At 46.4% G+C, this 142,725-nt stretch overlaps 11 protein-coding genes across 11 annotated transcripts; 1 reads left to right on the forward strand and 10 right to left on the reverse strand.

Annotated features, from left to right (window-relative positions):
- Window positions 1-7,107: 7,107 nt before the first annotated feature.
- LOC102456342 (olfactory receptor 10A5-like) lies at window positions 7,108-8,070 on the reverse strand. The gene has a single exon (XM_006114045.2). It carries the CDS (start codon window positions 8,068-8,070, stop codon window positions 7,108-7,110), a length of 963 nt encoding a protein of 320 aa, XP_006114107.2.
- Window positions 8,071-26,389: 18,319 nt separating this feature from the next.
- Window positions 26,390-27,376, reverse strand: LOC102455849 (olfactory receptor 6C74-like). Its single transcript, XM_025180171.2, has one exon. It carries the CDS (start codon window positions 27,371-27,373, stop codon window positions 26,390-26,392), a length of 984 nt encoding a protein of 327 aa, XP_025035956.1. The 5' UTR covers window positions 27,374-27,376.
- An 18,381-nt stretch (window positions 27,377-45,757) lies between these two features.
- Window positions 45,758-46,784, reverse strand: LOC102455110 (olfactory receptor 6C75-like). The gene has a single exon (XM_006114040.2). It carries the CDS (start codon window positions 46,770-46,772, stop codon window positions 45,828-45,830), a length of 945 nt encoding a protein of 314 aa, XP_006114102.2. The 5' UTR covers window positions 46,773-46,784; the 3' UTR covers window positions 45,758-45,827.
- Window positions 46,785-65,408: 18,624 nt separating this feature from the next.
- Window positions 65,409-66,380, forward strand: LOC142821308 (olfactory receptor 2AP1-like). Its single transcript, XM_075912182.1, has one exon. It carries the CDS (start codon window positions 65,409-65,411, stop codon window positions 66,378-66,380), a length of 972 nt encoding a protein of 323 aa, XP_075768297.1.
- A 3,611-nt stretch (window positions 66,381-69,991) lies between these two features.
- LOC142821309 (olfactory receptor 5G9-like) lies at window positions 69,992-70,930 on the reverse strand. Its single transcript, XM_075912183.1, has one exon. The coding sequence runs from the start codon at window positions 70,928-70,930 to the stop codon at window positions 69,992-69,994; it is 939 nt and encodes a 312-aa protein (XP_075768298.1).
- Window positions 70,931-78,199: 7,269 nt separating this feature from the next.
- LOC102454857 (olfactory receptor 5G9-like) lies at window positions 78,200-79,158 on the reverse strand. The gene has a single exon (XM_006114039.2). It carries the CDS (start codon window positions 79,136-79,138, stop codon window positions 78,200-78,202), a length of 939 nt encoding a protein of 312 aa, XP_006114101.2. The 5' UTR covers window positions 79,139-79,158.
- A 9,110-nt stretch (window positions 79,159-88,268) lies between these two features.
- Window positions 88,269-89,773, reverse strand: LOC142821210 (olfactory receptor 5G9-like). Its single transcript, XM_075912056.1, has one exon. It carries the CDS (start codon window positions 89,771-89,773, stop codon window positions 88,835-88,837), a length of 939 nt encoding a protein of 312 aa, XP_075768171.1. The 3' UTR covers window positions 88,269-88,834.
- Window positions 89,774-97,690: 7,917 nt separating this feature from the next.
- LOC102453865 (olfactory receptor 5BS1-like) lies at window positions 97,691-99,184 on the reverse strand. Its single transcript, XM_025180176.2, has one exon. It carries the CDS (start codon window positions 99,157-99,159, stop codon window positions 98,221-98,223), a length of 939 nt encoding a protein of 312 aa, XP_025035961.2. The 5' UTR covers window positions 99,160-99,184; the 3' UTR covers window positions 97,691-98,220.
- Window positions 99,185-107,469: 8,285 nt separating this feature from the next.
- Window positions 107,470-108,424, reverse strand: LOC102454342 (olfactory receptor 5G9-like). Its single transcript, XM_006114038.3, has one exon. It carries the CDS (start codon window positions 108,406-108,408, stop codon window positions 107,470-107,472), a length of 939 nt encoding a protein of 312 aa, XP_006114100.3. The 5' UTR covers window positions 108,409-108,424.
- Window positions 108,425-117,485: 9,061 nt separating this feature from the next.
- Window positions 117,486-119,006, reverse strand: LOC102454102 (olfactory receptor 5G9-like). The gene has a single exon (XM_006114037.3). It carries the CDS (start codon window positions 118,988-118,990, stop codon window positions 118,052-118,054), a length of 939 nt encoding a protein of 312 aa, XP_006114099.3. The 5' UTR covers window positions 118,991-119,006; the 3' UTR covers window positions 117,486-118,051.
- A 15,156-nt stretch (window positions 119,007-134,162) lies between these two features.
- On the reverse strand, window positions 134,163-135,237 carry LOC102453627 (olfactory receptor 6F1-like). Its single transcript, XM_006114036.2, has one exon. The coding sequence runs from the start codon at window positions 135,235-135,237 to the stop codon at window positions 134,221-134,223; it is 1,017 nt and encodes a 338-aa protein (XP_006114098.2). The 3' UTR covers window positions 134,163-134,220.
- Window positions 135,238-142,725: the final 7,488 nt, after the last annotated feature.

Below are 142,725 nucleotides of genomic sequence, written 5' to 3' on the forward strand. Positions count from 1 at the left end.
CAGAGACGGAGTCATCTCTCAACCTGAGGCTCATTCCTGGAGTGTGTGAGTGCACCAATTTTTAGTTAGGCAGGGAATTTGTTTGGGGATTTTATTACCTGAAGCATATTAAACTGTGGAGGGATTTACTGCCTTCTCCCATGTGTGAGTCCTTTGGGCTGTACTGGACCTAGTCAGCTCCACTGCTAAACCTCTGCAGAGAAGGATTGTGTGGTCAACAGTCATCAAGGGCCCCAACAAAGTGCGCGTACCAACGGGACACTAACCTCACAGTTGCTGGGCACCGGTGACCCTAAAAATAGTGTTTTACCCTGTTCTGTTATAATTGTCTCTTGTTTAATATAATTGTGTTTATTATAGTGTATGTGTTTGTGTTATTTTCTGGGAGTCTCCAACTATCTGGCAAATACGTGGGGATTATCCTGGGCTAGAATTTTCCTCCCAAGCTGCCCTGGTGACCCTGCTAGGAAGGAGTGAGGGGGGTGGAGGGCTAGGAAGGAGTGAGGGGGGTGGAGGGCACTTTTTCCGGAGGATCGGGGCCAGTGTAGACGCTCTTTTCCGGCTTTTTTAAAAGCCGGAAAAAAGCGGCGGACATTTTTATTTAAATGCCGCGGGGGATATTTAAATCCCCCACGGATTTCCCTACGATGACTGGTGAAATTTACATGCCCCTTCCGGAAAAGGGGCCAGTGTAGACGTAGCCATTTTGTTTTCTTTTGCTTTATAAAGGCCATTGTACACTTGAGCAACACAGAAAATATGAGAGAGGAAATGCAAATCAAGAAACACACACACACACACACACACACACACACACACACACAAAGAGAAGAGGGAGTAATTTTGGTTTCCAAAATTTTATGGGCAATAGAACTCCCATCTGAGGAAAAGAAAGAGTCTTGTGCTGAAAAATAATATACACAAACAAAGAGCCAATACACTAAATAAATCCATGGAAAATAGGGCTGTCAACGGGCAGGGATACTGTGTGTTCACCAGAAGCTAGGGGTGTGTCTAGACTACACCTCTCTGCCGAAAGAGGGTATGTCTACACTACCCTCCTAGTTCGAACTAGGAGGGTAATGTAGGCATACCGCACTTGCAAATGAAGCCCGGGATTTGAATTTCCCGGGCTTCATTTGCATAAGCGGGGAGCCACCATTTTTAAAACCCCGCTGGTTCAAACCCCGTGCAGCGCGGCTACACGAGGCATGAACTAGGTAGTTCGAACTAGGCTTCCTCATTTCACGAGGAGTAATGGTAGTTCGAACTAGGAAGCCTAGTTCGAACTACCTAGTTCGTGCCCCGTGTAGCCGCGCTGCACGGGGTTCGAACCAGCGGGCTTTTAAAAATGGCGGCGCCCCGCTTATGCAAATGAAGTCCGGGAAATTCAAATCCCGGGCTTCATTTGCAAGTGCGGTATGCCTACATTACCCTCCTAGTTCGAACTAGCGGGGTAGTGTAGACATACCCAGAGAGATGTAGATTAGGTACATCAAAATTGCTAATGAAGCCGGGATTTCACTATCCTGCGCTTCGTTAGCATAAAAATAGCCGCCGCTTTTGTTTGGCATGGAGCTTTGTTGGAGAAAAGTTGCATTCTAGAGGCTGATCTTCCAAAAAATAAACCCTTTTTCATAAGATCTCTTATCCCCCCCCAAACCTGCACCCCCGTAGCAGCGAGAACAGACTCCGCCAGCCAGTAGAATGGAGAAGGTTTATTGCTTCTCCAGGATACAGCCCAGTACAGATGTGATGTGGGTACAGGAGTCAGGGCAAGGATGCCTCAGGCCGCTTGGGTTAGGGGGTCCATCGCCCCCTTAGCGCTTTGCTTAGTCTGTTCCCTTCATGTTTCCCAGCCAGAAACTCCCTCGCTTCCAGGCCCTGCCCCCCAGCCAGGTGTTCGTTTCTGCCTCCCTTCCTTTGTCTATCCCCTGGGAAGAACCTTGGTATCTGCTCAGGCTGGGACTAGGTGTCTGGGCCAATCCACATGTGGGTGAGTCAGTGGGAATCACACAGCCCAGTGCAGGGGAACCCCAGTTACAGAGCAGACAGCCCCCGACTACGTCACCCTGTCAGAGGAGAAGATCCTGGGCTAGATGGACCATTGGTCTAACCCAGGAGGGCAGTTCTCATGTTCTAAATCTGCGGGCCATTAGTTATTCTTTTTTGGGCATGTTTTGGCATAACATAAGAACGGCCAGACTGGGTCAGACCAAAGGTCCATCTAGCCCAGTGTCCTGTCTGCCCCACAGTGGCCAACGCCAGGTGCCCCAGAGGGAGGGAACAGAACAGGGAATCATCAAGTGATCCCTCCCCTGTTGCCCATTCCCGGCTTCTGGCAAACAGAGGGTAGGGACACCATTCCTACCCATCCTGGCTAATAAATATTGATGGACCTAACCTCCATGAATTTATCTAGTTCTCTTTTGAACCCTGTTAAAATCCTGGTCTTCGCAACATCCTGTGGCAAGGAGTTCCACAGGTTGATTATCTGAAGAAAAAACTCCTTTTTGTTTGTTTTAAACCTGCCACCTATTAATTTTATTTGGTGACCCCTCCTTCTTGTGTTATGGGAACAAGTAAATAACACGACCTTCATTGAGATTCCCCCTGGATTGAACAAGCAAATTTATTATTTCTGACATAGTAGATGCCTGAGCAGGTTTTTTTTTTCTTTTCCACATCCAGAGTATTTCATTTCAGCTGAGCAGCTTTGCCTTTCACGCTGATGATCTCTTGCCTGATCCTCACCCTTGCTTTAGATATTCTGGGCTAAGGGTTCTAGTTTTGCACTATATTTTCCATTCTCCTCCACGATAAATAGTCATCCGTTATCTCAGTAAAAGTAGCTGCAGGTTCCTAGCTTGATGACTGATCTTGATCCTGGCTTTTGATTTCTGGATCCTGGCTTCTTGATATATTTTTTTCTTATTCCCTTTCACTGAAATGTATATCTGTCCTACTAGGTAATTTCTCCTTCCTAGGAGCGGATGTAGTCTCTCTTGATATTTCTGCTCGTGGGAATGTGAAATCATTACCTAGCGGAAAGTTAATATTTATTTTAAGAAAGAGAAAATACCAGTATGAGAGAAGAAGTAGTGTGAACCTCAAAGGGGAAAGCATGAAAAACAATTGATTCAAAAGGGAAAACAACAGAGAAAAGAGAACAATTGAACCCAATGACAATGCCACAGAGAAAAGGAGAGGTCACATTCCAAAGGGAACCCCTAGTCAAACTAAATGACTGCAGAGAGAACTTTTGATGTCAGTGAAAATCTCAGTTCATCGGCTGTATTAGCTGAGTTGATCTGCTACAGTAAGAGAACCAAAGAATCAAAGTCCGTTCTAATTTACAAAGAAATGATTCCACGACCGATAATAGGCTAATGCTCCCAGGTCAGGCTGATCTCTGGACCTCAGACTCCAAACACAGGCCAAGACAGCACCTATGCTGCCACATGGACAAAGTGGAAACCTAAGGGATTTAGGCACCCAATTGCTTATGGATGTGAAAGGGAGTTGGGCACCTAACCTTTGAAGCTTCTTTGAACATCCCTGCTTTCATCAGATCCTCAAGTTGGAAGAGACCTCAGGAGTCATCAAGTCCAGCCCCCTGTCCAAAGAAGGACCAACCCCAACTCAATCATCCCAGCCAGGGCTTGATCAAGCACTTTCTATCTGTCTCATGAGTATAAAAGGAGAGATGTTGGACCATATATGCCATAGTGAAATGAACAATTTGGTTCCTATTTTGTATCTCCTAACAGAGCTGCCTTTAGAGTTGTATTTTGCAGACTCTCAAGATGAGGGGATGGATCAGGCAACTCAGAGCTGTGTAGACACTTTGGGTGTGTCTAAAGTAGAGGGTTTTGTTGACAAAAGTGGACTTTTGTCATCAAAACTATACCTGTGTCTACACTGCCTCTGAGTTCTGTCAACTTAACATCGACAGAACTCAGAAGTTTTGTCGACGGCGGTAAACCTCATTCCACGAGGAATAACGCCTTTTGTCGACAGAGTTCTGTCGACAGAAGTCATTATTGAATCTACTCTGTCCTTTGCGTCTACACTGTCATGTCGACAAAGCAGCTTGCTTTGTCGACAGAACTGGATGTAGTCTAGACACTCTTTGTCGACAGAAGCTTTGTCGACAGTATCTGTCGACAAAACTTCTGTTGACAAAAGCCCGTAGTCTAGATGTACAATATCTGTCAACAAAACTTCTGTCAACAAAAACCTGTAGTCTAGATGTACCCTTTGTTCTGGACTCTCATACCCTGAGGGTATGTCTAGACTACAGGCTTTTGTTGACAGAGGCTTTGTCGACAGATACTGTCAACAAAGCTTCTGTGGACAAAGAGCGTCTAGACTACATCCGGTTCTGTCGACAAAGCAAGCCGCTTTGTTGACATGACAGTGTAGATGCAATAACGCCTTCTGTCGACAGAACTATGTTATTCCTTGGAGAATGAGGTTTGCTTCTGTCGACAACTGCTGATTTCTGTCGACGTTATGTCAACAGAGCTCAGCAGTAGTGTAGACGCAGGTATAGTTTTGTTGACAAAACTCCACTTTTGTTGACAAAACCCTGTAGTCTAGACACACCCTCAGTGAGTGGGACTTCAGGAACATAAAGACAATAATCAGAATCCCACAGAATAGTGTAATGAAGATGAGACGGGAGGAGTAGGGGAAAAAGAGCTTTTTCCTCCAGATGCTGGAAAGGATTAAGGAAACGGTCCAGATGTAAAAATTAAGCAGAAATGACAGAGAGTGAACATGCAGGCAAATGTTGCACTGTGAGAGGACTTTACTTCCCATAAGATGCAAGGACATAAAAGCTCAGGCTATATCTACACTGCACAGTTAGCGTGTGTCTAGACTACAGCATTTTGTCGACAAAAGTGGACTTTTGTCGACAAAACTATACCTGCGTCCACACTGCCTTTGAGTTATGTCGACATAGAGTCGACAAAACTCAGCAGTTTTATCGACGTATAGAAACCTCATTCTATGAGGAATAACGCCTTTTGTTGACAGAGTTCTGTCGATGGAAGGCGTTATTGCATCTACACTGTCCTTTGCATCCACACTGTTATGTCGACAAAGCGGCTTGCTTTGTCGACAGAACCGGCTGTAGTCTAGACGCTCTTTGTCGACAGTATCTGTCGACAAAACTTCTGTCGACAAAACCCTGTAGTCTACACGTACCCTTATTTCGGAATAAGCTCTTCCGGAATAGTTAGTCTGAAATCACCTATTTCGAATAGCCCATTTACACTGTAGGGAAGCCTCAAAATGAGTCCGAGGCTGGCTCCTCTAATGCAGACGTGCTATCTCGATGTAGAGGAATAACTTAGAATGGCCCTGGTGAGGGGCTATTTTAAAACAGCAGAAATGGAGCATCTCCATATCCCTTATTTCAAAATAGCAATTTCGGAAGAGGCATTATTCCTCATAGAATGAGGTTTACAGAAGTCAGAATAAGCTGCTCGTTATTTCAAAATAACAAAATGGCTGTGTAGACGCTCGCATAGTTATTTCGGAATAACAGCCGTTATTCCGAAATAACTTTGCTGTGTAGACACCATGAGAATCTGTGCCCTAAATATAACTCTAGCCTGACTGGCTGCCGAATGACTCAAAACAAGCAGCGAAGAACATTTCTACACACAGATCCCCGATGTCCAACCAGGACCAGAAAAATCCTTTACGTCTCTCTCATCACCAGGTAATATGCCAAAATGGGGGAGGGGCTCAGGCCTAGCCTCTAAGTCCTGAATGAAATGGATTGGTTTTTCTGGCAGAAAATATTCCGCTAATTTGAGAAAAGTTCATGAATCACTTTGGGCGAAATAAATCAACCCTTCGTCCAAGCAAAGTGTGGTACCTCAGCTATCCAACTATATACACCTCGGTCTATGTTGATGATATGACCCTGCAGGAGGGTGGGGTGGAGGAGGTTGGGGAGGAACGGTTACTAGGAAACCACAGAAATTATACATTTTGGCAAAAATTGGAGGAAGAACCAAAAAAACCCCAAACCCTCAAGTGACCTGAGCGAGACTTTTTTTGTTCATTCATTTTAGTTCAAATTTGGTAATAAATATATTCATGTGCATAGCCCATTTGTGTCTCAGGGAAAGAGGCCTGCGTCAGACAATCCAGGCATCATTTTTCACCTAATTTTCAGAGGCATAATTGAAAACAGAAAGCCCTAATCAGTGGACTAGGAATGTCATAGGTGCCAGTGGGAATGTAAGAGACGGACAATCGTTCAACCTCCTTGTGGAATCAGGACGCTAATGTTCATGCATGAAGCAGAATTGTTTTCCTGAAATTTTGTGCCTGCAAATGAGCCCATAAACTGTTCATAAAGAATGTCTCCAACATTATCAAATTTTGTATACACGATTGTGTATAAATAGTGAATTCCAGGAAGGAAGGAAGGAGGGAAAGAAGGAAGGAAGGAAAGACATACACGCACACACTAACTGGTTATGTTTAAGGCCAGTTCTGGGGGAAAAAGTCAACTTCTTAAGACTTTTCTTCACACAGCACACAGTCAACCTGTGGAACTCCTTGCCAAAGGAGGTTGTGAAGACCAGGATGGTAACAGGATACAAAAAAGAGCTCGGTAAATTCATGGAGGTGAGGTCCATGAATGGCTATGAGCCAGGATGGGTAGGAATGGTGTCCCTAGCCTCTATTTGTCTGTAAACGGCTAATAGGGGAGGGATCACGTGAGGATTCCCTGTTTTTGTTCACTCCCTCTGGGATATCTGTCATTGGCCGCTGTTGGCAGAGAAGACACTGGGCTAGATGGACCTTTGGTCTGACCTAGTCTGGCCATTATGTGAAATACAACCTAGAATATCATTGGTGGAAGTAATGTACCCTGAGTCACATTTTTCTGGCAATCCTATTGTAGAAGGTCAATAGGAGAAACTCTGCCATCAACTTCCCTTACTCCTCACAGTCCGGTGGACCAGTGTTGATGGGGAAACCAACAGTGTTCAATTTCGTGGGTGCGGGTAAATATAGACAACACTTAAAAACAAGATACGTTCATTGCCAATATATCATGGGCTAAAATTTGTCCTTTCAGATTTTCTGCCCGTTTCTGAGAGCAACCAATTTATGGAAAGCTTTTCTCAGGGACTTGTTGACCTCCTTGTTTCGCAGGCAGTAGATGATGGGATAGGCCAGCGGACTCATTACTGTACAGAAGATGGAGAATATTTTTTTGGGTACCTTGGCATTGTTGACTATTGGCACTACATAGACATTGATGCCCATCATATAGTCAAGGGTAACCACGAGGAGGTGGGAGGAGCAGGTGGAAAAGGCCTTTTTCTTCCCGGTGGTGGACGGGATTCTGAGGATGGTAGCGACGATGCACACGTAGGACGCCAGGGTCAGCAGAAATGGCCCAAGTGTCCCCAGAGCTCCGCATACAAATGCCACCTTTTGCAGAATCTTGGTGTCACTACAGGACAGCTTTAGAAGGGATGTGAACTCACAGAAGAAATGGTCAATTTCATTGGCATCGCAGAACGTTAATTGGAACTGGAAATTATGCACTATGGTACAGATCACAAAGCTGATTATCCAGGAAGCTGCCACCAGCAAGCAACCCACCTGGCTGTTCATCAGGGCGGTATAACGGAGGGGCTGGCAGATCGCTACGTACCGGTCATAGGACATGGCCGTGAGCAGTACATTTTCTGTAGTGGACAGGACACCAAAGAAATACAATTGCACCAGGCAGCTGTTAACAGAGATGGTCCTGTCCCCCGTCAGGAGACTGGCCAGCAGCCGGGGCAGGATGGTGGAGGAGAAGCAGAGCTCCACACAGGCCAAGTTCTGCAGTAGGAAGTACATGGGAGTGTGCAGCTGCCGATCAGTCAGAACTAGGACAAAGATGAGGATGTTGCCAGCCACAGTCGCAAGGTAGATCATTAGAAACACGAGGAAGAGAAGGGGCTGCAGTTCAGGGTCATTCCCAAATCCTAAGAGGAGGAATTCGGAAACAGGCGTTTGGTTTCTTCCTTCCACTTTCTCCATCGTAGGCGTCTAGAAATATAAACCATGAAATATAGAAGGAGTTCACACAGCCAGCTTCTGCAATGGATCCAACTGGCAGAGATCTGGAGTAGTTAACCTATTACCACCGCATGTCTCCACTAGAACAATGAAGTCCTCAATTAACAGTGGAAGTCTCTCAGGGGGTGTCTACACAGCAAAGTTATTTTGGAATAACAGCTATTATTCCAAAATAGCTATGTGAGCGTCTACACAGCCATTCCGTTATTTTGAACTAATTTTGAAATAACGGATGGATTATTCCGACTTCTGTAAACCTCATCATATATATAGTAGTCCAATGTCTGTGACTCTCTAACGCTGAAATGCTGGCTGTTGCCTCTGGGCGGTGCTGTAGCCTGAGTCACGTCCTTCGCTTCCCGCCGTGGTGATCGGCTGACTTCTGTGCTGCTCAGCCAGGCCACCACGTGGAAGCGAGTGGCGCAAGCGACCGTTTGAGTGCCGCGGTCCCCCGAGTGAGAGGCAGGAGGGGGAGGAGAAGAGAATGAGAGAATCGGAGAGAGAGGCAGGAGGTGGAGGAGAGCTGAGAGAGAGGGGGGGAGGCAGTAGGAGAAGGAAAGAGAGAGAGACGTGGAGGAGAGACCTGAAAATCCCGTCTTATGATGGGCTAATTGGCTAGTTCTATGACGAATTACACCTATTCCAAAAGAACTATTTTGAAAAAAGACGTGTGTAGACACTTCACTGCTGCTATTTCAAAATAGTCCCTCACCAGGGCCATTCTAAGTTATTCCCCGTGGGCCTCTAAATCGAGATAGCACATCTACATTAGGGAAGCCTGCCTCGGTTTGAGGTTTCCCTGCAGTGCAGATATGCTATTTAGAAATAAGCTATTTTGGAATAACTATTCCGGAACAGTTTATTCTGAATTAACGGTGCACTGTAGACATAGCCATAGATTTCCCAAGCAGCCAACACACACACACACACACACACACATACACTGCCTCCCAGGGTGTCATACATACACACACATACTGGGTCTCACACTGACACAAACACACACACCAAATTCTCTTCCAAATTCACCTCCAACTACATTCTTCCTTGTTTCTGTGACTTCCTGATAGGTGCCTCTATTCTATGTAATTTTGTTCTTTCAAAGTTCAGTGATAGGTGGTTTTGGACGGCTCGATGCCTTTCCAAATTGTACTTCTCGATCATGCTTACAATGAATTCTTCGAGGAGTGAGTTCTAAAAGGCCTAACATGTTCTTCTATCCCCTCCAGTAAATTTTAAAACTTATATCACATTACCTTGATAATCCTGTATAATAATAATACAATTAAGTAATGATTGTGCAATTAAATTAAAGTAACTAAATCAAATACAATTAAATAATTATGCAATAGCAACAATCGTGCAGTTAAAGGGGTTATTGGCAGTATGCTCGGAATGTTGAATGGGAAAGGTGAAGGTCAATTTATGTATTTTAAAATGTGAATATATTCCGACTCAGTTTATTCTGAGAGTGGGAGGGGACACACACCTGTTAATCCACACTAGACATAGAGAAAATCATTTTTGCCTTTGCCCCATATGGGGTTTGAGACAAAACCCCATTGACTTCACAGTAATGGCATGAGAGTTTCCTTTAGCTGCAAAGAATTTTGTTTCTGGCTCATGATTATCAGCTCCACCATGTCGGAGCGTGCGAGCCTTAGTCAGATCAATAATGGTTGGGACCCTCTTTTCTCTCCTTACAGGATGAAATGTTATCCAGTAGGGAATTGGGGGGTGATGGGAAGTTGACTTGTGGAGAAGTCCTGATCTGAGGAGGTGCACAAGCCATTCCATCAGATACCCGTCTCCAATGAATTATATTAAGACCCATACAACTTGGCTGATCTTTGATTTAGTCTCTAGTAAATCACTTTATCCACTTTGATTCCCTCTAAAATATCAGCCCAAGCCCAAAGAGCAAAGGTCATTGTTACACACCAGGAATGAGATGCTAGAGGAAACACGGGGGATGGGTAATACGGACAAGATCATTTCACGATTACCTGTTCTGTTCAGTTGCTGTGAAGCTCCTAGCGTTGACCTCCATCAGAAAGCAGGATGGTCAATCCAGCAAAGAACTTCTTACCTTCTCATTGTGAGAGCCATTCATTGCTCTTTCTTAGGCATGTTTTTATATAACCTATCTGTGATGGATTCCCCTGGATGCTAGCTGGAACTGGAGTCCCAGTGAACCCTCTGACCCAGCAGCCTGGGCTGCTATACACCTATACTACCTCCGGCATTCACATAGGCAAGAACACAGCGAGATGTGGGTACAAGCGGCTCTCTGACCAGCCTCTGCATGAACTGAGGGAATTGGCAAATGTCATTGCAGAGCATTTGGTCAATATCTTAGAAAACTTGTGGACATCGGGAGAGATCCTGGATGTTTGGAAAAAGGCAAATGTAGTGCCCATTTTTAAGAAAGGGAAGAAGGAAAATCCACAGTATTCTTGCCAACAAGTTAAATGAGTATGGATTGGATAAATGGACTGCAAGGTGGACAGAAAACTGGCTAGATTGTTGGACCCAACAGATAGTGATAACCAGCTCTGTGTCAGGTTGGCGGTCGGTTTCTAGAAGAGTGCCCCAAAGATCAGTTCTAGGGCCAGTTTTCTTCAACATCTTTATTAGTGACCCGGAGGAGGGGATGGATTGCACCCTCAGCAAGTGTACGGAAGACATGAAGCTAGGGGGAGAGGGCGATATGCTGGAGGGCAGGGAGAGGGTCCAGAGTGACTTAGACAAATGGGGGGATTGGGCCACAAGAAATCTGATGAGGTTCAACAAGGACAAGTTCAAGTCCTGCAGTTGGGATGGAAGAATCTCAAGCATTATTACAGGCTGGGGGCCGACTGCCTAAGTAGCAGTTCTGCAGTAAAGGACGTGGGGATGACAATGGATGAGAAGTTGGATATGAGTCAAGAGGGGTCCCTTGTAGTGCAGAAGGCTAATTGCATATTAGGGTGCATTCGAAAGAGCATCTCCAGTAGGTCTAGAGAAGTGATGATTCCCCTTTATTCAGCACTGGTGAGGCCACATCTGGAGTATTGGGTCCAGTTCTGTGATCCCCACTACAGAAAGGACGTGGACGCATTGGAGAGGGTCCAGCGGAGGGTGACCAAAATGATTTGGGGGCTGGAGCGCATGACCTATGAGGAGAGGCTGAAGGATCGGGGCTTATTTAGTCTGCAGAAGAGAAGAGTGAGGGGGGATTTGAGAGCAGTCTTCAACTTCCACAAGGAGGGTTCCAAAGAGTATGGAAAGTGGATGTTAACAGTAGTGACAGATGGCAGAATGAGGAGCAATGGTCTCAAGTTGCAGCGGGGAAGGTCTAGGTTGGACATTAGGAAAAACTATTTCCCTAGGAAGATGGTGAAGTACTGGAATGGGGTTCCCTAGGGAATGTCCCGGCTTGAGAAAGCCCTGGCTGGGATGATTGAGTTGGGTTGGTCCTGCTTTGGGCGGGGGCTGGACTCAATGACTCCTGAGGTCTCTGCCAGCCCTGGGATTCTATGATTCTATGAACCAACAAAAGAGAAGCTACAGTAGTGATCAACAGCAGCTCCACAGTTCGGGTCAGAAGTACTATACCAGCCAGCCACAATCAGTAGGATTTTGTTACTTGGCTCACCCCTCCCTCAATGTGGAGAGGAGCTCGCACACTCATGCTAACTAAGCTGAGCTCTTTCCCCAGACCCCTCACTAAAGACACACGGGTTTAGGTACAACTACAAACAAGATTAATAACTAGAAAAGACAAATGTGAGGTGATGATAAGGATTAGTAAGCAGATCTGAGCCGACTATCCGAAAATACACACAAAGGCAAACAGAGCACAATGCTCCGGTTAGACTGACAATGCATGAGCCATTCCTCACCCTGACTGGCGGTACCAACAAACTGAGAAGTTCTCCAGGCGCACGCTGTTTGGGTTTCTCAGGTGAACATTCTCAGGCTAGAAATCGTTTAGCCTGGGTCCGGCACGTCACCTAGTTTGGTCTTTGTTTTTCAGGTCTTTGGAGGAGAGCTCTTGTGTGGGGCATGAAGAAGAACCAATGAGATCACTCCCTGCCTTATATAGCCTTAGGATTTGGTTCCCAGACAATTGTGTGGAAAAATACGGACATCCCAAGATAGAGTCCGGAGACACGGAGTCTGGTCATCTGCCCTTGGAGAGTCCTAGCAACCATTAATTACAGGTTCTCTGGAGTTTTCCCAGTTCCCAAGAGGTTTCACCAGATGGGAAATAATCTTTTCCTAAGGACTATTGGTTTCCCTAGTGGCTCATTACCATGAATACGACTTTCGTAAACAGCTACCTGGACTACAAAGCGTCTTGCCTACTGGGAGTTCATCAGGTTTAGCTGCATTTGAAATTTCAATACGTGGTCAATATTCATACCTATCTAGAGATAAAAATGATGCATGCATAAAAATAGGAGAATCGTATGTAGCGACTCATAACTTTTGCAGAAATACCTCCAATGATCCATCCTACACAAAGAGCTTCAGCATTATTCTGTAATCATATCATAATAATATGACTCTATAGAATATGTTTGTGTCACCTGGATGGAACTAGTAATCACACTCTTTCTGTCATGGTGCCTGGCTACATGTGAACTTTTTGGGATTGTTGTAAAGTTGTGTTGCTTCACCTTGCACAATGGTGACCTATTGACAGCTCCACCTGGATTCTAAACCTTTTTTCAATTTTCTGAGATATACTTTACTCTTTCCATTATATTATGCATTTGCTTCTACCATTGACAATCTCCAGTAATCTCAGTCAACTGAGTTTTGAAATCCCTCTTGGATATCTGGATCCTGCAACACTTCATGGTTTATTGTGATTTTCATCCCTTTCACAGAAATCAATGTTTTATTAGTCTTTAGGGTGCTGCTAGACTATTTGTTGTTTTTTAAGTTTTTACAGAAGTTAGTGTAGCTCCTGGGTGGTAATATCTTCCTCTTATTAGAAAAATGTAATCTCCCTTGATTTTTTTCTGGTCTTGAGAATTTGAAATTTATTGCACAGAGGAAAGATCATATTAAGTTTTAGAAAGAGAAAACCATGATATAAGCACGGTGTTATACTACCCTCAATGGGGAAATTATGGAGAACCATGAATTCCAAAGGGAATATACAGAGACAGGAGAACTACTGACTGAAAAGATACAGAAAGAAATAAAGGAGACCGTCTTATTTCTAATGACATTGAGGCAGACACAATATTTGATCTCAACTGAAATGCCTTTTCAGCTGATAAAATCTACTAGACTAGAGATTGGAACCAATGTCAATTCTACTTTATAAAAGGAAGAAAACAAAAAGTTCCCAAGTGAAAAAAATTCAGAGCTAAAATTCTGTCTGATTTCTACTCCCCTTTATTCAGCACAGGGGAGACCACATCTGGAGTATTATGTCCAGTTCTGGGGCCTTCACTAGAGAAAACATGTGGATGCATTGGAGAGGGTCCATCAGAGGGCAACCACAATGATTCGGAGGCTGGAGCGCATAACCTATGAGGAGAGGCTGAGGAATTTTGGCTTGTTTTAATTTGCAGAAGAGAAGAGTGAGGGGGGATTTGATAGCAGCCTTCAATTCTCTTAAGGGGGTTCCAAAGAGGCTGGAGAGAGGTTGTTCTCAGTAGTGAGAGATGCCAGAATGAGGAACAATGGTCTCAAGTTACAGTGGGAGAGGTCTAGGTTGGATCTTGGGAAAAACGATTTCCCTAGGTGGGAGGGGAAGCACCGGGATGGTTTCTCTAGGGAGGTGGAGGAATCTATATCCCTAGAAGTTTTTAAGTCCTGGCTTGACAAAGCCCTGGCTGGGTTGATTTAGTTGAGATTGGTCCTGCTTTGGGTAGAGGCTGGACCTTATGACTCTTGAGGTCTCTTCCAGCTCTATGATTCTATTATTTTGGACCTACATCTCCAATCACAGGCCAAGACGACCCCTAAGTTGCCATATGAGTGTGATTTAAATGTATTTGTTGACATGCACTGTGATATTTAAATGAGCCAAAGTGTGTTGGGCACCTAACTGCCTTTGAATGTCAAAGAGAGTAGAAACATAACCTTAGTATTTTAATTTCATAATCTGTGTTTTGATGCTTTGATGTTTTGATGTTTTGATGCTCAACACCCTAGTATGCAACAATCCTTGAAAGAGAGAGGTCCTTTTTCTCTGACAAGGGGGTGGCTATGGAGAGGGAAAGATGAAGGTGGATGGCATGAATGTAGACAGCAGCCGTTTATTTGACGATGCAGGGAAGAGACATCTCCTGGCCCATATCACTGTTTTGATTTCTAGTTTTCCAACAAGTTCTAACTTTTTGTTCATTGTGCTTCCAGTCCCTTTTTTTAGATTGTACCTGGAGGTGAGGCCCTCAAGAAGATGAGACAACACAGCATTCTATGGGCCCCCTATTTGGGAGTATTCAGGCATGTAGAGTAGTTCTGTTACCGTGGAGACACAGGCAGGATTTTACTTCCACTGGGATGGCTGTCAACACCAAAACCTTTGGGGGAGTTTTGAAATCTCAGCCTTAGCTCCCCTTGCGAAATTACCATTCATTGACCTGACAAAGGAAGAGAAGCAAGGCTTAGCCACCTCCTACAGTTGCGGACATACAGGTGCCTGTGAAAATTTACCCCTCAGATCCAGTCCTCATGCAAGATTTCAAAGTGGCTGAAAGGATGTCAATGTCCAACACGTTAGAATTTCAAGGTTACAACAACACAGCTGTGCTATTTCAGGATAACGTCCGTTATCTGCGAGTATTATTGTCCATTATCAGCAGAGTATTTTCTGAAACAAGTGCCTGGAAAAAATTCCACTTTCCATACAGAATGTTTCTTACAATGGAAAGAAAGAAAGAAAGAAAGAAAGAAAGAAAGAAAGAAAGAAAGAAAGAAAGAAAGAAAGAAAGAAAGAAAGAAAGAAAGAAAGAAAGAAAGAAAGAAAGAAAGAAAGAAAGAAAGAAAGAAAGAAAGAAAGAAAGAAAGAAAGAAAGAAAGGCTATGTCTAGAATGCACTCTTAAATCGGAAAAGTATGGCAATTCCAATTTACTTTCAAAAAAGGCTTTTCTGAAATTTACCACATGTACACGCATCAGATTTCAGAAAAAAGTGCTCTTTCGACACATCCCTTCTTCCTCATAGAACAAGGTTCACAGGGATGGTGAAAAAGCGTGTCCGCTTTTTTGAAAAACGTTTTGAAAAAGCGGACATGTTCCTTGGATGTGGTGTTTTATTTTCTAGGATATCTATGGTATCCCGAAAAATCAATACAGTCTGGAAGGAAGGAAGGAAGGTCAAGAAGGGAAATCTATTCTCATGCTCTCATATGAACCAACTGCTACCTTTTATCCTTGTAGATTCTAATCCTGTTTCTAAGAGCAACCACTCTATGAACGGCTTTTCTCAGACACTCCTTGACCTCCTTGTTTCTCAGGCAGTAGATGATGGGGTTGATCATGGGAGTCAGGACCGTGTAGAAGACGGAGAATGTTTTGTGAAGGACGTTGGAAGCGTTCACAGATGGAACCATATAGACAGCGATCACAATCCCATAGTACAGTGTCACCACAATGAGGTGGGAGGAGCAGGTGGAAAAGGCCTTTTGCCTCCCGGTGCTGGAAGAGATTCTCAGGATCATGATGATGATACCAACGTAGGATGCCAGAGTCAGTAGACAGGGCACAAGAGTCCACAGGGCAGCAACAATAAATGCCAGCAGATGCAGAATGAAGGAGTCGTCATAAGACAACTTTGAAATGGGTGAAAAATCACAAAAGAAATGGTCAATTTCATTGGAATCACAGAACGTTAATTGCCACAAGAAAATGTCTACTACGGTGCAACCCAGGAAGCTACTGATCCAGGCCCCGGCCACCAGCTGACAACACACCCGGCCGGTCATCAGTGCAGCATAACGGAGGGGCTGGTAGATCGCTACGTACCGGTCATAAGACATGGCCGCGAGCAGCAGATTTTCTATAGCTGACATGACACCAAAAAAATGTGATTGCACAAAGCAGCCCTTAACAGAGATGGCTCTGTTCCCGGTGAGGAGACTGGCCAGCAGCCGGGGCAGGATGGTGGAGCTGTAGCAAGTTTCCACACAGGCTAAGTTCCCCAGGAAGAAGTACATGGGAGTGTGAAGGGGCCGATAAGCGACAATGAGCGCAATGATGAGGAGGTTCCCGGCCACAGTCACAAAGTAGATCAACAGAAACACGGGGAAGAGCAGAGGCTGCAGTTCGCCGACATCCCCAAATCCTAGGAGGATAAATTCAGCAATAGGTGTTCGGTTTCTTCCTTCTGCTTTCTCCATCATCTGTAGCTAGGAAAAGAAATCCATGAAATATTGAGGAAGTAATTGCAGGCAGATTGTGACGTCAGTTACACGTCTATGTCTACACTGCAAAGTTAATTCGAAATAACAGCAGTTATTTCAAATTAACTTTAATAGCCTCTATACATGCAAACCGCTATTTCAAAATTAATTCAAAATAGTGGAGCTCTTAATTCGAATTTGGTAAACCTCATTCTACAAGGAGTAACACCAAATTCGAAATAGCTATTTGGAATGAAGTGCTGTGTAGACACTTAATTCAAAATAGGGGGCCTCCCGCCCTTCCCAGGGAGCCCTGGTGGCCACTCTGGGCACAACCAGGAAAACTTCCTCTCCTCTCCCCCAGCCCCGGAGACATTCAAGGGGCAACTCAGAATGCTGAAATTCTCTCTCCAGTGGGCATGGAAAGGGAAACGGCATGCTGCTTGATTCCCAACCCACAAGTAGAACAAGGCTGGAAGGCCTGTCAGGGCCTGTGCCAGCTCCAAGACTGCCAGCCCAGAGCCAGCAGTGGCCACCGCAGCCTCTGACCCAGTGGCCCCAAAACATGAGCCAGCAAGCCACTGGCAGCCAGCCCTCCACCGCCCCCCAGGAGCAGTCTGCCAGCTCCCAGGAGCCTGACAGGGGCTGGAGAAGGTGGGCGCCTTCCTGGTCCAGGGTGGGGATCATGGACATTATTCAGGTTTGGGGGGGGGTGCCCCCAAGTCCATGATCTCCACACTACATGGAGGAAAATGGCCGTCTATGGCAGGAGAGCTGCCAGCCTGGCCACCAAAGGCCACATGCGAACCCAGGAGCAGGTTTGCATGAAAGTCAAGTTCGTCCGGTGAGGCCCCCAACCCTGAGCTTCCCCTCCCCCTTCTTCCCCCTTCCAGCTCCCTCCTCCCAGGTTTCCCCCTCCCCTCTCTCTTCCCTTCTCCCACCTCCTTTTCCCAGTCTCCCCAGAGGTTCATTCCCCCCCAGTTTTGTTCAATAAACCCAGTTTCTATTTTTGAACATACGTGTCTTTTAGGAAGGGGTGTAGGGAGGGGTAAGTGGAAGGACGTGAGGGAGGAATGGGGCTCAAGCCCCTGGTGGGGAGGACCGAGGAGGCTCTGAGGGCTCCTCGGGGTGCATGCTCTCCTGCAGGGCCTCCTGGATCCTGACAGCCCCACGATGGGCCCCCCAGATGGCAGCCTGCGGCATCCAATTAGTTGGAATTGGTCCTGCCTAGAGCAGGGGGCTGGAATGATGGTCTGAGGTCTCTTCCAGTTCTATGGTTCTATGATTCTATGATCAGCCGGGTTGATGGCAACGACCCCACGAGATGCACCGGCGTGCCCGGGGCAGCTCTGGCTCTGTGTGGCCGAGTGCTGTGATGTGCCGAGAGTGGGCACTCAGGGCACTCCAAGACAGGACTGCTTTGCTGTCCCTCATCGAGTTGGACAAGCAAGTGGGGAACCCTGAGAACTGTCTGTCCAGGGAGGGGGTCGGGTCCCTTTAAGCGTGGAGCTCAGTTAGCCTCAGGCAGCAGCCCCACACACTGAAGTCCTACTCTGATGCCCTGTCGGCACTGGTTCCGGCCAGCCTTAACTTCGGCTCAGTGTGAACGCGCTATTTCGAAATAGCCAAATGCTATTTCGAAATACTTTTTGTGTATAGATGCATTATTTCAAATTAGCTTAATTTGAATTAACAATTTCTAATTAAGTTAATTTGAAATAGCACTGTAGTGTAGACATGCCCTCTGGGAATTGGAGTAGGGGACCTCCCACCACCCCATCTTTCCACTAGAAACATCAAGTTGTCTTTAAACAGTGACAGACTCGAGTAGTAAATGGGTCGGGCTTCCAATGGATGTGAACCGATGGTATTACAGAAAGTTCCCATCTAACTCCCTTAACATCTTGTAAACATGAAATGCAGACCTATAGGCTGGAGGATACAAATATTTTCTTCTTATTAGGGTCAGATCAGCAAATAGAGAAGAGATAATAAAAATCAGTAGAATGGAAGGGCAAGACTTTTTGAGTTCACCCCTGGTTACTTCTACCTGTGAGAGGTGAAATTCTCTTCTTGGGTAGACAGACATCTCTTAGATTTCCTCCAGTGAAGAGGATAAAATTAGCCGTGTGAACACAGCAGCTCAGGCAGTTGCATTGTAGATCTACTTGTCTCAGTCCCTAGGATCTCAGATGGGATTGGCTCAGCACTTAGTCTGAGCTGCTGGGGCCACACTGTTATTTTGAGCTCAAGAGATTGCGTGTGTGGCTCTCCCGGAGCAGGAAATCGCACTGCCTAGATGCAGGACAGACATGCTCTATCATGCATGAACTGACATACCCAAGAGGTGGTGGTTTTCCTGACTGCCGGCACAGCTGTCCTGCATCACAGCAGACATACACCCCGGGCTGTTTCCTTATCTTAGTTATTCAATTATTGAATCCTGGGGCTGGCAGAGACCTCAGGATGCCTCGAGTCCAACCCCCGGCCCAAAGCAGGACCAACCCCAACTCAACCATCCCAGCCAGGGCTTGGTCAAGCCGAGACTTAAACACCTCTAGGGATGGAGATTCCACCCCTCCCTAGGGAACCCAGTGCTTCCCACTCACCCAGGGAACTTGCTTTTCCTAATATGCAACCTAGATTTCCCCCACTGCAACTTGAGCCCATTGCTCCTTGTTCTGGCCCCACTGAGAACAGCCTCTCTCCAGCCTCTTTGAAACCCCCCTGAGGAAAGTTGAAGGCTGCTCTCAAATCCCCCCTCACTCTTCTCTTCTGCAGACTAAACAGACCCAAATCCCTCAGCCTCTCCTCGTAGGTCATGTGCTCCAGCCCCTGAAACATTTTGGTCACCCCCCTCTGGACCCTCTCCAATGTGTCCACATACTTTCTGTAGTGGGGGGCCCAGAACTGGACACAACATTCCAGATGTGGCCTTCCCAGAGCCAAATAAAGGGGAATAATCACTTCTCTAGATCTGCTGGCAATGCTCCTCCTAATGCACCCCAATGTGCCATTCCCCTTCTTGGCTACCAGGACGCCCTGGTGACTCATCTCCAGCTTCTCCTCCACTGTAACCCCAGGTCTTTTTCTGCAGAACTGCTGCTTAGCCAGTCGACCCCCAGCCTGTAGCAATGCTTGGGATTCTTCCCTCCCAAGTGTGATTTGCACCAGTTTTTTGTGGGTTTGCACAAGTGCAACTGTGATTTTTTTAAGGACACTAAGGGAATTAGGCACCCAACTGGTCTTGAATATTAAATGCATTTGGGACCCTAATCCTTATAGGTGCCTTTGAAAATCTCCGCTTTAGTGCCCTATGGTCTAACTTGCTCTCAACATTCTCTTCGCGGAAATAGCAAAGGTTCCAAAATCTCGTTTTATGACACCTCAGTTGGGGACCATTCCATGGATTTCTCACCTACAAAGAATGGCTCAGGTTTGGGAATCTCCCTCACAGCCTCAGCTGTGAAGCCCCAAGCAAAGAATTGTAGTTTCTCCACAATGACCTTACCGTGTTTGAGTGCATCTCGATCATCTAGTGGCCCCACTGGTTGTTTAACCAGCTTCCTGATTCTGATGGACCTAAATAACATTTTGCTCTTACTTTTTGAGGTCTTGGCTGGCTGTTCTTCAGTGTGGACAGGGAATGTTTATCTCTCTGGTAATTTTTATATACATATACATATATACATATATATATATATATATATATATATATATATATTGCTTCAACTGGAGATCTTGCTAACTGTGTGTGACAGCATATCGAGGTTCCCCCCGGATCTCTGTGTTGTGGAATATGAGTGTGGTCTGTTTATGATGAGAGTGACCAGGGGAAATGAGATCCCATATCATCTTAAGAGAAAATAACTGTTGCCTTTTTCCATCTGGGGAATGACACAAAAATCCATGGACTGCCCCTTCAAGAAGTCTTTCCCTTCACTGCAAAGGACTTCGGATCTGGCTCATGAGTATCAGGTCCACGACGGTGCAGTGTGCGACCACAGTGAGCTAACAATAGGCTTGCCCCGTCTTCTCTCTACTTTTACAACAACGCCTTATCCAGCCGGGGCTGGCTGGTGAGGAGAAGTGGGTTCGTGGGGAAGTATCAATTCGGTGACATGCACAAACCTGTCCAGTTGCTTTTCAGTTCTATTGCAGCCAATATCATGAGGCTTAGTGATGATGAATTCTCTAGTCAATCACTTCACCCACCTTGGCTCGTTATAAAATGTCTTCCACAGTCAAAATAACAATGTCCATCAAACTCACTGCTCTCAGGGAGTAATTCTGCGCTAGAGGACAGACGGGAATAGGGAACCAGGAATGGACTGTTTGATGGTTGCCAGTTCTGTTCATTTCCTCCAGGGCACCTTGCGTTGTCTTTTGTTGGCAGACAGGATTCTGGGCTAGATGGACCCTTGGTTTGACCCAGTTTGACCATTCTTATGTTCTAATTTTGAGAGACATTCCCTGCTCTTTCTTAGGCCTGGTTTGCTATAGCCCACGAGGGATGGGTTTCCTTGGATGTCACATGGAACTTAAGTACCACTGAAACCTCTGATTCCATCTGGATGCCCTTTCATGCTGTGCTGCTGTAGCAAGCTGCAGCCCCGCTGCTAATCCGACACTTTTCCAGCGTTCACTTAGGGAGGGATGCACCGAGATGCAGGTACATGCAGGATCTCAGACCAATCTCTGCATGAACTAACAACCAAGAAGCTACAATAACAATAGCCACCAATTCCCCAGCCTGGGTCAGCAGTACTGCACAATCTAGGCCTTTGGAAAACACTGAGCAGTAATAGTTTGCTACCTGTGGAGAGGGTCATGCCCACTTGTGCTACCCAGAGATCTTCCCCCGACACGTCACGGCAAGGCATACCGCTTTAGGTAAAACTACAAACAAGTTTCTTAACCACTAAGGGTAGATTTTAAGCGAGTATAAGTGGTAGCAAACTGCTCCGAGAAGATTACTGGAAAATGCACAAAAACGCAAAGAAAGCGTAACGCTTTGTTTAGACTGACAATGCACAAGCAGTTTCTCACCCTGACGGATGATACCAGGAAACTGGCAGATTCTCAAGGCACTCACTGCATTTGCTTTGCTGCTTGGATCTCTTAGATTTCCATGCACAGGGTAGAAATCCCTTTTGCCTGGGTCCAGCACGTCTTCCTGCCAGGTCAATCTTTGTTCCTCGGGTCTTTGTAGGAGCCCTCTTGCCTGGGGAATGAAGAAGAACCAATGAGATCACTCCCTGCCTTAAATAGATGAAGCCTAGCTTGGGGCGCCTTTGTCTCAAACCATGGCTCCCAGACCAGGGTGTGGAAAACCACAGGTGGCATCTAGAACTTGGTCCACTGCCCTTGGAGAGTCGCAACAACCAGGCTCACCGGGTGGCAGATAAGTTTCTCCTAAGGACGAATGTTTTCCCTAATGCCTCATTAGCCTGAATAGGCCCTTTTCAAACAACTCTCTGGACAGCAAGCGCCTTGCTTGGTGAGAATGAATCAGGTATTACTGCAACGGAAATGCAGATGCTTACGAGGAATAAGGGATGTGTCAAAAGAACACTTTCTTTTGACATCTGGTGCCGTGTATAAATAAATTGGAAAGCCAAAGAAATCGGAAAAAGATACACAATTTGCATACCGCAAATTGCGTTTCTTTTTCCGATTTAACATTGCAGCGTAGACCTAGCCAAAGAAAGAGATAAAAGGGAATATCCCATTACAAAGGAAACCAATTCCAACAGAACATTTGCTCTCAATTGAAATCTCTGTTCCTTGCATGAAACAGCTGAGTGGATCCGCTAAAATAACAGAAGAACAGAACCAATGCCAATTCTATTTTGTAGTAAGAAGACAATGAAATGCTCCCAAGTTCAAAAAATGCTTGGATAAAACTCCTAGGTCAGTCTGATTTCTGGATCTAGAACTCAAAACACAGGTTAAGAAAAGCCTTAAGCTAACATATGACTAAAGTTTCCACCTCTTGTTTGACATTGGTTGTCACTGTTTAAACACAACCTAAGGGACAGGATTTTGAGCTAGATGGACCCTTGGTTTCACCCAGTTTGACCATTCTCATGTTCTAATTTTGAGAGACATTCCCTGCTCTTTCTTAGGCCTGCTTTTCTATAGCCCATGAGGGATGGGTTTCCTTGGATGTGACATGGAACTCAAATATCACTGAAACCTCTCATGCATCTGTCTGGGCTCCCTTTTGAGGGAAGCTGCAGACCCGCTGCTAATCCGACACTTTTCCAGCATTCACGCAGCTAAGGGCTGTAGGATCCTTTGGGGATTCCTCCTTTCTCCGATCATTTTGGTCATCGTTGAAAGAGTGAGGGGCTCCTCCGGCAACGTGAGGGTTGAGGTGGCGGTTATGAGAGGGGAAAGAGGGAAGTGGATTTCAGTCCATTCTCGGGTTTACAACCTCCCATCCCCATAGACAGGTGACTTTCCAAAGTCAGACTGATCATGTGACCAGAGGCTTGATCTATCCTGAAACGCAACCAGGAAGCAATAGTTATGCCAACCAAGCTACAGCCCTGTGGCCAGAAGGCTTCCAGTCAGGGAAGGCTGTGTCTAAGTATGGGGGTTGGTCAGGTCAGCTCTGGTTTAGCTGTAGTGCCATCATGTCGACCAGGGTTCCCCAAAATGTACTCTGCAAAGCACCAGGGATCCAGGATTCAGCCCTGCTGCTCCTATCTTCAGTGTGGGTGGGGGGGGGCGTACAATTTGGGGAGTACCAGGACTTCCGGGGTGTGTCTAGACTACAGGGTTTTGTCGACAAAAGTGGACTTTTGTCAACAAAACTATACCTGTGTCCACACTGCCTTTGAGTTATGTCGACATAACGTCGACAAAACTCAGCAGTTTTGTCGATGTATGTAAACCTCATTCTACGAGGAATAACGCCTTTTGTCGACAGAGTTCTGTCGATAGAAGGCATTATTGCATCTTCACTGTCCTTTGCATCCACACTGTCATGTCGACAAAGCGGCTTGCTTTGTCGACAGAACTGGATGTCGTCTAGACGCTCTTTGTTGACAGAAGCTTTAACTTCTGTCGACAAAACCCTGTAGTCTAGACATACCCCAGCAGAGCAACTTACCTCCTGCTTTCAGCCCCACTGGGGTTTCCAAAGCTTGGGGCTTCAGTCCCTAGAGGAGGGGTATGCTGCAGATCGGAGCTGCAGCCTGGGGGTTGCTGGGAATTCAGGGGGGCACCATGGATCAGGGCTACAGTCTGTGGGGTGCTGAGAATTCAGTGTGGGAGGTGCTGCTCAGGATCAAAATTTCAGCCCCACTGCAGGAGCTGGGGTTCCAGCCTTAGCTCTGTGACTGGAAAAGGCTGGTGTAACCTTCCCCTTGAGATACCCTGCTTTGTGATTTGCAGTGGAAGGGGTAACACTCCCCCTCATTCATCCTCACCCCCTCGCCCCGCCATGACTACACTGGCGACTTGCTGTTTTTGTGCCCTGCCTGAGAGCACCACCTGCTGGCCACTGCCTGCCACACCCACCTGCCAGCCACACACCGGAGGCCGCTGCGGCTGGGCCGACCAGCAGGGGGAGGGTAGGAGCACAAAATATGGGACAATTTGCCTATTTTTTTGAAAAAAGAAAAGGTGCGACCCTGGTAAAAGGACCTAAATAAGGAAACGTCCCGTTAAAAACAGGGCTGATGGTCCCCTTAAGTGTCTCACATACAGAATGGGAAGCGACTGTCTAGGAAGGAGTACGACAGAAAGGGATCTAGAGGTCAAAGGGGACCACAAGCTGAATATGAGTCAATAGTGTGACACTGTTGCTAAAAAAGCAAACATGATTCTGGGCTGCATTCACAGGAGTGTTGTGAACAAGACACGAGAAGTCATTCTTTTGCTCTACTCTGCACTGATTAGGCCTCAGTTGGAGTCTTGTGTCCAGTTCTGGGCACCACATTTCAAGAAAGATGTGGAGAAATGGGAGAAGGTCCAGAGAAGAGCAACAAAAAGTATGAAAAGTCTGGAGAACATGAGCTACGAGGGAAGGCTAAAGGAATTGGGCTTGTTTAGTTTGGGAAGGAGAAGACTGAGAGGGAACATGAGAGTGGTTTTCAAGTATCTGAAAGGGTGTCACAAGGAGGGAGAAAAATTGTTCTCCTTGGCCTCTGAGGATAGAACAAGAAGCAATGGGCTTAAACTGCAGCAAGGGAGGTTTAGGTTGGACATGAGGAAAAAGTTCCAAACTGTCAGGGTGGTGAAACACTGGAATAAATTGCCCAGGGAGTTGTGGAATCTCCATCCCTGGAGATATGTAAGAGCAGATTAGACAGACACCTATCGGTCGGGGATGATCTAGATGGTGCTTGGTCCTGCCGTGAGGGCAGGGGACTGGACTGGATGACCTCTGGAGGTCCCTTCCCATCATAGTGCTCTAGGATTGTACGATTCCTAGAAAGGACCATGCAGGAGGACTCAGAGGTGGATGGAGTCGACGGGCTCCTTTATTGCATTTATTCCATCCAACTTGAACCCACCCATTGGAGCGATGACCAAGTTAACTGCCTCACGCTCTTCTCTCAAAGTTAGTATGTCAATACTCCCAACTGCTGCAACTCCCCCCAAATCCTTCTTTAGTAGTATGAATATCAATAGAATGAATAGGAAAAGCCATATGATGAATATAGTTATACCCACCCCTGTTTACAGCAATTTTACCCATCCAAATTTTGCAGCATAATGTTCCTCAATCAGTCACTTACTGGGGTGGGAAGGAGAAGGAACATTCACTCTGAACATGTTTTTTGTAGCTGGGAAGAGGAAGGGAGGGGAGGATAATACTGTGTTTAGACATCAAGATTTCATTCAAAATTTAAATTCCTCATACTGCTGCACAGTCTTATCTACCTTAACAAGCGGGAAGGGAGGGGACGCAAACTTGATCCATCATGCAAAAGAAATAACGCTTGCCCACCAAAATGAAAAAATGCCTGCCTTACGCCAACCTGTCCTACACTATGGTAATGTTAACCCAAGGCTTTAGTTCACTCTTATATACCCCAACTTTATTTAACTCTCATATGTCCCCACACATCTGTACTGAAGGGTTTTCTCTCAAAATAACCACCTCTTAACAGCATCTGTTATATCAAAATAGCGCTATTTTGAAATAGCGCCATAACGCAACTATGCAAATGAAGCATGGGATATTTAAATCCCGGCTTCATTTGCAATTTCAAATGTCTTCATTTGCATCCCTGTCTGGAAAGAGGATGCAAGTGTAGGCATACCCTCACAGATCTACACCGAATACTACTCAAAGTTATCCATTCGGTCTGGGGGCAACACTTTTCATCTGCATCTAGGAGGTGTAATCGAGAACAGAGAATCCAAACCCTGGGAGAATTCAGTGGGGGTGGAAGAAACCCAAAACGGCTCAAAAGACATTAAACTCTTTGTAGAATTTGATCAGTAGCGTTCATGAGAAGAGTATTTTACTGAACCACATGTCTGGAAAAAAGCCCTGTTTTGAAAAAGAGCATTTCTAACCATATCAAATGCTGTAGAATGCAAGAAATGAAGCAAGCAAGCAAGCAAAAAAGCAAGAATATCTTTCTCTCTCTCTCTCTCTGTCTCTCAAGGATACAGATGAACCATACCTAAGGATACATCCGGACTACAGAGCTTTTCAAAAAAGTGGACATGTTTTTCTGGCATCCCTGGAAAAACCTTGTTTTAAGTGGAAGAAGGGATGTTCTGAAAGACTGTTTTTTTCCAACATTTGTACCTGTGTAGACGGGCCAAATGTTGGAAAAGCATCTTTTGGAAGAAAAACAGAAAACGATATGCAAATTGTGGTTCCCAATTTGCATATCTTTTTCCGACTTTTCTTTGCAGTGTAGAGACAGCCTAAGAAACTATACAAGATTATCTCTATTTTAGTATATACTGAAAATTGTCAGATTCCATTGCCCGTTTCTGATAGCAACTAATTTATGGACAGCTCTTCTCAAGCACTCCTTGACCTCCTTGTTTCTCAAGCAGTAGATGACGGGGTTGATCATTGGAGTCAGGACGGTGTAGAAGACAGAGAATATTTTATGAAGGATTTTAAGAGTGGTGGCTGTTGGAACCACATAGACAGTGATCACAGTCCCGTAGTAAATTGTCACCACAATGAGGTGGGAGGAGCAGGTGGAAAAGGCCTTTTGCCTCCCGGAGCTGGACGGGATCCTCAGGATGGTGGTGATGATACACACGTAGGACGTCAGGGTCAGTAGACAGGGCACAAGTGACCCAACAGCAGCGAGAGTAAATGCCAGCAGCTGCAGAATCAGGGTGTCATCACAGGACAGTTTTAGGATGGGTGAAAAATCACAAAAGAAATGATCAATTTCTTTGGAATCACAGAACGTTAATTGCCACACGAAAATAATTACTATGGTGCAGCTCAGAAAGCTACTTATCCAGGCCCCTGCCACTAGCTGGCCACACACCCGGTCGTTCATCAGAGCAGCGTAGCGGAGGGGTTGGCAGATGGCTAGATACCGGTCGTAAGACATGACCGCGAGGAGCAGATTTTCTACAGTTGATATGACACCAAAGAAATATAATTGCATGATGCAGCCCTTAATTGAAATGCTTCTGTCTTCTGTCAGGAGACTGGTCAGCAGCCGGGGCAGGAAGGTGGTGCTGTAGCAGATCTCCAGGCAGGACAGGTTCCCCAGGAAGAAGTACATGGGGGTGTGAAGGTGCTGATTGGCCACCACCAGTGCCACGATGAGAAGGTTCCCAGCCAAAGTCACAAGGTAGATCAGTAGGAAGAGCAGGAAGAGGAGGGGCTGCAGTTCAGGGTCGTTACCAAACTCTAAGAGGATGAATTCCACAATAGGTGTTTGATTCCTTCCTTCCGATTTCTCCATCGTATGTATCTAGAAAATGAAAATGCTGATGGAGTAAACACAATCAGGCTGTGCTTTTCCTTATACAGGCAGTCCCCGGGTTACGTACAAGATAGGGACCATAGGTTTGTTCTTAAGTTGAATTTGTATGTAAGTCAGAACTGGCTCCAGATTCAGCTGCTGCCACTGAAACTGACCAGGGGCTGACTACAGGAAGCGGGAGGCAGAGTTGCTCTGCCCCCAGCTTCCTGGAATCAGCCTGATCAGTTTCAACAGCTACTGAATCTGGAGCCTGGGACAGAACAGCTGGGGCGCTGCACGGTAGGTTCCCACAGGACCAACCCGACAGCACCCCAGCTGCTCTACCTGAGGCGACCAACAACAAAAGCCTGGTCTGCTGGGGGGGGGCGCACTAGCTGCACCCCCTCCCCCCCCAGCAGACCAGGGAGACCCGAGCAAAGCCTCACAGGTCTTTGCTCCTGTCCCCCTGGTCTGCTGGGGGGGTCCAGAAAAGCCGCTGGACCCCACCAGCAGACCAGAGACACCCAAGCATAGCCGCCGCCTAGGCGGCTTTGCTCGTAAAGCTGCCCAGGTGGCCACTTTGCTCGGGTGTCCCTGGTCTGCTGGGGGGGGGGGGTCCAGCGGCTTTGCTGGATCCCCCCCAGCAGACCAGAGAGACCGGAAGAAGTGGTGACCCGCCGCCCGTGAGCTCCAGGGCGAGAAAAGCCCTGTTCGTAAGTGCAGATCCAACATAAGTCGGATCCACGTAAGTCGGGGACTGCCTGTACTGGAGTAGGTAACCCATCTCTCCTGTGGAAAAACAAAGTTGTCAATAAACTGAGGAAGCCTCATCTCGTGAAGAGGTCGAGCTTCCAATATAGGTGAACCAAGAGCATGGAGCCCTACTGAATTACCGAAATGTCCCATCTAACGCTCCTGAGATGTATATAAAGACTTTTCACCGGGAGGGGGGTGGGGAGTGTTGGAATACCTAGATCTGTGTCATATCAGCAAATGCAGAAGAAATACAAATCACTCCATCGCAACGGAAGGGTACCATGGGTCTCTCCACCACACACCTGGAAGGTCTGATTCTGAGTGTGGGTGCGGGCATGTTCAAAGCTTTGATCAGTCTGGTAGGAGAACATTAGCCATGTGAACAGGGCAAACTCATAGGCACTTGTTTGGTGCCACCACGAGGGCACGTACCTACGATCTCAGATGGGATTGGGATTGGGTGGCTTGTGTGTGCTACACTGCTATTTTTGGCACAGTAGCTCGATCAAAGATAACATGGGTACGCCTCCCACAGCAGAAAATCCCAGTACCCAGATGCAGTATAGACGTGCCCTGGAAGGCACAGACCCAAACACCAAAGAGCCTGTGGCCTATAGGAAGGTGGATCCCTCTCTCCTCCATCAAAGCAGATTCAAAGAGAAGTTTGCACCACTTGACAGATGAAACCAAGCAGCAAACCACCCTTGAAAACCCTGAAACACACGACCCCGGCAAGTTCCTGATCACATTGACGAGAGTTGAAATTGCATCGCCGTCCTGTGGGCGTACACAAGCAGAACTGGGATGGGAATGCAACCCCACCTAAAGATGTATAAGAAAAAGAAAAAAAGAAAACAGTCGAGAGGGAAACAAGAATTGAGAATGTGCCGGTAGAGAAATTTAAAAGAAAATGGAAAAAAAGAAAGAGATGTATTGAAAAAAGAAGCTAAAAAGAAAGAGAGAGAGAGAGAGAAATTGCTTATTTGTTATACTTAAATGAATCACACGAGATCTTGTATAGGGGAAAAGGCAGTACGCCGCATTTATGGAGAATACAACAGTTGCATATGCTTTTCAATCATTCACACTCAAACACCATACACACACACAGTCCAGAGTCTGGATCAATCTAGTGGCCAGCTGGGGGCTGTCTGCCTAGGAAATACCCCGAGTCAGGTGTGTATAACCTTGGTCGTAGTAGGATCGGGCAGTAGGAGGAGGACTTAGCGATCCTCGCTCCAAACTGGAAGATACTAGGTGCATACACCCTCGGTCGTAGTAAGGCTGAGCACAAGAGGAGAATTTCGCGTTTCTCGTTCTGACCCTGCAAGGGATTTACATTTGACAAGGGGGGCTGTCTGGCTGGGGAAATACCCCGAGTCAACTATCGAAATTTGGTGTATGAACCCTCGGTATTAGGAGTGCCGAGTAATACTGAGGGAGGCTTAGCATCTCTCCCTCTCACCCACTCTCCCTTTGGCCCAGAGCGGGTTAAGATCAGCAGCAGGAGTGAGAAGAGGAATTTGTAAACCCCGGCATTGACACGGGCAAATATGGGATCTTAAGAAGTAAAGGAAAGATACCTTTAACAAGTATGAACAAATGCAGAAGCATAGTTTGGCAGTGGTAGTCTCAAATTAATGCTGCAGTAGGTTAATTGGGGAGCATATAAACAAAAGTTTGGGATAAAAAAGAGTCATCTAAGTGTAGCTGCAGGACAACTGGAGAAAGTGAGGGGAAAACTAAAAAGGAGAGTCAAGTTTTACAGGGCATGATAACAAGATGAACCCTGATGTAAGGTAGAGCCCCTCTGGATCATAGCTGTTGTATTAAAAGATTGTTTATGTGTGAAAGTGGCATGTATGTGTTGAGATAAGGTGTAAAAGTTATTGCTCAGAACCAGATGGCTGAAAAAGAAGGGTGAACGTGGGTGAAGACTAGATGACCTTGCATCAAAGAAGCCAACTATAACCACCAGTGCGTATCCATAATAAGGAGTTATTGGATTATTGGCAGATGGATGGCCTTAAGGTGGAGCTGGCACCCCCAAAAGACGATTGATTACAGGATGAGCTTTGGAGGTGTTTTGGTAACAAGAGATAACACTCCAGTCACAGGTTGACACAGCGGAATCCGTTGACTTCAACAGAGGAAAGGATTATAAAAGCAGGGTGCTTTGCTAAGGAACTTTGGTTTCGTCTTGCCACCAACTCCAGAGAAGCATCTGATTGATTGACCAACAAAGGCCCTGCTCTCCCTCTGTGTTGGATCTAGTTGGCCACTAGATTAATTCAGAATCTGGACTGGTAACTATAACACCATCTGGCAGAACTGTGTGTGTGTATGATGTTTGTGTGTGAATGATTGAAAAGCATATGCAACTGCTGTATTCTCAATAAATGCGGCGTGCTGCCTTTTCGCTTATAAACGATCTCGTGTGCTTTTTTAAGCATAACATATTTCCCCCAAATATTATGAGCAATAAAATACAGATATGACTCAAGAGAAGCAGCACATCCTTGCTGTTAAAGGAGAGGCATCAGAGCCAATAAGTCTGAAATCTCTTCCTCGCTTTTTCCCTACATACTTTATCATGTGTTCTACCTTCCAATCTATTCATCCACTGATTTACGATACACCCATGTCAATTACGTCAACACTAAGAGGGACACCCCAAAATGGAAATTTAGTATAAAACAGACAGAGAGAGAGAGAAATAAAAGTTATTTTGTTCTGAAATTTTTACAAGCAATAAAACTCCCAGCATGAAAAATAAACTGCACAACTGAGAAGTGAATATACTAGATCCATTCACGGAGGATGAATCTGTATGTGGATGTCCGGGATGCGTAATGCTACTGTCCATAATCTCTGTTTTCCACAAGTTGGGAATAGGAGACGGGATCACTAGATAAGTACCTCTTCTGTTCACTTGATTATTTCTTCTGTTCATTCCTTCTAGGACATCTGGAATTGGACGTTGTCTGAAGACAGGCTATTGGGGTAAATGGTCCTTCCATCTGACCCAGCTGCGCCATTCTTATGGTCTTATATTCTGAATCTGAGAGCCAAGTGTAGTGCCTATCTTTAAAAAAGGGAAGAAGGAGAATCCAGGGAACTATAAAAATGTCAGCCTCACCACAGCCGCTGGAAAGCGAGCAATCCTTGGGTGTGTCTAGACTACACGGTTTTGTCCACAAAACTCTACCTGCGTCTACACTACCACCGAGTTCTGTCGACATAATGTCAACAGAACTTGGCAGTTTTGTCAACGGCGGTCAACCTCATTCTACAAGGTATAACGCCTTTTGTCGACAGAGTTCTGGTGACTGAAGGCGTTATTGCATCTACACTGTCCTTTGTGTCTACACTTTCATGTCGACAAAGCGGCTTGCTTTTATTTCTGGATGTCATCTAGATCAGTGGTCCCCAACCTTTTGGGGCTGCTGGGTGCCTGGGGGCAGCACTGCACATGTGTTGCATGCCCAGGGCGGGGTCCGTGAATGCGCTGGGCACCCAGGGCCTGGAGCACAAGAATGGCTCGGGCTGGCCCTGGTCACTAGGCAGGCACACATAAATGCCATGGCGGGTGCCATGGCATCTGCAGGCAATGCATTGGGGCCACTGATCTAGATGCTCTTTGTCGACAAAGTCTCTGTCGACCAAAGCCTGTAGTCTAGATGTACCCGTTGATACATTCATTCTGAAATGCTAGAAGGGCAACTTGTGGCCCACTATAACCCCTAGGGTACGTCTAAACTACATGCCTCTGTCGTCAGAGGCATGTAGATTTGTTGTTTTGGAAAAGGCAAATGAAGCCGCGATTTAAATGACCGCTGCTTCATTTAAATTTACATGGCTGCTGCGCTGAGCCGACAAACAGCTGATCAGCTGTTTGTCCGCTCAGCGCGCTAGTCTGGACGTTCCCCTGCCGACATCAAAGCCCTTTGTCGGCAGCCCCGGTAAACCTCATCCCACGAGGAATAACGGGGCTGCCGACAAAGGGCTTTGATGTCGGCGCGGGAGCGTCCAGACTAGCGCGCTGAGCAGACATACAGCTGATCAGCTGTTTGTCGGCTCAGCGCGGCAGCCATGGAAATGTAAATGAAGCCGCGATCATTTAAATCGCGGCTTCATTTGCCTTTGCCTGTGTGTCTAATCTACATGCCTCTGACGACAGAGGCATGTAGTCTAGACACAGCCTATCTGTCGAAAAAGTCTCTGTCGACAAAAGCCTGTAGTCTAGACGTACCCGTTGATACATTCATTCTGAAATGCTAGAAGGGCAGGAACAGACAACATGGAGTCACCAGGGCAAGTCATACCTGACCAACCTGACTGCCTTCTATAATGAGAAAGCTGGCTCTGTGTACATGGGCAAAATGCCGTGCCCTGGTCAAAACACCAACCAGTACGAATTTGTTACCTGCTTCACCTGCCCTGAATGTGAAGAGGGCGAGGCACACTTGTGCTAATCTGACTGAAGCTTTCCCCCAGATACATCACTTTGAGGCACACCACTTTAGGTGAGACTAAAAAAAAAGCTGAGAATCTGCAAACAACACATTTTAAGGGATAATACGGGAGCGCAAATAGATGAAAGCAGAGTCAGTAAAATGCAAATAAAGCGAAACACCCTGGTTCTATTGACAATGTAGGAGCCATGTCTCACCCTGAGTGATGAAACCAGCTGTTCGGCCAATTCTTAAGGCTGCATTTGCTTTGCTGCTTGGGTTTCTCAGGTTTCACAGGCTAGAAATCCCGTTAGCCTGCATCCAGCACTTCCCTCAGTTCAGAGTTCGTTCCCCAGTTTCTTTCCAGGAGTCCTCTTGTGTGGGGAATGAAGAAGGACCGATGAGCGCAGTCCCCGCCTTATATGGCTTTAGCATGGGGCGGGAACCTTTGTTTCAAAGCTTGGTTCCCAGACCAGTGTGTGGAAAAACACAGACATGCCAAGATGGAGTCCAGAGACACGGGGCCTGCTCCCCTGCCCTTGAAGAGCCAAAGCGACGATTAATTACAGGCTCTCTGGAGTGTCATTAGCAAGGCTCATTATGTGGGAGGCAAACTTCTCCTCAGGCCTATTGTTTCCCCTCATGAATCATTACCCTTAATAGGCCCTTCACAAAGAACAATCTAGACAGCAAGTCTCCTCCCTCCTGTGAGTGACCAGGCGTAACTATGTTAGGGTCACTATTCAGCGCTTCAGACACAAAAATGACACCTGCGCTCGAAGAGGAAAAGCACACTCAGGAAATCATGACTTTTCCAACGACGCCTTACATTGCCTGTCTTGAGCCAAACCACAAAATCCCACCATCATCAAAGCCCTTTGAGGAATATAGTGTGATGTGTCGCAACATCTACCTTAATTTACTTTCCACCGGGAGCAAATAAGAGAACCTGTTCTTTCTTTATGGGGGATGTATTTTTCTTCATGAACCAAGATTATTTCATTTTTACTGTGCTGTTTTATCTTTCATACTGGTGCTCTATTGCCATCTGCATTCTAACCGTAACCCACCCTTCATTTTTTGAGACAGAATTACAGTTTTCTCATGGTGTTCTCCATTTTCTTCTTCTACTTATAGACTTCACATTTTCTCAGTTAACTGAGCTTTGGGTTCCTATGTCAATGCCTAGAAATTACAAAACTTCTTCACATATTTCTCTGTTATTTCTTTCACAGAAATTAATGTCTACCCTGGTTAGTAATTTCTAACCCTTCCCTTTACACAGCTGTTACCTCAGGGGTGCATCTGAGCTCATGTGTTTCCATCACAGAAATACCGAGCCAGGTTCCGATAAAAGACACACCCCTGGAGTGAGTGGAGTTACTCTCTATTTACACCAGCGGAACTCACATGAGAACTGGGGCAGTCTGCACATTCAGAGTTCTCTGGCATCTCACAATAATATATCATAAGAATACATGACTCAAAAGGAGAACACAGAAGCATTGGGCTACAGTTTTAACCCATCCGTGCGGCCCATGGACCAGAGGACCAGTCACAGAGCCCTTTGCGTTTAATTCCAAAAAACTCAGAGCCAGAGTTTTAAGGCTATTCATTTGCTGAAAGAGGCAGATCGGGAGTAGTGAGATTTTCAAAAGCAGCAGGAAGTGAGATGCAAAATAGGTGCCTAAATCTCATTATCAGGTCTCAATAGGACCCTCTCAACCTACACACAGTTGCTTACAAGCTCTGTAGGCATCTAAACTCACCTAACTTTCATAGAACACTAGACCTGGAAGGAGCCTCGAGAAATCATCAAGTCCAGTCCTCTGCCCTCCCGACAGGACAAAGCACCATCTAGACCATCATCCCTGACAGGTGTGTGTCCAACCTGCTCTTCAATATCTCCAGTGATGGAGATTCTGCAACCTCCGTTGGCAATTTATTCCAGCGTGTAACCACCCTGACAGGAAGTTTTTCCTAAAGTCCAAACTTTTATATTGGCCAGGGAGCTACAATGTAATGTTCCACGAGGAGTAACGGTAGTTCGAACTAGGAAGCCTAGTTCGAACTACCTAGTTTGTGCCGCGTGTAGCCGCGCGGCACGGGGTTCAAACCAGCCGGGATTTAAAAATGGCGGTGCCCGGCTTATGCAAATGAAGCCCGGGAAATTCAAATCCCGGGCTTCATTTGCAAGTGTGGTATGCCTACATTACCCTCCTACTTCGAAATAGGAGGGTTGTGTAGACATACCCTAAGTGATTAAGCAAAGCAGGGAAATGTATCAGGGCCCAAAAATGGGGAAGAACAAAGCCCCCAGGGAGACTCAATGCGATTTTATTTTTAACTCATTCTTTGTCAACACGGGTGAGAAATATTTCAGTGCGGATAGCACGTTTCAGTGAAGGGTGAGGGACGCCGCTGTGATGCTCAGCAGGCTGAGATCAGCAAAGTCAGCTAGAGCTCTGGGGTATTCATTTCCTACACATTTAAATTCATTCATTTTGTTTTAACTCTTGTTTCTACAGATTTGGGTCAGATGAAGGAAGGTGAGTCCTAGGAGCTATGAAAATTGTGGCTGGACATTTTCAGTCTGCATTTCATACTTGAATCTATATCCATATTGATATTCAAATCAATAGAGATATGAATATTTTAACGTCCCCTCGACCCTACAAAGACATATGAAGAGGCAGAACTTTCCACATGGCAGGAAACTGACACACCCAACCCTACACCGACTTGAATTTTTTTTTGTTTTCGGAGTTACAGATCTGCATAGAATACCACTCAGAATTCTCCACTTACTGGAGAGGCAACTTTTCCCGTCTGATTTTCAGAGGCGCAATATAAAACAAATGGCTGGAGACAGTGGAGAGGGGAAATTATTGTACTCAGTAGGAGTGGAACAGTCCCAGAATCAATCAAAGGATTTTAAGCTTCTTGCAGAATTTGTTGCTAGTGCCTATGTCCTAAGCAACAAAGCAGAGAGCTTTCATGAAAGAAATGACTTTTCCATAAAAGGGATGCAAATTAGACACAGTGCAATTGCAAATGAAGTGGGGATTTAAATCTTCCCTGCTTCATTTGCATAAACATGGCTGCCGCTTTTTTCCAGCTCGGGGCTTTGCCGGCCAAAAGCGCCAGTCTAGATGGGGATCTTTCGGAAAATAAAGCCTTTTCCGAAAGATCCCTTATTCCTTTTTTTAAGAATGAAGTATGAAGAATGCCTCTTGTAGTAATATCTGTTGCTTGAAGAAATGTGTGTTAAATGTTTGAAGGACGAATGCTCCAAAAGTGGGTGGGTAGGTGGAAGGAAGAAAGGCTACGTCTAGACTGCACTGTTAAATTGAAAAAACATACGCAATTTGAAGTACGCACATTGCGTATCTTTTTCCGATTTACTTTCAAAAGAGGCATTTCTGAGAATTTGGAATGTGTACACGCACCAACTTTTAGAAAAAAGTGCTCTTTCGGCATATCCCTTTTTCCTCATAGAACAAGCTTTCCGGGGATGGCGAAAAAGCATGTCCACTTTTTAAAAATATTTTTTTTTAAAGTGGACGCATTTCTTGGATGTGGTATTGATTTTCCGGGATACCTCTGGTATCCCGAAAAAGCAATGCAGGCTAGATGTAGCAGAAGGAAGGAAGGAAGGAAGGAAGGAAGGAAGGAAGGAAGGAAGGTCAAGAAGGGAAATCTATTCTCACACTCTCAGATGAGCCATCTGCTAAAATTTATCCTTTTAGATTCCAAGCCTGTTTCTAAGGGCAACCACTTTATGAACGGCTTTTCTCAGACAATCCTTGACCTCCTTGTTTCTCAGGCAGTAGATGATGGGGTTGATCATGGGAGTCAGGACTGTGTAGAAGATGGAGAATGTTTTGTGAAGGACGTTGGAAGCATTAACAGTTGGCACCACATAGACAGCGATCACAATCCCATAGTAAAGTGTCACCACAATGAGGTGGGAGGAGCAGGTGGAAAAGGCCTTTTGCCTCCCGGTGGTGGAAGGGATCCTCAGGATCATGATGATGATACAAACGTAGGATGCCAGAGTCAGTAGACAGGGCACAAGAGTCCACAGGGCAGCGACAATAAATGCCAGCAGATACAGAATCAGGGTGTCATCATAAGTAAGCTTTGAAATGGGTGAAATATCACAAAAGAAATGGTCAATTTCATTGGAATCACAGAACGTTAATTGCCACACGAAAATATTTACTACGGTGCAGCCCAAAAAGCTACTGATCCAGGCCCCGGCCACCAGCTGACAACACACCCGGCCGGTCATCAGTGCAGCATAACGGAGGGGCTGGCAGATCGCTACGTACCGGTCGTAAGACATGGCCGCGAGCAGCAGATTTTCTATAGCTGACATGACACCAAAAAAATGTGATTGCACAAAGCAGCCCTTAACAGAGATGGCTCTGTTCCCGGTGAGGAGACTGGCCAGCAGCCGGGGCAGGATGGTGGAGCTGTAGCAAGTTTCCACACAGGCCAGGTTCCCCAGGAAGAAGTACATGGGAGTGTGAAGGGGCCGATAAGCGACAATGAGCACAATGATGAGGAGGTTCCCGGCCACAGTCACAAAGTAGATCAACAGAAACACGGGGAAGAGCAGAGGCTGCAGTTCGCCGACATCCCCAAATCCTAGGAGGATAAATTCAGCAATAGGTGTTCGGTTTCTTCCTTCTGCTTTCTCCATCATCTGTAGCTAGGAAAAGAAATCCATGAACTATTGAGGGAGTAATTGTAGGCAGATTGTGACGTCAGTTACACTGTCTGCGAACTGGCGTAGTGGACTGCCCACCACCGCATCTTTCCACTAGAAACATCAAGTTGTCTTTAAACAGTGACAGACTCGAGTAGTAAATGGGTCGGACTTCCAATGGACGTGAACCAGGCGCATGGAACCCGATGGTATTACAGAAAGGTCCCATCTAACTCCCTTAACGTCTTGTAAACATGAAATACAGACCTATAGGCTGGAGGATACAAATATTTTCTTCCTATTAGGGTCAGATCAGCAAATGGAAAAGAAATAATAAAAATCACTAGAATGGAAGGGCAAGACTTTTTGAGTTCACCCCTGGTTACTTCTACCCGTGAGAAGTGAAATTCTCCGCTTGGGTAGACAGACATCTCCTAGATTTCCTCCAGTGAAGAAGATAAAATTACCTGTGTGAACATAGCAGCTCAGGCAGTTACTTCGAAGAGCCACCTGTCTCAGTCCCTAGGATCTCACATGAGATTGGCCCATCAGACTAACTAGTCTGAGCTGCTGGGGCCGCACTGCTATTTTGAGCTCAAGAGATTGTGTGTGTGGCTCTCCCGGAGCAGGAAATCGCACTGCCTAGATGCAGAACACATGCTCTATCATGCACAAACTGACATACCCAAGAGGCTGTGGTTTTCCTGACTGCAGAGACAGCTGTCCTGTATCACAGCAGATATACACCCTAGCTACGTCTATGCTGGCACCCTTTTCCGGAAATGCTTAAAACGGAACAGTTTTCCGTTATAAGTATTTCCGAAAAAATCGCGTCTAAATTGGCAGGATGCTTTTCTGGAAAAGCACTTTTTCCAGAAAAGCATCCGTGGCCAATGTAGACGCGCTTTTCCAGAAAAAAACCCCGATCGTCATTTTCGCAATCGGGGCTTTTTTGCAGAAAAGACTACTGTGCTGTCTACACTGGCCCTTTTCTGGAACAGTTTTTCCGGAAAAGTACTTTTGCCCGAATGGGAGCAGCATAGTTTTTCTGGAAAAACACTGACAATTTTACAGTAGATCGTCATTGCTTTTCCAGAAAAGCAAGTGGCCAGTGTAGACAGCTGGCAAGTTATTCCAGAAAAGCGGCTGCTTTTCCGGAATAAGTGGCCCAGTGTAGACACAGCCCCCCAGTTCTTATCTTAGTTACACAATCATAGAACTCCTGGGCAGGAAGAGACTTCAGGAAGCATTAAGTCCAACCCCCTACCCGAAGCATGACCAACTCAACTCAATCATCCCAGCCAGGGCTTGGTGAAGCCGGGACTGAAACACGTCTAGGGATGGAGATTCCACCCCCTCCCTAGGGAACCCATCCAAGTGCTTCCCTACCCCCTAGGGAAAGCGTTTTTCCTCATCTCCAACCTCCCTCATGGCATCTTGAGACCATTGCTCCTCATTCTGCCATCTGCTACCATTGAGAACAGCCTCTCTCCAGCCTCTTTGGAACCTCCCTTCAAGAAGTTGTAGGCTGCTCTCAAATCCCCCCTCACTCTTCTCTTCTGCAGACTAAAGAAGCCCAAATCCCTCAGCCTCTCCTCATAGGTCATGTGCTCCAGCCCCTGAATCATTTTCATCGCCCTCAATTAGATCCTCTCCTATCCGTCCACATCCTTTCTATAGTCTGGGGCCCAGAACTGGACGCAATACTCCAGGTGTGGCCTCCCCAGAGCCGAATAAAGGGGAATAATCACTTCTCTAGATCTGTTGAGAATGCTTCTCCTAATGCAACGGAATATGCCGTTAGCCTTTTTGGCTACAAGGGCTCCCTCTTCACTCATCTCCAGCTTCTCATGCACTAGAATCCCCAGGGCCATTTCTGCTGAATTCCTACTTAGCCGGTTGGTCCCCAGCTCGTAGCAGTGTGTTTTGCATCAGCTTTACATGGGTTTGCACAAGTGCAACTGTGATTTTTTAAAGAGCCTGAGGGAATTCGGTGCCCGACTAACCTTGAGTATCTCATTCATTTGGGATCCTAGCCTTTATAGGCTCTCTTGAAAATCCCCACGTTAGTACCCTATGGTCTGACTTGCTCTCAATATTCTCTTCACAAAAATAGCCAAGGATCCAAAACCTCTTCTAATGACACCATGGTTGGGGACCATTCCATGGATTTCTCACCTAAAAAGAATGTCTCAGGTTTGGGAATCTCCCTCACAGCCTCAGCTATGAAGACCCAAGCAAAGAATATTAATTTCTCAACAATGAACTTACCGTGTCTGAGTGCATCTCAATCATCCAGTGGCCTCACTGGTTGTTTAGCCAGCTTCCTGCTTCTGATGTATTTAAAAAACATTTTGCTCTTACTTTTTGAGGTTTTGGCTGGATGTTCTTCAAAGTGGACAGGGAGTGTTTATCCTTCCAGTAAATTTAAAATATATATTGTTTCGACTGGGGACATAGATCTGCATGTTACCTTGCTAACTGTGCATAGAACAAACTTCGTTCTGCAGAAGGATGGGAAAATGGTTGGAGGAAGCATGCGGTGAATATGGGATGGGAAAATTGGAGATGGATCTCTGTATTGTGGAAGATGAATGTGGTTTGTTTGGGTGTGGATGGAGCCATGTAGATGGAGCCATGTAGATTAGGCTGATCGGCAGAGGGAAATGAAGCCGCAATTTAAATAACCGTGGCTTTATTTAAATTTAAATGTCTGCTGCGCTCTGCCGACCAGCTGATCATCAGCTGTTTGTCGGCAGATCGGGGCAGTCTGGATGTGCCGCAGTTGACAGGGAAGCCTTTGTTGACCGGCACAGGTATGCCTTGTGAAACCAGGTTTCACGTCGACGGAGCCATGTAGTTTAGACACACCCTTCATAATGAGAGTGACCAGACGATATGCGATCCAATATCAACTTCAGAGAAAATAACTGTTGCCTTTGCCCCATCTGGGGAATGTCACAAAAATCCACTGACTGCCCCTTAGAGGAGTCTTTCCCTTCACTGCAAAGGACTTTGGATTTGGCTCATGAGTATCAGATCCAAGACGATACAGTGCGCGACCACAGTGAGCTAAAAATGTGCGTGCCCTATTTTCTCTCTACTTATAGGATGACACTTTATCCAGTAGAAGGCTGGTTGGGGATGGGAAATTGACTCACAGGGAAGTATTGATTAGGTGACATGCACAAACCAGACCAAGAGACAGCGTTCTCTTTTCAGTTAATACCGTGAGGCTTAGTGTTGATGAATTGTCGAGTAAATCACGTCACCCACCTTGGCTCATTATAAAATGTCTTCCACAGTCAAAATAATAATGTCCATCAAGCTCACTACTCTCAGCGAGTAATTCTGAGCTAGAGGACAGACGGGAGCAGGTTACAGGGAATGGATGATTTCATGGTTACTTGTTGTGTTCATTTCCTCCTGAGCCGCTGGTGTTGGTTTGTGTTGGAAGAGAGGATTCTGGGCTAGATGGAACTTTGGTCTCACCCAGTTTGACCATTCTTATGTTCTAATTTTGAGGGACATTCCCTGCTCTTTCTTAGGCCTGCTTTTCTATAGCCCACGAGGGATGGGTTTCCTTGGATGTGACATGGAACTCAAATACCACTGAAACCTCTGATGCACCCATCTGGGCTCCCTTTCACACTGTGCTGCTCTGGGAAGCTGCAGACTCGCGGCTAATCCGACACTTTTCCAACATTCACACAGGGAGGGACGCAACCAGATCCAGGTACACACTGGATCTCAGACCAATCTCTGCATGAACCAACAACCGAGAAACTACGGTAATGATAGCCACCAATTCCCCAGCTTGGGTCAGCAGTACTGCACAACCGAAGCCTTCGGAAAACACCGAGCTGTAGGACTTTCTTACCTAGTTCCCCTCTCCTTCAATGCGGAGAGGGCCATGCCCACTTGTACTACCCAGAGATCTTCCCCCGACACGTCACGGCAAGGCACACCGGTTTAGGTTAAACTACAAACAAGTTTATTAACCACAAAGGGTTGATTTTACGTAAGTATAAGTGGTAGCCAACAGATCGGAGAAGATTACCAGGAAATACACACAAACGCAAAGGATGTGTAATGCTTTCTTTAGACTAACAATTCAAGAGCACTTTCTCACCCTGATTGACGATACCAGCAAACTGGCAGATTCTCAAGACACGAGCTGCATTTCCTTTGCTGCTTGGGTCTCTCAAATTTCCATGCACGGGGTTGAAATCCCTTTCGCCTGGGTCCAGCACTTCTCCTTGGTAGGTCAGTGTTTGTAGTCCTCTTGCCTGGGGAGTGAAGTAGAACCGATGAGATCACTACCTGCCCTATATAGCTGTAGGCTAAGGTGGGAACCCTTTGTCTCTAACCCTGGCTCCCAGACCAGTGTGTGGAAAAACACAGATGTCCCCAGATGGAGTCTAGGGACACGGGGCCTGGTCCCCTGCTGTTGGAGAGTCACAACAACCAGGCTCACCAGGCCAGAGATACATTTCTCCTAAGGAGTAGTGTTTTCCCAAAAGCCTCATTAGCCTGAATAGGCCCTTTACAAACAACTCTCCGCACTGCGAGCATCTTCCCTAGTGGGAATGAATCAGGTGGTGTGGCATTGGAAATGCAGATGCCTAGTAAATATGCATACCTTTAGATTTAAAAAATGACACATGCATTTCATACAATAATCATCTCCCACAAATCATAACGTTCAAAGGACACACGATGTAACCCATCTTGCAGAAAATACATACGTCTTCTATAATCATATCCTTAGAATATACGGGACAGTCTGTCCATTTCTCTTAATAAGCTGTCCCATTAAAAAGAGGACAGATGGTCAGCCTAAGTGTCACACGTATAGAACGGGAAGTGACTGTGTAGGAAGGAGTCCTGCAGAACGGGATCTGGGGGGACGGACGACCACGAGTTAAATACGTGTCAACAGTGTGACGCTGTTGCAAAAAAAAAAAAAAAGCCAACATGATTCGGGGAGGCATGAACAGGAGTGTTGTGAGAAGTCATTCTTCCGCTCTACTCAGGCCTCAGTTGGAGAACTGTGTCCAGTTCTGGGACCCACATGTCAGGGAAGATGTGGAGAAATTGGAGAAGGTCTGGAGAACAGCAACAGGAATAAAGAAAGGTCTAGAGCTGTGGTCCCCAAGGCGGTGCCTGCGGGTACCATGGCACCCGCAGGAGCATTTATGTGCGCCCACCAAGTCTGCATTAGGCATACCCTAATGCAGGGATGGACTGGCCCAGTGCGACAGAGCCACCGGGCTCTGCACTCCTGCACCGGAGCCAGTAGGGGCGCTGCTGGCACTTACAACCCCGCCAGAAGACCCCACCGGGCCGAGGGACTCCGACAAGGAGGCTGGCAAGCTGACGCCGGCCTAGGAAGGTACCGGGCCAGGGGAAGGGAAAACGGGCATGGCTGAGAGAGGCGCGAGCATGCGCTGTCAACCCGGGTGGAGGCAGGGCTGCACCAGGGATGAAGTCACTTGTGGCACACTGGAGGGAGTGGTGCCCAGTCACAGAGCCCTTTGAGTTTAATTCCAAAAAACTCAGAGCCAGAGTTTTATTGCTACTCATTTGCCGAAAGAGGCGGATTGGAAGTAGTGAGATTTTCAAAGCAGCAGGGAGTGAGATGCAAAATATGGATTTGAGCTTCTAACCACCATAGGCGCCTAAAGCTCATTATCAGGTGTCATGATCATGAGGTTTAGCCACCAGCCTGGGGACTAAGGGGTTAACTATGTCCCTTACCTAACCAGGCAGATTCAGCCAATAGGAATGCCGGCAGGAATTTGAAACCTGGACAAAGGAATTTTGGGGTTTTTTCCCTCCTTTGTTCGGGCAGTTTTTGTCCAGCGATTGGCACAGCGTGCGAGTCAAGACGCGGATCGGTCGACAAGGGAAGCCTTTGTCGACCACTCCCTTATGCCTCGTAAAACGAGGTTTACAGGAGCAGTCAACAAAAGCTTCCCTTCTCAACCGATCCGTGTCTTGACTCGTGCTGTGCCGACGATCAGCTGAACCGGCATAGCACGGCGGCCATTTTTATTTTAATGAAGCTGGGGATATTTAAAACCTGGCGTCATTGACCATTTTGGGTAGTCTAATTTACATGCCTCTGGCAACAGAGGCATGTAGTCTAGACATATGCTAAGTTCCTGGCCCATGGTGAATTTCTCCTCCATGAGTATATTATTTTGTGACTGTTCCATCTAGTCACTATGCTTGCAACAGGAATATGGTGGTGATAATAAAAGTTCTGTCTCTTTTCTTTTTATTAACCTGGTATTGGTTAATTTTGGCATCCTGGTTCGTACTTTAGAAGTGAGATTTCCCAAGTAGTCTTTTCCTGGTTGCTTTATTAATATTTGGGTGGTGACAGTGGAGAATTTATCCCCAAAATCTAGGTTGTTAAGATTTTGGGGAAAGCTTTATACCAAAGCCTGGTAGATAAGGCTTTGGGGTACTTTTGCGGGCCCCCACTTATGCATTTATCGTGCCAGAGTGGGGAAGGAGCCATGACATCGGGTCTCAGCCACTACTCAGTTGCTCACAAGCTCTGTAGGCATCTAAACTCACCTAACAACCTCCTCTTCGCAGTCAAATTCCCTAGGATGCTTCGTTTTCTATCCAAGGGCAGGCAAAGCCTCCGACCAGATGTCAGGACACTCACTTCACAGGATTCCTTCCACCTAACTCACCCAAAGGACCAACCTGGTAGATGAGCTCACACCAAAGGTTGGGGTGGAAGAAGGGACTAGCTCGCACTTTTAGCTCAGTGGTTACGATGCTCAGTTGAGATGTGTCAAGTATCAGAGGGGTAGCCGTGTTAGTCTGAATCTGCAAAAGCGACGAGGAGTCCTGTGGCACCTTATAGACTAACTGAAGTGTAGGAGCATAAGCTTTCGTGGGCAAAGACCCACTTCGTCAGATGCATGTCTGACGAAGTGGGTCTTTGCCCACGAAAGCTTATGCTCCTACACTTCAGTTAGTCTATAAGGTGCCACAGGACTCCTCGTAGTTGAGATGTGTGTTTCCCTGTAGCCAAATAGGTTAATGGCCTTTTGGGGTGCATTAGGAGGAGCATTGCCAGCAGATCTGGAGAAGTGATTATTCCCCTTTATTCAGCACTGCAGAGGCCACAACTGGATTATTGTGTCCAGTTCTGGGCCCTTTGTTACAGAAAGGATGTGGCTGCATTGGAGAGGGTCCAGCGGACAGCAACCAAAATGATGAGGGGGCTGGAGCACATGCCCTATGAGGAAAGGCTGAGGGAGTTGGGTTCGTTTAGTCTGCAGAAGAGAAGAGTGAGGGGGGATTTGAGAGCAGCCTGCAACGTCCCAAAGACGAGTTCCAAAGAGGATGGAGAGATACTGGTCTCAGTGGTGGCAGATGGTAGAACAAGGAGCAATGGTCTCAAGTTGCAGCGGGGGAGATCTAGTAGGACAAACTATTTCCCTGGGTGGGTGGTGAAGCACAGGAATCATTCTGGAGTCACCAAATCAACTACTCACCCAAACAAAGCCTGACACATGAAACCACAACATATATATATTTCCCTCTGTCCAGCCCGTTCTGGCCCTGCATCAGGGGACAGCAGGAGGTTGGGGTGGTGGTCAGGGGAACAATGATATTTCTGGCATGTAACAGGGCCAAAAAATTTGGAAGAACAAACCCAGCAGGGAGTCTCAATGCGATTTTATTTTTAACTCATTTTTTGTCAAACACGGGCGAGAAATATTTCTGTGCGTAAAACGCATTTCTGTCTGGGGCGAGGAACACCATTGACGCTTGGCATTCATTTCATGTTAACTCTTTCATTTCTCGATTTGGATGTGAGGAAGGAAGTTGAGTCCTCTGAGCTTTGAAAATTGTGGCTGGACATTTTCTGTCTGCATTTCATATACTTGTATTGATATCCGTATTGATACCTGAATCAATAGAGATATGAATATTTTAATGTGCCCTTGACCCTACTAAGATGTATGACAGGCAGAACTTTCCACATGGCAGGAAACTGAGACGCCCAACCCTATACCGACTTTAATGTTTTTGTTTACAGAGTTACAGATCTGTATAAAATGCCACCTAGAATTCTTCACTTACTGGAAAGGCAACTTCTCCCATCTGATTTTCAGAGGCATGATCGAAAAGAGATGGTCGTGGTGTCCATGGACTAAGCAATGAAGCAGAGAGCTTTAATGAAACTAGTAATTAAAAAGCCCACTTTGCATAAAGAAAGTATCTTATGTGTATTAAATGTATCAAGAATGCTCCAAAAGTGAGAGAAAGAAAGAAAGAAAGAAAGAAAGAAAGAAAGAAAGAAAGAAAGAAAGAAAGAAAGAAAGAAAGAAAGAAAGAAAGAAAGAAAGAAAGAAAGAAAGAAAGAAAGAAAGAAAGAAAGAAAGAAAGAAAGAAATCATGTTGTTCTCAAGGACTCAAATGGGCCATAGAAAAGAAATCTCTGATCATCTCTATTTCAATGTACGTTAACATTTGTGTGTAAGATTCTATGACTGGTTCAGAAAGCAACCAGCTTAAAAATTAGTTTCTTCAGGGATTCGTTCACCTCCTTGTTTCGCAGGCAGTACACAATAGGGTTGAGCAGGGGAGTCAGGACCGTGTAGAAGACAGAGAATACTTTGCTTAGGATCTTGGGAGTGTTGGCTGTGGGAACCATATAGACCGTAGTCACGGTCACATAGAAAATGGTGAGCATAATGAGGTGAGAGGAGCAGGTGGAAAAGGCCTTTTTCCTGCCAGAAGTGGAAGGGATTTTCAAGATGTTGCTGATGATACAAGTATAGGACGCCAGGGTCAGGAGACAGGGCACCAATGTCCACATGATAGCAATAATAAATGTCAACAGTTTCAGAGTCTGGGAGTCATCACAGGACAGCTCTAGCATGGGGGAGAAATCACAAAAGAAATGGTCAATCTCTCCAGAACGACAGAATGTCGACTGCAACAATAAAACCATCCCCGTGGTGCATGTTGTCAAGCTACTCATCCAGGACCCCGCCACTAGCTGGCAACACACCCGGCCGTTCATCAGCACAGGGTAACGGAGGGGCTGGCAGATCGCTAGATACCGGTCGTAGGACATGGCCGTGAGCAGCAGAGACTCTGCGGTCGACATGATACCGAAGAAATACAATTGTACCATGCAACCCTTCACAGAGATGGTTCTGTCCCCAGTCAGGAGACTGGCCAGGAGTTTGGGCAGCAAAGTGGAGATGAGGCAGGTCTCCAACCAGGACAAGTTCCCCAGTAAATAGTACATGGGGGTGTGGAGGTGCTTATCGGTCACTATCAGCAGAACCACGAGGATATTCCCGGCCACAGTCACAAGGTAGATCACTAGAAACAGCAAGAAGAGGAGGGGTTGCAGTTCAGGGCCGTTCCCAAATCCTAAGAGGATGAATTCCATAATGATTGTTTGATTTCTTCTTTCTGCTTTCTCCATAATACGTATCTAGAGAAGAAAAACCTGGGAAATAATTATGAAATACACACTCTCATAGGATCATAAGAACAGCCAGACTGGGTCAGACCAACGGCTCATCCAGCCCAGCGTCCTGTCTCCCCACAGTGGCCAACGCCAGGTGCCTAAGAGGGAGGGAATACAACAGGGAATCCTCACAGATGGTTTGAAAAATAACACACACAGAGAAGGATCCAGTAAGCCAGGTAAATTCAGGAAGGGTAAGTCCATCGGTAAGGATTAGTCAGGAGCTAATTCTGTCTTACAGTGGGCAATTAAACGGCGGTGGCTCGCCCTGGTGGGCCGCTGATGCTATATTTATCCACACCTCCACAGGTACAGGCGATATCAGCTCCCAATTGCCGAGAACAGCGATCCATTGTCAACAGGAGCTGCGATCCCCTGTACCTGCAGAGGCACAGGTAAATCCGGCAGTGTGGGGGCCTGCCAGGGGCTAACCCTGCAACACTGGATCCGGCCCAGGGGCCAATATTTGCCCACCCTTGCCCTACACTCTGTTTGCCAAAACTTGGGAACGGGTAACGGGGAATGGGTCACGGGATGATCAGCTGTTCTAGTCATCCCCTTTGGAACACCTGCTATTAGCGACCATCAGGGGAGAGGCCACAGGCCTAAATGAACCTTCGGTCTGAGCCAGTAGGACCGTTCTTATATGCTAAATCTGAGAGCCAGAGATGGCTCTTTCGTAGGCAGAATTTTCTGTGTGCCAACTATTTGTATTAACTTTCCCCCTGGATTGAACACACAATCTTTCTGACATGACAGATTCCTTAGCAGGTACTTTTCTAAATCCGAGTACACTGAAACCTTTGTTATCCGGCACTCTGTTAACTAGAAAACGTTGTTAACTGGCATTGCCCCCAGCCACAGTACTGTCACATCTTCAGGTGCACAGGCCTGTCTTGGTTTGCCATGAGTGGCTTCACAATTTTTTATTTAAGAAATACTAATCATCTTTAACTCAAAATAAAAATAGTAATAGAGTAATCCAATATTCCACTTGAAGATGGATTACAAGCGATTAGAAACACTATCCGAGAGGTTATCACAGCTAATCTGGTAGCAGACCTGTGTAACTTTGTTCCTACTCACAATTATATCCAATTTGGGGACAACTTATACCTCCAAATCAGCGGCACAGCCATGGGTACCCACATGGCCCCACGGAACACTAGCATCCTTACTGCTGACTTAGAATAATGTCTCCTCAAATGCTGTCCCCTATTATCCCTCCTTTATTTACGCTACATCAATGACATCTTTATGATTTGGACCCATGGCCAAGAAACACTGGACGCATTTCACAGAGACTTTAACCTACACCCCACCATCAATCTCAGCCTGGACCATTCTACACGAGAGATCCATTTCCTGGACAGCACAGTACAAATCACTGATGGCAAAATCAATACCAGTCTCTACAGAAAACCTACTGACTACTACACTTACCGACATACCTCCAGCTTTTATCCTGGATACACCACACGATCCATCATCTATAGTCAAGACCTTAGATACAACCGCATCTGCTCCAAGCCCACTGACAGAGACCAAAAACTTCAAGATCTCTACCAAACATTTTTCAATTACCCACCGGGGAAATAAAAAAAAAAACAAATTGAAAGAGCCAGATAAATACCCAGAAATCAGCTACTTCTAGATAGGCCCAAGCAAACCAACAATAGAACACCACTTGTCATCACCTAGAGCCCACAACTTAAACCCGTCCAACGCATTATCAGGAACCTACAACCTAGACTGGAACAGGATACTACACTCCGATAGGCTCTGAGTGACAGACCTATACTCTCCTTTAGACAACCAGCTAACCTCAGGACGATACTTACTAACAACCACAAGACACACCACATCAATACTAACCCTGGAACTTTCCCTTACAACAAATCTCATTGCTAACTTTGTCCACATATCTACTCTGGTGACACCATCACTGGACTTAGCCATGTCAATTATACGATCAAGGACTCATATTCCTGTTCGTCCAACAATGTGATTTATGCCATCATGTGTCAGCAGTGTCCCTCTGCAATGTATATTGACAGACTGCTCAGTCACTTCGCCAAAGAATCAATGCCCACAAATCAGACCTCAGACATTTTCACAGAGCAAAACCTGTTAGTCTACGTTTTAATCTACCTGGGCATTCCCTTGAAGACTTCACAACGTGCGTCTTATTTCAAAGAGACGTTAACACCACATTACAGAGAAAAACTTCTGAACTTTCATTCATGCTTAAATTGTACACGCTATGAATGGGCCTTAATAAAGATGCTAATTACGTTACACATTACAAAGACAGCTTCCCCACCTATTGATAGTCCTAGTAACTCCAAATTAGCCACTCATTGACTAACAATAAGCTATTTCCTCCTTCCGTCTCCCTTGCCTCACCTTCTGTTCTAAAATCTGATTTGTTAGTTTATAATGTGTTCACTTTCTTCATTGTATTCCTTTGTTATATATGGTCATGCCAAATTTCCTTCAGAATGTGATCTGAGGAAGTGGGTCTGGCCCACAAAAGCTTATCACCTAATAAACCATCTTGTTAGTCTTTAAAGTGCTACATAGTTTTTCCTTTTGTTTTATCAAAATAGAAATGTGAGACCAACTGCCTCCCGCTACAAAACTACCAATATTAAAAACTTGAGTTTGACTATTATTGTCCATTGGTTTTTCCTAGGTTGATGGGACCCTCAGATAACTGGAATTTTTAGATAACTGGAACGCCCTAATACCCAAGCATGCCAGAAAACCGCAGTTCATTTTACGTGTGCTATTTTCCCTTTCACACCCGTGACATATTGCCCGCTGCAAACTAACCCTGCCCCGTCCTTCAGATTTTCTGTGCTAACATTCTAGACTTTGCCCTACACTTTCCTTTATCTTCTCTATTGACAGTCTTCAAGTATCTCAGTCAATTGAGCTTTGGGTGTCTGCATCCTACAGAGCTTCTTGGTGTATTTTGGAGTTACTCCTTCTCTCACCTGGTTAGCAATTTCCCCTTCCTATGAGATGATGTAATGTCCCTTGATTTCTGCTGGTGGGAATGGGAAATTATGGCATAGGAAAAGTCATTATTTAATTACAGAATGTAAAAAAATAATAATCAAGAGCAGTCTTCTTATCAGTCCAAAAGGGGAAGGTATAAAAAAACCCAACTAATTCCAAAGTGAAAATACCAGACAGCAGAACTATTGACTCAAAGGATAAAGAAATAGAAAAGGGGTATGTCTCATTTCAAAGGAAATTAAAGCAGACAGCTCTTCTAATCTTACTGGAAATCTAATCTCTTCATTAGCTGAGTAGATCTGCCTTAATAATAGAACAAAAGGAACCGACAATACTTCTATCTCATAGGAAGAAGAAAATTGAAATGCTCCCAAGTTAAAAAATTCTTGGCTAAAACTCCCAGGTCAATGTAATTTTTGGACCTGGAACTCCACATTCAGGTGGAGAAGACCTCCAACCTGCCACATAAACAAAGTTTCAACCTCCTTGTTGAGTTGACATAAGTTGTAATTTTTAAAGGAAACTAAGGGAGTTGGGCACCCAAGAGCCTTTGAATGGCAAAGGGAATTGGACACCTACCCTTTCAAAATCCCCACTTTGATGCCCGATGGGATAACTTGCACCTGCCCTCTTGTTTGCTAAGAGAATGATGGGTTTCTTCTCCCACAGTATGAGGCTTGCAAGGGAGTGAATCAATTGCCGCACACTGACCGTCAGAGTATTGCGGGTTGGCGTGTGCCCGGGTACCCTCCGTCTGCGGCTCCGCAGCTGCGTTGTGTCTGAGTCTGCCTTGGAACCTCTGGCCAGCTGCTCTAAGATCCTCCTGCTTGCTGTGGAGAATGGGAGGAAGCAAGTAAACGCTGTTCTCAAGTTTTCCCATCTCTCATCTACTGTCTAGACATATACCCCATCTCCGTAGACCAGAGGATGGGTGACAAACCTCAGTAGCCAACATCTTAGATTTCTAGGGTGAGTGCCTTAAAGAGACGGCAAACCATCAATCATAAACACTCTGGCTGCATCTAGACTGGCAAGTTTTTCCGCAAAAGCAACTGCTTTTGCGGAAAAACGTGCCAGCTGTCTACACTGGCCGCTTGAATTTGCGCAAGAACACGGACGATCTCATGTAAGATTGTCAGTATTCTTGTGCAAATACTATGCTGCTCCCGTTCGGAAAAAAGCCCTCTTGCGCAAATGTACTTGCGCAAGAGGGCCAGTGTACACAGCTAAAAAGTGTTTTGCGCAAAAAAGCCCCGATGGCGAAAATGGCGATAGGGGCTTTCTTGCGCAAAACCGTGTCTAGATTGGCACGGACACTTTTCCACAAAAAGTGCTTTTGCGCAAAAGCATCCGTGCCAATCTAGACACTCTTTTCTGCAAATGCTTTTAACGGAAAAACTTTTCCGTTAAAAGCATTTGCGGAAAATCATGCCAGTCTAGACGTAACCGCTTTCTGTATCTCTGACTCAAATTCATTCTGTCTCTTTCACAGTCATCTTCCAGCACATACTAGCAGTGGTGGTGTGCCTCGACGCATGGCCTAGATGGTTTCTATGCAGCCTGACTGCTCTTACTGCAGTTTTAAGTACGTGTCTATCGGCTTCATGATGTTATTGCTCAAATTGAATTCTGTGAGTCGTGAGTTCTGAAAGTTACCCGATGCAGCCTGTTCAACATCGATATTATATCTGGGCATTATTCTCTACTCGTCATCCAAAATGAGTGCATATAACAAACTTTGCTCCATATGTGCATGGAAAAAAGTAAGGAGAAATGTGGAGGTTGAGTGCTGTATTGAGAAGAGGAATGTGGTCTACAACTGTTATTTTGAGAGAGGGCAGGAAGACACAGACGTGGAGAAAATAACTCTTGCCTTTGCCCCCGTACAGGGCCTGATACAAAACACCTTGTAGTTAAAGACTGACAGTCTTTCCCTCGACATGGGCTCTGAATCATTAATGAGGTGAGAACATATGAGCCACAGTGAGAGAGAGAAGACTTTTGTGCCCTCCTTGTATCAGCTAACAAGATATCAGCTTGCACAGGAGGGGGCTGGGTGGTGAAGGGAAATCGAGCCTAGAGGTTTTTTGCTCCCGGCTTGACAAAGCCCTGGCTGGGATGAGTGAGTTGGGGTTGGTCCTGCTTTTGGGAGGAGGAGGAGTTGGACTCAATGACTCCTTAGGTCTCTTCCAGCCCTAGGATTCTACGATTCTAGGATTCTAAGACCCATGGGGAGGTATTGATCTGAGGAGATGCAGAAACCAGACTAAGCGATGCCATCCTCTCTTTCATTATGCTGCAACCAATACAATGCAGCTTCGTCTGGATGAGCTGCAGAGTGACTCACTTTGCCCATGTTGGCTAGTTCTGAAATAAGAATCAGGAAATCAAATAATCAATGTCAATGAATTTTTTACGACAAACCAGTTCCCACGGTACAGGAAAAAAAGGGAATATGGGACAGGGAAGGTTCTCCTCATGATCTGTTTCATTCATTCCCTCGGCATATATAAAATCATGAGTGATGTGGAGAGGGTGAATAAAGAACAGTTATTTATTAGTTTCCATAATAGAAGAACTAGAGGACACGAAATGAAGCTAATGGGTAGCAGGTTTAAAACTAATAAAAGAAAGTTCTTCTTCACACAGCGTGTAGTCAACCTGTGGAACTCCTTGCCAGAGGAGGCTGTGAAAGCTAGGACTATAACAGAGTTTAAAGAGAAGCTAGATAATTTCATGGAGGTTAGGTCCATAAAAGGCTATTAGCCAGGGGATAAAATGGTGTCTTTGGCTTCTGTTTGTCAGAGGCTGGAGAGGGATGGCAGGAGACAAATTGCTTGATCATTGTCTTCGGTCTACCCTCTCTGGGACACCTGGTGCTGGCCACTGTTGGCAGACAGGATACTGGGCTAGATGGACCTTTGGTCTGACCCAGTACGGCCATTCATATGTTCTTCTTACTAGCCACTGTGGGCCGACAGGACACTGGGCCAGATGGATCTTTGGTCTGACTCTGCGTGGCTGTTCTAATATTCTAAATCTGAGAGCCATTCAGAGCCCTTTGTTAGGCTTATTTTGCTGTATCCCATCTGTGATTGGCTTCCCCGGATGGCTTCATGGATCTGGGGTTCCACTGAGTCTTGGCTTCCCTTCATACTGTGCGGCTGTGGTAAGAAGCATGTGGCTCCTACACTTCCTCCAGCACTGACATAGGGAGGGACACACCCATCTGAATTTTCATGCAGGCTTTCTGATCAGCCACTCCATGAACCAACAATAGAAACACTATAGTCCAGATTTCCACCAGCTTCCCAGCCTTGGACCCCAGAGCTCTACTCAGAATGCCAACTCACAAGAATGTGTTATCCAATTTGCTTCTTCCTCCACGTGGAGAGGAACCTGCACACTTCGACTAACCAAACCACGCTTTTTCCCTTGGCCCTTCACTTAAATGCACGTTGGATGAAGTTACATTACAAACAAGATTATCATCTGCCCAGCGTAGATGTGAAGTGGTTATAAGGGCCAGCAAATTTCCAGCAAGTACATGAACATGCAAACTGAGCATAGGACGTAGGTAAGATTGACTACCTTTGGGCAAGGTGAGTGAGGCGGTTGCCTTGGGTCTGGTGCGTTCAGGGCCCCGGGCTGTCCAGCTCCCGGATCCGCCCACCCACCCGCTTGCTCGCTGCCCTGATTGGGAGCCACGTGGCCTAGGGCCCCGCAACCTCTTTGGCCGGGCCTGTTGACTATGAGCAGTTGCTTACCGGGACGTATCACAGCATCAGCCTGGCAGATTCTCAAGGCACAAACTGCGTTTGAGTTGAAGCTTCAGTTTCTTGGGTTTCCAGGCAGAGGCAAGGGATCCCTGGAGCCTGGCTCCCGCGCCTCCTACAGCTCAGTCTTGGTTCCTCAGGCTTCTACAGAACACTTCGTGTGTGGGGAGGCAGGAAGAACTGATGAAATCACTCCCGGCCTTATATAGCTCTACACCATGTTGCAGAAAAATACAGCCCTTCCAAGGTACAGTCTAGAGACTTCTCACGTGCCCTTGGAAAGTCACAACAACCAGGTTCTCTGGGGTGTCCTCAGGAAGCCTCAGCAGGGGGGGGAGATAAATTTCTCCTAAGTTCTACTTTTCCCCCAGTGGCTCATTACACTGTGTAGGCCCGTCCCAAACAGCCATATAAACTCCACACTTCTTGCCTAGTGGGAGTTAGCCAGGAGTAACAACAGTTGAAAAACAGACACCTAGTCAATCCTCAAAACCTCAAGATACAATAATGATACATGCAAATAAAGAGGATACTTGTATTCAGCAAATCCTAACATTTCCAGTGACACCTTATTTGACACATCTTGCACAAAATGCATCATAATTATGCAATAAGCATAGCATAATCAGCATGAAGCATGCAGTGTGCACTGTAAGACTATCTACCTTCATCTACTTTCCCCCTTGATTAGGCCTCCGTTGGAGTATTGTGTCCAGTTCTGGGCACCCCATTTCAGGCCAGATGTGGAGAAATTGGAGAAGCAGGACCAACCCCAACTCAATCATCCCAGGAAGAGCTTTGTCAAGCCAGGACTTAAAAATCTCTAGAGATGAAGGTTATTTTTTTCCCATTTAATGTATTTAATAATTGTATTGCTTCTACGCTTTGATTGAATCCATCAAGAAGTGAGTTGAAATTGCAAAGCTATCCTCGATAGAACAATTCTCCCAATAGAAACCCTTTAAAATTAAATATTATATCTTGAAAAAGCGGCGAGGAGTCCTGTGGCACCTTATAGACTAATTGAAGTGTAGGAGCATAAACTTTCATGGGCAAAGACCCACTTTGTCAGATGCATGTGATGATATTGTATCTTGGTGCTCTTCCGCTAGAGGTGGTGCACAGCAGCTCATTAGCTCAATATTAGTGCACATAGCAAAATTTATTTTGTGCAGGGATAGTCTTTCCCTGAGGGTATGTCTAGACTACAGGCTTTTGTCGACAGAGGCTTTGTCGACAGATACTGTCAACAAAGCTTCTGTGGACAAAGAGCATCTAGAATACATCCAGTTCTGTCGACAAAGCAAGCCGCTTTGTCGACATGACAGTGTAGACGCAATAACGCCTTCTGTCGACAGAACTATGTTATTCCTTGTAGAATGAGGTTTGCTGCGGTCGACAACTGTTGAGTTCTGTCGACGTTATGTCAACAGATCTCAGCAGTAGTATAGACGCAGGTGTAGTTTTGTTGACAAAACTCCACTTTTGTCGACAAAACCCTTTAGTCTAGAAACACCCTGGATGACAAAGTTTCATGACTCATGATTATAAGATGCAAAATGCTGGAGAATATGAGCCATAGCAAGATCAAGTATGGTTTGGCCCCTTTTAATAAGGACAAATGCAAAGTGCTCCACTTAGGAAGGAACAATCCGTGTCACACACACAGAAGGGGAAGCTACTGTCTGGGAGGGAGGCCTGCAGAAAGGGATCTAGGGGTCAGAGTGGACCACAAGCTAAATATGAGTCAACAGTGTGAGACAGTTGCAAAAAAAGCAAACATGACTTTGGGAGGCATGAACAGGAGTGTTGTGAGCAAGACACGAGAAGTCATTCTTCCACTCTACTCTGCGCTGTTTCGGGCTTGGCTGGAGTATTGTGTCCAGTTCTGGGCATCACATTTCAGGACAGATGTGGAGAAAATGGAGAAGGTCCAGAGAAGAGCAACAAAAATGATGAAAGGTCTAGAGAACATGAGCGATGAGGGAAGGCTGAAAGAACTGGGCTTGTTTAGTTTAGAAGAGAGAAGGCTGAAAGTTGTGGTATCTCCATCCCTGGAGATATTGAAGAGCAGGTTGGACAGACACCTGTCAGGGATGATCTAGAAGGTGCTTGGTCCTGCCATGCGGGCAGGGAATGACCTCTCAAGTTCCCTCCCACTCCTTGGCTGTGTCTAGACTGATTTTGTGGAAAAACTTGCCAGCTGTCTACACTGGCCGCTTGAATTTCCGGAAAAGCACTGATGATCTCATGTAAAATCATCAGTGTTTTTCCGGAAATACTATGCTGCTCCTGTTTCCAAAAGACTTTTGCACAAAAAGGCCAGTGTAGACAGCACAGTAGTGTTTTCCGCAAAAAAGCCCCGATCGCGAAAATGGCAATCGGGGCTTTTTTGCGGAAAACCGCGTCTAGATTGGCCACGGACGCTTTTCCACAAAAAGTGCTTTTGTGGAAAAGCATCCTGCCAATCTAGACACGATTTTTCCGAAAATGCTTTTAACGGAAAACTTTTCCGTTAAAAGCATTTCCGGAAAATCATGCCAATGTAGACGTAGCCCTTGTGTTCTATGGTTTTATTATTCTAATCCCAGGTCTACACTTTGCTTTACAAGTATTCCATTGGTGTGTGGCTGCAGATTATAAAATCACAGCTCTATAAAATCACACATCCCCTGGCTGCCATCCGGCACCAGTTTCATAGCACTGTGAAGGGCCCCGTGAATTTTCAGAATGGTTCTGCCTTTTGGCTTCACAGAGAGTCTAGGGCTGGAGCCATCGTCATGGGGTTGACGTGTGTGCACTAGAAATAGGTGAAAGCTACCACATTGTCATCACATGTTACCAGCATTTAGACAGTAGCAAAAGCACCTGGATTCACACCAGGGAAAAGCCCGGCTGACTGTCCCTGTTTGCAATAACTGGGAGATTTGGGATTGAAATAACTGTTGTATAAATGCGAGAATTCCGCGATGGACTCTATACTGGGTCTTCATTAATATAGCCCATTGGGGATGGAGGACTTGCAATTAAGACCTTTGGGAATCAATTAACAGCAACGCTGCCTGTGTCATGTCCTCTGAAATATTGCTAGTAAGTTGCAGGGAGTTTTCGGTAGCGTGGTCCAAATTCTTCCCTGGTGTAACTCCTCTCTTTACACTGTGATTATGTCAGGGCTGCAGCTGAACCAGTGTGTTTTCATCACAGAGCTACTTTGCCGGGCTCTGACACCAGACACACCCCTGGAGTGAGAGGAGGTACTCCGTATTTACACCAGCATAGACCTGGCCTTAGAATCAAATGAGTGTTTACAGTCTGACACCATCAAGCACAGAAAACCCCCCAGTAACCACCGCCATGCATGAGTGGTACATAGCAAGATTTTTTCCAAATATTCACACACCTTGTATTCTTTTCCCATTTTACCACTGCAAACCCACTTTACAATCTCTTCTTAACAGGTTTATAGTAAAAATGGATTTTTAAAAACAGTTTTTAAGTCTTTTTGGCAAAAACCTGTCTTGTACAATCAAACCTTTCCAAATGTGTAATTTTTTTCATTTAAAATATCAGGGTTTTTTTCTGTTCATGAGGTTGAAACCAACTCGGATGACTTTTGAGCAACTTCGTATACAGCTACATTGAATGTAGCCAGAAAGATATTTCAGCGACTAGTGGAACTTACAGAAGTGTCTCGGTGCCTAACTCCCATAGGTGACAACAGGGCCATAGACTCCTAGGCTACGTCTACACTGGCATGATTTTCCGGAAATGCTTTTAACGGAAAAGTTTTCCGTTAAAAGCATTTTTGGAAAAGAGCATCTAGATTGGCAGGATGCTTTTTTGCAAAAGCACTTTTTACGGAAAAGTGTCCGTGGCCAATCTAGACGCGGTTTTCCGCAAAAAAGCCCTGATCGCCATTTTCACGATCAGGACTTTTTTGCGAAAAACAGTACTATACTGTCTACATTGGCCCTTTTGCGTAAAAGTCTTTCAGAAAAAGACTTTTGCCCAAACGGGAGCAGTATAGTTTTTCCAGAAAAGCACTGATGATTTTACATGAGATCGTCAATGCTTTTCTGGAAAATCAAGTGGCCAGTGTAGACAGCTGGCAAGTTGTTCCGGAAAAGTGGCTGATTTTCCAGAAAAACTTGCCAGTCTAGACACAGCCCTTCAGTTTTATATTATCCTAAATAAATTGGCTCAGGGTGTCTGCATTCTCCTGCAGAGCATAAATTTACTGAACACTTTTCTCAGGTCTTATTTTACCTCCCGGTTTCTCAGGCTGTAGATGAGTGGATTGAGAAGGGGAATCAGGACCATGTAGAAGACCAAGAACACTTTGCTGAGGTTCCTCAGGTCATCATTTTTGGGTTAGACGTACACAATCGTCAGAGTCCCATAGAAAGCGGTCACCACCATGAGATGAGAGGAGCAAGTGGAAAAGACCTTTTGTTTCCCCGTGGCGGACGAGATTCTCAGGACAGTGCCTATAATAGCAAGATACAATATAACCGTTAACAGAAATGGGCATTTTCTCCCATCTTTTCTGCTTCAGAAGAGAAATCAGCGATTTCACCTAAAAGTAGTAACTTTGTTTTCCCAAGCTGAATATTAGTTTGTCAAGACATAGTAGAATAATCTGTGATAGACTATAATAAAATATGGGGATAGATAGATGGATGGATGGCGGAATTAAGTTATCCAAATATATGACTAGATTTGGGCTACAAGCAGCTTTCTCCAGGCAATGTGACAAAGAATTTCAGAAACCTATGGGAGATAAACAGCTGTGGATAAGGTCTCCAAAGGTATTTGCGTCTTCACTAGACCCGCTAATTTAAACCCCAAAAGTTTGACTGTGGCAACGTTGATCTTCTCCGTACTGTAGACAAGCCCTTAAGCTGTCTCTATGCTACAAAGAAAAGTCGGAAAAAGATACACAAATTGCATATCTTTTTCCACGTTTCTTTCGGAAAAGGCTTTTCTGAAATTTGGCATGTCTACACGGCACCAAATTGCAGAAAATCCTGCTCTTTCAGCACATCCCTTCTTCCTCATACAATGAGGTTTGCAGAGATGGCGAAAGAACTCATCCGCTTTTCCGAAATTCCTTGGATACGGCACAGAAAGAGCTGCAGTGTAGATGTAGCCTTAAAGACCAAGAGACTTATTTGGGCTTGAGTTTTCATGGGCAAAACTCCACTTCCTCGTGACAAAGTGGGGTTTTGCCCACAAAAGCTTATGCCCCAAAGTGCCTCATTGTTTCTCAGATACAGACTAACACGGCTGGGACTTCCTCCTCCGTTGCGATGGGCCAAACCTAGGGTCTTGCCTACAATGCAGAGTTTTCTCAACAAAAGGCAGTTTTTGATGCAAAAACCCCCATGGAACTGTACCCACTTCACCTCCAGTTTTGGAGACACCACAAAATCACCTGGCCGAGAGATGTTTTGCACAAACGTTTTGTTGACAAAGGGCCACGGTAGAAGCTGCTCATCCCACGAGGCATACCGGGGAGGTCAACAAATGCCTTTGATGTCGACCGTGGAGCGTCCAGACTACCGCGCTGAGCCGCCAAACAGCTGATCGGCACAGCGCGACAGCCATTTTAATTTAAATGAAGTGGCGATTATTTAAAACACCGCTTCATTTTGCTATGTCTTCAAAGGTAATCTACATGGCTCCCTCGACAGTAATCTACATGGCTCCCTCCCAAAGGTCCATCCAGCCCAGGGTCCTGTCTGCCGATAGTGGCCAATGCCAGGTGCCCCAGAGGGAGGGAACACAAGAGAGAATTGTCTCGTGATGCCTCCCCTGTCATCCATTTCCAGCTTCTGTAAACAGAGGCTAGGGACACTATTCCTGCCCATCTCAGCTAATAGCCATTGATGGACCTAACCTCTGTGAATTTATCTAACTCTTTTTTGAACCCTGTTAAAATCCTGGTCTTCACAACATCCTCTGGTGAGGAGTTCCACAGGTTGACTAGACAAGTTCTCAGCATGGAGAACTGGCAGCAGAGACGCTTTGGGAGAGCTCCGGGGGAACCTCATAAGTATTAACATGGAATCTGCAGGTGCACACAGGGGGCTACTGCTGTGTGAGGGGAGGGCAGGGATGGTGGGAAGGAGTCCTTCTCCTCTTGCTGCAGGATTGTTTGCTGGGGCTGCTTGTCTGAACTTCAAGGGTGCATCTAGACTGGCAAGATTTTGCGCACAAACTTGCCAGCTGTCTACACTGACCACTTGAATTTGCGCAGGAGCACTGACTTTGTACTGTACAATATCAGTGCTTCTTGCACAAATACTTTCACGCTCCCACTTGGGAAAAAGCCGTCTTGTGCAAGAATACTTGTGCAAGAGGGCCAGTGTAGACAGGGAAGAACTGTTTTGCACAAGAAAGCCCCGATGGCTAAAATGGCGATCGGGGCTTTCTTGCACAAAATCACGTCTCGACTGGCCATGGATGCTTTGGCGCAAAAGCATCTGTGCCAATCTAGATGCGCTTTTGCAGAAATACTTTTAACGGGAAAACTTTTCCGTTAAATCATGCCAGTCTAGACGCAGCCCAAGAGACAGCATGCCAACACTCTCCCCTAACACACACACTCCCCACAATATGTCCCACCTTTCCCCAACACGCAGGCCCCTCCCTTCATCCCCCATCACACACTTTCCCCTCCTCCTCCCACACACGCCAGCTGAAAAGCTGCCGGAAATTTTAAAGGCTGCCCCTGGCGCCATGGGACGGAGAATTCTGCATCCAGTGCAGCTGTACCTATCTCCAGAGGCATGGCAAACCCTTCCCAAAGCACCCTGTGGCTAGCTGCCCGAGGAGAGAGCTACCCAGAGTGCACTGCTCTCTGTTTTGATGCAAGAGCCACTAGAGTAGAGGCACTGGGCCCATACAAGGAGCATGGTGGGGATATGCAACAGCGGGGTACCTAAAGCGTTTTAATTAAAGCAATGCACATTTTGTCGACAAAAAAACGGTGCCTTTTAGACAGAGTCTGAGTGAGGGGTGGTACGTTTTGAGCAACGCTGGGGGCTGCCAAGTGGAGGCTAGTTCTAGCTCCATGCCTTCCACGTGGGCTGGCTGTCATTCCGGGCTGCTCTACATTACGGTTAGGTTGACATAAGGCAGCTTATGACAAGTTTATTATGTCACTGACTACACTACCGGCCTGCCCCCACCGATGTACATGCCGTATTGCACTGGAGGAATGACTCCAGGTTCACCAGTGGGGCCGGCTTATGTTTGCGTAGCTATGGTGCAGCAGGGTCTGTCTCGGCACTGAGCCCCTCACATTGGCTGTTTTGTTAATTTCATGATGGCAGGAGGCAAGGAGAACTGCAGACGAATCCCAAGCATAGTTACCGGCTGGGGGCCGACTGGCTAAGCAGCAGTTCAGCAGGAAAGGCCCTGGGGGTTACAGTGGATGAGAAGCTGGAGATGAGTCAATAAGGGGCTTTTGTAGCCCACGAAGGCTAATGGCGTATTCGGTTGCATTAGGAGGAGCGTTGCCGGCAGATCCAGAGAAGTGATTATTCCCTTTATTCAGCTCTGAAGAGGCCACATCTGGAGTATTGAGTCCACTTCTGGGCCACCCACTACAGAAAGGATGTGGATGCACTGGAGAAAATCAAGCAGAGGGCAACAAAAATCATTAGGAGCTGGAGCACATGACCTATGAGGAGAGGCTGAGGGATTTGGGCTTGTTCAGTCTGCAGAAGAGAAGAGTGAGGGGGGATTTGAGAGCAGCCTTCAGCTTCCTGAAGGGGGTTCCAAAGAGGCTGGAGAGAGGCTGTTCTCAGTGGGGGCAGGTGGCAGAACAAGGAGCAATGGGCTCAAGTTGCAGCGGGAGAGGTCTAGGTTGGAGATTAGGAAAAACGATTTCCCTAGGCGGGCGGGGAAGCGCTGGGATGGGTTCCCCAGGGAGGGGGTGGAATCTCCATCCCTAGAGGTGTTTCAGTCCCGGCTTGACCAAGCCCTGGCTGGGATGATTGAGTTGGGGTTGGTCCTGCTTTGGGCAGGGGGCTGGACTCGTTGACTCCTGAGGTCTCTGCCGGCCCTGGGATTCTAGGATTCCCTGGAGAGCTTGGCAGCTGCTCCCTGCTCCCAGCTGGAAGCTGCGGTAAGAAGCAGGGGTGGGGAGATGCAGACCCCACCTCCGGCTGGATGCCAGCCTGAGAAGCCCCCTGTGTCCCTCTGCACAATTTAGGGAGGGAGCTGGGCAGCCCTGTCAGTTTCATGGCTGGGGGGCGGATCCTGAAATTGACAAGGCTTCCAGCTCCTGGTAGGGACTGTGGGGGGAGGGGGAGGAAGCTGGATCTTCCGTAGGCAGCTCACGTGATTACAACTCGCTGGGTCTCCTCGTGTAAGAAAGGAAGCCGTGCCAGCTTGCAACCTGGCCCTAGCTTGCTGGAGTAGGACCTTGCCTTCACGCATCCCCCGGAGCGGACGGTGCTCCCTGGGGCCAGGCAGGCTGGTTACGGCAGGGCTGTTGCCTGTACTGGGTGTGTTACAAGGCCAGTGGCAGCTCCCAGGACTCCGTCGATGGAAGTGCCCCTCCGGCGTAGCACCAGGGGGCGCACCCTGCTCCGGCGGAGGGTACAAACGTGAGGAGGCGAGGACACAATCGCCAGAGGCAAGATGCTCCGCCAGTGATCTCCACGCCTGCTTGTCATTCTGGGGCAGGCGGGTCTCTTTCCTGGAAGCCCAATTTCTGGGGAGAAAGGAGAGAGAAGAGCCCAAAACCTGTTCAGCAAGGCCGGAGAGAGCCACACTCATCAACCGGACCAACCCCTGGTCTCAGGGACGTGGTGTCCCTCACCCCGCTCCTGCCATGAGCTGAGACAGAGCCTGGCTGTCAGGGGGGTACGGACCCTCTGCTACTTCACTGATGAGAGGAAAACAGGGTGCCCGCTCGGCTGGGGCTGTTGCGGGGGGAGGGGGAGTCTCAACAGCTGCAGAGACATAAAAACATGAGACCATGAGAATGGCTTTGCCTATGTCAAGGTATATCATGACCACCGCCTTCCCCGTGTCCACAGAGCCAGTTACCAGCTCATAGAAGGCAATCCAGGTGGTCAGGCAGGACTTGCCTTTGGTGAATCCATGTTGACTATTCCTGAGCACTGTTTACTATGCAACTTCATTCATAGGTAGACTTTTGACATTTGAAAGTTGTTTCCATTAATCAGGAAGCAATTTACATTGTTCAAAGTGTTGGTGATTTAAAAAAAAACCCACCTGGGTGTAGCAGAATGAAGAGTATCATTTTCTCCCACTTTTTTGTTCACTTCTTTTCTTTCTTGCCACAGATTTTCTTCCTTGGTTTCTTCCTCAGATTTTGAAAAAATGGCAGACTTTAATTTTTTCCCCCTCTTATTTCAAGATCCCTTTCAAAGTTTTGGGAGATCGGAATGGGAAAAGGGAAATGTGAAAGAACATCAAAATCTTTAGGTGAAACAAAAGACAGGACTATGCAGCACTTTAAAGACTAGCAAGATGGTTTATTAGGCGATGAGCTTTCGTGGGCCAGACCCACTTCCTCAGATCAAATTGTGGAAGAAAATTGGCATGACCATATATACCAAAGGGATATAATAATAATAAAAAAAGTGAACACATATAAAATTGACCAATCAGATTTTGGAACAGAGGCCGTGTCCAGACTCAGGGGTTTTTTCGGGAAAAGTAGCCTTTTCCCGAAAAAACTTCCCCTGCGTCCAGACTCAAGCCGCGTTCTTTCGAAATTATTTCGAAAGAACGCGGCTTTTCTTTCGATGGCAGTAAACCTCGTTTCACGAGGAAGAACGCCTTCTTTCGAAAGTTCCTCTTTCGAAAGAAGGCGTTCTTCAATGTAAAGAGGCCGTCTTCGAAAGAGAGCATCCAGACTCGCTGGGTGCTCTCTTTCGAAAAAGCGGATTTCTCTTTCGAAAGATCCGCCTGCAGTCTAGACATAGCCAGAGCGGGAGGAAGGAGGGGAGGTTAGTGTCTATGAGATAATGATATTAGGGGTGAGAATTGGGGAAGCTATCTTTGTAATAGGTAAGGTAGTTAGCATCTTTGTTAAGGCCCATTCATAAAGTATCAAATTTAAGCATGAATGACAGTTCTGAGGTTTCCCTTTGTAGTCTGGTGTTAAAGTCTCTTTGAAGTAATATACATGCAGTGAGGTCATTAAGACAGTTTGATCTCAGAAAGTGGGTCTGGCCCACGAAAGCTCATCACCTAATAAACCATCTTGTTAGTCTTCAAAGTGCTGCATAGTCCTGTCTTTTGTTTCTGCAAGACCAGACTAAGTTATGGCTACATCACTATTGAAATCTTTAGGTGTAACGGTTGGCGTGTTTTCAGACTCATGTAACTTTATATCCCTTGTACATGATCAACTTGGCTACTGTGGCTATTCAGGGTGATTGTATCATTCAGGTCTCAGAATGCTGCTAATCATTTTGAATCAATACCCTGTCTTGCCAAAGAAATCCAACAGAAAACACAGGATGGTCACAGCAATGTAAAAATGGATCTGCATGGTATAGTTTAGTCAATTAATGCCAGCCGAAAGAGGCATACGAGGTAAAGCTTTGAACTAATCCCATTCATGAATGTTTGGGTTTTGGTTTGTGGACGAGGAAAACCTTTGATGTCCAAATCAAGACAATACTCCATGTGCACTGGGGACCCCGGCGTGCAAGGAATCCAGTCCTCTTAGCCATATTTGCAAAACTCCTCCTGGGAAACTGGCAAATTCGTTAGTGTTGGCTCTTTGGAGCAGATTCTGCAGTGAGGATACCTTAACTCCTGCTACGTAATTAATGTAGCGGGAGTTGTGTCTCTCAAGTCAACCTTCCACTTTAGTGTGGACCAACCCAAGTGTCTCTCTGACTACATCACTGCAGTGTATCCAGTGTAGAGGGGACCTTAAAACAGCTGGAAGATTCATCATGCACCTTCATGACTGATTGCCTCCTCTCCAGGGGTGTATCTAGACTACAGGGTTTTATCGACAAAAGTGGACTTTTGTTGACAAAACTAGACCTGCGTCTACACTGCTGCTGAGTCCTGTCGACATAACGTCAACAGAACTCAGCAGTTTTGTCGACGATGGTAAACCTCATTCTACGAGGAATAACGCCTTTTGTCAACAGAGTTCTGTGGACAGAAGGCGTTATTGCATCTACACTGTCACGTCAACAAAGCGGCTTGCTTTGTCAACAGAACTGGATGTCGTCTAGACACTCTTTGTCGACAGAAGCTTTGTCCACGGTATGTGTATATCTAGACTACAGGGTTTTGTCGACAGAAGTTTTGTCAACAGATACTGTCAACAAAGCTTCTGTCGACAAAGAGCATCTAGACTACAGCCAGTTCTGTCGACAAAGCAAGCCGCTTTGTCGACATAACAGTGTGGACGCAAAGGACAGTGTAGATGCAATAATGCCTTCTATGGACAGAACTCTGTCAATAAAAGGTGTTATTCCTCGTAGAATGAGGTTTACATACATCGACAAAACTGCTGAGTTTTGTCGACGTTATGTTGACATAACTCAAAGGCAGTGTGGACACAGGTATAGTTTTGTCGTCAAAAGTCCACTTTTGTCGACAAAACCCTGTAGTCTAGACACACCCCAGTAGCTTTCCAAAGCCAATATTTGGGCTGGTGCTCCAGACGGAGAGGGAGAATGTGACTAGTGATATTTTAAATGGATAGTGTTCTGCAGTGGTACATAGGATGCATCTGCATTATTAGCAGAGTTTGTTTGCTCTCCCCCAGACACGACCCATGGCTTTCACGGAACGGGGAAATCTCACGTCCATCACAGAATTTATCCTCTTCGGATTTGGTGATCTCCCGGGACTGCGCTTGCTTCTCTTCCTGTTCTTTCAAGTGATCTACGCAGTGACGGTGGTCGGGAACCTCTTCATCGTTGTGTTGGTGGTGGCCGATCGGCACCTCCACACCCCCATGTACTTCTTCCTGGTGAATTTATCCTGCTTGGAGATCTGCTACAGCTCCGCCATCCTGCCCCGGCTGCTGGCCAGTCTCCTGACGGGGGACAGGACCATCTCTGTCAGTGGTTGCATGACACAGTTTTATTTTGTTAGTATCTTTGGAGCTACAGAATGTTATCTCTTAGCGGCCATGTGCTACGACCGGTATTTAGCAATATGCAAACCCCTGCATTACGGAGCCTGTATGAACGGTGGGTTATGCCTCCAGCTAGCAACTGGGTCTTGGCTAAGTGGGCTTCTAGCAGGCACTGTACCTATGTCCTTCATGTCACAACTATTTTTCTGTGGTCCCAATAAAATCGATCATTTCTTCTGTGAATCCACCCAAATAATGAATTTCTGCTGCGGTGACACCTCCCAGCTAGAGCTTCTAATTACCATTGTGGCTGCTGTCTGCACTCTGCCACCGTTTGCATTCACCCTCACGACCTACGTGTGCATCATCTCCACCATCCTGAGGATCCCGTCCGCCACCGGGAGGCAAAAGGCCTTTTCCACCTGCTCCTCCCACCTCATCGTGGTGACCATCTACTATGGGACCCTGATCGTCGTGTACCTGCTCCCGAAAACCAACCCGCTGCGAGAGCTGAACAAAGTCTTCTCTCTCTTCTACACAGTCCTGACGCCCCTGGCCAACCCCTTCATCTACAGCCTGAGGAACCAAGAGGTCAAGGAGGCTCAGAGAAAAATCGTCCGTAAATATCTGGATTTCAAGAGAAGTCAAAAACCTCTCTTTTTCTGAGGTAAAACGGGGGTGAGCACAGTGACTGTGTAGCCTTGGTTTCTCACCAGCTCTTTGGTGAGGTCTGCTAATGAAGTTTCCAGATGTGCAAAGACTTGAAACTGGAAGAGGAATAAAGACCAGGAATGTTATCGTCGGAATAAAACTGAGTTGTATTTTATTGGCGGAATGTTGGCAACGATAATTCAGTGAATTCAACAGACGATAGCTAAGTAGGAAACTAACCCAAAATAAGGCTGTAGGGCTAGGTTGCCAAGGGATTTTGACATGGCCAGACTTTACCAGCCAGTATAATCCTTATCCTGGCATTTGGTATTCAGACTTACTATGAATTCTGTGTTCCCTGAAAACTGTGTATCTATGCAACTGCCCAGGAGAGATTCAAATACTGCCCATCTGATTAACAGAGCACTCAAGGTGTGTCTACACAGCAAAGTTATTGCGGAATAACGGACGTTATTCCAAAATAACAATGTGAGCATCTACATAGCAATTCCATTATTTCAAAATAACAGATGGCTTATTCCGACTTCTGTAAACCTCATTCCATGCAGAATAACACCTATTTCAAAATAGCGATTTTGAAATAAAGCCTGTGTAGACACTCCACTTCTGCTATTTTGAAATAGACCCTCACCAGGGCTATTCTAAGTTATTCCCTCCTGGGGCTTTAAATTGAGAGAGCATGTCTACATTAACAAGCCTGTTTTGGACTCATTTTGAGGATTCCCTAATGTGTAAACATGCTATTTTGAAATAAGCTATTTTGGAATAGCTGTTCCGGGATAGCTTCTTCCAAAATAACTGTGCAGTGTAGACATAGCCTTAAAGTTTTTTTTTTCCTGATGGTGCACATTCACCTTGTGCCTTGGTGCACATAAAAATTTATTCTGCACATGGCTAGAAAAATCCACACATGGATGGGAAATAATGGTTTAGATACTCATGAAATCCACATTTCTTAACCATTTCTCGCAGAGACTCCTTGACATTTTCATGTTTCTGGCTGAAAATAAAATACCCAGAGAGATATTTTCACATCCAGCTCTGATGTGTTCTCAAGCAGCTTTGCTCTTACTAGGCCCATCTGTAAATTTGGGAACCTTTCAATGGAATGTTTTCTGCTGGTTTGCGTCTGCAGGGTGAAATCTAATTCTTCCAGCCCTGGCTACGGTCATGTCAACATCTGTCCATATAGACTGTAAAACCTGTTATGGCCCCTTCCCTGCCCCACACCTGCTGCCCCCTAGTGCCCATTATACAGTATAGCCGCCCCTTCCCCACCCCACCCTCTGCTGCCCCCTAGTGCCCATTATACAGTATAGCCGTCCCTTCCCCACCCACCCTCTGCTGCCCCCTAGTGCCCATTATACAGTATAGCCGCCCCTTCCCCACCCACCCTCTGCTGCCCCCTAGTGCCCATTATACAGTATAGCCGTCCCTTCCCCACCCACCCTCTGCTGCCCCCTAGTGCCCATTATACAGTATAGCCGCCCCTTCCCCACCCCACCCTCTGCTGCCCCTCGTGCCCATTACACAGTATAGCCTGCCCTCTCCCGCTCGAGGCAGCCATTATAAACATGGTTTCCCTTACAAACGGTATGTTGACTTTTCCCCAAGAAATTCTCTGTGATTCTAGTGGAATCCTGCAGGGCTCAGACCTTAGCCCTCTGCTATTTAACTGTTCTACCAAGGTCCTAAAAGAAAACATAGTCATTACTGATCGTTACTCATACAAATACCAATTCTACACATTATAGAATCCTGGCATTGGAAGAGACCTCGGAAGGTCATCGTGTCCAACCCTCTGCTAAAAGCCAGACCAACCCCAACTCCATTATGCCAGCCGGGGCTTTGTCAAGCCGGGACTGAGAGATAACGAGGTTAATTCAGTCAGGGAGGGTGAGGCTCACTTCTAGCACCTGATCTGGAGGTGTGAACACCAAGAGAGGAGAAGCTGCTTTTGTAGTTGGCCAGCAATCACAGTCTCTGTTTAATACTAAGGTGATGGTGTCAAATTTGCAGATGAACTGTAGCTCAGCAGTTTCTCTTGGAAGGTGTTCTCACCTCCAGATCAGTTGCTAGAAATGGGCCATACTCTTCCTGACTGAATTAACCTCGTTATCTCTAGCCTTATTCTTGCCTGCATATTTATACCTGCCTCTGGAAGTTTCCACGGCATGCAGCTGACGACGTGGGTCTTTGCCCACGAAAGCTTCTGCTCCAATACATCTATTAGTCTATAGGGTGCCACAGGACTCCTCACCGCTTTTGTAGATCCAGACTAACACGGCGACCCCTCCGATAGTTGACATTTGAAAAAAGGCATTCTTCCTGGTAAAAGTAGGGTTACCGATTTCAAAAAAACCACCGTGCGCTTTCGATTTAATTTCAAAAAGAAGCTGATGGCAGTCTAGATGCAGGTGATTTTTTTTAAAAGGCCACTTTTTTTCGAAAAAGCTCAGTAATCTAGACACACCCTAAGATTGGAAGAGATCATTTGATCATCTAATCTGAGCTCCTGCATCACATGGGACAATACATTTCACCCAGTTACCCCTACTCTGAGTCTGCTAACATGGGCACAGGAGCCAAGGTGACTAACACCTGCTCTGAGCATCTCAGGGGTGTTCCTGTGGTTTGTTACTCCCCCTACCACAGGTTGTAGAATCATAGACTCGTAGGGCTAGAGGAGACCTCAGGAGTCATCGTATCCAGCCCCCTGCCCAAATCAGGACCAACCCAACTCAACCATCCCAGCCAAGACCTTCTCAAGCTGGCTCCTTGTAGAGATGTGCCTCTACTTCTCCCACTGCAGGTCTGAGAACAGCTCTGTCGTTCTGCACATACCGATTTATAACTACAGACACCCACATTCACAGGTATACTTATTGCATCTGTGCAAGGGTCTACCAATGAAAAGCCAAGTAGTGCTATACACAGACAATAGTGGGTTCTCAAGGAGCTATTGCCACTCACATGAGCAATCATAGTGCTGACATGAAGAATTCTCCGAAAATATTCATTCAACAGGCAGGCAAAAAAGTGTCCAGAATGTTAGGAGTCATGAAGAAAGAGAAATAAGTAATAACACAAGAAAAATAAGATTGTCCCAGTATAAATCCATGGCACACCCACATGCTCAACACTCCGTGGTGTTCCGGATGCTGCATCTGTTTGGGATTCTCGGTGAACCGGGGTTAGGTGGTTCCAATGTTCTTTGCGAGACGCCAGGGTGTGAACGTACACAGAGGAAAGAGAAGGAATTTGTACAAATTGACTCCTTTATCTCAACAGTCAGATTACTCATCTGGGAAGTAGGAGACATCTGATTCCAGTGTATGTTGGGGAGCAAATATTTAAACATGGAGTGCCCTGCACACTCAGCAGTGGGATACCCAGATGTGGGTCTCTCTGCATCTTTCCCATTCAAGCCTAAGTCTGTCTTTGAATCCAGTCCCAGATGGAGTTACGCCCATTGGCGGCAATGGAGTCATGCCAATGTATACCTACTGAGGATCTGACCCACTAAGTTCAATGGCATCACACTAATTTAGACCAGCTGAGGATTTCACTCCAAGTACCAGCCAGACACCTGATTTGAGAACGTCCTAACCCCCAAACCTAAACCTGAGTTTCCCCAACATTCTCCCTAGCGCTGTTTTCACCTCCTTGTTTTGCAGACTGTAGATGATGGGGTTTAACATGGGGGTCAGGATGCTGTACTGGATAGAGACCAGTTCATCCAGAACCACAGAGGATGCAGAGCTGGGTTTGGTGTATTGGAAAAACGCTGTGAGATACAACAAGCCAACCACAGTTAGGTGGGAACTGCAGGTGGAGAAGGCCTTCCGCCGGCCCTCCACCGAGTGCATCCTCAGGACAGTGGAGATGATGTGAATGTAGGAGATGAGGGTGAGGAGGAAGGAGATCAGTCCCAATACGACGGCAGATGTGAGCAGACCCAACTGCTCCTTGAGGGGCTCAGTGCAGGACAGCTGTAGCAGAGGAGGGGGCTCGCAGCTAAAATGGTGGATTTGATTGGGCCCACAGAACTGCAACTGGAGGACAACGACCATGGAAACTAGTCCTTCTAAGATGCCCAAAGTCCATGCACCAGCCTCCAGCAGAACACAGGTGCCTTTCTTCATGGTCTCCGCGTAACGTAATGGGTCACAGATGGCCACGTATCGGTCGTATGCCATGGCTGAGAGAGTGAACACTTCTGTAACAGCCAAGAAGAGGATAAAGAACATCTGGGCAATGCAGCCATGGAGAGAAATAGTTTTGTGTTCAGACAGGAAGTCTGTCAGCATTTTAGGCACCGTGACTGAAGAATAACAGATATCAGCAAAGGACAGATGGAAGAGAAAGAAATACATAGGGGTGTGAAGGTGAGAATTGGCTCTTATCACCAACATGATCAGTATGTTCCCTATCAGGGTGACAAGGTAAATAAGTAAAAATACCAGGAAAAGAAATGTCTGCACTTGTGGATCATTGGAAAGTCTCAGGAGAATAAATTCAGTCACGGTGGTTTGATTTTCCATTGACTCTCATTCAGGAAGTCTGTGATCTGAAAGGAATGAAAAAACAAAAGGAATTAACCCCTATCGTAGAAGTCAACTGAGGATTTCATTGTCATCGACTAAATTTAGAGGAAGACACAGAGAATTTGGTTTGACTTTGTGTCTTTCACATAGCCAAAACGGGCGAGATGCACATAAGGTTTGGGAACAGTTTGGACACCTACATTCCACTGTCAGCACTACTGATATCCACAAAATCCCTTCTCAGCAGAGACTATGGACCAATCTGATGTGAGCCTCACTTGAAGTTGCTCCACTGTGGTTCACATTGGGGCCGGAGGTCTGTATCCCACGTCTCCTACTAGGAATGCTCTACTCAGCAGGCTAGGAAGTCATTCATTTCTCTCTGTCTTTGACCCAGTATCTCTTTAATCTGTCCCACTAATGTCCCTAGTGCTGCATCTGATTTTTATCAACTGAAGAGTTGGCTCCTTGGTTCCACTGGAATTTTGGTTGATTTATACAAGCTGGGAATCTCTCCAACTGTATATAAAGTTATGCTTTGTCTATTACATTCTGTAGGTCTTTTTGGATTAGATTGGGTTGATCCCTAATAAATATCTAGGTTTTCAATATTATTGCTACTACTAATGATAAATCTACCACTAATAATAACACCCCAAAGCTAGGAATAGAGGTTTGGCACCCGGCACAGAATAGATAACTTGACCCAATATGCATGATATAGTCAAATTGATAATTAGTATCCGTGTCATTAAGAGGCTGTGAGAAGACAGAAGGCCTTAGCTGAAATTCACCTTCCTTCTCCAACAAGTGGAGGTGGGTAACCCTACATCAATATCATAGAGCACTAGAATGGGAAGGAACACCAAGAGGTCATCGAGTCCAGTTCCCTTCCCTCATGGCAGGACCAAGCAGCGTCTAGACCATCCCTGATAGATGTCTGTCCAACCTACTCTTAAATATCTCCAGAGATATTTAAGACAGCACCCTTACCTCAATACAGCACCCTTACCTCGAAATAAGCTACATAATTTGCACTGTGAAAATTGCATAGCTTATTTCCAGGTCATTTTGAAATCGCTTATTTAAAAAATTTGAAATGAAGAGCTATTCCGAAACTTCCCTTAACCCTTGTGCAATATGGTTTACAGGGACCTCAGAATAACAAGCCCCTTATATTTCCATATAACGGGCTTGCTCTTAAGATGCAGAATAGCTATTTAGGAATACCAGCAGTATCCTGAAATAGCTGCATAGTGTACATGTAGGCTTAGACACTGAGGGTATGTCTACACTACCCTCCTAGTTCGAACTAGTGGGGTAATGTAGGCATACCGCACTTGCAAATGAAGCCCGGGATTTGAATTTCCCGGGCTTCATTTGCATAAGCGGGGAGCCGCCATTTTTAAAACCCCGCTGGTTCGAACCCCATGCAGCGCGGCTACACTTCCTAGTTCGAACTACCTAGTTCGTGCCCCGTGTAGCCGCGCTGCACGGGGTTCGAACCAGCGGGGTTTTAAAAATGGCGGCTCCCCGCTTATGCAAATGAAGCCCGGGAAATTCAAATCCCGGGCTTCATTTGCAAGTGCGGTATGCCTACATTACCCTCCTAGTTCGAACTAGGAGGGTAGTGTAGACGTACCCTAACAGATTTCTTAGGGAATGAGCTTTTGTGGGTAAAACCCACATCTTCAGATGAATTGGAGTGGAAGTAACTAAAGCAGAGGTATGTATAAGGAAGAAGGTGCTTGTGTGAATGAAGCTGTGAATATCCAGAGCGGGGAAAATGCCTTTGTAATGCATTAACTTGTTGAGATCCTTCGTGAGCCCCAAATTCATAGGGTTGAATTCCAGCTCAGCCGTCTAGCTAAGAATTTCAAAAATTGGTTACAAAAGAAGACAGCTGAACTGGGATTGGTTTGCAAATTCAACAGGCAGCCCTTTCGCCCCAAACTGAAGCTGTGATGGGATGCAGGTTTGGGCACCTACCCTCCTCTAGGGTCTGGGGGAAGCAATCAACAAAATCTTTTATCTCCAATGACTAGTCTGGTATCTCTAAACCTTCTTCTGATGGAGCGGAGATAACACGGCCTGTGGTGCACTAGTGTTTCACACTTAGCACTGCTTCCCCCCTGGCTGGCACAATTTCAGTGCGAGCAAACATTGTTATAGTTACAGAGCGAGCATTTACACAATAGTTCATAGCTGCGGTCACCAACCAGTGGATCGGGATCTACTGGTAGATCGTGGAGTCTCTGACAGGTGATCTTGACTAGTTTGGCCAAGAGACTATTATCAAGCGCAGCACTTCAGTTGCCCTTCTCCTCCCTGCTGTGCACGCCCTGCCCTTTGCCTTGAAGATCCCCCTGTCCCGAGCCTCCTGCTTGCGGTACAGAGCAGGGAAGGGAGAGGTCAGGTTGCCCCTGCTCCCATCCTGTATCCTATCTCCACAGAACAGAGGTAAGGAGCACAACAGAGCTTGGGATGGAGGGAGTTTGCTGGCTGCCTTTGGGAGCGATGCAAAGCCTGGGCAGAGGTGAACCTGACTTAGCCCCACTGCACCACCACCCAGGAGCCACCCGAGGTCAGCAGTGTCCAGCTGGAGCCAGCTCCGAACCCCTGCCCTAGTCATGAATCCAATCTCCCTCCCAAAGACGACACCTGAACCCTCTCCTGCACCCAACTCCCTGCCCCTGGCTCAGCTCAGAGCCCTTCACACTCCTAAACCCTTAGCCCAAGACCAGATCTTGTGCCCCAACCCTCTGCCCCAGCCTGGTGAAAGGGAGGGAGGGAGGATGGAGTGAACAGGGACAGGGCCTCAGAGAAGGGACATGAAGGAGGTGGCGTAAGGGTATTTGGGTTGAAGTAGATTTACATTGCATTTCAAATTCAAACAGTGATCTTGTGCTTAAAAAGGTTGGAGACCATTGCCTTATAACATGGGACACAGCTGTTATAAGTAGGATTAATACATGCTGCATCGTACAAGCATTCCATAAAGTCTAAAAACATACTTAGAACTCTATTACAGGTGGAACTTTTCTTGTCCTGTACTCTCTGATCCGGCAACATCCACGGTCCAGCATGATGTGAGTTAGCTGGATGTCCACTTAGCATGGTGTAGCCAAGTTTCCCGCAGTTCCATAAAGTTTGTTCACCGCCCCCAGTCCTGGCGCTCACGGTTCCGTGCTGTTATTTAGCTCTAATTTACCTTAAATGTCTTCTAAGAGCCCAGGAAGCAGTGGAAGGGTTGGTAATGCTGCTAGACAATATTGACGTGCCAGGTTTTGGCAAATTCTCTGGTCCAGCACCCGTCAAGTCCTCAGGGTGCCAGACTAGAGAGTTTCAACCAGCACCTACATTCATATTTCTAACACACAAGAGAGGAACGGTGCTTTCTAGCTATGAAATTGTTAGTATTCAAGGAGGTCTAGGGCTCTTGGTGTGACCTGGCACTCGGTCTGCCAGTATCACAAATCTGTATTGCCAAACCAGCAGACAACAAGATGAAAAAGATACAAGAAAACAGGACAGTAAAGTCGGAAGAATTCTGACCTGATTTGGAATGATTAAGGAAAACAAGAACAAAGATGATCCCAGCAGAACCGCAGAAGACCGCAATGAAGTGACTTCCAGAAGACAGCACTCCTAGGAAAATGGCAAGGAAAGTCAAAGCGGAACATGTGCTGTGATGAACTGAAATGTAGAAACTCTGAAGCAGATTTAACAGAATTCCTGACTACTCAAACCTGCTGACTCATGCGGATATATTTCAGCCCGTAGCGTTCTCCTTTTTGGGCGTAACAATCTGGTGTTTGCTTCCTTGAGAAAGAGAGCTCAGAGATTCAAGCAGTTTCTTGGTTGCCGGCCATGGCCCCTGTGGTGTATCTGATGTGGTGGGAACGAGCTGCCGCAACCAAGAAGACAATGAGACTCTGGCGAAAGACCCGTCCCGGAATAAGTGGCAGAATTTGTTCCTTTGAAATAGGGAGAACAAGATCTGAAAGGAATGAAAATATGAATCGACTTCATATTCTTCAATGCGGATCATACGTATCATGAGATCCTTCTGATTTGGGATCTTCCTGCTTTCTTAGCCTGCGTATCTACCGCCTTCGTGAATTCTCTGTAATCTTTCCGCCTTGTGATACAGCGACCAAAGCCATCAAATTCTTTACCTTCAGCACTGGAGCACCACAAGAGTTTTCAGCGGGATTGGGACGCACAGCATTTCCTTATCTGCCTCCAAGTCTAAGAGCTGAAACTTGAGAGCTTTTTGTGAAACGCTTGTGCTCCGCATGGGACAAAGATCCCCGGAGGACTTTGTCTGTAACAAGCTAGCAGAAACCCAATGCTAGCTCAATCCATTAGCAGTGTTCAGGCATCTAAAAGGGGGTTAACAAGGAGAAGGGAGAAAATGATGCAATGGGCTTCAATTGCAGCAAGGGAGGTTTAGGTTGGACATTAGGAAAAAGTTCCTACCTGTCAGGGTGGTCAAACACTGGAATAAATTGCTCAGGGAGGTTGTGGAATCCCCATCTCTGGAGATAGTTAAGAGCAGCTTGGACAGACACCTGTCAGGGATGGTCTAGATGGTGCTTGCTCCTGCTTGAGAACAGGGGATGAGACGTGGTGACCTCTCGAAGTCCCTTCCAGTTCTAGTGTTCTATGAGCCCATGAAAATTTCAGCAATATTCTCAGTGAATAGCCCCAAAACCTCATTTGCCCGACAACCCCCGTCCCAGGAATCTGCCCCATTTCAAGCAACCCACCCTCAGTCATGCCCCTCCTCCATGCTTTGAGGTGTCCCCTGGGCAAACCTAGTTTCCTGGCCTGCACCTCTCTCTTACTTCTCCAACATGTGGCGGCCGGCTGGCTTCTTGAAGCAGCTGGCTCATAAGTTGCTTAGTTACAAAGACACAATCCGAAGACGCTAAACTTGACTCGACAAGGGCTAACACAAATCCAGTAATGTTTGCCCAGGATGCGACAGGACATTGTCATGTCTGCCACTCCCTGGAGAGCCGTACTGCACTCACTCAAGTGAAATGGAGGCCTCCGAGAGAGAGATCGACCAATGTGCATGGGCTGGGATAGACACTGTTGTCCTGCTCATGATGCCCAGTTCTGCCAGTGTCCTTAGTCCTAACCCTCCGATATTGAGGGTTATCAGATGCACCCACTTACCTCAGTGCTCTGAACTCACTGCAGGTGGAAGCCGCAGCTGGAGCTAGATAAGTATCATACTATCACTCGCAAAGGGGTGCTTGATAAATGTATGAACTTTGATTGCATCCAGTTCTGGGGGCCCAGCTGCAGAAAGGATGTGGACACATAGGAGAGGGTCCAGCGGAGGGCGACCAAAATGACGAGGGGGCTGGAGCACTTGACCTACAAAGATAGGCTGAGGGATTTGGGCAGTCTGCAGAAGAGAAGAGCGAGGGGGGATTTGAGAGCAGCCTTCAATTCCCTGAAGGGAGGTTCCAAAGAGGATGGCGAGAGGCTGTTCTCAGTGGCTGTACAGGACAGAACAAGGAGCAATGGTCTCAAGTTGCAGTACAAGAGGTTTATGTTGTATATTGGGAAAAACTATTTCCCTAGGCGGGCGGGGAAGCGCTGGGATGTGTTCCCTAGGGAGGGGGTGGAATCTCCATCCCTACAGGTTTTGAAGTCCCGGCTTGACCAAGCCCTAGCTGGGATGATTGAGTTGGGTTGGTCCTACTTGGGGCAGGGGGCTGGACTTGATGACTCCCGAGGACTTTTCCAGCTCTACACAGCCAGTCATGAAATGGTGTTTTCAGTTGTGGACATTTTGATTTTTTTCTATAATCTAAGGGCAGGATTGATGAAGGCCTGGCCGGGATGTCTGAGGTCACACGTCAGTTGCATTTAGGGTGTTGTTTTCAAAGGCGCCTAAGGGAGGTAGGTGACCAAATCCCATTGACATTCATTGTCTTTTAGACTCTTAAGTCTGCTGCTGAGGGGATTTGGACATCGTCAGATGCTGATCGCATGCGCGCATCCTCTGTTTGGTGCGGACAGCAGAGACAGCAAACCTCACGAGAAGGGCTCAATTCATCCAAAGACTTGCTTGGTAGCGAAGGCACCCAGCCAGGTTTAGAGCTGACGAAGCAAAGTGTTAGTGCTGGACTCCAGTTTATACACCAATACCAACAAATGACAAAGGTAGTCTTGTCAGAGGCCTGCGATCTCCTCTGTCAAGGAGTTCCACAGCTTGTCTGTGTGTTGCATAAAGAAGTACTTCCCTTTGGCTTGTTTTAAACCTGCTATCAAATAATTTCTAGTTCTTGAGTTATGGGAACAAGCAAATCACTTTTGCTATTTACTTTCTCCATAACAATAATGATTATGTAGACGTCTCTCAGAACCTCAGAGTGATGCACACCACAGTTACAAACTGACTGGTCAACCACGCACTTCATTTGGACTCAGCAATACACAATCAGGAGCGGCAGAGAGGGAAAAACGCAAATACAGCGCAGTACTAAGTTAAATGTAAACTACTAATCTATAATAAAGGAAAAGTTAAAAAAAACATTTTGACAAGGTAAGGAAACTATTTTCGTATTTATTTGACTCAGATGAAAATGGTGAAAAGCCGCATTTTTCTTCTCTATAGGAAAGTTTTGAAGCTGCATTAAATTAACATTCAGATATGGGATACCCAGATGTGGGTGTCTCTGCATCTTTCCCATTCAAGCCTAAGTCTGTCTGTGAATCCAGTCCCAGATGGAGTTACGCCGGTTGGTGGCAATGGAGTCATGCCGATTTACACCTACTGGGGATCTGACCCACTGGGTTCAATGGAGTCACACCAATTAGACCAGCTGAAGAATTCAATCCAAGTACCAGGCTAACACCTCAGGTCTGTCTAGACTACAGGGTTTTGTTGACAAAGTGGACTTTTGTCGACCAAACTATCCCTGCGTCTACACTACCGCCGCATTTTGTCAACAGCAAGACAACAGAACGCGGCAGTTTGGTTGACGGCGGTAAATCTCGTTTTACGAGGAATAACGCCTTTTTTTAGAGTTGCGTCGAAAAAAAGGCGCTATTCCATACAAACTGTGCTTTTTTGAAAGAGAACGTCTACTCTCTCTTTTGAAAAAGTGGCTTTCTTTTACGACAGAACTGGTTGTAGTCTAGATGTTCCTTTTCAACAGAGGCTTTGTGGACAGTGTCTGTCGACAACACCTCCGTTGAAAAAGGCATGCAGTCTAGAGGTAACCCTTATTTGAGAACATCCTAAACACTAGACCTAAACCTCAGTTTCCCCAACATTCTCCCTAGCGCTGTTTTCACCTCCTTGTTTTGCAGGCTGTAGATGATGGGGTTTAACATGGGAGTCAGGATGCTATACTGGGTAGAGACCAGTTCATCCAGAACCACAGAGGATGCGGAGCTGGGTTTGGTGTATTGGAAAAACGCTGTGAGATACAACAAGCCAACCACAGTCAGGTGAGAACTGCAGGTGTTGAAGGCCTTCCGCCGGCCTTCTGCCGAGCGTATCCTCAGGACAGTGGAGATGATGAGAACATAGGAGATGAGGGTGAGGAGGAAGGAGCTCAGTCCCAATACGACAGCATATGTGAGCAGCACCATCTGCTCCTTGAGGGGCGAGGTGCAGGACAGCTGTAGCAGAGGAGGGGGCTCGCAGCTGAAATGGTGGATTTGATTGGGCCCACAGAACTGCAACTGGAGGACAACGACCGTGTAAACTAGCCCATCTAAGATGCCCAAAGTCCATGCACCAGCCTCCAGCAGTACACAGGTGCCTTTCTTCATGGTCGCCGCGTAACGCAACGGGTCACAGATGGCCACGTAACGGTCATAGGCCATGGCTGAGAGAGTGAACACTTCTGTACCGGCCGAGAAGATGATGAAGAACATCTGAGCAATGCAGCCATTGAAAGAAATAGTTTTGTTCTCTGACAGGAAGTCTGTCAGCATTTTAGGCACCGTGACTGAGGAATAACAGAGATCAACAAAGGACAGATGGAAGAGAAAGAAATACATGGGATTGTGAAGGTGAGAATCGGCTCTTATCACCAACATGATCAGTGTGTTCCCAGTCAGGGTGACAAGGTAAATAAGTAAAAATACCAGGAAAAGAAATTTCTGCACTTGTGGATCATTGGAAAGTCTCAGGAGAATAAATTCAGTCACGGTGGTTTGATTTTCCATCGACCCTCATTCAGCAAGACTGTGATCTGGAAGGAATGAAAAAACATATGAAATGAACAACTATCATAGAAGTCAACTGAGGATTTCACTTTCATTCACTAAATTTAGAGGAAGACACAGAGAAGTCGGTTTGACTTTGTGTCTTTCACATAGCCAAAATGGGCGAGATTCACAAAAGGATTTGGGAACAGTTTGGACACCGAAATTCCACTGTCAGCACCACAGATATCCGCAAAATCCCTTCTCAGCAGAGACTATGGACCAATCTGATGTGAGCCTCAGCTGAAGTTGCTCCACCGTGGTTCACACTGGGGCCGGAGGTCTGTATCCCACGTCTCCTACTAGGAATGCTCTACTCAGCAGGCTAGGAAGTCATTCACTTTTCCTTGTCTGTGGCCCAGTATCTCTTTAATCTGTCCCACTAATGTCCCTAGCGCCGCATCTGATTTTTATCAACTAAAGAGTTGGCTCCTTGGCTCCAGTGGAGTTTTGGTTGATTTGTACAAGCTGGGAATCTGGAGAATGCTATAAAAGTTAGGCTTTGTCTAATGCACTTTGTAGCTTTTTTGAGATTAGATTGGGTTGACCCTTAATAAATATCTAGGTTTTCAATATTACTGCTACGACTACTACTAAATCTACTACTACTACTAAAACGCCAAAGCTAGCATCGTTGGTTTGGCACCCAGCACAGAATAGCTAACTAGACCCAATATGGATGATGCAGTCAAACTGATTAGTATCCAGGCCATGAAGAGTTTCTCAGAAGATACATGGTCTTAGCTAGAATTCATCCTGCTCCTCCAACAAGTGGAGGTGGGTAATGCTACATCAGAACTGGAAGGAATCTCGCAGGGCCAACAAGGTCAGTCCCCTGCCCTCATGTCAGCACCAAATACCATCTAGACCATTGCTGATAATTGTCTTTCTAGCCAGCTCTTAAATATCTCCACAGATGGAGATTCCACAACCTCCCTAGGCAATTTATTCCAGTGTTTGCCCTCCCTGAGAGGCAGGACGTTTCTCCTAACGTCCAACCTCAACCTCCCTTGCTGCAGTTTAAGCCCATTGCTTCTCATCCTATACTCATAGCCAAAGAGAAAAATTTTTCTCCCTCCTTCTTGCGACACCCTTTTAGATACTTGAAAATGGCTCTCATGTCCCCTCTCAGTCTTCTCCTTTCCAAACTAAAGAAGCCCAATTCTTTCAGCCTTCCCTCACAGCTCATGTTCTCTGGACCTTTCATCATTCTTGCTGCTCTTCTCTGGATCTTCTCCAATTTCTTCACATCTTTCTTGATAGATCACTTAACTCTCCAAACAATCCAGGAGAATCAGAGAACATTTTCAATGAGAGAATGAAAAGCACTCACTGTGTAGTCCAAGAAGTGATCTGAGCTTGGATTTGTCGTACCTCAGTGTTCTCTACCTCGGTACCTTCAGTCGTCTGAACTGTCAGGGTCAGCATCATCTGGTCAGGGTCACAATCACACAATTACACAATCACACAATTATCAACAGGGCCTCTTTCTTGGCTCCTGTGTTACTGAACCAAAGTTTTGCTCACTAGATTGCAGGCCTGTTGCTGTTTTCATGTTACAGGCCTCTGTTTAGGCCTGCTGACGCCATGTTACTGACCCTCAACTGACTACAGGATTATGGCAGAACTGGAAGAAAGAAACGGAAGGAGACAAATGCCCCAGCACTGTCAGAAGAAACACGACCACTCGTCAGAAGAGGTGTCTAAGTGTAGACTCAAGGGTAACTTACAAGATTTGTTCCGCAGAGAAGAATTTAAATGGAAATGGGAAGCTTGACGTGGAAGACGAGACATAGAATAATCATAGAATAATAGGACTGGAAGGGACCTCGAGAGGTCATCGAGTCCAGCCCCCCGCCCCCCGCTGAGCCGCATGCAAACATATTGGTGAAAACAATTATACAGGTAAATAAGAGACAGAAACGGAAGAAACACCTAGGACAGGGATGAGGAACCTCAGGCCGGGAGGCTGGATGTGGCCCGAGCTTGTTTCGCCCTGGCCATCAAGATTTAGGGGTGCATTACTGGGGAGCCCATGCTGGCACCCTAGCCCACCCGCTGCCTCACCATGGGGCTGGAGCCCACAAAATCTATTAGGCCGGGCACCCCTAATTTCTGGTGTGTGAGAGGAATGTGGGGAGTGTCTGTCTCCTTCTCACGTGAGGGCTGCCTCAGTTATTTGCTTCTCACCTGTGTGTAGCCCCCAACTGATTTTTCTGTGGGTCAGCAGCCCCCGACCCAAACAACGCTCCACTTCTGTGGGTCAGAAGCCCTGACTCAAAAAAGTTGCAGTGGAGAAGGTCTAGGTTGGATCTTAGGAAAATTTATTTCCCTAGGAGGGAGGGGAAGCACTGGAATGGGTTCCCTAGGGAGGGGGTGGAATCTCCATCCCTAGAGGTGTTTAAATCCCAGCTTGACCAAGTCCTGGCTGGGATGATTGAATTGGATTGGTCCTGCTTTGGGCCCTAGGATTGTATGATTCTACGATTTGCCCTGTATCTGGGACAAATATGAGAGAAACCGCACCTACATAATATGGGAAATGAGAAAAAAAGTTGAGATCATGCAGCATTCAAGAGTACGTCTAGACTCCAAAGAGTGCGTCCAACTTTTCTGAAAAAAATGTTGGAAAACTGGATGCATTTTGTCAGCATCTCTGTAAACCTCGTTTTACGAGGAAGAAGGGATTTCCAAAAGAGGGTTTTTTGCTGAAATTTGGCCTCGTGTAGACAGAAAAGCCTCTTTTGGAAAAGCCTCTTTCGGAAGTAAATTGGAAAAAAATTCATTTTCTGATTTAGCTTTGGACTCTAGACAGCAGAAAATATAGTAGAAAGGGAGCCTGAAACGTAAGCTCCTATATCAGAGGCTGACTATGAGGCCTGAGACCTGAATTAAAGTAGAGGGCAAACCTTGCTAATACAGGTTGCACCTCCCAAATCCAGGACTCTCTGGTTTGGCAACATCAATGGTCCGACAATTTCAAAATTGGGAGCATCTACACAGCACTTATTTTGAAATAGAGCGCTCTTCCTCTGACTTCCTTTATTCCTTGTCCAATGAGGGTTACGGGAGTTGGAGTAAGAAGTCCACCAGCTTGAGACTATTTTGACACTATTTCGAAATAACTGCCTGCTGTGTAGATGCAGAATAAGTTATTTGGAAATACTGGTGCAATGTAGATGTACACTCAGAGTCACAGGCTTGGAAAATATTGAGCAGAAAGTTGTTAGCATCGAGAGAACAGTAACATCATCAGAGACCTTAGGAGATTCTTTCATCTGACTGATCTTAAAAGCCGAGTAGAAAAAATAAAGGACTCAAAAATAATGTGGAAGAGTTTCGGTGCTTCAAGAAGAAAATGCGGTTTGAGGACAGACAACATAATCAGACAGCCAACCAAACTGAAAATATGAGAGAAACATTTATAAAGCACATCCGAGAGGCATATCCAGGAATATTAAAGAAAGAAATAGCTGAGAGGAATGAAAAGTTGGGAAGTGCAAAGGCCAGCATGGAATCTGATAGAAAATGCCAAACAACTCTCCAGGATTATTTATTTGAATGACTTAATAAATATTTGAAGAACGGAACGTGTAAGGTTTGCAGGGATAACTCTAGGAAAAAGAAGAAGACGAAGAAGAAGATGACCAAGACAAAAAAGAAGAAGAAGAAGAAGAAGACGATGACTACAGTGATACTATGAATTATAGACCCATCTCATGTTTACGTACTCTGTGGAAACCTCTATCAATGATTTTGGTAAAAAGTAGATGGATAGTGCCGGCTCGTGACAGAATGCTGCCTTCTGAGGAACAAGGCGGCATAGTATACATGAAGGCTATGTTTACACTGGCGGATTCTTGCGCAAGAATCCACAGAGTGTCCACACTGCCCACTGCTCTTGCGCAAAAAGATTTACAGTTGGTCGTGGTAAGAGAGGGCTTCTTGCACAAGAGCTCTTGTGCAAGAGAGCTTACGCTTGTAAGAAAAGTGCATAGCTCTTGCACAAGAAGCACAAATGTGGATGCTCTTTTGCGCAAGAACGCCCTGTGGCTATTTTGGCCATAGGGCTTTCTTGTGCAAAATTCCCTGTGGCGTGTCCACACTGCCCCGGGCGCTCTTGCGCAAAAGCACATCTCACACATGGCAGTGGGGACGTTTTCTTGCACAAGACTTCTTGCACAAGAACCCTTGTGCAAGGTGTTCTTGAGCAAGAAGCCGCCAGTTTAGACATAACCGAAAAGGGGAAGAGACCTCCTCAGGCTAACCAGAGGGTCACAAAGATGCAAAATGAAGAAAGAACACAATTAAAGATTGTGTGCCCGGACTACCAGAAAGTCTGTGACAGTGACTCTCAACAATGGAACATTGCGACAATGAAATTCCAGAAGTTTCCTCCAATGATTTTTCTTCTCTCCAGCAATCTATGGCTGACGAGAGCTCTCAACTCTACTTGGATGGGATTGTCAACCGGAAGCACCGAACGACAAGAGAAATCTTTCAAGCAAAACTCTTAGCCCCAATTCTGTTCCCGGTGCCACTGTCATAGATAGTCCCTGAGAAAAATTGTGATTCTCAGTGAAGAACAAGAATCAGGCAACCATTGCATGGAATCAGAGAATACTAGAACTGGAAGGGACCTTGAGAGGTCATTGTATCCAGTCCTCTGCCTTCCCTGCGGCACCAAGCACAATCTAGATCATCCCTGACAGATAGGTTTGCTAGACATGAATGATCTGAAAGTACACGGAGTATCACAAAAAGAGCTAAAAGACTGATGAAGATTTAGATCTAGATATTGGCTTGGGTAGCCGAGTGTTGGCATCTTTAAAGTGGGGTAGACGGGTACGATCAGATAACATAAACGTGAGAGAAAGAACTATCTAAAATATTCCTCACACGTGCTGCAATAAATACCATGGAATCAGAGAAAACTAGAGTCAGACCATAGGAAACTCAAAGAAGGGAAGAAAAAAATAATACACAACGAAGAACTAAGCTAGGGGTCGTGGCGTGAGCTAGCACTTGGTCTGCCAGTATCACAAATCGGAATTGCTTCCTTGAGAAAGAGAGCTCAGAGATTCAAGCAGTTTCTTGGTTGCCATCCATGGCCCCTGTGGTGCACCCGATGTGGTGAGAACGAGCTGTCGCATCCGAGCAGAAGACAACGGGACTCTGCCAAAAGACCCGTCCCGAGAGGAGAGGGGGAAAGATTTGAAAGGAATAAAAATATGAATCGACTTCACATTCCTCAAGGCAGACCTACAAATCTTGAGATCATTCTGACTTGGGATTTTCCTCTTTCTTAGCCTGCGTATCTACCTCCTTCTTGATTTGTCTCTAATTTGTATATCATTCTTTGCCATGCAGGGACCAAAGCCACCCAATTCTTTACCTTCAGCACAGGAGCACCACGAGAGTTTTCAGTGGGAGAGGGACGAACAGCCTTCCCGTATCTGCCGCCCAGGCTAAGAGCTGATTCTTCAGAGCTTTTTTTAAAATTCTCTTGGTCTCCTAGGACAAGATCCCCGGAGGACTCTGTCTGTAACAAGCTAGCAGTAACCCAATGCTAGGTCAGTCCATAAGCAGTTTTCAGGTATCTAAAAGGGGGTTACAAGGAGGAGGGAGAAAAATGGTGCAATGGGCACCAAGGAAGGTTGAGGTTGGACATTAGGAAAAACATCCTAGCTCTCAGGGTGGTGGAACGCTGGAATAAATTTCCTAAGGAAGTTGTGGAATCTCCATCTGTACGGGGGTCACTCGTGTCCGGGCCCCCGGTTGCCCTGACATACCCACTCGTGTAACGTTGGGGTCAGTAAATTTATTACATTACCTGTTTTACACTCCGTTCGGAGAGAATGGTCACTCCCCAGACTCGGATTAGTAGAGATCGGTATGACGGTGTGCTGGGGAAGGGGGTTCGGGCCCACCCTCACTCCGAAACCCAACCCAGGGGCTAAGATACGGACTAGCATCAGCCTAGCAGAGGGGGTCAAAACCCCTAAACTCCCCCGCTCTCGGGGTCCACACCCCCGCCCTGGGCCGCTTCTTCCATAGTGTCAAGTATCAGAGGGGTCGCCATGTTAGTCTGAATCTGCAAAAGCGACGAGGAGTCCTGTGGCACCTTAGAGACTAACTGAAGTGTAGGAGCATCAGCTTCTGTGGGCAAAGACCCACTTCGTCAGATGCATGTAGTGGAAATTTCCAGAGGCAGGTATAAATATGCAGGCCAGGATCAGGCTGGAGATGACCAGGTGGATCCAATCAAGGAAGATGACGCCCACTTCTAGCAGCTGATCTGGAGGTGTGAATGCTCCTACACTTCAGTTAGTCTATAAGGTGCCACAGGACTCCTCGTCGTTTCTTCCATAGTGCCCACCATCAGTTAGCCAGGGGACCCAAGCTTGCACCTCACCCAAGGTCTCCAGATCCCTGGCTCCGCATCCCGCTGGCTCCATTCTCTGACCCCCAGGAGGACTCCCCCTCCCACTGGCCCGGGGCTTCCATTTGAACCACCCGCCGGGCCAGGAGTGGTGAAGTCCTTCCTGACGTCACTCCCCTTCAGCATCTGCCCACAGCACCCTCGGATGACGTCCTCCCCACCGCCCTTCCCCCATGCCACTTCTGGGTCACAGAGGAGTGACGTCACCAGTGACGTCACTCCAGCTGGCCCTTGGTCTCCACGGTGGTGCCTACCAGAGATGCCACTTGTTGCGGGCACCGCCGCCCCCTGCTCGGGGCTGCCTCCGTGCCATCAAGCCCCAGCCTTCCTGTCTTGGCGGAGACACAGAGGCTTCAGGAGGGGGCGGGGCCACCCCGCCACACCATCCCTTTAGACAGTTGGACCGACACCTGTCAGGGATGATCTAGACGGTGATTAGTCCTGCCATGAGGGAAGGGGACTGGACTTGATAACCTCTCGAGGTCCCTTCCAGTTCTAGTGCTCTATGATTCTATGAAAGTTATTTCATCTCTAGATTCCTTGGAAGAGCTCTAGTGCGTGTGTGTGTCAGTGGGTCACGGGCTCAGCATTCAGCATAAACTCCCTGTTGTGAGTCCCCAGGAGTAAGACACCTCCTCCCAAAGGGACCATACACCCCGACATCTAGAATCAACAGTGATGCTCACGTTGAGGAAGACAGCATAGAACAAATCTTGTTAGTGTAGAAACCAACTAGTTTCAACAATATCCACTGTGGACAGCCCCACAGCCTGGTTCGCCCTACAACCCCCATCCCAGGAAACTGCCCCGTTTCAAGCAACGCAGCCTCACTCATGCCCCTCCTCCATGCTTTGAGGTATCCCCTGCGAAACCCTAGTTACCGGGCCTGCACCTCTGTCTTTCTGGGTCATCAGTTGCGTAGTTACAAAGACACAATCCGAAGACGCTAAACTTGACTCGACAAGGGCTAACCCAAATCCAGTAACATTTGCCCAGGATGCGACAGGACATTGTCGTGTCTGCCACTCCCTGGAGCCCCGTGCTGCACTCACTCAACTCGAATGGATGCCTCCGAGAGAGAGATCGACCAATGTGCATGGGCTGGGATAGACATTGTTGTCCTGACCATGATGCCCAGTTCTGCCAGTGTCCTTAGTCCTAACCCTCCGATATTGAGGGTTATCGGATGCACCCACTTACCTCAGTGCTCTGAACGCATCATGGGTGTAAGCTGCAGCCGGAGCTAGATGAATATAGTACTTGATAAATGTCTGAAAGGAATAGTAACATAGGTTTGTCTGCGATAGCAGGGACTGAACTCAATGACCCAGAAGGGCTTCAATCCAGAATTCTCTGTTCTTTGATTGCATCCAGTTCTGGGCCCCCCACTACAGAAGGGATGTGAACGCACTGGAGAGGGTCCAACGGAGGGTGACGAAAGTGATTTGGGGGTTGGAGAACATGACCTACAAGGAGAGGGCTTGTTTAGTCTGAATAAGGACCAATGGTCTCAAGTTGCAGTGGGGGAGGTCTAGGTTGGATATTAGGAAAACTATTTCACTAGGAGGGTGGGGAAGGGCTCGGATGGGTTCCCTAGGGAGGGGGTAGAATCTCCATTCCTAGAGGTTTTGATGTCCCAGTTTGACCAAGCCCTGGCTGAGATGATTGAGTTGGGTTTGGTCCTTCTTGGGGCAGTGGGCTGGACTCGATGACTCCTGAGGTCTTTTCCAGCTCTACAAAGCCAGTCTTAAAATGGTGTTTTCAGTTGCGGGCATTTTGATTGTTTTCTATAATCTAAGGCCAAGATTGATGAAGGCCTGGCCAGGATGTCTGAGGTCACACGTCAGTTACATTTAGGGTGGTGTTTCCAAAGATGCCTAAGGGAGGTAGGTGACCAAATCCCATTGACATTCATTGTCTTTTAGATTCTTAAGTCTGCTGCTGAGGGGATTTGGACATCGTCAGATGCTGATCGCATGCGCGCGTCCACTTAGTTTGGTGCGGACAGCGGAGACAGCAAACCTCATGAGAACGGCTCAATTCATGCAAAGACTTGCTTTGTTGCGAAAGCACCCAGCCAGGTTTAGAGCTGACGAAGCAAAGTGCTACTGCTGGACTTCAATTTATACACCAATACCAACAAAGGTAGTCTTGTCAGAGGCCTGCGATCTCCTCTGTCAAGGAGTTCCACAGGTTGTCTGTGTGTTGCATAAAGAAGTACTTCCCTTTGGCTTGTTTTAAACCTGCTATCAAATAATTTCTAGTTCTTGAGTTATGGGAACAAGCAAATCACTTTTGCTATTTACCAATGATAATTATACAGACGTCTCTTAGAACCTCAGTGTTACGCATACCACAGTTACAAATGGACTGGTCAACCACACACTTCATTTGGACTCAGCAATATACAATCAGGAGCGGCAGAGAGGGAAAAATGCGAATACAGCGCAGTACTAAGTTAAATGTAAACTACTATCTATAATAAAGAAAAAGTTAAAAAAACATTTTGACAAGGTAAGGAAACTATTTTCGTATTTATTTGACGTAGATGAAGATGGTTAAAAGCCGCATTTTTCTTCTCTATAGGAAAGTTTTGAAGCTGCATTAAATTAACATTCAGATATGGGTTATCCAGATGTGGGTGTCTCTGCCACTTTCCAATTAAAACATAAGTCTGTTGGTGTATCCAGTCCCAGATGGAGTTACGCCGGTTAGCCGCAATGGAGTCATGCCGGTGTACACCTACTGCGGAGCTGACCCACTGGGTTCAATGGAGTCACACCAATTACACCAGCTGAAGATGTCAATCCAAGTACCAGGCTGACAATTCGGGTCTGTCTAGACTACAGGGCTTTGTTGACAAAAGTGGATTTTTGTCGACAAAACTATCCCTGCGTCTACACTACCGCCGCATTCTGTCAACAATAAGACAACAGAATGCGGAAATTTCGTTGAAGGCGGTAAATCTCGTTTTACGAGGAATAACGCCTTTTTTGTATAGAGTTGTGTCAAAAAAAGGCGCCATTCCATACAAACTGTGCTTTTTTGAAAGAGAACGTATACACTCGCTTTCGAAAAAGTGGCTTGCTTTTTCGACAGAACTGGTTGTAGTCTAGACGCTTCTTTTCAACAGAGGCGTTGTCGACAGTGTCTGTCGACAACGCCTCTGTTGAAAAAGGCATGCAGTCTGGACGTAGTCCTGACCTGAGAACGTCCTAAACACCAAATCTAAACCTGAGTTTCCCCAACATTCTCCCTAGCGCTGTTTTCACCTCCTTGTTTTTCAGGCTGTAGATGATGGGGTTTAACATGGGGGTCAGGATGCTGTACTGGATGGAGACCATTTCATCCAGAACCACAGAGGATGCGGAGCTGGGTTTGGTGTATTGGAAAAACGCTGTGAGATACAACAAGGCAACCACAGTCAGATGGGACCTGCAGGTGTTGAAGGCCTTCCGCTGGCCTTCTGCTGAGCGCATCCTCAGGATTGTGGAGATGATGTGAAAGTAGGAGATGAGGGTGAGGAGGAAGGAGCTCAGTCCAAATATGACAGCAGATGCGAGAAGCACCATCTGCTCCTTGAGGGGCGAGGTGCAGGACAGCTGTAGCAGAGGAGGGGGCTCGCAGCTGAAATGGTGGATTTGATTGGGCCCACGGAACTGCAACTGGAGGACAACGACTGTGTAAACTAGTCCAGCTAAGATGCCCAAAGTCCATGCACCAGCCTCCAGCAGAACACAGCTGTCGTCCTTCATGGCTGCCGCGTAACGCAACGGGTCACAGATGGCCACGTAACGGTCATAGGCCATGGCTGAGAGAGTGAAAGCCTCTGTAACGGCCAAGAAGACAATGAAGAACATCTGAGTAATGCAGCCATGGAAAGAAATAGTGTTTTGCTCAGACAGGAAGTCTGTCAGCATTTTAGGCACCGTGACTGAGGAATAACAGAGATCAACAAAGGAGAGATGGAAGAGAAAGAAATACATGGGATTGTGAAGGTGAGAATCAGCTCTTATCACCAACATGATCAGTGTGTTCCCTGTCACGGTGACAAGGTAAATAAGTAAAAATACCAGGAAAAGAAATGTCTGCACTTGTGGATCATTGGAAAGTCTCAGGAGAATAAACTCGGTCACGGTGGTTTGATTTTCCATTGAGTGTCGTTCAGGAAGTCTGTGATCTGGAAGGAAAGAAAAAACATATGAAATGAACAATTATCATAAAAGTCAACTGAGGATTTCAATTTCATGGACTAAATTTAGAGGAAGACACAGAGAAGTCGGTTTGACTTTGTGTCTTTCACATAGCCAAAATGGGCTACATTCCCAAAAGGATTGGGAACAGTTTGGGCACCTAAATCCCACTGTCAGCAAAAGTATCCACAAAATCCCTTCTCGGCAGAGACTATGAACCACTCTGATGTGAGCCTCACTTGAAGTTGCTCCACTGTGGTTCACACTGGGGCCGGAGGTCTGTATCCCACGTCTCCTACTAGCAATGCTCTACTCAGCAGGCTAGGAAGTCATTCACTTCTCTCTGTCTGTGGCCCAGTATCTCTTTAATCTGTCCCACTAATGTCCCTAGAGCTGCAGCTGATTTTTATCAACTGAAGAGTTGGCTGCTTGGCTCCAGTGGAGTTTTGGTTGATTTGTACAAGCTGGGAATCTGACCAATAATTTATGCTTTGACTATTAAATTCTACAGGTCTTTCTGGATTAGATTGGGTGGCGGCTACATTTCCATCACTCTTCTAGGTTTTCAATATTACTGCTACTAATAATAATAAATCTACTACTAATAATAAAACGCCAAAGCTAGGAATATTGGTTTGGCACCCAGCACGGAATTGCTAACTCAAGCCAATATGGATGATGCATATCGAGTCGAGAGATTATCAGGGTCAGTCTCCTGCCCTCACAGCAGCACCACGCACCATCTAGACAATCCCTAATAGATGTCTACCTACCCGCCTCTTAAATATCTCTAGCGATGGAGATTCCGCAATCTCCCTACGCAATTTATTCTAGTAGGTCATTACCCTGACAGGATGGTCTTTGAGAAAAATTGTGATTATATCAGTAAAGAACAAGAATCAGGCAACCATTTCATAGAACCCTAGAACACTAGAACGGGAAGAGAACTTGAGAGGTTATCGTAAACAGCCCCCTGATGTCCCTGCAGGACCAAGCACCATCTAGATCAGCTGTCTCCAATCTTTTTACACTCAAAATCACCTTTTAAATCTCAGAACAAGCGAAGATCTACCACCCAGCCCTTCCCCCAAGACCCTGCCCCTTCCTTGAAGCCACGCCCTCTCTATTCTCCTCCTCTCCGTCACTTGCCTTTCCCAATCCTTATGCACTCTACACTGCCACTGTTTCCCAGTTCTTATGTAGGAAGAGGGTTTTCCAACATTTGGCCTGTCTAGACTGGACCAAATGGCAGAAAAACTCCTTCTTTTGGAATCCCCCTTATTCCTCTTAGAACGAGGAATATAGGGGTTACCGAAAGAGCATTATGCTCTTCCATTAAAAACAGTGGAAGAACAAACGCATCCCTGGATGCGGAAGAGTTTTTCCAGGATATTTCTGGAATCCTGGAAAAACTCCTGGACTGTGTCTAGACTGGCAAGTTTTTCCACAAAATCAGCCGCTTTTGTGGAAAAACTTGCCAGCTGTCTACACTAGCCGCTTGAATTTCCACAAAAGCACTGGCGATCTCATGTAAGATTGTCAGTGCTTTTGCGGAAATACTATGCTGCTCCTGTTCGGGCAAAAGTCTTTTTCCGAAAAACTTTTGCGCAAAAGGGCCAGTGTAGACAGCAGAGATTTGTTTTCCGCAAAAAAGCCCTGATCGTGAAAATGGCATGAAACCAGGTTTACCTGCGCCAGTTAACAAAGACTTCCCTGTTGACCGCGGCGCGTCCAGACTGTCCTGATCTGCTGACAAACAGCTGATCATCAGCTGGTCGGCAGAGCGAGGCAGCCATTTAAATATAAATGAAGCCACGATTATTTAAATTGTGGCTTCATTTCCCTCTGCCGATCAGCCTAATCTACATGGCTCCATCGATGGAGCCATGTAGTATAGACACATCCTGACAGACAGGTTTGCTAGACATGGATGATGGGAATGTACGTGGAGTATCACAAAGAGCTAGAAGATTGATGGTATGTTGGAAAGGTTGTTGAAGATATAAAGCTAGATATTGGTTGGGCTAGCCATGTGTTGGTATCTGTAAAATGGGGTAGACAGGTAGAATATGATAACATAAAAATGGAAGAAATAACTATTGAATATATTCTTCGCCAGTGCTGCAATAAATATCGTGGAATCAGAGAAACTAGAGTTGGAACACAGGGAATTCAAAGAAACGAGGAAAAAAATAATACACAACTAAGAACTCATTTAGGGAGAAGACTCGTTTCCGCGTTGACCTGAGTCATTCATATGTGGATTCAAGAGAAGTAAAACATTGACATCCAAACAAGACAGGTGCTACCAGCTATCACTCCAAGCATGGAGAGGAAGTACATCCAATAGTGTGATGGAGGAAAAGGTCTACTGACAGTGGGGGGGGAAGCAAGAGATGAAAAATATAACTTTCAAATACATGAGGAGTCAGACAAGTAAAAGATCATCTGGAAAGCAGTGGCGAAGTGCGCATGCCTGCCCTAGAAAACACAAAAGAAAAGAGAAAGGAAAATCTTCATAAATTTACATAAGAATCGACACACAGAAAGACGTTGAGAACGATCAAACCGACTCATGATTAAAGGCTGGCAAGCTCATGGTTTTTAGAAGAATACTTCAAAAGAGAGACACTGACAGGTTCTGTGTGCACAAGTGTAGTCCAGAGATGTAATTAGATAAGAAGTAAAATTAACCTACAAACCTGCTGTCTACAAAGAAAGTGAGAGTCGAAGACCTGCAGAGCCTGGCTAGAGAAGAATCCATGAACAGACATTGGAGTCCGCCCAAAGTCTGATTTGGAAGCTCTGCGGCATATGTGAATGAAGAGGCTACATTTTTATGGGGTCTGGGACTGAGCAGAACACACCAATCTCTTTGGCATACAATGAGGAGTCCGGTGGCACCTTAGGGTACGTCCAGACTACATGGCTCCGTCGACGGAGCCACGTAGATTTGTTTGTTCGGCAAAGGGAAATGAAGCCCCTTGTGTGAATGAAGCTGCGAATATCCAGAGCAGGGAAACTGCTTTTGTAATGCGTTAACCAGTTGAGATCTTTCTTCAATCCCAAATTGACAGGGTTGAATTCCAGTTCAGCTGTCTCATTCAGAATTTCAAAAACCGGTTACAAAGGGAGACAACTGAACTGGAATTGGTTTGGGCACCTACCCTTCTCCTGGGCATGGGGGAAGCAATCAACAAAATCTTTTATCTACAATGACTAGTCTGATATCTCCAGACCTCCTTCTGTTGGAGAGGAGATAACACGGCTTGTGGTACACTAGCGTTTCACACTTAGCACTGCTTCTCCCCTGGTGGACAGAATTTTGGTGCTAGCAAACACTGTTATAGTTACAGACCAAACATTTAAACAACACCATATAACATGGGATACAGCTGTTATAAGTAGGATTAATACATGCTGCATCTTACAAGCATTCCATAAAGTCTCAATACTAAAAACATACTTACAACTCTAATACAGGTTGAACTTTTCTAGTCCCGTACTCTCCGATCCGGCAACATCCACGGTCCAGCATGATTTGAGTTAGCTGGATGTCCACTTAGCATGGGTGTAGCCAAGTTTCCCGCAGTTCCATAAAGTTTGTTAACCGCCCCCAATCCTGGCGCTCACGGTTTCGTGCTGTTATTTAGCTCTAATTTACCTTAAATGTCTTCTAAGACCCCAAGAAGCAGTGGAAGGGTAGGTAATGCTGCTACACAGTATTGGCATCCCAGGGTTTGGCAAATTCTCTGGTCCAGCCCTCGTCAGGTCCCCAGGATGCCGGACCAGAGAATTTCAACCTGTACCTATTTTAATATTTCTAGCACACAAGAGAGGAACGGTGCTTTCTAGCTATGAAGTTGTTAGTATTCAAGGAGGTCTAGGGCTCTTGGCGTGAACCGGCACTTGGCCTGCCAGTATCACAAATCGGTATTGCCAGACTAGCAGACAGCAAGATGAAAAAGATACAAGAAAACAAGATGGTAAGGTAAGAAGAACTCTGACCTGATTTGGAACGATTATGGAAAATGAAAACAAAGACGATCCCGCAGAACGGCACAACACCACAATGAAGTGACTTCCAGAAGACAGCACTCTTAGGAAAATGGCAAGGAAAGTCAAAGCAGAACAAGTGCTGTGATGAACTGAAATGTAGAAATTCTGAAGCAGATTTAACAGAATTCCTGACTACTTACACCTACAAGGTCAGTTCAGGGCTGGTATTTATTGCTGACTCATGCGGCTATATTTCAGCCCGTAGCCTTCTCCTTTTTGGGCGTCACAATTTGGTGTTTGCTTCCTTGAGAGAGAGAACTTAGAGATTAAAGTAATTCCTTGGTTGCCGGCCACGGCCCCTGTGGTGTATTTGACGTGGTGGGAACGAGCTGCCGCAATGAAGAAGACAATGAGACTCTGCCGAAAGACCCGTCCCGGAATAAGTGGCAGAATTTGTTCCCTTGAAATAGGGGGGACAAGATCTGAAAGGAATGAAAATATGAATCGACTTCATATTCTTCAATGCGGATCATACGTATCATGAGATCATTCTGACTTGGGATCTTCCTGCTTTCTTAGCCTGTGTATCTACCGCCTTCTTGATTTCTCTCTAGTCTTTCCACCAAAGCCATCAAATTCTTTACCTTCAGCACTGAAGCACCACAAGAGTTTTCAGTGGGATTGTGACGCGCAGCATTTCCTTATCTGTCTCCCAGTCTAAGAGCTGAACCTTGAGAGCTTTTTGTGAAACGCTTGTGCTCCGCATGGGACAAAGATCCCCGGAGGACTTTGTCTGTAACAAGCTAGCAGAAACCCAATGCTAGGTCAATCCATTAGCAGTGTTCAGGTATCTAAAAGGGGGTTAAAAGGAGGAGGGAGAAAATGATGCAATGGGTTTAAACTGCAGCAAGGGAGGTTTAGGTTGGACATTAGGAAAAAGTTCCTACCTGTCAGGGGGGTCAAACACTGGAATAAATTGCCCAGGGAGGTTGTGGAATCTCCATCACTGGAGATAGTTAAGAGCAGGTTGGACAGACACCTGTCAGGGATGGTCTAGATGCTGCTTGGTCTTACCTTGAGAACAAGGGATGGTACTTGGTGACCTCTCGAGGTCTCTTCCAGTTCTAGTGCTCTATGATTCCATGACAATTATTTCATCTCTAGATTCCTTGGAAGAGCCCTAGTGTATGTGTCACCGGGTTATGGGCCATGCACCCCAACATCCATAATCAACAGCGACTCTCAGCCAGCGTTGCGGAACAGAGCATAGAACACATCTCATTAGTGTAGAAACCAACAAATTTCAGCAGTATCTTTAGCGAATAGCCCCAGAACCTCATTCGCCCGACAACCCCCTTCTCAGGAAACTGCCCCATTTCAAACAACCCACCCTCAGTCATGACCCTCCTCCATGCTTTGAGGTGTCTCCTGGGCAAACCTAGATTCCTGACCTGCACCCCTCTCTTACTTCTCCAACATGTGGCGGCCGGCTGGCTTCTTGAAGCGGCTGGCTCATCAGTTGCTTAGTTACAAAGGGTGTGTCTAGACTACATGCCTCCTTCGACGGAGGCATGTAGATTAGCCAGATCGGAAGAGGGAAATGAAGCCGCGATTAAAATAATCGCGGCTTCATTTAAATTTAAATGGCTGCCCCGATCTGCCGATCAGCTGTTTGTCGGCAGATCGGGGGAGTCTGGACGCGATGCCCCGACAAAGAAGCCTTTCTTCATCGACACAGGTAAGCCTCGTGAAACCAGGTTTACCTGTGTCGATGAAGAAAGGCTTCTTTGTCGGGGCATCGCGTCCAGACTCCCCCGATCTGCCGACAAACAGCTGATCGGCAGATCGGGGCAGCCATTTAAATTTAAATGAAGCCGCGATTATTTTAATCGCGGCTTCATTTCCCTCTTCCGATCTGGCTAATCTACATGCCTCCGTCGAAGGAGGCATGTAGTCTAGACACACCCAAAGACACAATCTGAAGACGCTAAACTTGACTCGACAAGGGCTAACGTACAACCAGTAATGTTTGCCCAGGATGCGACAGGACATTGTCATATCTGCCACTCCCTGGAGAGCCATACTGCACTCACTCAAGTGAAATGGAGGCCTCCGAGAGAGAGATCGACCAATGTGCATGGGCTGGGATAGACACTGTTGTCCTGCCCAGGATGCCCTGTTCTGCCAGTGTCCTTAGTCCTAACCTTCCGATATTGAGGGTTATCAGATGCACCCACTTACCTCAGTACTCTGAACGCACCGCGGGTGGGAGCTGCAGCTGGAGCTAGATAAGTATAATACTATCCCTCTCAAAGTGGAGCTTGATAAATGTATGAAAGGAATAGTAACATAGGTCTGTCTGCGATAGCGGGGACTGGAATGAATGACCCAGCAGGGCTTCAACCCTGAATTCTCTGTTCTTTGATTGCATCCAGTTCTGGGGGCCCTGCTGCAGAAGGGATGTGGACTCATTGAAGAGGATCCAGTGGAGGGCAACCAAAATGATGAGGGAGCTGGAGCACTTAACCTACAAAGAGGGGCTGAGGGATTTGGGCTTGTTCAGTCTGCAGAAGAGAAGAGCGAGGGGGGATTTGAGAGCAGCCTTCAACTCCCTGAAGGGAGGTTCCAAAGAGGATGGCGAGAGGCTGTTCTCAGTGGCTGTATAGGACAGAACAAGGAGCAATGGTCTCAAGTTGCAGTACAAGAGGTTTATGTTGTATATTGGGAAAAACTATTTCCCTAGGCGGGCGGGGAAGGGCTGGGATGGGTTCCCTAGGGAGAGGGTGGAATCTCCATCCCTAGAGGTTTTGACGTCACGGCTTGACCAAGCCCTAGCTGGGATGATTGAGTTGGGTTGGTCCTACTTGGGGCAGGGGACTGGACTCGATGACTCCCGAGGTCTTTTCCAGCTCTAAACAGCCAGTCATGAAATGGTGTTTTCAGTTTTGGGCATTTTGATTTTTTTCTATAATCTAAGGGCAGGATTGATGAAGGCCTGGCTGGGATGTCTTAGGTCACACGTCAGTTGCATTTAGGGTGGTGTTTCCAAAGGCGTCTAAGGGAGGTAGGTGACCAAATCCCATTGACATTCATTGTCTTTTAGATTCTTAAGTCTGCTGCTGGGGGGATTTGGACATCATCAGATGCTGGCCGCATGCGCACGTCCTCTGTTTGGTGCGGACAGCGGAGACAGCAAACCGCACGAGAACGGCTCAATTCATCCAAAGTCTTGCTTTGTAGCGAAGGCACCCAGCCAGGTTTAGAGCTGACGAAGCAAAGTGTTAGTGCTGGATTCCATTTTATACACCAATACCAACAAATGACAAAGGTAGTCTTGTCAGAGGCCTGCGATCTCCTCTGTCAAGGAGTTCCACAGGTTGTCTGTGTGTTGCATAAAGAAGTACTTCCCTTTGGCTTGTTTTAAACCTGCTATCAAATAATTTCTAGTTCTTGAGTTATGGGAACAAGCAAATCACTTTTGCTATTTACTTTCTCAATAACAATAATGATTATGTAGACGTCTCTCAGAACCCAGGGTTACACACACCATAGTTACAAACTGACTGGTCAACCACGCACTTCATTTGGACTCAGCAATACACAATCAGGAGCAGCAGAGAGGGAAAAACGCAAATACAGCACAGTACTAAGTTAAATGTAAACTACTATCTATAATAAAGGAAAAGTTAAAAAAAACATTTTGACAAGGTAAGGAAACTATTTTCGTATTTATTTGACTCAGATGAAAATGGTGAAAAGCCGCATTTTTCTTCTCTATAGGAAAGTTTTGAAACTCCATTAAATTAACATTCAGATATGGGATACCCAGATGTGGGTGTCTCTGCATCTTTCCCATTCAAGCCTAAGTCTGTCTGTAAATCCAGTCCCAGATGGAGTTATGCTGGTTGGTGGCAATGGAGTCATGCCAATTTACACCTACTGGGGATCTGACCCACTGGGTTCAATGGAGTCACACCAATTAGACCAGCTGAAGATTTCAATCCAAGTACCAGGCTGACACCTCGGGTCTGTCTAGACTACAGGGTTTTGTTGACAAAAGTGGACTTTTATCGACAAAACTATCCCTGCGTTTACACTACCGCCGCGTTTTGTCAACGGCAAGACAACAGAACGCGGCAGTTTGGTTGACGGCGGTAAATCTCGTTTTACGAGGAATAACGCCTTTTTTTTACAGAGTTGCGTCGAACAAAGGCGCTATTCCATACAAACTGTGCTTTTTTGAAAGAGAACGTCTACACTCTCTTTTGAAAAAGTGGCTTGCTTTTTCGACAGAACTGGTTGTAGTCTAGACGTTCCTTTTCAACAGAGGCTTTGTGGACAGTGTCTGTCGACAAAGCCTCTGTTGAAAAATGCATGCAGTCTAGAGGTAACCCTTATTCGAGAACATCCTAAACACTAGACCTAAACCTAGGTTTCCCCAACATTCTCCCTAGCGCTGTTTTCACCTCCTTGTTTTGCAGGCTGTAGATGATGGGGTTTAACATGGGGGTCAGGATACTGTACTGGATAGAGACCAGTTCATCCAGAACCACAGAGGAGACGGAGCTGGGTTTGGTGTATTGGAAAAGCGCTGTGAGATACAACAAGCCAACCACAGTCAGGTGAGAACTGCAGGTGTTGAAGGCCTTCCGCCGGCCTTCTGCCGAGCGTATCCTCAGGATAGTGGAGATGATGAGAACGTAGGAGATGAGGGTGAGGAGGAAGGAGCTCAGTCCCAATACGACAGCAGATGTGAGCAGCACCATCTGCATCTTGAGGGGCGAGGTGCAGGACAGCTGTAGCAGAGGAGGGGGCTCGCAGCTGAAATGGTGGATTTGATTGGGCCCACAGAACTGCAACTGGAGGACAACGACCGTGCAAACTAGTCCATTTAAGATGGCCAAAGTCCATGCACCAGCCTCCAGCAGTACACAGGTGCCTTTCCTCATGGTCGCCGCATAACGCAACGGGTCACAGATGGCCACGTAACGGTCATAGGCCATGGCTGAGAGAGTGAACATTTCTGTACCGGCCGAGAAGACAATGAAGAACATCTGGGCAATGCAGCCATGGAAAGAAATAGTTTCGTTCTCTGACAGGAAGTCTGTCAGCATTTTAGGCACCATGACTGAGGAATAACAGAGATCAACAAAGGAGAGATGGAAGAGAAAGAAATACATGGGATTGTGAAGGTGAGAATCGGCTCTTATCACCAACATGATCAGTGTGTTCCCAGTCAGGGTAACAAGGTAAATAAGTAAAAATACCAGGAAAAGGAATGTCTGCACTTGTGGATCATTGGAAAGTCTCAGGAGAATAAATTCAGCCACGGTGGTTTGATTTTCCATCGACCCTCATTCAGCAAGTCTGTGATCTGGAAGGAATGAAAAAACATATGAAATGAACAATTATCATAAAAGTCAACTGAGGATTTCATTTTCATGGACTAAATTTAGAGGAAGACACAGAGAAGTCGGTTTGACTTTGTGTCTTTCACATAGCCAAAATGGGCTACATTCCCAAAAGGATTTGGGAACAGTTTGGGCATCTAAATCCCACTGTCAGCAAAAGTATCCACAAAATCCCTTCTCGGCAGAGACTATGAACCACTCTGATGTGAGCCTCAGTTGAAGTTGCTCCACCGTGGTTCACACTGGGGCCGGAGGTCTGTATCCCACGTCTCCTACTAGGAATGCTCTACTCAGCAGGCTAGGAAGTCGTTCATTTCTCTCTGTCTGTGGCCCAGTATCTCTTTAATCTGTCCCACTAATGTCCCTAGAGCTGCAGCTGATTTTTATCAACTGAAGAGTTGGCTGCTTGGCTCCAGTGGAGTTTTGGTTGATTTGTACAAGCTGGGAATCTGTCCAAGAATTTATGCTTTGACAGTTAAATTCTCCAGGTCTTTCTGGATTTGATTGGGTGGCGGCTACATTTCTATCACTCTTCTAGGTTTTCAATACTACTGCTACTACTAATAATAAATCTACTATTACAAATAAAACGCCAAAGCTAGGAATATTGGTTTGGCACACAGCACGGAATTGCTAACTCAAGCCAATATGGATGATGCATATCGAGTCGAGAGATTATCAGGGTCAGTCTCCTGCCCTCACAGCAGCACCAGTAAAGAACAAGAATCATGCAACTATTTCATAGAACCCTAGAACACTAGAACGGGAAGAGAACTTGAGAGGTTATCGTATCCAGCCCCCTGACATCCCTGAAGGACCAAGCACCATCTAGATCAGTTGTCTCCAATCTTTTTACACTCAAAATCACGTTTTAAATCTCAGAACCAGTGAAGATCTACCACCCAGCCCTTTCTCCAAAACCCCACCCCCTCCTTGAAACCACGCCCTCTCTATTCTCCTCCTCTCCGTCACTTGCTATCCCCAATCCTTATGCACTCTACACTGCCACTGTTTCCCAGTTCTTATGTAGGAAGAGGGTTTTCCAACATTTGGCCTGTCTAGACTGGACCAAATGGCAGAAAAACTCCTTCTTTTGGAATCCCCCTTATTCCTCATAGAACGAGGAATATAGGGGTTACCGAAAGAGCATTATGCTCTTCCATTAAAAACAGTGGAAGAACAAACGCATCCCTGGATGCGGAAGAGTTTTTCCAGGATATTTCTGGAATCCTGGAAAAACTCCTGGACTGTGTCTAGACTGGCAAGTTTTTCCGCAAAATCAGCCGCTTTTGTGGAAAAACTTGCCAGCTGTCTACACTAGCCGCTTGAATTTCCACAAAAGCACTGGCGATCTCATGTAAGATTGTCAATGCTTTTGCGGAAATACTATGCTGCTCCTGTTCGGGCAAAAGTCTTTTTCCGAAAAACTTTTGTGCAAAAGGGCCAGTGTAGACAGCAGAGATTTGTTTTCCGCAAAAAAGCCCTGATCGTGAAAATGGCATGAAACCAGGTTTACCTGCGCCAGTTAACAAAGACTTCCCTGTTGACCGCGGCACGTCCAGACTGTCCTGATCTGCCAACTAACAGCTGATCATCAGCTGGTCGGCAGAGCGTGGCAGCCATTTAAATATAAATGAAGCCACGATTATTTAAATCGTGGCTTCATTTCCCTCTGCCGATCAGCCTAATCTACATGGCTCCATCGATGGAGCCATGTAGTATAGACACATCCTGACAGACAGGTTTGCTAGACATGGATGATGGGAATGTATGTGGAGTATCACAAAGAGCTAGAAGATTGATGGTATGTTGGAAAGGTTGTTGAAGATATAAAGCTAGATATTGGTTGGGCTAGCCATGTGTTGGTATCTGTAAAATGGGGTAGACAGGTAGAATATGATAACATAAAAATGGAAGAAATAACTATTGAATATATTCTTCGCCAGTGCTGCAATAAATATCGTGGAATCAGAGAAACTAGAGTTGGAACACAGGGAATTCAAAGAACCGAGGAAAAAAATAATACACAACTAAGAAATCATTTAGGGAGAAGACTCGTTTCCGCGTTGACCTGAGTCATTCATATGTGGATTCAAGAGAAGTAAAACATTGACATCCAAACAAGACAGGTGCTACCAGCTATCACTCCAAGCATGGAGAGGAAGTACATCCAATAGTGTGATGGAGGAAAAGGTCTACTGACAGTGGGGGGGGGGGAAGCAAGAGATGAAAAATATAACTTTCAAATACATGAGGAGTCAGACAAGTAAAAGATCATCTGGAAAGCAGTGGCGAAGTGCGCATGCCTGCCCTAGAAAACACAAAAGAAAAGAGAAAGGAAAATCTTCATAAATTTACATAAGAATCGACGCACAGAAAGACGTTGAGAACGATCAAACCGACTCATGATTAAAGGCTGGCAAGCTCATGGTTTTTAGAAGAATACTTCAAAAGAGAGACACAGACAGGTTCTGTGTGCACAAGTGTAGTCCAGAGATGTAATTAGATAAGAAGTAAAATTAACCTACAAACCTGCTGTCTACAAAGAAAGTGAGAGTCGAGGACCTGCAGAGCCTGGCTAGAGAAGAATCCATGAACAGACATTGGAGTCCGCCCAAAGTCTGATTTGGAAGCTCTGCGGCATGTGTGGATTTGGTAGCGCTTTAGTGAATGAAGAGGCTACGTTTTTATGGGGTCTGGGACTGAGCAGAACACACCAATCTCTTTGGCATACAATGAGGAGTCCTGTGGCACCTTAGGGTACGTCTAGACTACATGGCTCCGTCGACGGAGCCACGTAGATTTGTTTGTTCGGCAAAGGGAAATGAAGCCGCTTGTGTGAATGAAGCTGCGAATATCCAGAGCAGGGAAACTGCTTTTGTAATGCGTTAACCAGTTGAGATCTTTCTTCAATCCCAAATTGACAGGGTTGAATTCCAGTTCAGCTGTCTCATTCAGAATTTTACAAACCGGTTACAAAGGGAGACAGCTGAACTGGGATTGGTTTGCAAATTCAACAGGCAGCCCTTTTCCCCCAAACTGAAGCTGTGATGGGATGCAGGTTTGGGCACCTACCCTTCTCCTGGGCATGGGGGAAGCAATCAACAAGGCTGTGTCCAGACTCAGGGTTTTTTTTGGGAAAAGTAGCCTTTTTCCGAAAAAACTTCACCTGTGTCTAGACTGCAGCCGCGTTCTTTCGAAATTAAATCGAAAGAACGCGGCTTTTCTTTCGACGGCGGTAAACCTCATTTCACGAGGAAGAACGCCTTCTTTCGAAAGTGCTTCTTTCGAAAGAAGGCGTTCTTGAATGTAAATAGGGCTTCTTCGAAAGAGAGCATCCAGACTCACTGGGTGCTTTCTTTCGAAAAAGCGGCTTGCTCTTTCGAAAGTTCCGCGTGCAGTCTAGACGCTCTCTTTCGAAAGAGGATCTTTCGAAAGAGCCTCTTTCGAAAGAGGCTTGCAGTCTAGACATAGCCCAAAATCTTTTATCTACAATGACTAGACTGGTATCTCCAAACCTCCTTTTGTTGGAGAGGAGATAACATGGCTTGTGGTGCACTAGTGTTTCACACTTAGCACTGCTTCTCCCCTGCTGGACAGAATTTTGGTGCTAGCAAACACTTTTATAGTTACAGACCAAGCATTTAAACACCACCATAAAACATAGGAAACAGCTGTTATAAGTAGGACTGATACATGCTGCATCTTACAAGCATTCCATAAAGCCTCAATACTAAAAACATACTTACAACTCTAATAGAGGTTGAACTTTTCTACTCCCATACTCTGATCTGGCAACATCCACGGTCCAGCATGATGTGAGTTAGCTGGATGTCCACTTAGCATGGGTGTAGCCAAGTTTCCCGCAGTTCCATAAAGTTTGTTCACCGCCCCCAGTCCTGGCGCTCACGGTTTCGTGCTGTTATTTAGCTCTAATTTACCTTAAATGTCTTCTAAGACCCCAAGAAGCAGTGGAAGGGTAGGTAATGCTGCTACACAATATTGGCATCCCAGGGTTTGGCAAATTCTCTGGTTCAGCCCTCGTCAGGTCCCCAGGATGCCGGACCAGAGAATTTCAACCTGTACCTATTTTAATATTTCTAGCACACAAGAGAGGAACGGTGCTTTCTAGCTATGAAGTTGTTAGTATTCAGGGAGGTCTAGGGCTCTTGGCGTGAACCGGCACTTGGCCTGCCAGTATCACAAATCGGTATTGCCAGACTAGCAGACAGCAAGATGACAAAGATACAAGAAAACAAGATGGTAAGGTAAGAAGAACTCTGTCCTGATTTGGAACGATTATGGAAAATGAAAACAAAGACGATCCCGCAGAACGGCACCACACCACAATGAAGTGACTTCCAGAAGACAGCACTCTTAGGAAAATGGCAAGGAAAGTCAAAGCAGAACAAGTGCTGTGATGAACTGAAATGTAGAAATTCTGAAGCAGATTTAACAGAATTCCTGACTACTTACACCTGCAAGGTCAGTTCAGGGCTGGTATTTGTTGCTGACTCATGCGGCTCTATTTCAGCCCGTAGCGTTCTCCTTTTTGGGCGTAACAATTTGGTGTTTGCTTCCTTGAGAAAGAGAACTTAGAGATTAAAGTAATTCCTTGGTTGCCGGCCACGGCCCCTGTGGTGTATTTGATGTGGTGGGAACGAGCTGCCGCAATGAAGAAGACAATGAGACTCTGCCGAAAGACCCGTCCCGGAATAAGTGGCAGAATTTGTTCCCTTGAAATAGGGGGGACAAGATCTGAAAGGAATGAAAATATGAATCGACTTCATATTCTTCAATGCGGATCATACGTACCATGAGATCATTCTGACTTGGGATCTTCCTGCTTTCTTAGCCTGCGTATCTACTGCCTTCTTGATTTCTCTCTAGTCTTTCCACCAAAGCCATCAAATTCTTTACCTTCAGCACTGGAGCACCACAAGAGTTTTCAGTGGGATTGTGACGCGCAGCATTTCCTTATCTGTCTCCCAGTCTAAGAGCTGAACCTTGAGAGCTTTTTGTCAAACGCTTGTGCTCCGCATGGGACAAAGATCCCCGGAGGACTTTGTCTGTAACAAGCTAGCAGAAACCCAATGCTAGCTCAATCCATTAGCAGTGTTCAGGTATCTAAAAGGGGGTTAAAAGGAGGAGGGAGAAAATGATGCAATGGGTTTAAACTGCAGCAAGGGAGGTTTAGGTTGGACATTAGGAAAAAGTTCCTAACTCTCAGGGGGGTCAAACACTGGAATAAATTGCCCAGGGAGGTTGTGGAATCTCCATCACTGGAGATAGTTAAGAGCAGGTTGGACAGACACCTGTCAGGGATGGTCTAGATGCTGCTTGGTCTTACCTTGAGAACAAGGGATGGTACTTGGTGACCTCTCGAGGTCCCTTCCAGTTCTAGTGCTCTATGATTCCATGACAATTATTTCATCTCTAGATTCCTTGGAAGAGCCCTAGTGTATGTGTCACCGGGTTATGGGCCATGCACCCCAACATCCATAATCAACAGCGACTCTCAGCCAACGTTGTGGAACAGAGCATAGAACACATCTCATTAGTGTAGAAACCAACAAATTTCAGCAGTATCCTTAGTGAATAGCCCCAGAACCTTATTCGCCCGACAACCCCCATCCCAGGAAACTGCCCCATTTCAAACAACCCACCCTCAGTCATGCCCCTCCTCCATGCTTTGAGGTGTCTCCTGGGCAAACCTAGATTCCTGACCTGCACCCCTCTCTTACTTCTCCAACATGTGGCGGCCGGCTGGCTTCTTGAAGCGGCTGGCTCATCAGTTGCTGAGTTACAAAGACACAATCTGAAGACGTTAAACTTGACTCGACAAGGGCTAACGTACAACCAGTAATGTTTGCCCAGGATGCGACAGGACATTCTCATATCTGCCACTCCCTGGAGAGCCGTACTGCACTCACTCAAGTGAAATGGAGGCCTCCGAGAGAGAGATCGACCAATGTGCATGGGCTGGGATAGACACTGTTGTCCTGCCCAGGATGCCCTGTTCTGCCAGTGTCCTTAGTCCTAACCTTCCGATATTGAGGGTTATCAGATGCACCCACTTACCTCAGTACTCTGAACGCACCGCGGGTGGGAGCTGCAGCTGGAGCTAGATAAGTATCATACTATCCCTCTCAAAGTGGAGCTTGATAAATGTATGAAAGGAATAGTAACATAGGTCTGTCTGCGATAGCGGGGACTGGAATGAATGACCCAGCAGGGCTTCAACCCTGAATTCTCTGTTCTTTGATTGCATCCAGTTCTGGGGGCCCTGCTGCAGAAGGGATGTGGACTCATTGAAGAGGATCCAGTGGAGGGCAACCAAAATGATGAGGGAGCTGGAGCACTTAACCTACAAAGAGGGGCTGAGGGATTTGGGCTTGTTCAGTCTGCAGAAGAGAAGAGCGAGGGGGGATTTGAGAGCAGCCTTCAACTCCCTGAAGGGAGGTTCCAAAGAGGATGGCGAGAGGCTGTTCTCAGTGGCTGTATAGGACAGAAGAAGGAGCAATGGTCTCAAGTTGCAGTACAAGAGGTTTATGTTGTACATTGGGAAAAACTATTTCCCTAGGAGGGCGGGGAAGCGCTGGGATGGGTTCCCTAGGGAGAGGGTGGAATCTCCATCCCTAGAGGTTTTGACGTCACGGCTTGACCAAGCCCTAGCTGGGATGATTGAGTTGGGTTGGTCCTACTTGGGGCAGGGGACTGGACTCGATGACTCCCGAGGTCTTTTCCAGCTCTACACAGCCAGTCATGAAATGGTGTTTTCAGTTTTGGGCATTTTGATTTTTTTCTATAATCTAAGGGCAGGATTGATGAAGGCCTGGCCGGGATGTCTTAGGTCACATGTCAGTTGCATTTAGGGTGGTGTTTCCAAAGGCGTCTAAGGGAGGTAGGTGACCAAATCCCATTGACATTCATTGTCTTTTAGATTCTTAAGTCTGCTGCTGGGGGGATTTGGACATCATCAGATGCTGGCCGCATGCGTGCATCCTCTGTTTGGTGCGGACAGCGGAGACAGCAAACCGCACGAGAACGGCTCAATTCATCCAAAAACTTGCTTTGTAGCGAAGGCACCCAGCCAGGTTTAGAGTTGACGAAGCAAAGTGTTAGTGCTGGACTCCATTTTATGCACCAATACCAACAAATGACAAAGGTAGTCTTGTCAGAGGCCTGCGATCTCCTCTGTCAAGGAGTTCCACAGCTTGTCTGTGTGTTGCATAAAGAAGTACTTCCCTTTGGCTTGTTTTAAACCTGCTATCAAATAATTTCTAGTTCTTGAGTTATGGGAACAAGCAAATCACTTTTGCTATTTACTTTCTCCATAACAATAATGATTATGTAGACGTCTCTCAGAACCTCAGAGTTACGCACAGCATAGTTACAAACTGACTGGTCAACCACGCACTTCATTTGGACTCAGCAATACACAATCAGGAGCAGCAGAGGGGGAAAAACGCAAATACAGCACAGTACTAAGTTAAATGTAAACTACTATCTATAATAAAGGAAAAGTTAAAAAAAACATTTTGACAAGGTAAGGAAACTATTTTCGTATTTATTTGACTCAGATGAAAATGGTGAAAAGCCGCATTTTTCTTCTCTATAGGAAAGTTTTGAAGCTGCATTAAATTAACATTCAGATATGGGATACCCAGATGTGGGTGTCTCTGCATCTTTCCCATTCAAGCCTAAGTCTGTCTGTGAATCCAGTCCCAGATGGAGTTACGCCGGTTGGTGGCAATGGAGTCATGCCGATTTACACCTACTGGGGATCTGACCCACTGGGTTCAATGGAGTCACACCAATTAGACCAGCTGAAGAATTCAATCCAAGTACCAGGCTAACACCTCAGGTCTGTCTAGACTACAGGGTTTTGTTGACAAAGTGAACTTTTGTCGACCAAACTATCCCTGCGTCTACACTACCGCCGCATTTTGTCAACAGCAAGACAACAGAACGCGGCAGTTTGGTTGACGGCGGTAAATCTCGTTTTACGAGGAATAACGCCTTTTTTTAGAGTTGCGTCGAAAAAAAGGCGCTATTCCATACAAACTGTGCTTTTTTGAAAGAGAACGTCTACACTCTCTTTTGAAAAAGTGGCTCTCTTTTACGACAGAACTGGTTGTAGTCTAGATGTTCCTTTTCAACAGAGGCTTTGTGGACAGTGTCTGTCGACAACGCCTCCGTTGAAAAAGGCATGCAGTCTAGAGGTAACCCTTATTCGAGAACATCCTAAACACTAGACCTAAACCTCAGTTTCCCCAACATTCTCCCTAGAGCTGTTTTCACCTCCTTGTTTTGCAGGCTGTAGATGATGGGGTTTAACATGGGAGTCAGGATGCTATACTGGATAGAGACCAGTTCATCCAGAACCACAGAGGATGCGGAGCTGGGTTTGGTGTATTGGAAAAACGCTGTGAGATACAACAAGCCAACCACAGTCAGGTGAGAACTGCAGGTGTTGAAGGCCTTCCGCCGGCCTTCTGCCGAGCGTATCCTCAGGACAGTGGAGATGATGAGAACATAGGAGATGAGGGTGAGGAGGAAGGAGCTCAGTCCCAATACGACAGCAGATGTGAGCAGCACCATCTGCTCCTTGAGGGGCGAGGTGCAGGACAGCTGTAGCAGAGGAGGGGGCTCGCAGCTGAAATGGTGGATTTGATTGGGCCCACAGAACTGCAACTGGAGGACAACGACCGTGTAAACTAGCCCATCTAAGATGCCCAAAGTCCATGCACCAGCCTCCAGCAGTACACAGGTGCCTTTCTTCATGGTCGCCGCGTAACGCAACGGGTCACAGATGGCCACGTAACGGTCATAGGCCATGGCTGAGAGAGTGAACACTTCTGTACCGGCCGAGAAGATGATGAAGAACATCTGAGCAATGCAGCCATTGAAAGAAATAGTTTTGTTCTCTGACAGGAAGTCTGTCAGCATTTTAGGCACCGTGACTGAGGAATAACAGAGATCAACAAAGGAGAGATGGAAGAGAAAGAAATACATGGGATTGTGAAGGTGAGAATCGGCTCTTATCACCAACATGATCAGTGTGTTCCCAGTCAGGGTGACAAGGTAAATAAGTAAAAATACCAGGAAAAGAAATTTCTGCACTTGTGGATCATTGGAAAGTCTCAGGAGAATAAATTCGGTCACGGTGGTTTGATTTTCCATTGACTCTCATTCAGGAAGTCTGTGATCTGGAAGGAATGAAAAAACATATGAAATGAACAACTATCATAGAAGTCAACTGAGGATTTCACTTTCATTCACTAAATTTAGAGGAAGACACAGAGAAGTCGGTTTGACTTTGTGTCTTTCACATAGCCAAAATGGGCGAGATTCACAAAAGGATTTGGGAACAGTTTGGACACCGAAATTCCACTGTCAGCACCACAGATATCCGCAAAATCCCTTCTCAGCAGAGACTATGGACCAATCTGATGTGAGCCTCAGTTGAAGTTGCTCCACCGTGGTTCACACTGGGGCCGGAGGTCTGTATCCCACGTCTCCTACTAGCAATGCTCTACTCAGCAGGCTAGGAAGTCATTCACTTTTCCTTGTCTGTGGCCCAGTATCTCTTTAATCTGTCCCACTAATGTCCCTAGCGCCGCATCTGATTTTTATCAACTAAAGAGTTGGCTCCTTGGCTCCAGTGGAGTTTTGGTTGATTTGTACAAGCTGGGAATCTGGAGAATGCTATAAAAGTTAGGCTTTGTCTAATGCACTTTGTAGCTTTTTTGAGATTAGATTGGGTTGACCCTTAATAAATATCTAGGTTTTCAATATTACTGCTACGACTACTACTAAATCTACTACTACTACTAAAACGCCAAAGCTAGCATCGTTGGTTTGGCACCCAGCACAGAATAGCTAACTAGACCCAATATGGATGATGCAGTCAAACTGATTAGTATCCAGGCCATGAAGAGTTTCTCAGAAGATACATGGTCTTAGCTAGAATTCATCCTGCTCCTCCAACAAGTGGAGGTGGGTAATGCTACATCAGAACTGGAAGGAATCTCGCAGGGCCAACAAGGCCAGTCCCCTGCCCTCATGTCAGCACCAAATACCATCTAGACCATTGCTGATAATTGTCTTTCTAGCCAGCTCTTAAATATCTCCACAGATGGAGATTCCACAACCTCCCTAGGCAATTTATTCCAGTGTTTGACCACCCTGAGAGGCAGGACGTTTCTCCTAACGTCCAACCTCAACCTCCCTTGCTGCAGTTTAAGCCCATTGCTTCTCATCCTATACTCATAGCCAAAGAGAAAAATTTTTCTCCCTCCTTCTTGCGACACCCTTTTAGATACTTGAAAATCGCTCTCATGTCCCCTCTCAGTCTTCTCCTTTCCAAACTAAAGAAGCCCAATTCTTTCAGCCTTCCCTCACAGCTCATGTTCTCTGGACCTTTCATCATTCTTGCTGCTCTTCTCTGGATCTTCTCCAATTTCTTCACATCTTTCTTGATAGATCACTTAACTCTCCAAACAATCCAGGAGAATCAGAGAACATTTTCAATGAGAGAATGAAAAGCACTCACTGTGTAGACCAAGAAGTGATCTGAGCTTGGATTTGTCGTACCTCGGTGTTCTCTACCTCGGTACCTTCAGTCGTCTGAACTGTCAGGGTCAGCATCATCTGGTCAGGGTCACAATCACACAATTACACAATCACACAATTATCAATAGGGCCTCTTTCTTGGCTCCTGTGTTACTGAACCGAAGTTTTGCTCACTAGATTGCAGGCCGGTTCCTGTTTTCATGTTACAGGCCTCTGTTTAGGCCTGCTGACGCCATGTTACTGACCCTCAACTGACTACAGGATTATGGCAGAACTGGAAGAAAGAAACGGAAGGAGACAAATGCCCCAGCACTGTCAGAAGAAACACGACCACTCGTCGGAAGAGGTGTCTAAGTGTAGACTCAAGGGTAACTTACAAGATTTGTTCCGCAGAGAAGAATTTAAATGGAAATGGGAAGCTTGACGTGGAAGACGAGACATGCTGAGCCGCATGCAAACATATTGGTGAAAGCATTTATACAGGTAAATAACAGACAGAAATGGAAGAAACACTTAGGACAGGGATGAGGAACCTCAGGCCGGGAGGCTGGATGTGGCCCGAGCTTGTTTTGCCCTGGCCATCAAGATTTAGGGGTGCCATTACTGGGGAGCCCATGCTGGCACCCTAGCCCACCCGCTGCCTCACTATGGGGCTGGAGCCCACAAAATCTACTAGGCCAGGCACCCCTAATTTCTGGTGTGCGAGAGGAATGTGGGGAGTGTCTGTCTCCTTCTCAGGTGAGGGCTGACTCCGTTTTTTGCTTCTCACCTGTGTGTAGCCCCCTAATGATTTTTCTGTGGGTCAGCAGCCCCCGACCCAAAAAACTCTCCACTTCTGTGGGTCAGAAGCCCTGACTCAAAAAAGTTGCAGTGGAGAAGGTCTAGGTTGGATCTTAGGAAAATGTATTTCCCTAGGAGAGTAGGAAAGCACTGGGCTGGGTTCCCTAGGGAGGGGGTGGAATCTCCATCCCTAGAGGTGTTTAAGTCCCAGCTTGACCAAGCCCTGGCTGGGATGATTGAGCTGGGGTCGGTCCTGCTTTGGGCCCTAGGATTGTATGATTCTACGATTTGCCCTGTATCTGGGACAAATATGAGAGAAACAGCACCTACATAATATGGGAAATGAGAAAAAAAGTTGAGATCATGCAGCATTCAAGAGTACGTCTAGACTCCAAAGAGTGCGTCCAACTTTTCTGAAAAAAATGTTGGAAAACTGGATGCATTTTGTCAGCATCTCTGTAAACCTCGTTTTACGAGGAAGAAGGGATTTCCAAAAGAGGGTTTTTTGCTGAAATTTGGCCTCATGTAGACAGAAAAGCCTCTTTTGGAAAAGCCTCTTTCGGAAGTAAATTGGAAAAAAATTCATTTTCCGATTTAGCTTTGGACTCTAGACAGCAGAAAATATAGTAGAAAGGGAGCCTGAAACGTAAGCTCCTATATCAGAGGCTGACTATGAGGCCTGAGACCTGAATTAAAGTAGAGGGCAAACCTTGCTAATACAGGTTGAACCTCCCAAATCCAGGACTCTCTGGTTTGGCAACATCAATGGTCCGACAATTTCAAAATTGGGAGCATCTACACAGCACTTATTTTGAAATAGAGCGCTCTTCCTCTGACTTCCTTTATTCCTTGTCCAATGAGGGTTACGGGAGTTGGAGTAAGAAGTCCACCAGCTTGAGACTATTTTGACACTATTTCGAAATAACTGTCTGCTGTGTAGATGCAGAATAAGTTATTTGGAAATACTGGTGCAACATAGACGTACACTCAGAGTCACAGGCTTGGAAAATATTGAGCAGAAAGTTGTTAGCATCGAGAGAACAGTAACGTCATCAGAGACCTTAGGAGATTCTTTCATCTGACTGATCTTAAAAGACGAATAGAAAAAATAAAGGACTCAAAAATAATGTGGAAGAGTTTTGGTGCTTCAAGAAGAAAATGCGGTGTGAGGACAGACAACATAATCAGAGAACCAACCGAACTGAAAATATGAGAGAAACATTTAAAAAGCACATCCGAGAGGCATATCCAGGAATATTAAAGAAAGAAATAGCTGAGAGGAATGAAAAGTTGGGAAGTGCCGAGGCCAGCATGGAATCTGATAGAAAATGCCAAACAACTCTCCAGGATTATTTATTTGAATGACTTAATAAATATTTGAAGAACGGAACGTGTAAGGTTTGCAGGGATAACTCTAGGAAAAAGAAGAAGACGAAGAAGAAGATGACCAAGACAAAAAAGAAGAAGAAGAAGAAGAAGACGATGACTACAGTGATACTATGAATTATAGACCCATCTCATGTTTACGTACTCTGTGGAAACCTCTATCAATGATTTTGGTAAAAAGTAGATGGATAGTGCCGGCTCGTGACAGAATGCTGCCTTCTGAGGAACAAGGCGGCATAGTATACATGAAGGCTATGTTTACACTGGCGGATTCTTGCGCAAGAATCCACAGAGTGTCCACACTGCCCACTGCTCTTGCGCAAAAAGATTTACAGTTGGTCGTGGTAAGAGAGGGCTTCTTGCACAAGAGCTCTTGTGCAAGAGAGCTTACGCTTGTAAGAAAAGTGCATAGCTCTTGCACAAGAAGCACAAATGTGGATGCTCTTTTGCGCAAGAACGCCCTGTGGCTATTTTGGCCATAGGGCTTTCTTGTGCAAAATTCCCTGTGGCGTGTCCACACTGCCCCGGGCGCTCTTGCGCAAAAGCACATCTCACACATGGCAGTGGGGACGTTTTCTTGCACAAGACTTCTTGCACAAGAACCCTTGTGCAAGGTGTTCTTGAGCAAGAAGCCGCCAGTTTAGACATAACCGAAAAGGGGAAGAGACCTCCTCAGGCTAACCAGAGGGTCACAAAGATGCAAAATGAAGAAAGAACACAATTAAAGATTGTGTGCCCGGACTACCAGAAAGTCTGTGACAGTGACTCTCAACAATGGAACATTGCGACAATGAAATTCCAGAAGTTTCCTCCAATGATTTTTCTTCTCTCCAGCAATCTATGGCTGACGAGAGCTCTCAACTCTACTTGGATGGGATTGTCAACCGGAAGCACCGAACGACAAGAGAAATCTTTCAAGCAAAACTCTTAGCCCCAATTCTGTTCCCGGTGCCACTGTCATAGATAGTCCCTGAGAAAAATTGTGATTCTCAGTGAAGAACAAGAATCAGGCAATCATTGCATGGAATCAGAGAATACTAGAACTGGAAGGGACCTCGAGAGGTCATTGTATCCAGTCCTCTGCCTTCCCTGCGGCACCAAGCACAATCTAGATCATCCCTGACAGATAGGTTTGCTAGACATGAATGATCTGAAAGTACACGGAGTATCACAAAAAGAGCTAAAAGACTGATGAAGATTTAGATCTAGATATTGGCTTGGGTAGCCGAGTGTTGGCATCTTTAAAGTGGGGTAGACGGGTACGATCAGATAACATAAACGTGAGAGAAAGAACTATCTAAAATATTCCTCACACGTGCTGCAATAAATACCATGGAATCAGAGAAAACTAGAGTCAGACCATAGGAAACTCAAAGAAGGGAAGAAAAAAATAATACACAACGAAGAACTAAGCTAGGGGTCGTGGCGTGAGCTAGCACTTGGTCTGCCAGTATCACAAATCGGAATTGCTTCCTTGAGAAAGAGAGCTCAGAGATTCAAGCAGTTTCTTGGTTGCCATCCATGGCCCCTGTGGTGCACCCGATGTGGTGAGAACGAGCTGTCGCATCCGAGCAGAAGACAACGGGACTCTGCCAAAAGACCCGTCCCGAGAGGAGAGGGGGAAAGATTTGAAAGGAATAAAAATATGAATCGACTTCACATTCCTCAAGGCAGACCTACAAATCTTGAGATCATTCTGACTTGGGATTTTCCTCTTTCTTAGCCTGCGTATCTACCTCCTTCTTGATTTGTCTCTAATTTGTATATCATTCTTTGCCATGCAGGGACCAAAGCCACCCAATTCTTTACCTTCAGCACAGGAGCACCACGAGAGTTTTCAGTGGGAGAGGGACGAACAGCCTTCCCGTATCTGCCGCCCAGGCTAAGAGCTGATTCTTCAGAGCTTTTTTTAAAATTCTCTTGGTCTCCTAGGACAAGATCCCCGGAGGACTCTGTCTGTAACAAGCTAGCAGTAACCCAATGCTAGGTCAGTCCATAAGCAGTTTTCAGGTATCTAAAAGGGGGTTACAAGGAGGAGGGAGAAAAATGGTGCAATGGGCACCAAGGAAGGTTGAGGTTGGACATTAGGAAAAACATCCTAGCTCTCAGGGTGGTGGAACGCTGGAATAAATTTCCTAAGGAAGTTGTGGAATCTCCATCTGTACGGGGGTCACTCGTGTCCGGGCCCCCGGTTGCCCTGACATACCCACTCGTGTAACGTTGGGGTCAGTAAATTTATTACATTACCTGTTTTACACTCCGTTCGGAGAGAATGGTCACTCCCCAGACTCGGATTAGTAGAGATCGGTATGACGGTGTGCTGGGGAAGGGGGTTCGGGCCCACCCTCACTCCGAAACCCAACCCAGGGGCTAAGATACGGACTAGCATCAGCCTAGCAGAGGGGGTCAAAACCCCTAAACTCCCCCGCTCTCGGGGTCCACACCCCCGCCCTGGGCCGCTTCTTCCATAGTGTCAAGTATCAGAGGGGTCGCCATGTTAGTCTGAATCTGCAAAAGCGACGAGGAGTCCTGTGGCACCTTAGAGACTAACTGAAGTGTAGGAGCATCAGCTTCTGTGGGCAAAGACCCACTTCGTCAGATGCATGTAGTGGAAATTTCCAGAGGCAGGTATAAATATGCAGGCCAGGATCAGGCTGGAGATGACGAGGTGGATCCAATCAAGGAAGATGACGCCCACTTCTAGCAGCTGATCTGGAGGTGTGAATGCTCCTACACTTCAGTTAGTCTATAAGGTGCCACAGGACTCCTCGTCGTTTCTTCCATAGTGCCCACCATCAGTTAGCCAGGGGACCCAAGCTTGCACCTCACCCAAGGTCTCCAGATCCCTGGCTCCGCATCCCGCTGGCTCCGTTCTCTGACCCCCAGGAGGACTCCCCCTCCCACTGGCCCGGGGCTTCCATTTGAACCACCCGCCGGGCCAGGAGTGGTGAAGTCCTTCCTGACGTCACTCCCCTTCAGCATCTGCCCACAGCACCCTCGGATGACGTCCTCCCCACCGCCCTTCCCCCATGCCACTTCTGGGTCACAGAGGAGTGACGTCACCAGTGACGTCACTCCAGCTGGCCCTTGGTCTCCACGGTGGTGCCTACCAGAGATGCCACTTGTTGCGGGCACCGCCGCCCCCTGCTCGGGGCTCCTCGCAGCACTCTGCCTCCGTGCCATCAAGCCCCAGCCTTCCTGTCTTGGCGGAGACACAGAGGCTTCAGGAGGGGGCGGGGCCACCCCGCCACACCATCCCTTTAGACAGTTGGACCGACACCTGTCAGGGATGATCTAGACGGTGATTAGTCCTGCCATGAGGGAAGGGGACTGGACTTGATAACCTCTCGAGGTCCCTTCCAGTTCTAGTGCTCTATGATTCTATGAAAGTTATTTCATCTCTAGATTCCTTGGAAGAGCTCTAGTGCGTGTGTGTGTCAGTGGGTCACGGGCTCAGCATTCAGCATAAACTCCCTGTTGTGAGTCCCCAGGAGTAAGACACCTCCTCCCAAAGGGACCATACACCCCGACATCTAGAATCAACAGTGATGCTCACGTTGAGGAAGACAGCATAGAACAAATCTTGTTAGTGTAGAAACCAACTAGTTTCAACAATATCCACTGTGGACAGCCCCACAGCCTGGTTCGCCCTACAACCCCCATCCCAGGAAACTGCCCCGTTTCAAGCAACGCAGCCTCACTCATGCCCCTCCTCCATGCTTTGAGGTATCCCCTGCGAAACCCTAGTTACCGGGCCTGCACCTCTGTCTTTCTGGGTCATCAGTTGCGTAGTTACAAAGACACAATCCGAAGACGCTAAACTTGACTCGACAAGGGCTAACCCAAATCCAGTAACGTTTGCCCAGGATGCGACAGGACATTGTCGTGTCTGCCACTCCCTGGAGCCCCGTGCTGCACTCACTCAACTCGAATGGATGCCTCCGAGAGAGAGATCGACCAATGTGCATGGGCTGGGATAGACATTGTTGTCCTGACCATGATGCCCAGTTCTGCCAGTGTCCTTAGTCCTAACCCTCCGATATTGAGGGTTATCGGATGCACCCACTTACCTCAGTGCTCTGAACGCATCATGGGTGTAAGCTGCAGCCGGAGCTAGATGAATATAGTACTTGATAAATGTCTGAAAGGAATAGTAACATAGGTTTGTCTGCGATAGCAGGGACTGAACTCAATGACCCAGAAGGGCTTCAATCCAGAATTCTCTGTTCTTTGATTGCATCCAGTTCTGGGCCCCCCACTACAGAAGGGATGTGAACGCACTGGAGAGGGTCCAACGGAGGGTGACGAAAGTGATTTGGGGGTTGGAGAACATGACCTACAAGGAGAGGGCTTGTTTAGTCTGAATAAGGACCAATGGTCTCAAGTTGCAGTGGGGGAGGTCTAGGTTGGATATTAGGAAAACTATTTCACTAGGAGGGTGGGGAAGGGCTCGGATGGGTTCCCTAGGGAGGGGGTAGAATCTCCATTCCTAGAGGTTTTGATGTCCCAGTTTGACCAAGCCCTGGCTGAGATGATTGAGTTGGGTTTGGTCCTTCTTGGGGCAGTGGGCTGGACTCGATGACTCCTGAGGTCTTTTCCAGCTCTACAAAGCCAGTCTTAAAATGGTGTTTTCAGTTGCGGGCATTTTGATTGTTTTCTATAATCTAAGGCCAAGATTGATGAAGGCCTGGCCAGGATGTCTGAGGTCACACGTCAGTTACATTTAGGGTGGTGTTTCCAAAGATGCCTAAGGGAGGTAGGTGACCAAATCCCATTGACATTCATTGTCTTTTAGATTCTTAAGTCTGCTGCTGAGGGGATTTGGACATCGTCAGATGCTGATCGCATGCGCGCGTCCACTTAGTTTGGTGCGGAGAGGGGAGACAGCAAACCTCATGAGAACGGCTCAATTCATGCAAAGACTTGCTTTGTTGCGAAAGCACCCAGCCAGGTTTAGAGCTGACGAAGCAAAGTGCTACTGCTGGACTTCAATTTATACACCAATACCAACAAAGGTAGTCTTGTCAGAGGCCTGCGATCTCCTCTGTCAAGGAGTTCCACAGGTTGTCTGTGTGTTGCATAAAGAAGTACTTCCCTTTGGCTTGTTTTAAACCTGCTATCAAATAATTTCTAGTTCTTGAGTTATGGGAACAAGCAAATCACTTTTGCTATTTACCAATGATAATTATACAGACGTCTCTTAGAACCTCAGTGTTACGCATACCACAGTTACAAATGGACTGGTCAACCACACACTTCATTTGGACTCAGCAATATACAATCAGGAGCGGCAGAGAGGGAAAAATGCGAATACAGCGCAGTACTAAGTTAAATGTAAACTACTATCTATAATAAAGAAAAAGTTAAAAAAACATTTTGACAAGGTAAGGAAACTATTTTCGTATTTATTTGACGTAGATGAAGATGGTTAAAAGCCGCATTTTTCTTCTCTATAGGAAAGTTTTGAAGCTGCATTAAATTAACATTCAGATATGGGTTATCCAGATGTGGGTGTCTCTGCCACTTTCCAATTAAAACATAAGTCTGTTGGTGTATCCAGTCCCAGATGGAGTTACGCCGGTTAGCCGCAATGGAGTCATGCCGGTGTACACCTACTGCGGAGCTGACCCACTGGGTTCAATGGAGTCACACCAATTACACCAGCTGAAGATGTCAATCCAAGTACCAGGCTGACAATTCGGGTCTGTCTAGACTACAGGGCTTTGTTGACAAAAGTGGATTTTTGTCGACAAAACTATCCCTGCGTCTACACTACCGCCGCATTCTGTCAACAATAAGACAACAGAATGCGGAAATTTCGTTGAAGGCGGTAAATCTCGTTTTACGAGGAATAACGCCTTTTTTGTATAGAGTTGTGTCAAAAAAAGGCGCCATTCCATACAAACTGTGCTTTTTTGAAAGAGAACGTATACACTCGCTTTCGAAAAAGTGGCTTGCTTTTTCGACAGAACTGGTTGTAGTCTAGACGCTTCTTTTCAACAGAGGCGTTGTCGACAGTGTCTGTCGACAACGCCTCTGTTGAAAAAGGCATGCAGTCTGGACGTAGTCCTGACCTGAGAACGTCCTAAACACCAAATCTAAACCTGAGTTTCCCCAACATTCTCCCTAGCGCTGTTTTCACCTCCTTGTTTTTCAGGCTGTAGATGATGGGGTTTAACATGGGGGTCAGGATGCTGTACTGGATGGAGACCATTTCATCCAGAACCACAGAGGATGCGGAGCTGGGTTTGGTGTATTGGAAAAACGCTGTGAGATACAACAAGGCAACCACAGTCAGATGGGACCTGCAGGTGTTGAAGGCCTTCCGCTGGCCTTCTGCCGAGCGCATCCTCAGGATTGTGGAGATGATGTGAAAGTAGGAGATGAGGGTGAGGAGGAAGGAGCTCAGTCCAAATATGACAGCAGATGCGAGAAGCACCATCTGCTCCTTGAGGGGCGAGGTGCAGGACAGCTGTAGCAGAGGAGGGGGCTCGCAGCTGAAATGGTGGATTTGATTGGGCCCACGGAACTGCAACTGGAGGACAACGACTGTGTAAACTAGTCCAGCTAAGATGCCCAAAGTCCATGCACCAGCCTCCAGCAGAACACAGCTGTCGTCCTTCATGGCTGCCGCGTAACGCAACGGGTCACAGATGGCCACGTAACGGTCATAGGCCATGGCTGAGAGAGTGAAAGCCTCTGTAACGGCCAAGAAGACAATGAAGAACATCTGAGTAATGCAGCCATGGAAAGAAATAGTGTTTTGCTCAGACAGGAAGTCTGTCAGCATTTTAGGCACCGTGACTGAGGAATAACAGAGATCAACAAAGGAGAGATGGAAGAGAAAGAAATACATGGGATTGTGAAGGTGAGAATCAGCTCTTATCACCAACATGATCAGTGTGTTCCCTGTCACGGTGACAAGGTAAATAAGTAAAAATACCAGGAAAAGAAATGTCTGCACTTGTGGATCATTGGAAAGTCTCAGGAGAATAAACTCGGTCACGGTGGTTTGATTTTCCATTGAGTGTCGTTCAGGAAGTCTGTGATCTGGAAGGAAAGAAAAAACATATGAAATGAACAATTATCATAAAAGTCAACTGAGGATTTCAATTTCATGGACTAAATTTAGAGGAAGACACAGAGAAGTCGGTTTGACTTTGTGTCTTTCACATAGCCAAAATGGGCTACATTCCCAAAAGGATTGGGAACAGTTTGGGCATCTAAATCCCACTGTCAGCAAAAGTATCCACAAAATCCCTTCTCGGCAGAGACTATGAACCACTCTGATGTGAGCCTCACTTGAAGTTGCTCCACTGTGGTTCACACTGGGGCCGGAGGTCTGTATCCCACGTCTCCTACTAGCAATGCTCTACTCAGCAGGCTAGGAAGTCATTCACTTCTCTCTGTCTGTGGCCCAGTATCTCTTTAATCTGTCCCACTAATGTCCCTAGAGCTGCAGCTGATTTTTATCAACTGAAGAGTTGGCTGCTTGGCTCCAGTGGAGTTTTGGTTGATTTGTACAAGCTGGGAATCTGACCAATAATTTATGCTTTGACTATTAAATTCTACAGGTCTTTCTGGATTAGATTGGGTGGCGGCTACATTTCCATCACTCTTCTAGGTTTTCAATATTACTGCTACTAATAATAATAAATCTACTACTAATAATAAAACGCCAAAGCTAGGAATATTGGTTTGGCACCCAGCACGGAATTGCTAACTCAAGCCAATATGGATGATGCATATCGAGTCGAGAGATTATCAGGGTCAGTCTCCTGCCCTCACAGCAGCACCACGCACCATCTAGACAATCCCTAATAGATGTCTACCTACCCGCCTCTTAAATATCTCTAGCGATGGAGATTCCGCAATCTCCCTACGCAATTTATTCTAGTAGGTCATTACCCTGACAGGATGGTCTTTGAGAAAAATTGTGATTATATCAGTAAAGAACAAGAATCAGGCAACCATTTCATAGAACCCTAGAACACTAGAACGGGAAGAGAACTTGAGAGGTTATCGTAAACAGCCCCCTGATGTCCCTGCAGGACCAAGCACCATCTAGATCAGCTGTCTCCAATCTTTTTACACTCAAAATCACCTTTTAAATCTCAGAACAAGCGAAGATCTACCACCCAGCCCTTCCCCCAAGACCCTGCCCCTTCCTTGAAGCCACGCCCTCTCTATTCTCCTCCTCTCCGTCACTTGCCTTTCCCAATCCTTATGCACTCTACACTGCCACTGTTTCCCAGTTCTTATGTAGGAAGAGGGTTTTCCAACATTTGGCCTGTCTAGACTGGACCAAATGGCAGAAAAACTCCTTCTTTTGGAATCCCCCTTATTCCTCTTAGAACGAGGAATATAGGGGTTACCGAAAGAGCATTATGCTCTTCCATTAAAAACAGTGGAAGAACAAACGCATCCCTGGATGCGGAAGAGTTTTTCCAGGATATTTCTGGAATCCTGGAAAAACTCCTGGACTGTGTCTAGACTGGCAAGTTTTTCCACAAAATCAGCCGCTTTTGTGGAAAAACTTGCCAGCTGTCTACACTAGCCGCTTGAATTTCCACAAAAGCACTGGCGATCTCATGTAAGATTGTCAGTGCTTTTGCGGAAATACTATGCTGCTCCTGTTCGGGCAAAAGTCTTTTTCCGAAAAACTTTTGCGCAAAAGGGCCAGTGTAGACAGCAGAGATTTGTTTTCCGCAAAAAAGCCCTGATCGTGAAAATGGCATGAAACCACGTTTACCTGCGCCAGTTAACAAAGACTTCCCTGTTGACCGCGGCGCGTCCAGACTGTCCTGATCTGCCGACAAACAGCTGATCATCAGCTGGTCGGCAGAGCGTGGCAGCCATTTAAATTTAAATGAAGCCATGATTATTTAAATCGTGGCTTCATTTCCCTCTGCCGATCAGCCTAATCTACATGGCTCCATCGATGGAGCCATGTAGTATAGACGCATCCTGATAGACAGGTTTGCTAGACATGGATGATGGGAATGTATGTGGAGTATCACAAAGAGCTAGAAGATTGATGGTATGTTGGAAAGGTTGTTGAAGATATAAAGCTAGATATTGGTTGGGCTAGCCATGTGTTGGTATCTGTAAAATGGGGTAGACAGGTAGAATATGATAACATAAAAATGGAAGAAATAACTATTGAATATATTCTTCGCCAGTGCTGCAATAAATATCGTGGAATCAGAGAAACTAGAGTTGGAACACAAGGAATTCAAAGAACCGAGGAAAAAAATAATACACAACTAAGAACTCATTTAGGGAGAAGACTCAATTCCGCGTTGACCTGAGTCATTCATATGTGGATTCAAGAGAAGTAAAACATTGACATCCAAACAAGACAGGTGCTACCAGCTATCACTCCAAGCATGGAGAGGAAGTACATCCAATAGTGTGATGGAGGAAAAGGTCTACTGACAGTGGGGGGGAGAAGCAAGAGATGAAAAATATAACTTTCAAATACATGAGGAGTCAGACAAGTAAAAGATCATCTGGAAAGCAGTGACGGAGTGCGCATGTCTGCCCTAGAAAACACAAAAGAAAAGAGAAAGGAAAATCTTGATAAATTTACATAAGAATCGACACACAGAAAGACGTTGAGAACGATCAAACCGACTCATGATTAAAGGCTGGCAAGCTCATGGTTTTTAGAAGAATACTTCAAAAGAGAGACACAGACAGGTTCTGTGTGCACAAGTGTAGTCCAGAGATGTAATAAGATAAGAAGTAAAATTAACCTACAAACCTGCTGTCTACAAAGAAAGTGAGAGTCGAGGACCTGCAGAGCCTGGCTAGAGAAGAATCCATGAACAGACATTGGAGTCCGCCCAAAGTCTGATTTGGAAGCTCTGCGGCATATGTGAATGAAGAGGCTACATTTTTATGGGGTCTGGGACTGAGCAGAACACACCAATCTCTTTGGCATACAATGAGGAGTCCTGTGGCGCCTTAGGGTACGTCCAGACTACATGGCTCCGTCGACGGAGCCACGTAGATTTGTTTGTTCGGCAAAGGGAAATGAAGCCCCTTGTGTGAATGAAGCTGCGAATATCCAGAGCAGGGAAACTGCTTTTGTAATGCGTTAACCAGTTGAGATCTTTCTTCAATCCCAAATTGACAGGGTTGAATTCCAGTTCAGCTGTCTCATTCAGAATTTAAAAAACCGGTTACAAAGGGAGACAACTGAACTGGAATTGGTTTGGGCACCTACCCTTCTCCTGGGCATGGGGGAAGCAATCAACAAAATCTTTTATCTACAATGACTAGTCTGATATCTCCAGACCTCCTTCTGTTGGAGAGGAGATAACACGGCTTGCGGTACACTAGCGTTTCACACTTAGCACTGCTTCTCCCCTGGTGGACAGAATTTTGGTGCTAGCAAACACTGTTATAGTTACAGACCAAGCATTTAAACAACACCATATAACATGGGATACAGCAGTTATAAGTAGGACTGATACATGCTGCATCTTACAAGCATTCCATAAAGTCTCAATACTAAAAACATACTTACAACTCTAATACAGGTTGAACTTTTCTAGTCCCGTACTCTCCGATCCGGCAACATCCACGGTCCAGCATGATTTGAGTTAGCTGGATGTCCACTTAGCATGGTGTAGCCAAGTTTCCCGCAGTTCCATAAAGTTTGTTCACCGCCCCCAATCCTGGCGCTCACGGTTTCGTGCTGTTATTTAGCTCTAATTTACCTTAAATGTCTTCTAAGACCCCAAGAAGCAGTGGAAGGGTAAGTAATGCTGCTACACAATATTGGCCTTCCAGGGTTTGGCAAATTCTCTGGTCCAGCACTGGTCAGGTCCCCAGGATGCTGGACCAGAGAATTTCAACCTGTACCTTTTTTACTATTTCTAGCACACAAGAGAGGAACGGTGCTTTCTAGCTATGAAGTTGTTAGTATTCAGGGAGGTCTAGGGCTCTTGGCGTGAACTGGCACTCGGTCTGCCAGTATCACAAATCGGTATTGCCAGACTAGGAGACAGCAAGATGAAAAAGATACAAGAAAACAAGACGGTAAGGTAAGAAGAACTCTGACCTGGTTTGGAACGATTATGGAAAACGAGGACAAAGACGATCCCAGCAGAACGGCACAACACCGCAATGAAGTGACTTCCAGAAGACAGCACTCCTAGGAAAATGGCAAGGAAAGTCAAAGCAGAACAAGTGCTGTGAGCAACTGATATGAGAACTTGTGCGGCGGATTTAACAGAATTCCTGACTACTCAAACCTGCAAGGTCAGTTCAGGGCTGGTATTTGTTGCTGACTCATGCGGCTCTATTTCAGCCCGTAGCGTTCTCCTTTTGGGGCATAACAATTTGGGAGTTGCTTCCTTGAGAAAGAGAGCTCAGAGATTCAAGCAGTTCCTTGGTTGCCGGCCACGGCCCCTGTGGTGTATTTGACGTGGTGGGAACGAGCTGCCGCAACCAAGAAGACAATGAGACTCTGGCGAAAGACCCGTCCCGGAATAAGTGGCAGAATTTGTTCCTTTGAAATAGGGAGAACAAGATCTGAAAGGAATGAAAATATGAATCGACTTCATATTCTTCAATGCGGATCATACGTATCATGAGATCCTTCTGACTTGGGATCTTCCTGCTCTCTTAGCCTGCGTATCTACCGCCTTCTTGAATTCTCTGTAATCTTTCCGCCTTGTGATACAGCGACCAAAGCCATCAAATTCTTTACCTTCAGCACTGGAGCACCACGAGAGTTTTCAGCGGGATTGGGAGGCACAGCATTTCCTTATCTGCCTCCAAGTCTAAGAGCTGAACCTTGAGAGCTTTTTGTCAAACGCTTGTGCTCCGCATGGGACAAAGATCCCCGGAGGACTTTGTCTGTAACAAGCTAGCAGAAACCCAATGCTAGGTCAATCCATAAGCAGTATTCAGGTATCTAAAAGGGGGTTAAAAGGAGGAGGGAGAAAATGATGCAATGGGCTTCAATTGCAGCAAGGGAGGTTTAGGTTGGACATTAGGAAAAAGTTCCTACCTGTCAGGGTGGTCAAACACTGGAATAAATTGCCCAGGGAGGTTGTGGTATCTCCATCTCTGGAGATAGTTAAGAGCAAGTTGGACAGACACCTGTCAGGGATGGTCTAGATGGTGCTTGCTCCTGCTTGAGAACAGGGGATGACACTTGGTGACTTCTCGAAGTCCCTTCCAGTTCTAGTGTTCTATGAGCCCATGAAAATTTCAGCAATATTCTCAGTGAATAGCCCCAGAACCTCATTCGCCCGACAACCCCCGTCCCAGGAATCTGCCCCATTTCAAGCAACCCACCCTCAGTCATGCCCCTCCTCCATGCTTTGAGGTGTCCCCTGGGCAAACCTAGTTTCCTGGCCTGCACCTCTCTCTTACTTCTCCAACATGTGGCGGCCGGCTGGCTTCTTGAAGCGGCTGGCTCATCAGTTGCTTAGTTACAAAGACACAATCCGAAGACGCTAAACTTGACTCGACAAGGGCTAACACAAATCCAGTAATGTTTGCCCAGGATGCGACAGGACATTGTCATGTCTGCCACTCCCTGGAGAGCCGTACTGCACTCACTCAAGTGAAATGGAGGCCTCCAAGAGAGAGATCGACCAATGTGCATGGGCTGGAATAGACACTGTTGTCCTGCCCAGGATGCCCTGTTCTGCCAGTGTCCTTAGTCCTAACCTTCCGATATTGAGGGTTATCAGATGCACCCACTTACCGCAGTGCTCTGAACGCACCGCGGGTGGGAGCTGCAGCTGGAGCTAGATAAGTATAATACTATCACTCGCAAAGTGGAGCTTGATAAATGTATGAAAGGAATAGTAACATAGGTCTGTCTGCGATAGCGGGGACTGGAATCAATGACCCAGCAGGGCTTCAACCCTGAATTCTCTGTTCTTTGATTGCATCCAGTTCTGGGGGCCCTGCTGCAGAAGGGATGTGGACTCATTGAAGAGGATCCAGTGGAGGGCAACCAAAATGATGAGGGAGCTGGAGCACTTAACCTACAAAGAGGGGCTGAGGGATTTGGGCTTGTTCAGTCTGCAGAAGAGAAGAGTGAGGGGGGATTTGAGAGCAGCCTTCAACTCCCCGAAGGGAGGTTCCAGAGAGGCTGGAGAGAGGCTGTTCTCAGTGGCTGTACAGGACAGAACAAGGAGCAATGGTCTCAAGTTGCAGTACAAGAGGTTTATGTTGTATATTGGGAAAAACTATTTCCCTAGGCGGGCGGGGGAGCGCTGGGATGGGTTCCCTAGGGAGGGGGTGGAATCTCCATCCCTAGAGGTTTTGACGTTCCGGCTTGACCAAGCCCTGGCTGGGATGATTGAGTTGGGTTGGTCCTACTTGGGGCAGTGGGCTGGACTCGATGACTCCCGAGGTCTTTTCCAGCTCTACACAGCCAGTCATGAAATGGTATTTTCAGTTGTGGACATTTTGATTTTTTTCTATAATCTAAGGCCAGGATTGATGAAGGCCTGGCCGGGATGTCTGAGGTCACACGTCAGTTGCATTTAGGGTGGTGTTTCCAAAGGCGTCTAAGGGAGGTAGGTGACCAAATCCCATTGACATTCATTGTCTTTTAGATTCTTAAGTCTGCTGCTGAGGGGATTTGGACATCGTCAGATGCTGGCCGCATGCGTGAATCCTCTGTTTGGTGCGGACAGCGGAGACAGCAAACCTCACGAGAATGGCTCCATTCATCCAAAGGCTTGGTTTGTAGCGAAGGCACCCAGCCAGGTTTAGAGCTGACGAAGCAAAGTGTTAGTGCTGGACTCCATTTTATGCACCAATACCAACAAATGACAAAGGTAATCTTGTCAGAGGCCTGCGATCTCCTCTGTCAAGGAGTTCCACAGGTTGTCTGTGTGTTGCATAAAGAAGTACTTCCCTTTGGCTTGTTTTAAACCTGCTATCAAATAATTTCTAGTTCTTGAGTTATGGGAACAAGCAAATCACTTTTGCTATTTACTTTCTCCATAACAATAATGATTATGTAGACGTCTCTCAGAACCCAGGGTTACACACACCATACTTACAAACTGACTGGTCAACCACACACTTCATTTGGACTCAGCAATACACAATCAGGAGCAGCAGAGAGGGAAAAACGCAAATACAGCGCAGTACTAAGTTAAATGTAAACTACTATCTATAACAAAGGAAAAGTTAAAAAAAACATTTTGACAAGGTAAGGAAACTATTTTCGTATTTATTTGACTCAGATGAAAATGGTGAAAAGCCGCATTTTTCTTCTCTATAGGAAAGTTTTGAAACTCCATTAAATTAACATTCAGATATGGGATACCCAGATGTGGGTGTCTCTGCATCTTTCCCATTCAAGCCTAAGTCTGTCTGTAAATCCAGTCCCAGATGGAGTTATGCTGGTTGGTGGCAATGGAGTCATGCCAATTTACACCTACTGGGGATCTGACCCACTGGGTTCAATGGAGTCACACCAATTAGACCAGCTGAAGATTTCAATCCAAGTACCAGGCTGACACCTCGGGTCTGTCTAGACTACAGGGTTTTGTTGACAAAAGTGGACTTTTATCGACAAAACTATCCCTGCGTTTACACTACCGCCGCGTTTTGTCAACGGCAAGACAACAGAACGCGGCAGTTTGGTTGACGGCGGTAAATCTCGTTTTACGAGGAATAACGCCTTTTTTTTACAGAGTTGCGTCGAACAAAGGCGCTATTCCATACAAACTGTGCTTTTTTGAAAGAGAACGTCTACACTCTCTTTTGAAAAAGTGGCTTGCTTTTTCGACAGAACTGGTTGTAGTCTAGACGTTCCTTTTCAACAGAGGCTTTGTGGACAGTGTCTGTCGACAAAGCCTCTGTTGAAAAATGCATGCAGTCTAGAGGTAACCCTTATTCGAGAACATCCTAAACACTAGACCTAAACCTAGGTTTCCCCAACATTCTCCCTAGCGCTGTTTTCACCTCCTTGTTTTGCAGGCTGTAGATGATGGGGTTTAACATGGGGGTCAGGATACTGTACTGGATAGAGACCAGTTCATCCAGAACCACAGAGGAGACGGAGCTGACAAAGACTTCCCTGTTGACCGCGGCGCGTCCAGACTGTCCTGATCTGCCGACAAACAGCTGATCATCAGCTGGTCGGCAGAGCGTGGCAGCCATTTAAATTTAAATGAAGCCATGATTATTTAAATCGTGGCTTCATTTCCCTCTGCCGATCAGCCTAATCTACATGGCTCCATCGATGGAGCCATGTAGTATAGACGCATCCTGATAGACAGGTTTGCTAGACATGGATGATGGGAATGTATGTGGAGTATCACAAAGAGCTAGAAGATTGATGGTATGTTGGAAAGGTTGTTGAAGATATAAAGCTAGATATTGGTTGGGCTAGCCATGTGTTGGTATCTGTAAAATGGGGTAGACAGGTAGAATATGATAACATAAAAATGGAAGAAATAACTATTGAATATATTCTTCGCCAGTGCTGCAATAAATATCGTGGAATCAGAGAAACTAGAGTTGGAACACAAGGAATTCAAAGAACCGAGGAAAAAAATAATACACAACTAAGAACTCATTTAGGGAGAAGACTCAATTCCGCGTTGACCTGAGTCATTCATATGTGGATTCAAGAGAAGTAAAACATTGACATCCAAACAAGACAGGTGCTACCAGCTATCACTCCAAGCATGGAGAGGAAGTACATCCAATAGTGTGATGGAGGAAAAGGTCTACTGACAGTGGGGGGGGAAGCAAGAGATGAAAAATATAACTTTCAAATACATGAGGAGTCAGACAAGTAAAAGATCATCTGGAAAGCAGTGACGGAGTGCGCATGTCTGCCCTAGAAAACACAAAAGAAAAGAGAAAGGAAAATCTTGATAAATTTACATAAGAATCGACGCACAGAAAGACGTTGAGAATGATCAAACCGACTCATGATTAAAGGCTGGCAAGCTCATGGTTTTTAGAAGAATACTTCAAAAGAGAGACACAGACAGGTTCTGTGTGCACAAGTGTAGTCCAGAGATGTAATAAGATAAGAAGTAAAATTAACCTACAAACCTGCTGTCTACAAAGAAAGTGAGAGTCGAAGACCTGCAGAGCCTGGCTAGAGAAGAATCCATGAACAGACATTGGAGTCCGCCCAAAGTCTGATTTGGAAGCTCTGCGGCATATGTGAATGAAGAGGCTACATTTTTATGGGGTCTGGGACTGAGCAGAACACACCAATCTCTTTGGCATACAATGAGGAGTCCTGTGGCGCCTTAGGGTACGTCCAGACTACATGGCTCCGTCGACGGAGCCACGTAGATTTGTTTGTTCGGCAAAGGGAAATGAAGCCCCTTGTGTGAATGAAGCTGCGAATATCCAGAGCAGGGAAACTGCTTTTGTAATGCGTTAACCAGTTGAGATCTTTCTTCAATCCCAAATTGACAGGGTTGAATTCCAGTTCAGCTGTCTCATTCAGAATTTAAAAAACCGGTTACAAAGGGAGACAACTGAACTGGAATTGGTTTGGGCACCTACCCTTCTCCTGGGCATGGGGGAAGCAATCAACAAAATCTTTTATCTACAATGACTAGTCTGATATCTCCAGACCTCCTTCTGTTGGAGAGGAGATAACACGGCTTGCGGTACACTAGCGTTTCACACTTAGCACTGCTTCTCCCCTGGTGGACAGAATTTTGGTGCTAGCAAACACTGTTATAGTTACAGACCAAGCATTTAAACAACACCATATAACATGGGATACAGCAGTTATAAGTAGGACTGATACATGCTGCATCTTACAAGCATTCCATAAAGTCTCAATACTAAAAACATACTTACAACTCTAATACAGGTTGAACTTTTCTAGTCCCGTACTCTCCGATCCGGCAACATCCACGGTCCAGCATGATTTGAGTTAGCTGGATGTCCACTTAGCATGGTGTAGCCAAGTTTCCCGCAGTTCCATAAAGTTTGTTCACCGCCCCCAATCCTGGCGCTCACGGTTTCGTGCTGTTATTTAGCTCTAATTTACCTTAAATGTCTTCTAAGACCCCAATAAGCAGTGGAAGGGTAAGTAATGCTGCTACACAATATTGGCCTTCCAGGGTTTGGCAAATTCTCTGGTCCAGCACTGGTCAGGTCCCCAGGATGCTGGACCAGAGAATTTCAACCTGTACCTTTTTTAATATTTCTAGCACACAAGAGAGGAACGGTGCTTTCTAGCTATGAAGTTGTTAGTATTCAGGGAGGTCTAGGGCTCTTGGCGTGAACTGGCACTCGGTCTGCCAGTATCACAAATCGGTATTGCCAGACTAGGAGACAGCAAGATGAAAAAGATACAAGAAAACAAGACGGTAAGGTAAGAAGAACTCTGACCTGGTTTGGAACGATTATGGAAAACGAGGACAAAGACGATCCCAGCAGAACGGCACAACACCGCAATGAAGTGACTTCCAGAAGACAGCACTCCTAGGAAAATGGCAAGGAAAGTCAAAGCAGAACAAGTGCTGTGAGCAACTGATATGAGAACTTGTGCGGCGGATTTAACAGAATTCCTGACTACTCAAACCTGCAAGGTCAGTTCAGGGCTGGTATTTGTTGCTGACTCATGCGGCTCTATTTCAGCCCGTAGCGTTCTCCTTTCGGGGCATAATAATTTGGTGTTTGCTTCCTTTAGAAAGAGAGCTCAGAGATTCAAGCAGCTTCTTGGGTGCCAACCATGGCCCCTGTGGTGCACCCGACGTGGTGAGAACGAGCTGTCGCATCTGAGCAGAAGACAACGGGACTCTGCAAAAAGACCCGTCCCGAAATGAGAGGGGGAAAGATTTGAAAGGAATAAAAATATGAATCGACTTCACGTTCTTCAAGGCAGACCATATGAATCTTGAGATCATTCTGACTTGGGATTTTCCTCTTTCTTAGCCTGCGTATCTACTTCCTTTCTGATTTGTCTCTAATTTGTCTATCTGTCTTTGCCATACAGGGTCCAAAGCCACCAAATTCTTTACCGTCAGCACTGAAGCACCACGAGAGTTTTCAGTGGGAGAGGGACGAACAGCCTTCCCGTATCTGCCGCCCAAGCTAAGAGCTGATTCTTGAGAGCTTTTTCTAAAACGCTCTTGCTCTCATGAGACAAGATCCCTGAAGGACTCTGACTATAACAAGTTAGCAGTAACCCAATGCTAGGTCAGTCTAAAAGGGGGATACAAGGAGGAGAGAGAAAAATGGTGCAATGGGCAGCAAGGGAGGTTTAGGTTGGACATTGGGAAAAACATCCTAGCTCTCAGGGTGGTTTAAAACTGGAATAAATTGCCTAGGGAGGTTGTGGAATCCCCATCTCTGGAGATATTTAAGAGCAGGTTGGACAGACACCTGTCAGGGATGGTCTAGATTGTGCTTGGTCCTGCCTTGAGGGTAGCAGATCGGACTTGATGACCTCTGGAGATCTCTTCCAGTTCTAGTGCTCTATGATTCTATGAAAATTATTTCATCTCTACATTCCTTGGAAGAGCCCTAGTGTACGTGTCACCGGGTCATGGGCTCAGCATTCAGCATAAATTCCCTGTTGTGACTCCCCATGAGTAAGACACCTGGGGAAGCCGTACATGACCCCTCCTCCCAAAGGGACCATTCACCCCAACATCTAGAATCAACAGTGACGCTCACGATGAGGAACAGAGCATAGAACAAATCTCGTTAGTGTAGAAACCGACACGTTTCTGCAATATCCTCAGTGAATAGCCCCAGAACCTGGTTCGCCCTACAATCCCCATCCCAAGAAACTGCCCCATTTCAAGCAACCCACCCTCAATCATGCCCCTTCTCCATGCTTTGAGGTGTCCCCTGGGCAAACCTAGTTTCCTGGCCTGCACCTCTCTCTTTCTTCTCCAATATGTGGCAGTCAGTTGGCTTCTTGAAGCAGCTGGGTCATCAGTTGCTGAGTTACAAAAACACAATCTGAGGATGGTAATCTTGACTTGTCATGACTGTCATTCCCTGGAGCCCTGTGCTGTACTCACGCAACGCAAACCGAGGCCTCAGAGAAAGGGATCAACCAATGTGCATGGACTGGGATAGACACTGTTGTCCTACCCATGACACCCTGTTCTGGTAGTGTCCTGAGTTCCTAACCCTCTGATATTGAGGGTTATCAGATGCACCCACTTGCCTCAGTGCTCTGAACGCACCGCGGGTGGGAGCTGTAGCTGGACCCAGATAAATATAAAACAATCCCATGCAAGGTGAAGCTTGATAAATGTATGAAAGGAATAGTAAGATGGGTCTGTCTGCGATAGCAGGGACTGGACTCAATGACCCAGAAGGGTTTCAATCCTGAATTCTCTGTTCTTTGATTGCATCCAGTTCTGGGGCCCCCACTACCGAAAGGACGTGGGCCCACTGGAGAGGGTCCAGCGGAGGGCAAAAAGAAAAGGTTGAGGAAGCTGGATCACGTGACCTACGAGGAGAGGCTGTGGGATTTGGGCTTGTTCAGTGTGAAGAAGAGTGAGGGGGGATTTGAAAGCAGCCTTCAGCTCCCTGAAAGGGAAGTTTTAAAGAGGGTAGAGAGAGGCTGTTCTCAGTAGTGGCAAAGATGGTGCAAATCTGAACACTTCCCTTGTTCCCCAGACAGACCAGGAGTCCTTCAAATAGTTCCATCACATGGAAGTCTGCTTCAGGGCCCTGGAACTCTCTACCTCACTGGCCGTCTCGGTCTGCTTGCCGGCATCCCCCACCCCCAGGCCCTCTCCCTTCCTCTCACAGGACACTTGGGGTGTGTCTAGAATACAGGGTTTTGTCGACAAAAGTCCACTTTTGTCGACAAAACTATACCTGCATCCACACTGCCTTTGAGTTATGTCGACATAACGTCGACAAAACTCAGCAGTTTTGTCGATGTATGTAAACCTCATTCTACAAGGAATAACGCCTTTTGTCAACAGAGTTCTGTCGATAGAAGGCATTATTGCATCTACACTGTCCTTTGCATCCACACTGTCATGTCGACAAAGCGGCTTGCTGTGTCGACAGAACTGGCTGTAGTCTAGACGCTCTTTGTCGACAGAAGCTTTGTCGACAGTATCTGTTGACAAAACTTCTGTCGACAAAACCCTGTAGTCTAGACATACACTTGGTGTGCTCTTTTCCGTCCTGTCTCCCGGGATGCCTCCACTTCCAGAAACTGCTCCCCGAGAAACTCATCTCTCCTCCTCTGCGTGCCTTCGGAAAAAGCTCCTTCTTTCAGGTTACACACACACTGGTGGGCCCACTTTTGACAACCTCACTCTCCGCGGTGGGTGTTTCAAAGCGGCTGAGGGGACGGTGGCCGCTTGTGTTTGTTTTCTTAGCTCGGTTCGGAGAGCAGAACAGAACGCATTAGGACGGCCCAATAAATCCAAAGACTTGGTTTGTAGTGATGGCACCCGGCCAAGTTTATTGTTGACAAAGCAGTGCTAGGACGTGGCTCCACTGGACCACTAATATATGTGTGCCTGTAACAACGGAATAACTTTCTGTCCTCGCCAGGCCAGACTAACACATTCCTTCTGAGACGCCACCTTTTACAGCAATACAAAGGGTGTGTCTAAACTACAGGGTATTTTCGATAAAAGTGGGCTTTTGTCGAAAGAACTAGACCAGCCTCTACACTACCACCGTGTTCTGTCGAGAGTAAGTCAACAGAACGTGGCAGCGTTGTCGACAGCGGTAAACCTCGTTTTATGAGGAATAACACCTTTTTTCGACAGAGTTCTGTCGAACAAAGGAACTCTTGCATGCAAGCTGTGCTTTCTCGAAAGAGAGCGTCTGCACTTTCGAAAAAGCGGCTTGCTTTTTTGACAGAACTGGTTGTAGTCTAGACGTTCTTTTTCGACAGAGGCTTTGTCGACAGTGTCTGTTGACAAAGCCTCTGTCGAAAAAGGCGTGCTGTCTAGACGTAGCCAAACAAATTACGTAGTACTCCTCTGGTGAGGCTCACTAGTTCCCTCGGACATGCTACCACCTATCTTCCTGTATAGGTTGGTTTGATCACAGCATCTCTCTCCATCACCCATCCATCCTCACCTTATTTCCAAAGAAGGCCAATGTGCTCCATGATGAGAGGCTTCTGCTGGACTCTTCCAAAAGTAGCTCAGGTTTCCCATGCTGGGCACCCCCTTTTTATACTATAATTGTCTCTGCATGACCATCAGAGTGTCCATGCTCTTCTTTTATTGGTCTGTGTCCCCGGAAACGTAAGAGACCCCATTTTGATATAGGCCAAGTAAGGTCTATTCTCATTTGCGTTGACACACTGTATCCAGTGATTAATTCAATGCCTGAGACAAATGCACCTTTCTGGTATTTTTATGGTCTCATATTAACCTTCTGGGCAATTTTGTCCAATATTTTTATTGGGGACCTCTTTTCCTATAGCCTTAGAGCACTGGGTCTTGTCCTATGGGAACAAGTAAACAGCTTTTCCTTATTTACTTTCTCCATCCCAATCATGACTTTGCAGACCTCTCTCAGAAGCTCAGAGTTACGCACACCACACTTGCAAACTGACTGGTCAACCACATACTTCATTGGGAACTAGCAGCACACAACCAGGGAGCAGAAGAGAGGGAAAAATGCAAGTACAACATGATACTATGTTAAATGTAAACTACTATAAATAATAAAGGAAACGTTTTTAAAAGTTTTGACAAGGTAAAGAAACTGTTTTTCCACTTGTCTGGTTTAAATGAAGATGGTGAAAAGGGCAGTTTTGAAGCTGCATTCTGTTACGGTTCAGTTGCCAACTTTCAGAAGAACAGCCGGTGGCTGTGTCTACACTGGGCCACTTATTCCGGAAAATCAGCCGCTTTTCCGGAATAAGCTGCGAGCTGTCTACACTGGCCCTTGAATTTCCGGAAAAGCAACGACGCTGTACTGTACAAAATCAGCCGCTATTCCGGGAAAACTATTCTGCTCCCGCTCGGGCATAAGTCCTTATTCCGGAACACTGCTCCGGAAAAGGGCCAGTGAAGACAGCCCTGAGTCTTTTCCGGAAAAAAGCCCCGATTGCGAAAATGACGATCGGGGCTCTTTTCCGGAAAAGCACGTCTACATTGGCCACAGATGCTTTTCCGGAAAAGGGGCTTTTCCGGAAAAGCAGCCTGCCAATGTAGACGCTCTTTTTCCGGAAATACTTATAACAAAAACTATTCTGTTTTAAGCATTTCCGGAAATTCATGCCAGTGTAGACACAGCCTTAGTGTTTTGTTCCGAGCTGTGACCATTGCAGAGTCATGAACATTCTCCATTCCCAGGCTGTTCGTAATGCCGAGGTTCGGCTGCACTTCTGCACTGACCTGTGGGAATGCCCAGCCCTGAGATATGGAATATCCTTAGCATCATTCTCCTCAGGGCTTTCTTGACATCCTCATTCCTCAGGCTGTAAATGAGGGGATTGAGCATGGGGGTCAGCACACTGTAGACCACGGCCACCACTTTGTTGACATCCATTGACTGCCGGGCCGTCGGAGTGACGTACATGAAAATCACTGTGCTGTAGTAGAGACACACCACCGTCAAGTGGGCAGTGCAGGTGGAGAAGGCTTTCTGGCGACCCTTGGAAGATGACATCCGCAGGACGGTTGCCAAGATGTAGGCATAGGAGAGGGAGGTGAGCAAGAAGGAGCCTAGCACAATGATGGCGGCGCTGACGAAGATGGTGTTGGCACTCACATAGGGGTCCGTGCACGACAGGCTGAGCAGTGGTGGGACATCACAGAAGAAGTGATCTAGAACGGCTCCACAGAACTGCAGCTGTCTCACCAAGAAATTGGGAAGGGAGGGGGTCAACAAACCGCACCCCCAGGAACCAAAAGCCAGCCATGCGCATGTCTTGCTACTCATGAGCATTGGGTACCTCAGCGGGTTGCAGATAGCCAAGTAGCGGTCATAGGCCATGATGGCTAGGAGGAAGCACTCGGTGGAGCCCAGGAAGAAGAAGAAGTAGGACTGCGCGAGGCAAGCGGTGAGGGAGATGACCCTGGCTCTGGCCAGGAAGACCGCCAGCAGCTTGGGGACGGTGACCGAGGTGTACCCGATCTCCAACACCGACAGGTTAGCCAGGAAGAAATACATCGGGATGTGGAGGTGAGGCTCTGTCCACAGGGTAAGCAGCAGGAGGATGTTGCCCAGGATGGTGAAAAGGTAGATGAGGAGGAAGAGAGTGAAGAACAAAACCTGGAAATCCTTAGTGGATGGGAAGCCCAGGATGATGAATTCTGTCACTGTGCTCCGGTTGTCCTGTGCCATGGCCATGTTCCTGCCTACGTGGAAAGCAATGAGGAGGTCACCAGAATCCCTGTGAGCAGGGACCACGCGTGGCTGGTCGCGATGACTCGTGCCTAAATAGAAGAACTAGAGGACACCAAATGAAATTAATGGGGAGCAGGTTTAAAACTAATAAAATAAAGTTCTTCACACAGCGCATAGTCAACCTGTGGAACTCCTTGCCAGAGGAGGCTGTGAAGGCTAGGACTATAATAGAGTTTAAAGAGAAGCTGGATAAATTCATGGAGGTTAGGTCCATAAAAGGCTATTAGCCAGGGGATAAAATGGTGTCCTTGGCCTCTGTTTGTCAGAGGCTGGAGAGGGATCGCAGGAGACAAATCGCTTGATCATTGTCTTCAGTCCACCCTCTCTGGGGCACCTGGTGCTGGCCACTGTCGGCAGACAGGATACTGGGCTAGATGGACCTTTGGTCTGATCCAGTACGGCCGTTCTTATGTTCTTATGTGCCTGCTGAGGGTTGGAATAGGACAGTACATGCTGTGGACTTTCTCCTGGGACTGCAGGGAAGCCCTGTCTACACCCAAAATGGAGTTGGTTTCACGTTGCCAGCATGTTCAAATTAGTACAACTCTCCACATGCGGACAAAGCTATACAGCATTCAAATAATTACAAGGGGAATAAATGATGGTGCCGTAGGGCACCCTTGTGTGGTAAGTCCACAATAGGGAATACATGAAAACATAGAAAATATGAGAATCATAGAATCACAGATACTAGGACTGGAAGGGACCCCGAGAGGTCATCGAGTCCAGTCCCCTGCCCTCATGGCAGGACCAGATACTGTCTAGACCATCCCTGATAGACATTTATCTAACCTGCTCTTAAATATCTCCAGAGGTGGGGATTCCACAACCTCCCTGGGCAATTTATTCCAGTGTTTCACCACCCTGACAGGTAGGAACTTTTTCCTAATGTCCAACCTCAACCTCCCTTGCTGCAGTTTAAGCCCATTGCTTCTTGTTCTATCCTCAGAGGCCAAGATGAACAAGTTTTCTCCCTCCTCATGACACCCTTTTAGATACCTGAAAACGGCTCTCATGTCCCCCCTCAATCTTCTCTTTTCTAAACTAAACAAGCCCAATTCTTTCAACCTTCCCTCATAGCTCATGTTCTCTAGACCTTTCATCATTCTTCTTGCTCTTCTCTGGACCCTCTCCAATTTCTCCACATCTTTCTTGAAGTGCGGTGCCCAGAACTGAACAAAATACTCCAATGGAGGCCTAATCAGCACAGAGTAGAGCGGGAGAATGGCCAGACTGGTCAGACCAAAGGTCCATCCTGCCCAGTGTCCCATCGGCCCACAGTAGCCAGCGCCAGATGCCCCAGAGGGAGTGAACAGAGCAAGGAACCATCCTGTGATCCCTCCTCTGTGGCACATTCCCAGCCTCTGACAAACAGAGGCCAGGGACCATCCCTACCCATCCTGGCTAATAGGGTATGTCTACACTAGCCACCCTAATTTGAACTAGGGTGGCTAATGTAGTCATTCGAACTTGCAAATAAAACCTGGGATTAAAAGTATCCTGGGCTTTATTTTCATGTTCCCGGGCGCCACCATTTTTAAATGTAGTTTGGACTCCCTGCCAGCGGCTACACAGGCTAGGTAGTTCGAACTAAAGCCCCTAATTCAGACTACCGCTACTCCTCATTGCAGGAGGAGTACTTAGAAGGTACTTGGAAAGGAATTTTCTATTTAACCAGGTTATTTTATAATTATCAAATCCAATTTACTTACAATGTTTGTGCAACGTCTCTGACATCTGGGGGGTCACATGATGGTTTATTGGATGTACTTGCTTGCACTGATTATAAACCGCATCCTCGACAGTGAATTTCAAGAAGTAACCCTTTGATCAGATCCAAAAAAAACCCCAAATAAATAAAAGAGCAACAATTCCTTGCCTTTTCCATGTTTTAATTTATGGAATAAAATGAATGCACACAGCAGGAAATATTAACGTCTGTGAATTTTTGACTCTTGTTCTGGACTCAAAGGCTGCAGCATCTTCTCATGCACCTTGTGGTTTCAGGAGTATTTAACATGTAGTTCCACTCTCCAGACGCCCGATTATCTCTCCATCTCCTGGGATGACCTCATTGACTGCATTTGCGTCGAGGGGAATGATCCGATTCGATAACGGGCTCCTTCTGCTAAGTGGAGAGTGAGTCCAGCGATGGCAGAAATGGATTAGCAATGGAATCTTATCCGGGTCCCTTTGGATCTGGACTTTTGATTCATAGTCTGAAGAAATCAGACTATAGTGTTGATCCCTAAACCAGAGCTGCCTTCATTCGGCTTTGGTTATTATAGGGGACAGGTAAACCAATACACGAAAAAGACGGGGAGCCCTGTTAGTCTGTCACTTTAAAAACAAGTAGTCCTGTGGCACTTGAGAGACTAAGAAAAATATATATAGGATCATGAGATTTCATTTGAATCGAGTGCTGTCTCTTCAGCCTTAGGCTACATCTAGTTTGCAGGCTTCTTTCGGAAGAAGCTGTTCCAGAAGAGATCTTCCGGAAAAGCTTATTTCAAAAGAGAGCGTCCATACAGCAAAAGTGTAATGAAAAAATGATTTGCTTTTTCGAAAGAGAGCATCCACATTGATCGGACGCTCTCTCGCAGTTAAGTTGTGATTAGTCTGGATGGAGTGGCCACCAGGGGACCTGTGTTATTTCCTGGAATACCCTCTTCTGCATCCACACACATCTTTTATGACGAAGGGGAAAACCCCTCCATTCTTTCGACTTTCTGTCGAAAGAACTCAATGGCAGTGGGGACACAAATATTGTTTTTCCAGAAAAACACTGCAGTGTAGACATACCCTTAAGGTAGGTCTAGACTACATGCCTCTGGCGACAGAGGCATGTAGATTAGGCTACCCCGCATAGGAAAATGAAGGGTACGTCTAGACTACAGGCTTTTGTCGACAGAGGCTTTGTCGACAAAGAGCGTCTAGGTTACATCCAGTTCTGTCGACAAAGCAAGCTGCTTTGTCGACATGAGAGTGTAGATGCAAAAGACAGTGTAGATGCAATAACGCCTTCTATCCACAGAACTCTGTCAACAAAAGACGTTATTCCTCACAGAAAGAGGTTTACCGCCGTCGACAAAACTGATGAGTTCTGTTGACATTATGTCGACAGAACTCAGCAGTACTGTAGACGCAGGTATAGTTTTGTCGACAGAACTCCACTTTTGTCGACAAAACCCTGTGGTCTAGACACACCCTAAGGTGCTACAGGACTCCTTGTCGCTTTTGCAGATCCAGACTAACACGGCTACCCCTCTGATCCAAAAAATGGCGTGAGTCTCTCTAAGGGATTATATCAATGTTATATAATATTATAAAGCATCAGATTATTGAACACCAGATTTACCCGGCATTGCTCAGGTCCTCAACTCAATTAATTTTTGTTGGTTTTTTTTTTTGGAAAATAACGTGAACATGTCCATGGTCCGTTTGAATCATGGCTCTGGGGCGGGGCGGGGCGGGGCTGGGGAGGAGGGGTGCAGGATACAGGCTGCCCAGGGGAGAGAGGACCACCCCAGCTCTCTCTTGCTGCAGAAGTTTGAAACCAGTGTTGGGGAAATCTCGCTCCCTGGGGTACAGAGTCCCCAGAAAGGTCCGAGGTCGGAGGTCAAAGCAGTGAGGCAGGAGAGAAATCTAGGGGTGTGTCTAGGCTACATGCCTCCATCGACAGAGGCATGTAGATTAGCCAGATCGGCAGAGGGAAATGAAGCCGCGATTAAAATAATCGCGGCTTCATTTAAATTTAAATGGCTGGCCTGCTCTGCCGATCAGCTGTTTGTCGGCAGATCGGGGCAGTCTGGACGCGACGCGCCGACAAAGAAGCCTTTCTTGATCGGCACAGGTAAACCTGGTTTCACGAGGCATACCTGTGCCGATCAAGAAAGGCTTCTTTGTCGGCGCGTCGCGTCCAGACTGCCCCGATCTGCCGACAAACAGCTGATCGGCAGAGCGGGGCAGCCATTTAAATTTAAATGAAGCCGCGATTATTTTAATCGCGGCTTCATTTCCCTCTGCCGATCTGGCTAATCTACATGCCTCCGTCGATGGAGGCATGTCGTTTAGACGTAACCCTAGAAGGAAAACTTTATTATGCATGCATGCAGGCTGACCGCTACCAGAGTGAGAGCAGCAGCAGCCCTGAGAGACAGGTTCTGGGATCCTTAATACAGTATGCTCAGACAGTTTAGTTGTTGATTGTTTTCTTTAACATATCAAAGTCTCAGCAGAAGTACTCCGAGAGGTTTCTGTTTACACCAAGTATGCTAGAAGTAAGTTTTATAGAACAAAGGCACATGAGAACCTGAGTGAGGAGTCTACAAGGCAAACTGTGACAAAGATAAGGGTTTACATGACAAATTGTGACAGACTTGGAGTATCGATGAATTTGAGATAGGCATTGTAAGGGTCTTGATTAGAGTTAATTTGATTTCTCTCTGTTACAGGGAGAGAGGCCTGGAAAACTTTTAACCCTTACAGCAGTTTTCTTTTAGGGTATGTGTAGACTACAGGGTTTTGTCGACAGAAGTTTTGTCGACAGATACTGTCGACAAAGCTTCTGTCGACAAAAAGCGTCTAGACTGCATCCAGTTCTGTCGACAAAGCAAGCCACTTTTTCGACATAACAGTGTGGACGCAAAGGACAGTGTAGATGCAATAATGCCTTCTATGGACAGAACTCTGTCATTCCTCGTAGAATGAGGTTTACATACGTCGACAAAACTGCTGAGTTTTGTCAACGTTATGTCGACATAACTCAAAGGCGGTATGGACGCAGGTATAGTTTTGTTGACAAAAGTCCACTTTTGTCAACAAAACTCTGTAGTCTAGACACACCCTTAGAGAGTTTTGATTTCCTGCACAGTCCCCCCTTAGACACAATTGGAGTTTATTTGATTTTTCTCCCACACCAGGTGAGAAACACCTCTCCAGGGACACTGCCCTCCAGTAGGCACAGCCAGGGGAGGGGTGTGTGTCCCCCAGCTGGGGCAGGTCCTGATTCATCTGCCCCCTGGGCTCCACAGCCACAGTGAGGAATGCAGCAAGCTGTGCACTTTCCCTCCGCTCCCTAACAAAGGGGACCAGCCAGCAATGTCCCTGTATGAATCAAGAGGAGATTCAGCTCTCTAAAGAGCACCTGGGAGGTGGCAAGCTCAGGGCTGGGGCACTCCCGAGTGGAGGAAAGGAGGTGCCCCCAACCAGCCCCTTTCACCTGCCCAGTGACTCTCTTTCCTGTATGATCGTTGTCCTCAGTCCACCTTCTCTGGGGTACTTGGTGCTGGCCACTGTCAGCAGACAGGATGCTGGGCTAGATGGACCTTTGGTCTGACCCAGTATGGCCATTCTGATGTTCTTATGTTCTTGAACCTCTTAGTGACCAAAATCCAACAGCCGGGGCAGCCTGAGCTCTGGGATCCCCTGGGGGCTGCATCCCAACAAGTCCTGGTGCAATGCAACAGACAAAAAAAAATCTCTGCTCTCCCAGAGTGGATCAGGGGGGGTTAACGAAGGAGCAGGCTGTCCCAGGCCAGCTGGGGCTCTGGTGCACGTCAGCTCCGGGCTGTTCTGTCACATGCCTGTGCTACCAATAAATAGCTTCTTCCGCAATCTCCTTCCTACTGCTCCTCAGCCCTGCCTTGTGGGTAGCTAGGCTCCTTCTAGGGACGCTGCCATGGAGTGAGATCTGGGGCATGTCGTGTTCTTCTCTGTGGGTCCAGGTCAGCGAGGGCGGTTTGCGCCGCAGGTGAGATCCGAGCTGGGCTCACCGCCCCGGAGACCAAGTTCAGCTCCTCGGCCCCAGAGCAGGGACATCCGGAGCTGGGACCATGTTTGCAGCCTGAACAAGCCGGGAGCAGTTTCACTTTCTGCCCCCATCCTGTTTAGTCCTTCCACCTGCCTGAGATGGGGAAATACAGTGGAGAGTCCGGGAACCAGCTGCGGGATAACCCAGCGACGGGGCGTTATTCACAGACACGCAATGAGGGCAGAATCCCGGCAGTGAAGAGTCCGGTGCAGCAAAGGCAGGAAACATCCGACAAACACCGGCACGGTGAGTCTGTTATTTCAATCCAACAGGTTTACGTGTTAATGTCCTGGGCAGCTTTCAGAATGCAACTCAGTGACAAGAGGAACTCTTCATGACTTGGTAGCACTTTATAGACTAACAAAACATGTCGATGGGATCATGAGCTTTCGTGGGCGGAGCCCACTTCTTCAGATGACTGGAGTTTCATCAGAAGAAGTGGGTTTTGCCCACGAAAGCTCATGATACTGTCGACATGTTTTGTTAGTCTATAAAGTGCTACCTGACCATTTGTTATTTTTTTCTGTAAGGCTGTGTCCAGACTCAGGGGTTTTTTCGGGAAAAGTAGCCTTTTTCCGAAAAAACTTCCCCTGCGTCCAGACTCAAGCCGCGTTCTTTCGAAATTAAATCGAAAGAACGCGGCTTTTCTTTCGATGGTGGTAAACCTCATTTCACGAGGAAGAACGCCTTCTTTCGAAAGTTCCTCTTTCGAAAGAAGGCGTTCTTCAATGTAAATAGGGCTTCTTCGAAAGAGAGCATCCAGACTCACTGGATGCTTTCTTTTGAAAAAGCAAGCCGCTTTTTCGAAAGTTCAACGTGCAGTCTAGACGCTCTCTTTCGAAAGAGGCTCTTTCGAAAGTATCTTTCGAAAGAGCCTCTTTCGAAAGAGGCTTGCAGTCTAGACATAGCCTAAGGGTATGTCTACACTTGCAGCCTCTTTCAGAATAGGGCTTCAAATGTAGGCATTCAGAATTGCAAATCAAGCCTGGGATTTAAATATCCCGTGCTTGATTTGCATATTCCTGGCTGGGCGCCATTTTTGAAATTTACAAGCCCAGAATAACTGCCCGCGTCTACACGCAGCAGTGAAGCAGGCATTTGAAATAAAACCCTATTTCGAACTACCTGTTATTCCTCCTGCAATGAGGAGTTTAACAGGTAGTTTGAAATAGGGCTTTATTTCGAACGCCCATTTCACTGCCGCATGTAGACGCGGGCAGTTATTCCAGGCTTGTAAATTTCAAAAATGGCACCCAGCCGGAGAGATGCAAATCAAGCGCAGGATATTTAAATCCCGGGCTTGATTTGCAATTCCAAATGCCTACATTAGCAGTCCTATTCTGAAATAGGCTGCAAGTGTAGACATACCCTAAGGTTACGTCTACACTGGCACCCTTTTCCAGAAATGCTTAAAACGGAACAGTTTTCTGTTATAAGTATTTCCGTAAAAAGCACGTCTACATTGGCAGGATGCTTTTCCGGAAAAGCACTTTTTCCGGAAAAGCGTCCGTGCTAATGTAGATGCGCTTTTCCGCAAAAAAGCCCCGATTGTCATTTTCGCAATCGGGGCTTTTTTGCGGAAAACAGTACTATGCTGTCTAAACTGGCCCTTT

Source organism: Pelodiscus sinensis, chromosome 30 (assembly GCF_049634645.1).
Source record: "Pelodiscus sinensis isolate JC-2024 chromosome 30, ASM4963464v1, whole genome shotgun sequence".
Lineage (NCBI taxonomy): Eukaryota > Metazoa > Chordata > Testudines > Trionychidae > Pelodiscus > Pelodiscus sinensis.

Excerpts from the sequence above, each read along its gene's own strand:
- LOC102456342 (XM_006114045.2), bottom strand. The coding sequence starts at position 8,070 with ATGGAGAAAGTGGAAGGAAGAAACCAAACGCCTGTTTCCGAATTCCTC.
- LOC102455849 (XM_025180171.2), bottom strand. The coding sequence starts at position 27,373 with ATGGAGAAATCGGAAGGAAGGAATCAAACACCTATTGTGGAATTCATC.
- LOC102455110 (XM_006114040.2), bottom strand. The coding sequence starts at position 46,772 with ATGGAGAAAGCAGAAAGAAGAAATCAAACAATCATTATGGAATTCATC.
- LOC142821308 (XM_075912182.1), top strand. The coding sequence starts at position 65,409 with ATGGCTTTCACGGAACGGGGAAATCTCACGTCCATCACAGAATTTATC.
- LOC142821309 (XM_075912183.1), bottom strand. The coding sequence starts at position 70,930 with ATGGAAAATCAAACCACCGTGACTGAATTTATTCTCCTGAGACTTTCC.
- LOC102454857 (XM_006114039.2), bottom strand. The coding sequence starts at position 79,138 with ATGGAAAATCAAACCACCGTGACTGAATTTATTCTCCTGAGACTTTCC.
- LOC142821210 (XM_075912056.1), bottom strand. The coding sequence starts at position 89,773 with ATGGAAAATCAAACCACCGTGACCGAGTTTATTCTCCTGAGACTTTCC.
- LOC102453865 (XM_025180176.2), bottom strand. The coding sequence starts at position 99,159 with ATGGAAAATCAAACCACCGTGGCTGAATTTATTCTCCTGAGACTTTCC.
- LOC102454342 (XM_006114038.3), bottom strand. The coding sequence starts at position 108,408 with ATGGAAAATCAAACCACCGTGACCGAATTTATTCTCCTGAGACTTTCC.
- LOC102454102 (XM_006114037.3), bottom strand. The coding sequence starts at position 118,990 with ATGGAAAATCAAACCACCGTGACCGAGTTTATTCTCCTGAGACTTTCC.
- LOC102453627 (XM_006114036.2), bottom strand. The coding sequence starts at position 135,237 with ATGGCACAGGACAACCGGAGCACAGTGACAGAATTCATCATCCTGGGC.